At 35.8% G+C, this 121,896-nt stretch overlaps 1 protein-coding gene and 1 long non-coding RNA gene across 6 annotated transcripts; one reads left to right on the top strand and one right to left on the bottom strand.

The window, feature by feature from the left end:
- Positions 1-238: 238 nt before the first annotated feature.
- RNPC3 (RNA binding region (RNP1, RRM) containing 3) lies at positions 239-28,247 on the bottom strand. Of its 4 annotated transcripts, none has more exons than XR_015254933.1 (17): positions 28,053-28,247; positions 26,333-26,380; positions 22,462-22,580; positions 21,165-21,248; positions 20,421-20,532; positions 19,039-19,107; positions 17,230-17,372; positions 13,677-13,799; positions 12,259-12,410; positions 8,656-8,817; positions 7,060-7,154; positions 6,913-6,971; positions 4,644-4,776; positions 3,656-3,727; positions 2,577-2,635; positions 1,841-1,919; positions 239-1,061 (listed from the first exon to the last, which is right to left on the bottom strand). XR_015254933.1 is itself a non-coding variant. In XM_025931857.2 (15 exons), the coding sequence occupies exons 1-14, from the start codon at positions 28,245-28,247 to the stop codon at positions 3,668-3,670; spliced, it is 1,554 nt and encodes a 517-aa protein (XP_025787642.1). In that variant the 3' UTR covers positions 239-1,061; positions 3,656-3,667. The 4 variants fall into 4 exon arrangements, 1 of the variants encoding a protein (XP_025787642.1); XR_003224364.2 differs by having other exon boundaries at positions 2,592-2,635; XR_015254934.1 differs by having other exon boundaries at positions 858-1,061; positions 1,841-2,635; positions 12,259-12,407.
- A 125-nt stretch (positions 28,248-28,372) lies between these two features.
- LOC147578208 (uncharacterized) lies at positions 28,373-95,069 on the top strand. Of its 2 annotated transcripts, none has more exons than XR_015254936.1 (3): positions 28,373-28,510; positions 35,589-35,716; positions 93,896-95,069. It is a non-coding gene; the product is annotated as an uncharacterized LOC147578208 (long non-coding RNA). The 2 variants fall into 2 exon arrangements; XR_015254937.1 differs by lacking the exon at positions 93,896-95,069 and adding an exon at positions 43,111-43,453.
- The last annotated feature ends 26,827 nt before the right edge of the window (positions 95,070-121,896 follow it).

Here is a 121,896-nt window from a genome sequence, read left to right as displayed (position 1 = left end):
TTCTAACAGTCATCTTCATTTCTTACTATATTAAATTTACCTCCTCTCATTTCTTCCATCCATCAAATCAGTTTGTCAGGAGAGAGGTGTGTTAAGAACAGATCTGATGTAGTTGACCACCCCTTCCTACTTGAGATACCTTCTTCATTTGGCTTCTGCCTATTCCTTAGTCTTCTTTACATATTTGACATCTAAACACGAGTATGTTCCCGGATTCACTTCACCGTACTTCTAATGCTTACCTTTAAAATTTCTATTTTCTTTATTTCACAATGCTATGAAGAATAAACTGTGATTCACAACAGCTTTCTAACAAAGACCCAAGTCTTTGGGCAGTGATTCTAAGATGAAGCTACTATTACATATTCACAGGACACTTTTAATAAACAAATTAAATATATCAAAGTTTTATATTAACACATAGCTGAAACTAATTTCACTAAGACAACAGGATACTTTTGTATGGGAAACATTTACACCTTTAAGGTTTGGGGGCACCAAAATAAAAGACAATTAAGAACAAGAATACAAATCCCCTGAAGTGGGAAAAATCTCCCACTACTAAAACAAAACAAGCAACAACAAAAAACAGCAAAACTCATAGCCAAACAAACCACTCCTAAAATAATTACAAGAAATAAGCAGTAACATTATTAAAAAAAAAAAAAAAAAGTATGTGAGTGCAGTGGTATCCAGGTAAGAATGAAAAAAGAGCTGTATCCATAATCATAAAAGAAAATTTCTATTTAGTATTGTAAAATTACCTGAAAAAAAATTTTTTTTACCTGGAAAATTTTTTATGTGATTATCAAATTACACTTTCCAAATGTATTAAACATAAAGAAAAATTAAGAACATTTATTGGAAAGAAAATAATTTATTATATATGAGGAAGATGATTAAAATACATGTAATATATCCCCAATAAACAGATTTAAATGCATATAGATTTAATTTTTAAATATACTTTAAAAGCTGTTACGCACAGTTCCATAGTCCAGGTGTCAATTTCTTCTCCTCAAAGTTGGAAAGCAGTTGGAAGACATGGAAGCAAAAGGAACCTAAAACACCGTAAGAATTCATTAAAAATAATGATTATAAAACATTTCAATTGTTTTAAAATAACTAAAAGCTAAAACATTTATATTTAGAAAATTAGTGAATCATGTCAGTACTACAAATTTTTCATTGTCAACATAAACAGCTTATATGGAAACGGATTTATAACATTAGAAAATAAAACATTTTAACTGTCTCTATTAAAAAATAGCAATTTCAACGTCTGCAAATTTTCGTACTCTTAGAGTGATAATTTATTAACAGAATTTTGAATTATTTTCATAGTACTAGTAATAGAATTTGCAAGAAATGTAGAGGCTCTAATTCTTGATTTTCCTACTTGTAGAAGGTTGGATGGCTAGGCATCTAACTATTTTAATCTAAGTAGTATCTAAACTGGTCAGCCCTTGTAACTACTGAAGGAACCTTTTCGAATTAGATTCTTGGTCTCATTCACAGAAATTCTGATTTATTAGTTTTAGGAGAAAGCCCAGGAATCTTTATATGTAAAAATCCTTCCTCAGTGGTTCTCAACCTTGGTCACACATTAGGAGGGTTGAAAAATTCCAGTATCTATGTTGTACGCCAGACCAATTAAATCAAAATGGAGAGAAACCTAAGCAATAGTGTTATTTTTCAGGGTTTTTTTTCTTTTTTCTTTATCAGTATTTTTGAAAAGTTTCTCAGGTGATTCCAAAATGTGGCCAGGATTAAAAACCACTGTTTTGGGTAATACCAGTCATCAACTAGTCTGGAAACCATTGTTATTATGTATACCTACCAGTATTGTTTCTTTTCACTTAATGTGCTACCCTGAGTCAACATTATGTCTCCTCCTCTCTGTTCCTCTTTTCTTATTCCTTTTGTTTTGTTTAGAAAAAGATAGAGGAAAAAAGATACTTCTGCTTGCTATCTATCTCAAAAGACATATCAATATTAAAACCTGAGATGTGAGGTCTGCTCCTCTTATTTGGAACTGACAAGGAAACCCAGTTATTTTAATTTTCATTATGTGTACTTTTTTAAATGAAAAAAATCCTTTCCCCAAACAAAATTTACAACACATTATATAGAACACCTAAACCAGATACATCATAAAACAGAAGGCATGTTACTGAATTAGGTTTAGGAAATACATAAATATAAGAAACAAGACTAATTTCTGTGTTAAAGCAAATGCATACATTCTCCAAGTAAATACGTTGACCTGATTCACTAACTTTCCCTGGAAAAATTACATAACCTCAAGAACGGCATAGAAAATTCAGCAACAAAGCAAAAAAACCAAAAAAACAGAAACAACAAAAAAAAACAAAACAACAAAAAAACAAACAAAAAAACTCCCCAAAAAACAAAAAAAACACCACATAAATGATTTGTCCAATCAATGTTGATAATTTTAAAAATAACTCATTTGAATAAAATTATGAAAAACTATTGCTTATTCTGAATCCATGAGTGGGAAAGTGACAAAACATTTCTAGGAAGAACAAAAAACACTGCCCCAAAAAGGATACAACAAGAAAGGATACACTTTGTATGACAGTATTACAGCAGTATTTACGCAGGGATGCTTCTAAAGAAGAACAGCAGAATGCAGTTTAATTTTTTTCTCAGTTTTCACATTATATTTACAAATAAATTACTTTTTTAAACACACACTGAAAACTGTTTATTTTTAACTGGTCCATTAAGGTATTTGTAAGAATTCTGACTACATCAGGATATATACTTCACAAAATTCAAATTATCATGGCATTTCACAAAAGAAATAAACATTTTGCAAAATTTTCCCTAATTATACTTTTTTCAGCTTAACACCAGTGAAGTTGACCAAGTTATTTCATGTTCCTCCAGTTTATAAAGGCAGGAAGATTTAAAATAAAACAAAATGAATGTATTTCTACTCATTTGATTTCCTAAAATCAAACAATGTAACACAAACTTTGAAGCTTAAAATGGTTAATTCTACCACTTCTAATCATTAAATTACTTAAGTACGCATTAAAATTACTTATTGGAAAGGCAAAAAATTTCTTGCCTCAAAAAATATGTAAATAGTTCTGTGACATATATAATTAGTAATGCAAATTCTTAGGCCCATTAAGAGTGACCAATTTGTCTTGGCTTGGTAGACACTTTCCCAGTCTCAGCACAGGAAAACTGGGATGACTGACCAAGACCCGTACTCCAGACCTACTGAGTTAGAAAATGGGTGAGGGTGAGGGGAAGCCTAGCAAACTGTTTTATCAGACCTTCAGAATACCATAGTACATATTAAAGTTTAAGAAGCATTGCTTTCCTCTAGCTAGAAAAAGATTTAAGACAAAGACTCATTCCTCTCATAAATTCATTCTCCAAACTAAATTTTTACATACATATGGGCTTTATTCATAAGGTAGTTATAATTTTGAAATTCACTGAGAATTAACTGCACAGTGACACAGAGAGATAGAGACATGGGTGGATCGATCAATTGATTCACATCCTTTAAAAACCTTAGGAGATACCTGAATTTATCACTATCAGGCTTTTATCTTTCCTTAATTTTATCTCAAGACAGTTTGTTCTTTTATTATGTTATATCCACACTTACCTTTATTAATTTTTAACACTTTCTTTTTCCTTCTTTAGAATCTTGTTTTGGTCTAGCAGATCGAGCAAATTGCTAATATTTAAAAATTAAGGTTTCCTTCACAAACATGACAGTAATCCTCTCTAAATAATTATTAAGAACATTCTAATATAGGGTAGAAGTATAGTTTTTAAATTTTTTTAATGTTTGTTTATTTTTGAGAGACGCAGAGCGTGAGCAGGGGAGGAGCAGAGATAGGAGACACAGAATCTGAAGCAGGTTCCAGGCTCTGAGCTGTCAGCACAGAGCCTGATGTAGGGCTTGAACCCATGAACCTTAAGATCATGATCTGAGCCGAAGTTGGATGTTCAACCGACTGAGCCACCCAGGCGCTCCAGAAGTACAGTTTTTAAAATGTATCTCTTATACTTGTCCTCCTACTCTCAGACATTTGTCAAATGATTTTTTGAGTGCCTACCTGCTGCTCATGATTTGCAAAAGTAAAAAATTTACCTTTTCTTTATAGTCATTTTTTTTACACCTGGACCTTCACTACATATATCCCTCTGATTTCTGTCTTGCAAACTGCATTAACTACTAAAAGCAGAATGTTTAATCAATAATATATTTTGGTAAATTTTCAAATAGAAATATGAATTACAAAATAAAACAGTAAAACTGCAGTGAATCATATCTTTTTTAAATGACTCCTAGTGGATTTGTGAATACTCTAGTCTTTTAGGCTTAGCATAAAAATGTACTACTGAGCTGTAGAAATGAAATGTTTAAACATGGCTACATTTTAATAACCCCATGCTGCTGAGGTTCCTCTATTCTCCAATAAAAATCTAAACAACCACCTGATTCAGCTAAGTATGTTTGTAACTGAGCATCTGGAGCTAGAATGCCAAGTGTTGAGACTTCTTAACAATAACATAAAAATTAGTTGCAAGTATACCCTTCTGCTTAAAAGACACATTGTCTTTGGAAAAGACTGTTTAAAGGATACAACCACCATAGGTTTTCCAAAAAGAACATATCCATTAGCTTCCTTTAAGGCTTTTGCTGCTGCTTTTTCATTTGGAAGTCCAATGAAAGCTTGTCCTTTCATGCGACCTTCTTTCATCAAACGTATATCAAACCTAGAAGTCAAGGAAGAAAAAGAGGTTTTGATTTAAAGAATGTCAAACAATTTTGATGAGGGGAATAGAAATGTGTCAAACATCTAAAATTTTTTCTATTTCAGAGTATAAATGACTACAGTGTCTGATTAGAACATTACTCAAGACTTCTTAAAATTATGTTTTGTATTCTGTTCTAAAATTGATTCTACGTAATATAAGTTTGATAATGTGCTTATATCTAGCTTTTTAAAGCTATGTTAAATGTATTTAGGTAGTTTATTTTTATTTATTTTTTGGGGGGTACCAAATTACTTTGTTTGAAGGAATGTTACAAATGAAGGAAGTTAAGTAGATGTTTTGGTACAACTTATAGAAAAGGGAAAATGTCACCCCAACATACATGCACTGCCTCAGTGACCAGGGAAGTCACCCATGTGGCGATGGGAAGACAGCCTAAGGCTTAGCTCTCATTATCACTGTTTCCCAACATGTGCTTGTCAAAGAGATACTCTGCCATGCTGTATTTACATAGTTTAAAAATTATATTGCTAGAAACTATGAAAACAAATTTAAATTTTTATTTTGTAGCTCTATTTTTAAAAAATTTCATACAGCCAACTCAATACTATCTACCCAAGTGACAAAAAACAACTACATAATCAAGAACAGAAAGGCTGAGAGGTACCACAGAAAAGTAACATAGAATTTCAAAGTAGAAACGGACTTTATTATCTAGTCAAAATCATTTTTACAAGTGACGCCTACAGAGAATGAGTGACTTCTTCAAGGTCATACAGATAAAGTTAGAGTTAAACAGATACCAGATTTTTTTTATTCTAAGTATAGTGTTCTATTATTTTATAGCATATTCATTTTTCAACATTTTTTGGAAAACTATATTAGAAAATCAGAAAAACCAAACTGTAATTTACAACTAAAGTACTGCCTACAACTGTGATAGTCCATACAAAGCATTTTAAAAATGCAGTAATTTTTTTTTAATTCACATGACGAGTCCCATGGAAAACAATTAAGTGATCATTTTGACGTATACAGCTTTCTCCATATAGAATTATCTTTCCTCTCAAATTCTAAATGCAGCAATACAAAAAAACAGAGGAAATGGATAGACACACACACACATATGTATTTATGTACACTAAACATTTCATACATATATTCTTCTGTTTCTTATAATGATTCAAAAGTAGAAACAAGAAAAAGGACCAGTATTTTGCATGCCTAGCAACAGAAACTATTGGTATAGTATAAGAAGAGATATTTGCCACTGACAAGTATAAACAAGCCAGACAGACTTTAAAAGATTAAAACAAGACTAACTAGTTCCAGTTACTCTTTTATCTCCACTCTTTTACCTCTACTCAAGTCTCTCTCTTTTCCTTTTCTACTTTTCCCTACTTCTAATTTATATGGTTGAGGGTCTTAAATACTTGAGTTAACTAATGATGGCATCTTAAAGAATGATATTCTAACTCTAAACATTAGCTTTTAACTCATTTACAAATCACATCCATTTCTTTTGCTCTCACAAAAAATGGGAGACTTGCTTAATGCAGACTAATTAAAAGAAGGGAAGTTACTACCAACGTTAAGAATCTGAAAATTAGGCCTGACTGCTATATATTCCTGCATGAGTTATTAAAGTAGTAGTTTCCAAAGTGTAGTCTTTGGACCAGCAGCTTTGGCATCATCCATGAGCTTTTTAGAAATACAAATTCATGGGTCTTACCTCAACCCAGATGGACTGAAGAAACTGTTTTTACCAAGCTCTCCAGGTGATTTTTACTCAGGGTAAAGTTTGAGAACCACTGCTTTACAACTGGGGACTAATACTGGAATTTATGCTACTTGTATAAATAAAGTTTTATTGGAACTCAGCAATAAATAATAGTTTATGTATTGTTTATGCCTGCTTTCATACTACAAAAGTAGAACTGAGTAGCTCCAACATATACTTTATGGCCTGTAATAAATTAAAAATAGAAAATGTCTGCTACCTGCCCATTACAAAGAAGTTTGCTGACTACTGCTTTAGATATCTAAAACTTATGCAACAGGGAAAATGCTGGGATAAAAAGGGGTTAATTTGTAACAGATAAAATAAAAAAAATTTAAGAATATGCTTCCACTTACATTATCCGTTGTGTTTCTGAAGAAAAGTCAACGTATCTCCCAAAAATAAACTTAAGGTCCTAGAATTTTAATAAGAAAAAGAAAAATAAGAAGGTTCAGGGGAAAAAAAAGGTAAAATAAAAAGCCAATTTATAAATTTCAACTTACCTTTTCTTGAACATGTTTAGCTAAATTCTTTACGTAAATTCTACAGTTTGGTTCACCAGGTTCATAACTTCTGAAAACTGAAAGTGTTTCCATTTCTTATTTAAAAGGAAAACAATATAAAATTAGTATTTTTTCATTAATTTTTTTCAAAGAAAAATCATAATAACAAATACAAATGTTAAATAGATGAAAAAAGCATATGAAATTGTCAAAACTGCAGCCATTAATAGCAGTATTATTAACAAAAATACCCACTAAAAATGTTAGTTGATAATATGAAAATAAATTTAAGAACTTAAGGCATCTAGGGGCACTGGGTGGCTCAGTCAGTTAAGCATGTGACTTTGGCTCAGGTCATGATCTCACAGTTTGTGAGTTCGAGCCCCACGTGGGGCTCTGTGCTGACAGTTTTGAGCCTGGAGCCTGCTTCAGATTCTGGGTCTTCCTCCCTCTCTTATGCTCCCCCACTTATGCTCTCTCTCTGTCTCTCAAAAATAAATCAACATTAAAAAAAAAAAAATTTCAGGCATCTAGAAAAACCAAAACTTATCCAATAAAATATCTATTATTGAGGCTCCTTTATGATGTTACTTTATTAAAAAGACTGAAGCAACTTAATGTTATCAACCATTTGTGTCACTGTTTTGCTTAAAGTCAATTTCCCAAACCACCAGGCACAAACACAGTCAAATGTAAGTATTAATTTAGTCAAACCTGATAATCAAGTATTTCATACAAACTGTGGCTTCTGAATCCCTATACAGTTACTCCTATTAAGTGTCAATTATCAGTTCCTAACAACTGACATTCTATGCAAAAATGCTAGTTGGAGGGTTATTTCCCATTATTATGGAAAAAATTGTAACATGCTACACGTCAATTAAAACCCCTAATTTCCTAAAATGTAGTAAAACAGGAAAAATTCTTTAGAAATAAAAAACTATCATGTTAGGAAATAAAATCCATAAACACAGACTTTAATCACTACAAAATTGAACCTTTTTTTTTTTTTTTTTTTTTCAACGTTTATTTATTTTTGGGACAGAGAGAGACAGAGCATGAACGGGGGAGGGGCAGAGAGAGAGGGAGACACAGAATCGGAAACAGGCTCCAGGCTCCGAGCCATCAGCCCAGAGCCCGACGCGGGGCTCGAACTCACGGACCGCGAGATCGTGACCTGGCTGAAGTCGGACGCTTAACCGACTGCGCCACCCAGGCACCCCGAACCTTTTTTTTTAAAACAAACAACTGCTTTGCATGCATCTCAGACACAATATTGTGATGATATATCTACTGCATTTGGAATATAGAACTACAAATTATGGGCCACTTGATTTTTTTAAATGTCATATGAAAGTTTTAGGAATGAAAACAAAAATTTTTTCCAATTATATATAGACTGAAAACACTGTATTGAGAGACACTTTCCTCCCTACCAAATATGGGTATTAAAAATAAAAAAAAAGTGATTAAAAACATTAACTGGAAAGATGTTTTGAAGGATATGCCTTAAATATGGTAAAGAACATGAAAAGTTTTGTTGTTTCTGAAGCATCAAAGAAATGGAATGAGCACTGGTTTATTTCACAAAATTACCTTCTCTAGAAATTCTGCCTTTTTCCAACTCCCTTCTAGAAATACACTCTGATGGCATCTCATCACAGTCTTCTTTAATCTCCTCTGTGATGTTCAAATTAGGTTTGGGGAAGATTTTTCCAAATCCTACATTGGGTGCATCACCTTCAGTAGCAGGTAAATCTAAAAGTTAATGTTAACATCAGCAATTAAAAATTCCCTCTCTTCAAAACAGGTTTTGTTTTCCATTTTAAGGTATCTTCTGGCACTAAAACTCTGTAGTGTTTTTCTCAATGCTTTAGAACTTTTCTGTAGGCAAACTTTTTCTGTAAATGTTCAAATAGCAAATATTTTAGGCTTTGCAGACCATATGGTTTTTATCATGGCTATTAAACTCTGTCACTATAACATGAAACAGACACAGACAAAAGCTAAACAGCCAAATGGATGCTTTGTGTTGCTACCTGTAAGAGCCTGCAAAGTGGAAAGAAAATGAATTTATTTTCAAGGAATTTAGTTCGAGGTGCCAGAGGGGATATCTGATTAAATGTGGTGAGCAAGATAAGCAGAAATGTGTGTTGGAGGGGAGGGGGTGTCAACAGTATTTTGTTTAACCTACCCACTCTGAACTATGAATAATTACATGAAAGAAATCTGCAATTCATTAAATAAATTACATAACTATCAAAGGCATTCTGTAATGGCATGTGGTCATTCAAGATTATACAATGCATTTGATGACTTCATAATGCTACATCAGAATATTAGAAAACAACCATCAAAGATTATTAAAAGATTAAGATCAGAACATTTGCTGAAATCATAAGACACTTTCATTCGAAGTTACCAAAAAAACTTCATTAAACCTCTCCCCACTCTCCCACCAAAAAAAAAGTCAATCCTACTCTTGGATCCTGCAAGAAGTACAGAAAAACAAGTACTCATACTTAAGAGATTACTGACTAGGAAAATTGAAAAACACTGCAATATTTAAAAATTTTTTGAATGTTTATTTATTTTTGAGACAGAAAGAACAAACAAGCAGGGAGGGGCAGAGAGAGAGGGAGACACGAAATCTGAAGCAGGCTCCAGGCTCTAAGCTATCAGCACAAAGCCCAATGTGGGGCTTGGACTCACAAACTGCAAGGTCATGACCTGAACTGTTGAAGTCTAACACTTAACAAACTGACCTATCCAGGTGCCCCAACATGGCAAATTTTAAATTTTATATAGCAACATTAAAGATTTCATTTACAAAACATGAATTTTACCTTCAGCAAAAATTAAACTGGTATGGGAAGGATAGGGTTAGGGTTAAACATTCACTAGAAAAATTCTAGTCATACTACTAAAAAACTAAAAAGCTATGAAAATAGTGCAAAGAATATGGCATATTTAGAATTACAAAAGTTTGTACGTAATGATGAAAAATTGTACAAACAGATCTCCTGTGGCCTGAAAGCATCAATAAGAAAAAAAACTTTAAGACTGCTTCTACTATTACTTCAACATTACTACTTGCACTGATGTAGAATGGGAAGACTATTACCCTCTCATACAGGTCTAAACCTTTGAGAAAATTAAACTTAAAAACTAAAAATATTGCATGTAAGGGTGACTAACATGAAACAAGAAAGAAAAATATACAAAAAGAAAAATATAGGGGTGTCTGGGTGGCTCAGTCAGTTAAGCATTGGGCTCTTGATCTTGGTTCAGATCATGATCTCAGTTTGTGGGTTTGAGTCTTGAATCGGGCTCTACGCTGATGGCATAAGAAAGAACCTGCTTGGGATTCTCTTTCTCCCTCTCTCTCTGTGTCCCTCCCCTGGTTGGGCTCACTCTCTCTAAATAAATAAATAAACATATATATGTATATACATATATGTATATATGTGTATATATATGTATGTGTATATATATATGTGTATATGTATATATATATATAAACAAAAAAGGAGCTATCTGTGCTCTACCTACTGTTCATTTATTAAACAACAATAGCTAATATTTAGACATTTAGACCAGGCCAAGCAGTTTACTTGGATCATCTTGGTTGTTTCTCACAATATTTATTATCTCCTCTTCTGTGATGGGCACTGTGCTCTGGGGCCGGGGTACTGCACATGCTGCCTCTCTGGTGGAGATTATGGTCAGATGGCTGACACAAGCCCAACCCTAATGCCAGCAGGGCCAGGAAAAGAGTACAGATGGAGGCATCATACCATTCTCTTAAAAAAAAAAAAAAAAAAAAAAAAAGATGAAGAAAAAAAAGGTAATGCCTTCTCACTAACCATGAGAAAGGACTTAAAAGCAGTTTTTCCACTCACTTTCTAACAGTTATTGGAACTCTGATCATATATTCACATAAGTGCTCAAAAACACATGTGCAAAAATTTATGTTCCAGTGGTTTCTCAAATAGTAAACAGAAACAACCTCAACTTCTACCAACAGAGCATGGTTAAATAAAGATTGATGAAGGGCACTTGGGTGGCTCGGTCAGTTGAGCATCCAACTTTGGCTCAGGTCATGATCTCACAGTTCGTGGGCTCAAGCCCTGCATCAGGCTCTGGGCTGACAGCTCAGAGCCTGGAGCCTGCTTTGGATTCTGTGGGTCTCTCTCTCTGCCCCTCCCTCACTCATGCTATCTCTCTCTCTCTCCCTGTCTCAAAAATATATAAACATTAAAAAAAAATAAAAATAAAGATTAATGCAACTAGACTATGTAGTATTATGCAGCCATAAAACAAAATAAGGTATATATTTTATGTTCTAATACAGTAAGCCACTCCCACTAGATTTTAAACTCCAAGAGGTCAGAGACGATGCCTAACTTGTCTTTTAGTGCCGAGCACAAAGTCTGCTATGCTCTACACTTTCAATAAGTCAATATTAAGTGAATGGCAAATACATAAAACATGATTCCCATTTAAAAAAAAAAGAAAACGTGTTTACACATGTGTAGGATAAGGTCTGAAGAATAACTATATTCTACATTATTAACAATGGCTGTCTCTATGGAGTAAGATAGGGCACAGTGGGGTTTGAGGTGTTAACTCTTAAAATGTTACTTTATATGTTTATTTTCTATAAGCTCGTATTATTTCCAAAATTAAAAAACAAGATTAAAAAAAAAAGGAATGTTATTATAATATCAAATTAATGCCTAAAGTAAGCAGAAAAAGTATCTGTAATGTTAATAATCTTTACACTTAATACCATCTTAGTAAACAATCTTCCATGTCTTTTGGATAAAAAAAAAAAAAAAATTTTACATGAAATCTACAACAGACACAATAGTCACATAGCTTGTTTCCTAATCAATAATACAACATCACATCTAACAATGAAAACATAAGTCAACAGAAGAAACTTTTCTATTGTATTTTTAGTGTAAACATCAGCAAAAACCAGACTAAATTTCACCCCATAGTTCATTACTAGCAAAAGGCAACAGTGATGGTCTCATCATTAAGCACTAATTTTGATTACAGGAAAAAGTTCAAAATGGATAGTATTTCATGATATTAAGGAAGTCTGCATATTTCAAATATTTAATTGTAACACAAAAAGCAGATTAAGAATTTTTACATAGCATATTAAATAAAGAACTAGAATATGCTTACCATAATTTTGTTCTTCACAATTTTGTTCTTTTTCTAGATCTTTCTTAAATGCAGATGGCATGTCAGTAGATATATGAAATTCAATTTTCTTATTACCTACAGGTTGTGGTTGGTCAAATACATCCGAAGGTAACAGCACTGGATGTAAACTGCTGTTTATAAACAGTGACAGCATTACTTTGTAATTGCAAATAAAATCCTGAGTAAAACTTCATTTCATATTTACCATAACAATGATAAAGTGCTCATAATACTATAAGCATTACACAAAGTAACTTCCATTTAATACTTCAATAAATCCTAACAAATTTTCTAATATGAGTATTATTAAATTCCTAGTTAGACAAGGAGATTGAAATTAAGGGATATCACTCATTAGATGACAGAGACAGTACTTGGGGACTACTGATTCCAAACTTGAGGATATTTACCAATACACAAAGAAGTTCATTCTATGTTTAATATATGCATGTTTATGTACTGTATTCTATATGCTGTACAATAAAGCTGTACTGTCCAACAGAATTGCCACTAGCCAAACATGTGGCTAATGAGCACTTGAAATATTGCTTTCCAAATTAAAATATAAGCATATAAAATACACACAAGAATATAACAACTTTGTACAAAAAAATGTTGAATGTCAATAATTGTTTATATTAATTATAAGCTAAAATAATATTTTGGATATTATGGGATAAATAAAATATACTATCAAAATTAATTTCATCTGCATCTTTTTACTCCTTTAATGTGGCTATTGGAAAACTGAATTTGGTTCACATGACTGATCTTTAGTTATTTGTGCTGCTATAGAGATTAAAAGCATGGGACTGTGGTATCAAGACATACATAGGTAAGAAACATACATCATATTTATACTTAATATGAAACTTTAAAAAAATAAGACTTGGGGCGCCTGGGTGGCGCAGTCGGTTAAGCGTCCGACTTCAGCCAGGTCACGATCTCGCGGTCCGTGAGTTCGAGCCCCGCGTCAGGCTCTGGGCTGATGGCTCAGAGCCTGGAGCCTGTTTCCGATTCTGTGTCTCCCTCTCTCTCTGCCCCTCCCCCGTTCATGCTCTGTCTCTCTCTGTCCCAAAAATAAATAAACGTTGAAAAAAAAAAAAATTAAAAAAAAAAAAATAAGACTCATTCCTTTCAAATGGAAAAAAGATTTTTAGCAAACTCTCTATGAAGTTACTTACAAGTTCAAGGGAAATTATATTGTAGAATAGCTAAAAAAAACCAAAAACTAAAATTGCAATTAATGATAATTTTATCTAAGATATTAAAATGCATAGAGTCCATGGCAAACAGGCAAGTAAAATATCTGCCATAGTTGTTTTTAAGTGACATGAGTTAAGCAAGTAGACAAAGTACACAGAAAATGCTTATTTCATAACCCAAAACAAAATTACCTGTGTGCAGTAGATGGTGTTTTCAACATATCCTTTATTTTTTGCTTTTTTCTAACATGGTGCTGCTTTATTGTTTTTGGTCTTTTGGGCTGAAGATTTGCTAGTTCCATTAGTTTGGTCATTCTACATTAGGGAAAGAAAAATAAAAACAAAAAATTCCTCATGTAGGCGCATATAATATAAATTAAGCTATAAGTATAAATGACATATTCTAGTAAATTAGGATTTATGTAGCATAAGTATAGTCTGTTTTTTTTTTAATTTTTTTAATGTTTATTTTTGAAAGAGACAGAGTGCGAGTGGGGGAAGGGCAGAGAGAGAGCGACACAGAATCTGAAGCAGGCTCCAGGCTCCAGGCTCCATGCTGTCAGCACAGAACTCAATGTGGGGCTCAAACTCATGAACCGCGAGATCATGACCTGAGCTGAAGTCGGACGCTCAACAAACTGAGCCACCCAGGGCTCCATTAAGTATAGTTTCTAAGCCATCAATTAAGATAATAATTTAAAATAAGCTCATATTCTAAATTTCCTTGGTCAACTTTCATCTTACTTTAAAGGAATTGGAAATTTACTTAGTTTCAATTTATCTCTAAAAGATACGTTTTAGTATAAAAATTATTAGTTGTTCAAATAAAATGACTACACCTGATGCCAAAAAGTTAAAACAGGATACAGTAATACAACTTATGTAACTTTTCTCTTTCATTGACTGACTTTTCTTCTAATTAAAGATAGCCTAAACTGAAGTATTTTTATTTTAAAGCATTTTGTGTATAATTGTTGCACATGAATCATTACACAAACAAGATAAGTTACTTGAGAACAATGTTTTCAAATACAGTAGTATACTCTGAAGTAGTTTATAAATAACTATCAAGGTGTAACAATTGATACATTGTATGTGGTTTATCTTCATTGTGAGTGTGAATAATATTTAGAAAAGATCTTGTCTAGGCTTTTTTGTATCTTCCACAGGATCGGACATGGTGTTTCCACAGAGCACAAGCTCAAAAACCACTAGTCATAGATAGCTCTATATCTATAGTTACATTTGTGAAATTTGGAAGCAAAATAAACATGCACACAAAATTCAAGAAAAGAGAATTAAGTCGTTAACATAAGCTTTAAATCTAAGTGAGGAAAAATGTAAGCTTATGCTATGTAAACATAAAGCCTCTTAACAATCATAGTTTACCCAAAATTTTATGAATAAATCTAGTAATACAAAAATATGCCTCTGTTCACAAACTGCTCAAAGTACACTAAGCCTCTACAACACTGCCAGGCATAAGTTAGGTAGGTAATCAACAAATATTTGCTGAATGAACAGTACAGGTTTTTGTTTTTCCTTTTTTTTTTTTTTTTTTAATTTCCAGAAGATACTGGAAAAGTAGAAACCAGAGACTGTTTCATGCAAAGACTTTATTCTCATTACTCAAGATGAATTAGAGAATTCCTCACTATATCCCTAAATGAAAACCTAAATAAAACAACAGAGTTTTCACCAGTTTGCATAATTTTTACAAAGAAAGTAAAATTTACAGAGGTTATGGAATTAACACAAGGCAACACTCTATGCTGTTTTTTATTCAGTAACAAGTTAAAGTTATAGTCTATCAAGAGCTGTCAGCTTTCCTAAAATGTCTCTATTGAAGACACTCTGGTCACCCCATTTATGTAGTTTTGGCTCCACCTACACTTTGATTTTAACTATTTCTCTTGAAAGAATATATATATTGAGCCACTACTTAAGTGAACACTGACTCAATTAATAGTGAAATTCTTACTGATTATTTGTAACTATTGCCTAGATTCTCTGCTTGGGTTTTGACTCCTGTCAACCATTCCTGTATCTGACTTCTGTACAGTTACCTAAGATTCCCAACCTATGGGGTACCTGGCTGGCTCAGTTGGTGTGCTCCACGTTTGGTGTAGAGATTACTTAAATATGAAAAATCTTAGGGGCGCCTGGATGGTTCAGTTGATTGACCATCCAACTCTTGATTTTGGCTCAAGTCATGATCTCACGGTTCCTGAGTTCAAGCCCCGTGTCAGGATCCACACTCAAGTGTGGAGCATGCCTGGGATTCTCTCTTTCCCTCTCTCTCTCTCTCTGCCCCTCCCACACTTGGGTCTTTCTCTCTCAAAACAATTAAACTTTAAAAATAAATAAATAATCTTAAAAATAAATAATCTTAAAAAACAAGAGAAAAAAAAAGATTCCCATCATGTGCAAAAACTAGTCTGCTGGAGGAGGGATTGGCCAATTAACAGCCTTAGGACCAAATTCAGCCAGCTACCTGTTTTTGTAAACAGAAAGTTGTGCTGGAACACAACCAAATCTGCTCATTTAGGTTTGTCTACGGCTACTTTCCTACTATAACAGAACTCTCTAGCCCTATACAGAAAATGTTTAGCAATTCCTATTCTAGGCTATGCTATGGGTTATACACCTGGACATTATTAACAACTTACTGCTTTTCACCAGAATCTTTAAATAAAATATATGTAGGCTGTCAAGAACAACCAATAAATTCACCTGCATTAGTAACTATGAATGGCTTTGCATAAAATCCCTCAGAAATGCTCTGGAAATAGTCAGAGGTGAATAAAATTCACGGAATAAGCTGAAAAAATATGAATACAATCTATTCTTATTCTTGTTATTTGAGAGAGTTATGTTTTATAAAGTGTCCCCTCCGCCAAAAAAAGTGTCCACAAAGAATTAGTGAATAATGAATGAATCAATGCCCCTAGGGGAAAGTCAGGATTAGTTTCCTGCAAGCCTATTCTCTAACATTTCACCAACTGATCTATAAACACCTTGTTTTATGTGTTCCTGGTTTAAGGGCACCTTATTTTAAATATGGTTGATTCATTAACACTGAACTCACAGTCAACAGCACTACAGCTCCAACCTGAACAAGGTTTATCTAATGTGTTTTCTCCATCAGGCACATCACAGCCTCCTTGATCTTGTAAACATTAGACAGAACTACAACACTATGGTTGGAAACCGCTTTAAACAGCAAAATCACTAACAAACAGCATAAAAATGTGAAAAGATTAGTATTAAATAGACCACGAAAAGGATACCTGTTAACAGTATGGGAGCAGAATGTCACCCTGTTATACCTCATCTGGGAATACACATGTCAAGCAACTCAAATTTTTCATCATTGCACCATGCCCACATTGGCAAAAGACCATAAAAGCCCTATCTATAAGTAATGATTTTGGGGTTACAAATAAATTTTAGCAGGTAGGCACATTCACAAATAAGCAATCCACAAATAATGAGGATCAATTGTACTTTACAGTATCATAATCGTCAATCTAAAAAATCACTCATAATCCAAAAATTTTTCCTTAGGTCTTAATATATAGTCCCAGGTCTTAATCTGTACCTAATATGCATGGTCAAGAGTTGGAGGGTTGGGGACAAATTCTAATCACCCCAAATTACGAACAATTACAGGCAAAATTTAATAAGAGCAAGTGAATCATTCTGTTTCTTCAAATCTAAACAAATCTTACTTGATATTACAAACCTCTGTCGGTCTTCATCATCACTGCTTTCATATTCTGATTCTTTACTTGATAATTCCTCCTCCTCATCTGGCAAAGGAGGTTCCTCTGGTGGCTGAGGAGATGCAGGTGGAAGAGGTGCATGTAATGGCATATAGTCTTCATACTAATTAAAAGAAAAAACAAAAAGACTACAGCAATCTATGATATTTATAGAACAGAAAAACTATTTCCATCCAGACACATTATTCTCAGATCTCTTTCCCTCACGATATTCTTTTACACATGCAACATTGAGTAACACCTGCTACAGAAGATGGCTAATTGATCACAAAACTTGTTTCTTCCTCCTTCGCACCTAGCTGGACTAAATTTCCAAACCTCCTACAGTTAGATTTCACCATACAACAGTTTTAGCCAACAAAATGCTAGCACAAAAAAAAAAAAAAAAATCCACCCATAATCCTCTCTTCCTTCTTGATCTGCAAGATGTATGGTAATACCCTCACTGATATGTGAATGCATGTAATGAAGTTATGTCTTTTGAATGATTCAGTAGAGTACAACACCATTCTGTCCATTTTGGGATGGACTTAACATGCATAAGAAATAAATTATACTGTGTTAAGTGACTAAGATTTGAGTTTTATGTTAACAGTAGTTAGCCTAATCTTTTTTTGTTTATTTTTTATTTTGAGAGAGAGAAAGAGTGTGCATGTGAGATTGTGGGGCTGAGAGGCAGAGGGAGAGAGAATCCCAAGCAGGCTGCACGCTCTCAGCACAGAGCCTGATACAGGGCTCAATCCCACAAACAATGAGATCATGACCTGAGCCAAAATCAAGAGTTGGACACCTAACCAACTGAGCTGAGCCCCCATGCACCCAACAGTTAGCCTAATCTTAACTAATAATCCTGTAATGTGCCAGGCATTGAGATGTTGGGATTACAAAATATTATCAAGGTTAATAGTATAGACATTAGAAAAGTAGCCAATATGCAATACATAGTAGAAAAGCAAATGTTCTACTTAAATGTTAGGACTCAAAATAATTTCTCTATGCTACTGTCTAAACAAATACTAAGAGTACAACACCAAAATAGAAACTAGAATTATTCAACAGCAGACACAGATGATCTAAATTACTGATAGGTTTGCACAGTAAATTCTAATAAAAATTATTAGCAACATTGTCTTTTGCAAATGAAGTTCTATATGCAGTAAAACCAGAAACAATAGAAATTTCCATAATTGTTGAATGTAATTATTTTATAAAATGGCAGAACGTTCTGGATCAGAGGACTGAACAACCACACTGGCAGCAGACGATGGCCTCTAGGGAGCCAATGGCTGGCTCAGTAGGTAAGGCATGCCACTCTTTTTGTTTTTTTGTTTTTTTCGTTAGTAGGCTTCACTCCTAGCATGGGGCCCAACACAGGGCTTACACTCATGGTCTTAGAGATCAAGACCTGAGCTGAGATGAAGAGTCAGACACTTAACTAAGACACCCAAGCACCCAAGCATGCAACTAGATCTCAAGGGCATGAGTCCAAGCCCCACGATGTAGAGCTTACTTAATTTAAAAAAATGTTAAAAAAAAAAAAAAAGATATCACAGAAATGATGGCCTCTATTACCAAATGCATCTCTTTCATGTTCTGGCTTTTTTCCACTTTTAATTGTTCATTTGACTAATGTTCTATTAACTTTGTATTTGTCCCTTATTTTCAATGCACATTAGAGGTTACTGGCACAATATTTGTGAACTTTATCCTAAATAATCCCACCTCAGAAGAGATGTTGTAAATCTTTAAAATTCTAAGAGATTTCATACCATGGGAGGTCGCGCAGTAATTGGTCCAAAAGGTGTGGGCAAATTCATTTTATTCATAAGATGAAGAACCTTAAAGCAGAAACACATTTAAAATCATATCATATAATAAAATGACGATTCAACTCACATTTTTTTTTTTTTTTTTTTTACATTTATCTATTTTTGATAGAGAGAGACAGAGCACAAGTGGGGGAGAGGCAGAGAGAGAAGGAGACACAGAATCCAAAGCAGGCTCCAGGCTCTGAGCTGTCAGCACAGAGCCTGACGCGGGGCTCGAACCCACAAACCGTGAGATCATGACCTGAGCCGAAGTTGGATGCTTAACCAACTGGGCCACCTAGGCACCCAATTCAACTCACATCTTATATTTTATGTAATTTAAAACTTTGCAATAACACTCCTGATTTAGTGCAAAGGGTGGCCACCTCTTGCCTTATCCCAGAACAGGGATAATACCAGGTGCTGGTATATCTCAGAAGATTAGCCTTCCTGAAATGTTTGTCAATTCTACAAATACTATTATTCTCATTGTTAAAAATGTCATGTTCTTGCAATGTGAATGCTATCAAAATGTTATGTCTTTCCCCTTAATTACTGTAGAATTATGAAACAGAAGGTACAATAAAGAAAATAAATATCGTGTACATTTTGTACCTCAAAGTATCTTACTACTATCAATACTTTCAAGCATTTGCTTAAGGGTCTACTATGCCTTTTTCTTTAAGAAAGAATCTCTATGTTAAAGGTGTATGCTTAAGTAACAAAAATTATATTTCCCAAATTACATTGTGTTTATTAGTATTATTAATAGTAAGCATATTACTATGTTTATACCACAGTTTAGAAAAACTTCTACTTGAATCCAGTAACACTTCATTACCTTTTGCAACGGACTGAACCTCCACCCATATACATATACTGAATCCTAACACTCAGTGTGATGGATGGTCTTAGAAGGTAGGGCCTTTGGGAAGTAATTAGGTCATAAGGGTAGATTCCCATGAATGGGATTAGTATCCCTTATAAAACGGACCCGAGAGAGCTCTCTCACCTTTTTTCAGCAAGGTGAGGATCCAAAGAGAAAACAGCCACCTGCATCCCAGGAAAGGGCCCTTACCAGAACTCAACCTTGCGGGCACCCTAATCTCAGAGTTCCAATCCCCAGCACTGTGAGAAATAATTTTCTGTTCATAAGCCAGTGAGTCTACAGTACTTAGTTATAGCAACCCAAACTAAGACACCTTTAATTACTATAATATCATTGCATGTTGGAATTAGTCTGATTAACACTATTATGAAAAGTATAAAAATTAGCATGGAGAATAACTTATCAAGTCATTTAAGCATTTACTTTGAGGAAAGTTACGTTTCATTCTACTTACCTGTACATAAAACTTAGGCACACTTGCCAAAGCATTTACTATGTTTGCTAGGATTGTGCTTGAAGGTGGTGGGTACATATACTTGAGACATGAATTCAGAGGAAAAGTCAGCCTAAAAAAATATTTAAAATGTTTATCATGTTTTAGTAAATTTCATATCAATAACTCACTTTTAGGTAACATACAAAATTGCTCACATAATTCAGTACTTTTAGATTTACCTTGTTCCTAATAATCCCAAATAAGTACATTTAAAAAGAAACTTGCTTTCTGACTGCACTAAAAAAAGGTATTTCTTACCAGAGCTTATCTTATAGCTTTGAACGTTTTTTTTTATGTTCATTTATTTTTAAGAGAGAGAGAAAGAGTGTGAGAAGGGGATGGGCAGAGAGAAAGAGAGGGAGACACAGAATCTGAAGAAGGCTCCAGGCTCTGAGCTATCAGCACAGAGCCTGACGCGAGGCTCTAACTCACGAGCTGTGAGATCATGACCTAAGCCAAAGTCGGATGCTTAACTGAGCCACCCAGGTGCCCTTATAGCTCTTAACATTTTAATGGTCCCAAATTCAGTGACAAACTCTAACTGCTGAAAATGTTCAATCAACATGTTAAAAATATACATGACAGATAATAAAATATCCTGTAGAACATCTTATTTGCAATACAGACGTGCGCACACACACACACACACACTCTGAATGACAAAACTGAAAAAACAACAAGACACTAACAAAAAATACTAACCCATGGTTTGGTGCAATCCCATTTTCTATGGTTAAACAACCAAGTTCTTTCTTTTCTTTATCATCTTCCACAGGATCATCAGATCTAAAAAATACAGAATCAAAGTTGATCTTATCTTTAGAAATAAAGTAAAAAAACTGCATACAGAAAAGACATATTACCTTTTCAAACATGGTACTGTATTACGAAAATAGTTCCATAATAAATAAAACTTCCAACCATTTCTCAAATAGCAAAAGAAAGGTAAATAGTAATCAACATTAGTAAACGTCCTTCTCTATCCTAGACATTATACAAGGCACACATTTTCATTTAGTCTTTTTACTCTTCAATGAAACCCTATGAAGATGGTATGACAAATCTCATTGACAAAACAGACAAAAAAACAACAACAAAAAGCAAAAAAAAATACCCCTGGAGTTCACACGGTATACAACAGTGGTACTCAAATTTCTTAACATGTATCAATATCACTTAAAGAGTTTGTTACAATTCAGACTGCTGGGCTTTATCTTCCCCTTCCTACCCTTCCCCCCACCAAATTTCAAATTCAGTAGGACTAGGGTAAGGCCCAAGAATCTGTATTTCTTTTTTCATTAATGTTTATTTATTTATTTTGAGAGAGAGAGAGAGAGCGAGAGTGAGCAGAGGAGTGGCAGAGAGAGGGAGACAGAGAATCCCAGCCAGGCTCTGTGTTGACAGATAATAAACACAGGGCTCAATTTCAGGAATAGTGAGATCATGACCTGATCTGAAATCAAGAGCTGGACGGATGCTTAACCAATTGAGCCACCCAGGTACCCCAAGAATCTGGGGTGCAGATGATGCAGCCGGTCCAGGGAGTACTCTGAGAACCACTAGTGCAAAGCAAATTTATAAGTTTTATAACTACAAAGAGTTACAGTTGGGAACTAAATACAAGTCTTTGATTTCAAAGGCCATGCCTTTTCATGACACCCTGCTATCTGTAATACAAGGACTTATACTAGTTTTATTCCTCCACTTAAAATTGAAGTCTAGTTATATTCCTCCACTTAAAATTGATTACTTTTCCTCTTAAAATTGATTACTTTTCACCCTACCCTCTTCTCACTTCACACTGATTAAATTCTTAATATTAAATCAACACTCAAGATTCCTAATGCACAATTAAGAACAAACATAAATATAATACACTAGATTCAAGAGATGTATCATTTATTATCTGAAATCATTTACTTGCTGGTCTGAAGACAACCCGATAGAAACACAATTGATTAAAAACACTTTAAAATTTTAGGAAAACCTATCTACATACCTTTTCTTTTTTTCAGTGTCTGAAGAGGGACATGGGGAATGAACTCGATCTTGTTCTTTTGCAAATTCAACAACTAAAGTATGACCCAAAAGTTTCAGCTGATGAAGTCTTGTCAATGCCTTCAGTTGGAAAAGCAAGAGTAAAATATTTTATAATTCCACCAAAAATTATTTGTTAGAGAACATCTATATAATAACTTACACATGTTCTTTGTTAATGCTGTTAATATTTCCTTGGCTATTTCTTACCCATTTCTAATGTCAGGCTGGTTTGCCTTTGTCGTTTATTAAGGGACTGCTTCCTATCACTTACCAAAACTAAAATCTGCTGAAATCCAAATCTGCCTATACCTAGGCAACTGAAAAGGTTAAAAAAACAAACACAATCAGCCTGGACTCACTTTAAATTCATGACCACAACCACAAATCTGGAGTGGAACTTAATGATGCCATATCTCATTTTTAGTTCATTTTTTCTACTAATTTCTAAGACTATTTTGTACTTTCTCCTGGCTCCTCAACCCCCACAACATTCCTTTCCCATTCTTTACCCTAGGACTTTGCTTCCTACTTTGGGAAAACTGAAACAACTATATGAGAACTTCAGATTCCCACTATAACTCCCATCTACCAGCATATGTATCTACATATTCTACCTTCTGCTATAATGTATTAACTAGTCATGTTTTTAATCTCAATCCAGTTGCTGGACTTGTATACTAAATCCCACCCTCTCATCTACTCAAGAGTCTCTCTTCTGCTCCCTGAAACTGTATGGGAAGTCTTCTTTAATTTTCTGTCCTCTACTAAATCGTCCATATTAGCACACAAATATGCTTCTATTTCTCCCATCCTAATTTGTTTTTCTTCATCCATTGATCCCACTTTGCTCTTCTCCCCTCCTTTAATTACTGTTGCAGTAAAACTCCTTAAGAATTACCTAAGCCCTTTACCTAGAATTCCTTTGCTCCCATCCAGTCGCCAACTCAGTCCACTGGCACTGCTTAGCAAAGACAACAAATTCTGTACTGCCAAGCCAATGGTCTACTTTCAATCATCATCTTATTGCATTTAACACAGTTGATCACTCCCTCCTTGATACATGTTCTTCACTTGGTGTCAAAACATCATACTTTCCTGCTGTTTGCTTCCTAGCTCACTGGTTTCTACTGCTTAATCTCTTGGCTTGTGCCTTCTCAAATTCTAAATGTTGGCATACGCCAGAATTCTATTATGGGCCCTCTTTCCAGCTACTATCTTGGTGATCTAATCAGCATCCTAAATTTAAATTCCATCACTATGCTTATAATTCCCCAATTCATAACCTCAGCGCAAACCTGTCCTGAAGTCCAAGAAAACATATCCAAACTACAGGATGGCTCCTGTTAGGTGTCAAACAAACATCTCAAACTTCTCACACTTCAGAAACTGAGCCACTAATGCTCTCTCCTCATCCCCTCAAATATTTTCTATCTGGAACTTTTCACATTTCAGTTGCTGGTGTAACTCCATTCTTCTACTCACTTATGTCAAAAATATTGGAATCATCCGTAAGACTTCTTCCCACATCAAGAAACTGTTTGTTTCTATCTTCAAAATATATCCAGCATCTAACCACTTCTATCACCTCATTCCAAACAGCTATCATCTCTGAACTAAATTGCCACCATAACCTTTTTGCAGATTTCCTTGTTTCTACTCTTCCCTGCTTTACATCTCTTCTCAACACAACACCCAAGGTGATCCTTTTAAAGATATGTTAGATTATGTTACTGCTTTGCTCAAAATATTCCAATTGCTCCCTATTTACTCAGAGTAAAATCTAGGATCCTTAGAATACCTAAATGAAGGTCGCCTGGGTGGTTTAGTTGGTTAGGTGTCCAACTCTTGATTTCAGCTCAGGTCATGATCTCAGGGTTTGTGAGTTTTGTCAGCACAGAGTCTGCTTGGGATTCTGTCTCCCTCTCACCCTGTACCTCCCTGCTTATTCTTGCTCACTCTCTAAATAAACTTTAAGAAAAAAAAAAAAAAGAATACCTACATGATATGGCCTCTATTACTTCTCTAACCTCAAATCCAATTATTTCTCCCTCATTTTGTCTGCTTCAGCCACTTTGGCTTACTTAAACATGACGTTCTCCCATACTACAGCCCTCGTTCCAGCCATTATTCTGACTGGAATGTACTTTCCCCAGGTACTCTCTTAGCTAACATCCTTCACCTCCTTCAAATCGTTACTCAAATATGACCCTTATCACCTCAACAGCAACTTAACCATTCCCATCTAGCACTCTTGATCCTATTTCCTTTTCCTTTGTATTCCATAGCATTTATCATTTTCTAAAATATTAAATTATGTTTATTATTTATAATCTGCCTCCCCTTTAGAGAATGTGAGCCTCAATGAGAACATAAATCTTTATTATTATTTTCTTCCTCGCAAAATGGATGTCATACATATTCTCTTTAAGGATATATGGTTTTTCATTTTTAATGTTAGCTAATTTCCCCCACCTCTCTCAGCTACTTACTTTGTAGTTCTACTTCCTTTTCAACTTCTTCTTCTCATTCTCCTTTGCTGGTCTGTCTTCCTTGGGCAACCATACCCATTCACCTGATTCAAAAAACTCCATTTTGAGCTTGTCTCAGCTCTAAAGCCGTATTTTTAACTGTATTAAAAATATTTCCACAGAAGTAGCTCACTGACTCCTCAAAGTTAACAGATAGCATTTGAACTCATTATCTACCTTTGCAAGTATCTTTTAAATCCTGCCCTTAATGTCAGCTAATGTAATAACCTAATACCTCAGTCCAAAAATCTCAAACCTAATTATGTATAGGAATCACAAGACCTACAAACTCAATCTCTACCAAGTGTATACCTACTTCTTCCTTTGTCTTCTTATTGATTTACTCAGACCTTTTATCTTGCCTTGCCCATTATAACACTTCTCTTGTCTTGGCTTTCCATTTGGTCTTCCTACCTTTAGTTTTTCCCCATCTAATCCATTACATGAACTCTACCAGATATTTTCACAGATCTGACTATATTATTGGCCAGCTCAAAACTATCAGTGCCTTAATATCTACTAAACAAAATTCAGTCCCTCCCTCCCACCCAAATTTAGATCTCAACCTATTTTCCAAGTCCTATTTCCATTCCAACCCTTAATTCTTGCTCTACTTACAACTTTCCATGTTTGACAGCTTCACTTAGTGTTCACCCAACCTGAAAGGGCCCATCTCCCTTTGTTTTCTTCTCAAAATCCAACTAATCATTTAAAGGTCTACCTCAAAGGTCAACTTCTTTGTGAATGAATCCCTAGGATTTTTAAAATACATGTATTTTTCCCTTTAATACTTAAAACATCTTACCTTGCAGTTAAAGAGAGTTATCAATCTTTGCATCCTTTAGAATTTATTTTTAATTACATATGAAATTACAATTCAATCTTAATTTGCTTTCCAGTTAATCTATGTTTGTTTGTTTGTTTATTTATTTATTTATTTATTTATTGTGAGAGAGATAGGGAGACACAAAATCTGAAGCAGACTCCCGGCTCCAAGCTGTCAGCCTGACAGGGCTCAAACCCCCGAACTGCAAGATCATGACCTGAGTCCAATGCTTAACTGACTGAGCTACTCAGGTGCCCCTCCAGTGAATCTATTCTAATTTCCAAATACCTAAACATTGGAGAAGATTTGCCAACTGATAAACCAAATGCAGTCTATGAGGAAAACTCTTGAAATACAGACCCTTTTGCTTTTGAAAACTGTGGTTTAACATCACATTTCATTTTTGAACAAAGATAAATTAATAGGAAATTGCTGACAACTTTAATAGTAAAAAAAAATAAATAAATAAGTCATACCTTTATAGCTGCTTTTTCACTAGGAAAAGTAGCAAAAGCTGTATGTTTCTGAAAAATAATTAAGGTACAAATTATTTGTAACATAATTTCAGTCTTCCATAAGGAAGTCTGATACTTCACCAGTAGACAGTGATTTCAAAAATTAATAAAGTCATGGAAAAGGATGGAAAATCGAGATTGTTTTAACTGATAATTAGTTTCAGTACAGTGGTTCTGAATCTTTTTTGCTTCAGAGTTCCTTGAGATGACAGCTATGTAGCCTTTTAAATATGAAGGTGTACACACATATACAGTATGTTTTACACATGCTTTTAAATAGTTCAATAGACCAGAAGTTTAAAAACCCCTACTATACACAGGACAACTCTTAAACTATCTCAATATACAAATATCTGCAATTTATAATATATATGAAGATCTTAAAAACTTTCCTCTATAAGATAAATGCGAAGTTTAAAAATGTTTACCAACAGAAAATCATTAAGTGCATGTTTCCTTTGTAATTTATCCTTGTAATAAGGGTTCAATGGGAGAAGTCTATTTTTCAATATAAACTGTAAATAGTTTAAAAACCATCAGAAAAAAACATAAGTCAAAAGTAAATGAATCCTTATGCTGTGAAAGAGTTGTTGTCAAGAGTTGCTTATATTATATCACACATTCTAATTTTGTCAGATCTGATCCAACATGACCTAATCAGAGTGTATTTAAACTGAGTAACACAGAATACTTGTACTTGCTGGTATACATGACACTTTGATCAAAACTGGTCGTTCTTCTCAGTACTTCTTAACCCTGGCTGCATATTAGAATCACCAGAGGAGACTAAAACCACTGATTTCGCTGCATCATAGACCATCTTGCAGAAACTTAACATCACCGTACTATTTTAATGGAGAGAAACCCATCTAAAACATCTTCAGGCATAAAAGCAAATGAAGTTATTGAGTAAATTCCTGCAGTCTCAAAATATTGTTCCCCAAAGATTCCGTCAGAAATAAATTTTTATTTTATTTTTATTTTATTTTTATTTTATTTTAGAGAGAGAGAGAGAGAGAGCGCGAGCAAGTGAGCATGAGCGGGGCAGAGGGGCGAGGGAGAGAGAGAGAATCCTAAGCGGGGTCCAAGCTCTGCGGGTAGCAGGAGAGGAACTCCACCTCACCTCCCACGGAACACGATCTGACCGAAATCAAGAAATGAAGCCTCAACCACTGACCCACCCAGGTGCCCCTTTTTATTTTTTTCACTTTACTTTAGAAAAAGATTTTATGAATAATTTCTTCGTAAAAAATCTAGTAGAAATTCTATAACTGGCTTACTGAAGTTACTATTGTAGTTTCTCCTCTATTTTAATATCTTCACAGTGGCATATACGTGAACCAACATTTTTGCAAAGTCCTTTGTACTTTATATTTGAGTACTGAGTCTAAAAGAAATGCTCTCAAATTCAGAGGGATTTTGAGATTTCCCGGATGGATCAGAAAAGGGAACATAAGCCACTCTTCTGCCTTGCCCTTCTCGGCGGCGCTGACTAATGCAGGCTCAAGCCAATTAAAACTTCACATGGTACGCAAGACGTCTGGACATTAAAGAGGAAAGATAGACACGTCCTCACTACACAAGCGCATTTTCCCACTCTTTTCTGTCTTCCTTCTGTCAAAGCTTCCCCCTCCCCGAGTCAAGGGCCTTCCCCGGCGGCTTGGGACAGGAGCGCCCTTACCAGTCGTCCCTTATCTGACAGGACGCGCACCGACTGCGCCCCGAAATATTTCAGCAAATCCTCTTTCTCCTCAGCAGTCAGCTCGGCTGGCAGGTGCCTCACAAGAAGGGTTCGGTCGCCCCGTGACGGAGAGAGTGAAGCAGAGCTCTGACATCCTCTTGCCATCGGCGGTAGAGGCTGCTCGGGAGCCGCCATTTCCCACAGAGAAACTGCAACACGGAAAGCGAAGAGGCCGCAGTGAAAATGAGCTAATCAACAGAAGCTGGGGATAAATGAGTATTTTTCCGCCTCGCGCTAAGGATTCTGGAAACAGAGAAATACCGCGATAGAGGGTCACTTTCTCGCGAGACTTGCATCCGCGACGGATGTCTCTTCGGAAACCGGTTTCTAAAAATGAAGAACTAGGTTCCAAACGAAGGGAAAGCAAAGTGGTTTTAAATTACAGGTAGCTGCTGAAGGTATTAAAAAAAAACCTTTGCCCTAGAGAAGCGTGAGGATTTAAAAATGTATCAAATAAGGAATGAGGGGCCCCAGTCGCGTGAAGGGGAAAGAACGTAAACCCAGGGAATGAAAGAGCCACAGCCGCGACAGAGCAGGCGGGGAGCAAGACCGGACGCGGCGCTGGCCTGGGCGGGAGCTGAGCTCACTGGATTCCTGTTTCCTGGCCAATCGCGAAAGCGTATTGACTGGCTGGCGGCGGGGGTGGGGGGGTGGGGGTGGGGATTGCTTACAGTCTTGGAAGAGTAAAACCTAAAGATAGCATGCTCTTCCTTCAGTAAGTGCATTTAGAACTCAGTTTAAGGAACAAAAAGTTAACAAAGAAATGTGTTTTGTTTTCTTGAATCATCGTGCATATAGCAGCCTCATAGGCACTGGCCACTGTTTATTTCACGGAATTGGTGGCCTCTAGGGAGATATACTCTAATAAATGTAAATAAATGATTATATAGATAAAGCGATATATCTTCACGTTTAATCCTCATAACAACCCTAAGGGGGTAGGTACTCATTTCGATTTTATAAGTGAGGACGTTGATGTACAGGGGGCATTGATATACAATGAGGGCATTGATGTTTAAGTTGCACAGCTAGTAAATGGCAAAGCTGAGATTCGACCCTGTTAGCGTGACTGGCGTTACACTTTGATCCGCTATCCTGCCTAGTTTCTGAATGTAGTGAGGGAAAGATCATCCCAAGAAGTCAATCAGAAATCTTCCTCACTGATTTTTCTAGTAGGGGTGTGTGTGTGTGTGTATAATGATTAAATTTTGGATATGAAAATTTCTAGAATCCCTTGAGGATTCTAGAGAGAGGTATTGGTTACAGTCGGCTACATTCTGTACAGGTGCTGCTATAGTCTAGGGGCCTATGGAGCCTACTTTTTATTTCCTACTTAATTAGGTATTAAAGATATAACAGCAAGCAATATACTAAACTTCTGCTTTCATGGAGCATTGTTGGAGAAGCAGGGAAGGGACCTTTTTTTTTTTTTTTTAACATGAAATCCCTGACGTTTATTATCATAAGAAAGCTTGGACGTCTAAATTCTATAGTTGTATTAAGCACTATGAGCAATTCAGGAGGCTCTAATTTAGTATTAGTATTTGGTAGTACTCGACGATTTTCTGATTTTTTTAAACATAATTTATTGTCAAACTGGCTTACATACAACACCCAGTGCTCATCCCAACAAAGGCCCCCCCTCAAGGCCCATCACCCATTTTCACCTCTCCTCCACCCCACCCCCCCATCCACCCTCAGTTTGTTCTCTGTATTTAAGAGTTTCTTGTGGTTTGTCTCCATCCGTCTCTGTTTGTAAATATTTTTTCCCAGGAAGGGACAGATTTTAATAAAAACTAGAAAAACATGGGAAAACCCCCAAATGTCAGTTATGTAGAGTCAGACCTTGATGCTCCAGTATGTTTCTTTGGAGTCTTGATTATATGGAGACTAATTGTAAACTGACTGATTTTTCTAGTATGGGTGTGTCTATGTATAATGATTAAATTTTGGATATAAAATAATTTCTCTTTGGTTGCAGTGTGAAAAATATAGTAGAAGCCAGTAGAAGCTACTATAGTAGCCCAGGCACAAGACATTGATTGAAATAGTTTGGTAACAGTAGATATAGAGAGAAGAAATTGGAATTGAGACATATTTTGAAAAACTGACTGATTTTTCTAGTATGGGTGTGTCTATGTATAATGATTAAATTTTGGATATAAAAATTTCTCTTTGGTTGCAGTGTGAAAAATATAGTAGAAGCCAGTAGAAGCTACTATAGTAGCCCAGGCACAAGACATTGCTTGAAATAGTTTGGTAACAGTAGATATAGAGAGAAGAAATTGGAATTGAGACATATTTTGGAAGTAGAATTGATAGACTTTTAGATGAAGAAGAGTGATTAAGGATAGTTCTGAGTTTTCAGCTTGAGCGCTAAACTGTTCACCATCTAGGTGGATGATGGTGCCATTTACTGAACATGAGAAGAGCGACTAAAATGTTAACTAGATTAGGGACTGCAGGGAAGGGTGGGAAATGGAGGAATACATGTTAAATTTCAAGTACCTATTCAGTATCCATGTTTCAAGTAGGAAATTGGATGTGTAAATATGGTATTCTAGAGAAATATCAACTGGGGATGCACATATAGCATCAACACACATAATATTTCTATCCAAGGGATGAGAGATAGTGTAGGCCAGGGGAAGGGGGCCCAGTATTGATCTATGGAGCGTGCTAATGTTGGGAAATGGAGGAGAGGAGAAAGAACAAGATAATTCTTTTTCTTTTGGCACTTATATTCTAGTAGTAAAGATAGACCACAACATATAGGTAAGTAAATAAGTTCCTTTGGAGAGTTATATGTGCTTTGGAGAAAAAAAAAAAAAAATAGAGACAGGGTAGAGGGATAAACTTATTAGAGAAGGCATGCTGCTTTAAACACTGTCTTTTGCAAACTTTTGCTGTGTCTCTTACCATTAGTTAAATGATGAGCATATAATGTATAAATATCTGTTCAAGGAATGAATTCAGGAATGGGTTAACCTTAATATTTATAACTGTTTCTTATGGTCAAAAATTGCTCCATCGGCCATCAGCATAAATTTAATGGTCCTTATATATTATAATTGAGTATCACAACTCATTGGGATAGTTTACCATTTAATTTAATTACTTTTATCTGCACTCACTTAAATCTGTCTTATCCTTCTCTTGCCAATAGCTCAGACAGATTTCATAATTTCTTAGTCACTTTCAGTTAATAGTCCCAGTGGTCTTGAAATGTCAACTCTAAATTACATTCAGGCCTCACTTTTTACCCTCTTTTCATATTAGCCTTAACCTGAGAGATAGGAGGAAGATATAATTTGCTTTTATTTCTCCCATGTTTGAGTAGAAGTGGATGTGCTCTGTTCTGAGTTGCACATTTCTCATTTTCTTTTCTTGTTATACTGCAGAGGTTCCCAAATTTTCTCAACTCATGTTGCTTTTATTGTCTCAATAATTTTTTCATAACATCCTTTGGTGCCTCCTTGCTTCCTGTTCCACCTTGACTTTCAAGAGGCACTTATTTTTTCTCAAAGCAACAGGGGTAAAAAAAAACCAAAAACCCAGCTTTGCAAAGATTTTTTATTCATTTGTTTGTTTATTTATTTATTTATTTATTTATTTATTTATTTATTTATTTATTTTTAAGTAGGCTCCACACCCAACATGGGGCTTGAATTGACTGACTGAGACAATGGGCACCCCACCAAACATTTTTAAATTCAAAAATATTTCAAGCTGGTGATTCATGTAGTGTCTGGCAGATATTGAGTGTTGCTGTTTCCCTCAAATATTTAAAATATTCCATAGCAGGGGCATCTGGCTGGCTCAGTCTTGATTTGGGGTCATTAGTTCAAACCCCACGTTGCATGTGGAGATTGCTTAAAACAATAATTAATTAATTAATTAAAAATCAAAATAAATTATTCCATAGCACTCCTGTGAGGTGACTGGGGCACCTGGGGCACCTCAGCATACAGTTTGAGAATTGTGGCTCTAACTTCTTTTTGGTTTTGATTTTCCTCATTGCAAGGTAGGAGGGAATGTTAGAGGTTGGGAGTATCTTACCTCATTGACCAAATGTTGGTTCTTTATCTCACTCTGATTCTCTCTGGTTCTATCTTTCTGTGGATGGAAGCCTCTGCTAATGTGGTTTTTAGGGGCTCATATTCATCAATTCCCCCTCTATCACTGAGTACCTTCTGAGATAAGAATAGCTTTCCCTGCTCCTTGGCCCTTAACTTTGGATTCCGTCCCTAGTTTATCTGCATTCCTTTCCATTTTCAAGCTCCCTATTTTTTCCCATGAAGCTGTGAGCACTGCTGGGGCCTATTTCTGCTATTTTTGGAAGGCTGTGGAGAACTAACCTGAGAAAGGAATTTACTCTTTTTTTTTAAATTAAAATATAATTGACATAGAATATTATATTAGTTTTAGGTATACAACATAATGATATGATGTCTGTATACATTACAAAATGGTCACCACAGTAAGTCTAGTTTACATCCATCATCTTACATAGTTACAAATATTTTTTTCTTATGATCAAGAACTTTTGAGATCTACTCTTACAAACTTTCAAATATACAATACAATATTATTAACTCTAGTTACCATGCTGTACATTACATCTCCAGTATTTATTTTATAACTAGAACTTTATATCTTTTGACATCCTTCACCCATTTCTCCCATCTCCCCCCCCCCCCCCCCCCCGCCCCCCGGCCTATGACAACCACTTTTTGTATCTCTGAGCTTGGTTTTGTTTTGTCTTGTTTTTGAGTCCCATGTAAGTGAGATCAGATGTCATTTTTGTCTGACTTATTTCACTTAACAAAATGACCTTGAGATCCATCCACTTCGCCACAAAAGTCAAGATTTCCTTCATTTTTATTTCTGAAAAATATTTTATAATATTTCATTACATATAACATTTTCTTCATTCACTCATTAAGGGATGTGTAGGTTGTTTAGCCTATATCTTGACTATTGTAAATAATGCTGTGGTAAATGTGGGGATACATATATCTTTTTGAGTTAGTTTTATTCAGCTAAGACCCACAAGTGGAATTGCTGGATCATATGGTAGTTCTACTTTTATTTTTTGAGGAGGCCCCATACTGTTTTACATAATGGCTATACCAGTTTACATTTCTGCCTATAGTGCACAGGGATTCCCTTTTTCTCCACATCCTTGCCAACACTTATTTCTTTCTTTCTTTCCTTCTTTCTTTCTTTCTTTCTTTCTTTCTTTCTTTCTTTCTTTCTTTCTTTCTTTCTTTTGATAATAGCCATTCTAATAGGCATGAGTTGGTATTTCGTTGTGGTTTTGATTTGCATTTCCCTGAGGATTACTGATGTTGAGCATCCATTTGTGTATCCATTAGTCATCAGTATGTCTTCTTTGGAGATACGTCTACTTAGATTTTCTGCTCATGTTTAATTGAATTATTGTATATTCTTTTGCTATTGAGTTTCATGAATTCTTTCCCAAATTTTTTGTTAAAAACAGTCTCCTCTTCCTTCATAGCCAAACATCTAGAGAGAAACATAAATTATCCTTATTCATTTACCTTCTACTCACTCAAAAATGCATTTCTCTCTGACTTCTGATTCCATTAGTCCTTAGAGTAATTCTCACTAGGGTCAACAGATACCTCCAAATCTCTAAATCTAGTGGACTTTTTCAGTGTCATTTTAACTTTTCACAGCACTTGAAACATTTGACAACTTTCTTTTTGAAGCATCAGCCTCCCTTGGTTTTCAAAACATACCATTTCTCTTATTGTTCTAGCTCACTTTTTCTCTAACCTGATTCTAATAAATTTTCAATTCCTTATTTTTCCCTCTGTCACCTAACTTTGAACTTTCTTTCCACTTTTAGTGTTACATTACAACCTTGTTTGTTAATCTCATTGAAAAAAATTGAGGACTCCCATACCCATCAATCATACTTATATTTGTTCTCTTTGGTTAAGCCAAACTCTCACCTCAGAAGTGGATCCCCTGCCTTCTTGGGTACTCTGAACCAGTCTCATTCAGTATGTATGCTATTATCATTTTGCTTTTTGAAAAAGCAAAGCAGGGGCACCTGGGTGGTTGAGTCAGTTGAGCATCCAACTTCAACTCAGGTTGTGATCACATGGTTCATGGGTTCAAGCCCCACATCAGGCTCTGTGCTTATATCTCAGAGCCTGTAGCCTGCTTTGGATTCTGTGTCTCCCTCTTTCTCTGCCCCTCTTCTGCTCATGCTCTGTTTCTCTTTGTCTCTCAAAAAATAAAATAAAATAAAAAAAATTAAAAAAAAAGCAAAGTAAATGATTTGGAGAACAAAGGCTAAAGAAATATAGAAAAAAAATTAAAATTTCTTACAACTTACAGCCCATTAACAAGTACTTGGGACAGGTAGGGTGATCTTTCTTTAGTAACTCAAGTGCCTTACCTTTAATACTTTGCTAGAGGCAAAAAGCAAAAGCAACCTTAGCTTGACATTAGCTTGACCTCCAGGATCCTATAAGTCTTCTTTAACATATAAAAATCCCTTTGGAAACTTCCTTTATCTCTTACCCTCACCTCCTCCTCCTGCAGAGGATATATGTTAGAATAGCCCTCCAAACATATGGCTCACTGAAATACATCTGAAGGATCTCATGACTAAGGTTTTACTAGACAGTAGTAAATGACCCCTCAAGGTCCTAGAAACCTTGCTTGCAAATTCCTCGGAGACTTATGCTATCCCTAACCCCCTCCCAACTTGAAAGTGTATAATTAGTCACTCCTCACAATTGTAGTGCAACTCTTTCAGGAATCTGTCCCTGTGCTTTAATAAAACCATCTTTATTTTTGTACCAAAGACATTTCAAGAATTCTTTCTTGAACATTCACTACTGAACCCCAACATTTCATATCAGCAAATATACAAATTAAAAAAAAAAAAACAACTTTTGTTTCCACTTCCCTCTCCAGCTGCCATCTCTTTCTGTTTATAGCAAAACTTCTAGAAATAGGATTTATATTTGTTGTCTCCACTTTTTTTCTCCTATATTTTCTTCAGTTTTGTTAACAAAGAAAACTGCAGGCCCAAAATGGCATCACTTAGGCCAAGTCATTGAAATAAGTATTAATATATAACGTAATTATAGTTTCAACCTCCCCAAGAAATATAATCTTAACTGGTCCATCAGGAGTTTTCTGTTAAGCATCTGTCAAATGGGCCCTCTCCAGGCCCCAAAGGAAGATGAGGTGGTCTACTTAGTAAAGACTTTCTACCATTCCCTATAAGGGAAAGCAACCTTTCCTGGAACAGTTCTTTCTTTTCTTTTGCTAATAATTTCTTGTTCCATCCTCCTTCCTATAAAAACCTTTTATTTTGTGCAATTCCTTGGAGCTCCCCTCCACCTTCTAGATGGGATGCTGTCTGATTCATGAATTACTAAAGCCAGTTAGATCTTCAAATTTATTCAGTTGAATTTTGTTCTTTAACAGATTTGGTGGCAGCAGTGGGATCCGAAGCAAACCTCCATCAAAATTCAGGGATAATGAGAAACAGAAGCATGGTGCTCTATGAACCTTGTTGAATTCACTGTCTTTCTCGCTGTTTCCAAATGCCGTTGGTGAGTTCCTCTCAGTTTGAGCTCTGCTCTCTTTACGTTTGAACTCTGACCTAATTGGCCTTTTTTTTGTCCAGAGTTAATAAGTCATTCTAGACTTAAAAGTAGCTGTAACAGATCATCAGTCAACCCTTGGTTCAGTCCACAATGCTATATATGAATCCCTTCCCCAGTTCCAGTCTGTAGTCCCTGTTTACTGGAGTTTTCTAGTTTGGTCTGTATTGGGAATTATTGGTAGTTACCAGCTAGAGTTGGACTGGGTTGGACTTAAGAACCAGACTGAGTTCAGAATCAGGGTCTGATTTAACAACTAGAATGAGTCTGGGATTGGACTGGGTCTGATTTAAGCTGGATTGCATTTAGGGTGAGACTTGGTGTTTTAAATAGAAATTAGTAGCTAATGGGAATATTGGAAGCCAAAAATAAAGCTGCACACATTGATAGACATGGGTTGAGCATTTAAAGGCTTTTGGAGTATTTGCCATCTCAAGAAGACTCCCATGGTAGGATAACTTGGTTATGGAATAAGTTAGACTGACACTCGGTTACTTGCCAGCTTCAAGAAAATATCTGTACAATGAGGTACACTGTAAAATACCTCCCCAAAACCAACCCCATGGCACATCCCTCTTAGGTGTGCATTTGCCTCCAAGAATCCTAACTAAAAGGCCTAGCTTAAAGAAATAGGATTCTTTAGATTAGAGAGTTGAGCACACACCTGCTTATTCTATATCTAAGAGCTATAGTCCTGAAAGTTGCAGATATCTAGCAAGATGAACAGTTTTACTAAAAACAATCTAAAATTACAATGGCCATTATGGGAAACATTATAATTAGATAAGATCACTTAAGAAGAATACTTGAAATTAACAGTCCCCAAATTAAATAGAATGGGATACTTATTTTAATTTGTATGCAGAAGTCTCCAAAAGTTTTCAAACTTCTAAAGTAGTTTCAATGGAAGATTCATTGCAAATGTCTAATAAAAAAATAGAGAAAATGTACCTAAAACAAAGATTATAAGACTTATATCTACTCTGAAGAGGCTATTAAACAGCTATCTCTCTTTTAAAAGTTTATTTATTTATTTTGAGAGAGAATGTGAACAGGGGAGGGGGGGAGAGAGAGAGAGAGAGAGAGAAAGAGAGAAAGAGAGAAAGAGAAAGAGAAAATCCCAAGGTGATCCCATGCTGTTTGCTCAGAGTCTAACATGGGGCTTGAACCCACAAACCATGAAATCATGACCTGAGTCTAAATCAAGAGTTGGATGCTTAATGGACTGAGCCACCAGGCACACCTCATGGCAGTAATTTTAAAACGGAAGCTATAAGGTCTCTGTATATCTGAACATACAGTTCATATGTGTCTATATCTGTCTTGTAGATGTGTGATATTTTCTACCTCCAGATGGTATTGCCAAAATTAATTTGCTAAAGCTCTGTTTAACTGGCTTAAACAAACTAGCACTTACGTAAATTAGTGTACATAAAAGTTCTCAGAAATGTAATAGAAACTAACCCAAATGTTTTTCAGGTTCTTGTTGGTATGGTTTGAACTAGGGTCCATGAGTCAATGGCCAAGAAAGAATTCTTGAAAAGTGCAAAAGGGTGTTTTTATTGTAACACTGGGACAAGACCCCTGGGCAGAAAGAGCTGCACTGGACTTGTGAGAAATGGCTGATTTTATACTTTGGAGTTGGGGGAAGTACAGACGGAAGTTTCCAAAAGGATTTTCATTTGTTAAAGAAGACTTACAGGATCTTGGCGGTCTGGTTAATATTGTTAATATTAAGATTAGGTTGTCTTTTGCCTCTAGCAAAGTTTTATCATCATTGAGGCAGCTAAGCTCCTTGAGGAAGGTCACTCTGGCTGTCCCAAGTACTTGTCAATGGGCTATAAGTCCTAAGGAGATTTAATTTTATCTATATTTCTTTTACCTTTATTCTCTACATCATTGTATTCTGGGATAATCTTCAGTAATTAAAGTTAGCTCAATAAATTCACTGGTTTAATTAAAAGAGGCATGTCTTTAGAGTTATCAACATTGAATATAATTCTGATAAACAAATTTTATTCTACTAGTTAAATTTATTTACTAGTTAAATTCATGTAATATCATTTGCAATTTGTTAGCAAAAATAATTTAGAATTATAGTTGATTTTATCTGGTGTCTTATGAAGTTTTTATACATAATCTAAACATAATTGTTAAAAACGAGTAGATTGAACAGATAACGTTTTGGGTAGACTTTAAAAATTATTTCCCCAAATCTTCTTGGTAACTTGAAATGTTAAAGTTTTGCTACGGGATGAATTAAATTTGTTGAATATTGGGATCATTTTCTAATAAAATAATAAAATGTTAATTACTAAACATAGATTTCTCTACTTTTGGCTTTTTATAACAGAGAAACTAAGATATTCAGATGTGTTAATGCTACATTGGAAAAGGCACATGCTTCTGGAAATTATGAAATGTATTCATAAATTTGCCAATGTAAAGAATGCTGGTATAAAGGTTCACAATTGCCTACTTCTAGTTTTCACTAGAAATTAAGGGTTCTAAGAGTTAAGAATTCTAATTAATATGTGATTAAAACAACGAGAAATAATAAGGGAAATATCTCCTTATGTTGTAGGATTTTTTACCTCATTACCTGGGATTCGTTGTTTCACTGCTTTGAAAACTGAAGAGGTGGGCACAGAATGAGCAGCAGGCAGAGGTTTATTAGAATATAAGATTAGAAAGGAAGAATAGTAGGAAAGCTCTCTTTACAGAGAGGGGCATTCAAAGGTGAATACTTGATGAAGTTTTGGGACGATGGGGGGTTTGTGGGGTCTGGAGCCGATGGCCAAGAAAGAATTCTTTAAGATGTCTTTGGTGCAAAAGAGTGATGTTATTAAAGCATGGGGACAGGATCCATGAGCAGGAAGAGCTGCACTGGAGTCATGATGGGTAACTCATTATATACCCTCAGGTTGGGAGGAGATCAGAGATAGAGTAAGTCTCTAAAGAATTTTGGAAACAAGGTTTCCAGGACCTTGAGGGGCTAGCTGTTGCTAGCAAAACACCATTCATCACCATTTTAATAAAACCTCAGTTGTGAGACCCTTCAGATGCATATTGGGGGGCTATAAGTTTGGAGTATGATTGCCAGCATATATCTTGGGGCAGTTGAGATAAAGGAGGTAGACTTACAGGATCTGTGAGGTTGGGACAATGTTAAGCCAAGGTTCTCTTTTGCCCCCAGCAAGTGTCATCACTGAGCTTCTAGAGGGAGGTCACTCTGCTGGTTTCAAGAACTTGTTAATGGGCTGTAGGCAGTAAGGAAATTTAATTTCTCATTTGCCTTAGTTTCCCACATTATCATGGCAAGCACTTAAACCCCTTTCCTTTGTTCTTGGGTAGCCAGGTGTGTCCAAGGAGTATCACACATGTCCCACCTTGAGGGAAGGTTGGTTCTGGCTTGTGTTTTGCCCTCAGCCTGCCTCATGCTCAGTCATCATACCTATGGACAATAGGCAGGGGTCCTTGTTTTATAAGGTTCTGGTCACCACCACCCCCCACCCCCACACCCTTCCTCCTTATTCCTTCTCAGGTTCTACTCTTATTGACTGGATAGCTAGGTGTTGGGTTGTCCATTCCTGATTGACTCATTTCCATTGTATAAGGGGTGGTCTAAGGCCATACCTGTTCCTTGTGAATCATAGGTTTTATGATCTACTTATTTTTAGTGAGGTCTTTTGTCAAATTCCTGAGAAAAACCTATGGGGGTGGTGTCTGTTACATTCTTAAGAGGAACCTTATGCCCCAGGGCATACTGTGGTCAGATACTCCCAGCATTATTCCAAAATACGTGTTTTTCCCCACCAAGGGACCTCAGGAAGTTTCCCTCTCTGCTTATTTTATCCTGTCTTTTCCTATCATACCAAGAAAGTAGGATGTATTTTTGATATTAAAAGATATGAGAAATTGAGATGCAATTTTTGTTGAGGAAAAAGAAAGTAATTTTGTCCTAAAATGAGACTGGTTGTTTAAAGAGAAAATAGACAAAATCTGAATATAAAAAAGAAAATTGTAGAAAGTTTGTGAAAAAGGAAACTTTGGAAAATAATTTTATATGTGGTCAGTGATAAGGGACCATAAGGCAAGCTGACACCCTATAGCCACCCCCACCCATGGTATATGTGTGATATTCCTCAGGTACTCCTGGCTGCCCAAGAACAAAGGAAAGAAAAGAAAACAAACAGTTAACTGATAGAGATCACAGTCATACAGGACAATTTTCAAATATCTTAGTAAATTACAAGAAAAAGGCAATCTTATCAATAGCCTAATGTCTAGAAATGTGTACCCCCAATATCACCCTCCCCTCCATAGTGATGTGGGGAACAAAGGCAAGAAGGAAATGGCAGGTAAAGTTAAATTTCTTTATAACCTGCAGCCCATTGACAAATAAATACTTGAGGCAAATAGAGTATAACATTTCTCCAGGAACCCCCTACTGTCATAATGTTAATCCCTTATTAGGGGGAAAACAACCTTAGCCTCACAAAAGCAAGGACTCAGGTATCTTAGGAGTCCTCTTTAGCATATATTTTTTTTCTCTTTAACATATGAAAGTCCTTCTGGAGGCCTCCCTCTTGCCTTTACTTCCCCCAAATTACATAGTATATAACCAGTCACTCTTCATAACCCCAGTGCAGCTCTTTCTGCCCAGGAGCCTGTCCTCTGTCCTTGTGCTTTAATAAAATCACCTTTTTTGGACCAAAGATGTCTCAAGAATTCGTTCCTGGCCATGGGCTACAGACCCCCACCATTCTAAAACCCCATCAGTCAGGAGGTTGGAATGAGTAAGTTTTAATATCAAAAGTAAACTTACAAAATTGGAATTTGGTTTTCTCCATTAAAAGGACAAAGTTGCTGGATTTTTGGTCTGCTTTTGTTAATAGATTATGAACATTTCTTTACCTTTTGAGTGATTTGCCTAGAAAACAAATATTCTGTGTTTTGTAAAAAATAATTTCCTGTGTCTACTGTCTTTATCAGGTCTTTGATTACCTAGGAAAACTGAGTTTTCCATGTGTGTGTGTGTGTGTGTGTATGTACATATATATCTTTTTTCTTTTTAAAGTAATCTCTGTCCCCAATATGAGGCTCAAACTCATGACCCCAAGATCAATAGTTGCATGCACTACCAACTGATACAGCCAGGTACCCCTGAGTCTTCTTAATATTAAAAGAGCTAAATTTGGGGGATCTTGGGTGGCTCAGTTGGTTGAGCATGCAACTTCACCTCAGGTCATGATCTCACAGTTCATAAGTTCATGCCCTGTGTCAGGCTCTGTACTGATGGCTCAGAGCCTGGAGCCTGCTTGGGATTCTGTGTCTCCCTCTCTCTTTGCCCCTCTCCCACTTGTGCTCTGTCTCTCTCTCTCTTTTAAAAATAAATGGATATTAAAAAAAAAAAAACTAAATTTTGCTAATAGGTAATTAAGTTTTATAATGATCTGTGATACTACTCAGGTCAGCACCTAAAAAAGTTTTTTGTGTGCTATTTTTACAAACTTCCCCAAATCAAATTCTAAGTGAAGTCTTTTAGTCCTAGAAGAAACTGGAATTTTTCTAGAAATTTCCCTGGAACATTCCAAGGGATTTGTTAATAAACTAGGCTTATTTCATATTTTAAACTATATGGGAAGCATTGTCAAATAAGAACTAATACTATTCTTTTTTTATGTTGTTTTTGTATAAATATATAAGAGTTCTAGAAATTATGTGAAATTCCTAGAAATACGTGTCCTGGTATGTTACCACTTGAAAATATTCTTTTACCTTCTGAAGTGTCTCATCAAAAATGAGACTCATATTAAAAGGACTAAACTTGAGTATCAAGGAAATGCTTTAGCTGACTTTCATGCAGAGGCAGCAGCAACAGAATCTATAAAGATTGTGGCATATGTGGATGAAGTCTATTCTGCCTCTGCAGAAAATGACCCTTTGATGCCAGACTTTTACCATGCTGATGTCCTTGCCCATGGCAACAGCCTACTTCTAAAACAAAGAAATTGGGGCGCCTGGGTGGCGCAGTCGGTTAAGCGTCCGACTTCAGCCAGGTCACGATCTCGCAGTCCGTGAGTTCGAGCCCCGCGTCAGGCTCTGGGCTGATGGCTCAGAGCCTGGAGCCTGTTTCCGACTCTGTGTCTCCCTTTCTCTCTCTGCCCCTCCCCCGTTCATGCTCTGTCTCTCTCTGTCCCAAAAATAAATAAACGTTGAAAAAAAAAATTAAAAAAAATAAATAAATAAAACAAAGAAATTAAGATGGGTAAACAATAGTTGTAAATTAAATGAACAATTAAGGCTATGGAGGGTTGGGTTGCCTGGGTGGCTCAGTTGGTTGGGCATCTGACTTCAGCTCAGGTCATGATCTTGCGGTCCATGAGTTTGAACCCTGTGTCAGGCTGTATGCTGACAGCTCAGAGCCTGGAGCTTGCTTCAGATCTTGTGTCTCCCTCTCTCTCACTGCCCCTCCACTGCTCACATTGTCTCTCTCTCTCTCTCAAAAATAAACATAGCAAAATTAAATTAAGGCTATGGGAAACCCAAGATGACTGCACAGTTCTTTCTGGCTCCCTGGCATGCCCCATTTTTTTGGTGTTTACATTTTTTTAACCACTCTCATGCATTCAAGATGTCTCAAATTATTAATAGACATTGAAGGGAAGACTTTTATAAAATTGCAAAAATAGTCTACCAATGATGTCTGACCTGTCATGTTCATAATCCTGGAGAAACTGGTTTTTTTCCAAGAGGATTCACACTTCCTCCCTTTGGACACTTAGGATACCTGAAGCTGGACTTCATTCAGCTGTCTCTTAGTATAGTTTACCAATATGCTCCTGTTCTTTTTTGTGTGTTTTCCACATAGATTGAAGCTTTCTTTTCCTATAAGGCTGATATCCTCATGGTAGCTAAAAAAACTGCTAGAAAATGTGTTTCCTACTTAATATACCTTCCATGATCTCTGATGACCAAGGCACCTACTTCACGGAGAAAAATCACATGAGCCTTAATGGAAATCTTGAAAACTTTTTGGGATTATCACTGTTCATATCATGTCCATCATCAGACAAGGTTGAGAGAACTAATGGGATCCTCAAACTGAACATTTCTAAACTTGCCAAAACTACTGGACTTCTCTGTCCTAAGGTATTGATTGCCCTCGGTCTTACTATTAGAAGCTTTCCTTTAGGAAGCATAAACTCATACCACATTATATAGTCACAGGCAGACCAATGTCTGTTGGCATACAGCCTTCTGTAGATCCCTTGTTTTCTCATGCTAGTATGACCAACTACAGTAAATCTTCCATGTCTTATGCTGAAACCTGTCAACAGGTTATAGAAGACTTTCTGGATCCCATCTCAGAGGAACCTGTTGGGCACAGTCTAAAGCCTGGTGACTGGGTATTCTGGAAACATTATCAAAGGAAGACAGTTCTTGAGCTCAGCTAAAAGGGACCTTACCAAGTTCTCCTAACCACTGATACTGTTGTGAAACTATAAGACACTGGAGACCTCTGAATCACATTGACAAGGAGGAGAAGTAGGTGACATCAAGGTAAACTGATTCTGCCCATGACAATGGATCAACTGCAGACTTTAAAGATGAAACCCTTTCCCCTTGTTTTCTTTTCCTGTACTTTGGCATTTGCCTGGAAAGATAATGCCATCATCTATATCTCCCAGTCCATTGCTAAGAGGGGGTAATCTAGAATTTATTTCAGGCTAGGAGAAAATCTAATTGTGCCCTAACTTTTCACAAGCAAAATAAGATCTCTCATTGGTTGACTCCCCTGAATTTACATTGTTGAGTTAGAAAGGACCTCTTAAGGAGGTTTTCATGATTTAGGATTCTTTCTGTTTGTCAGGTCTCTATTTCCCTGGTTAGGGCTAAATGTAAAGGAGGCTATGACCAACAACCTCTCCTTAATTCTTAATTATTGCAGAACCATCTGCTGAAGTAATGGTGGCCCCAAAAAGGTCTTTAGACTCTCTGGCCAAGGTTCTTGATAATAGGATAGCCCATAATTATCTTTCTGCTGAGCAAGGAGGTGTTTGAGCTGTGGCCAACACCACTTGCTGTATCTGGATTAACACTTCTGGGGAAGTTAAAACTTCATTATATTAAATCATGGAGCAAGCCACTTGGCTTAAAAAGTTCACTTCTTCAAGGAAGTCTTTCTTTTACTTTTGATTTAGGTTTATGAATTCATGATTATATTTATGTCTTGGGGACTATGGCTTTAAAGTGCACTCTGAACATTGGGAACTATTCTTATAATCTCCTTGGCATATTGTATCCTCTCAAAAACTTGAAATGCATGTTTGTAACTGCTAACTACCAAGCAGATGATCTTCCTGAGAGTGAAACCTTGGAGGAGAAGCCAAGAAAATGACTGACTTAAATGAAACCATGACTTGTGAATATCATGGAGGTTACGCATGACATATGGCTACCACACTGAAGGAAAAACACAAATTGCAAGAATTTTAGAGCAGTAGCTAAGAGCGGTGCTGATGCCTTACATTTTTATCACATCTCTTAGTTAAACTGAGTCTGATCAATGGTGGGGGGAGGGGGGGGAATTGTTAAAAAGAAAACCACAGGCCCAAAATGGTTTCACTTAGGCTGTCACCAAATCAAAGCTTAATGTATAACCTACTTGGAGTTTTAACCTCCCCCAGAAATTTAGTCTTAAGTAATCAAGAGTTTTCTCTTAAGCATCAATTACGTAGTCTGTCACATGCACCCTCTCAGCCCCGGAAAAGAAGATGAGGTAATCTGCCTAAGCTCCCCTAAGGGAAGGTAAACTTGTCTGGAACAATCCTTTCTTTTCTTTTGCTAATAACTTCTTGCTCCAGCCCCCTACCTATAAAAACCTGCTTGTTAGATCGGATGCTGCCTAATTATTAAGTGATTCATGAATCACTTAATAAAGCCAATTAGATCTTCAAATTTACTCAGTTGAATTTTTTCATTAGCAGTTTATTCTAATCAAGTGAGCAACCCCACTATTCTACTGAAATTGCCCTTTTCAAGGTCACTAATGACCAACACATTGCTAAATCCAATGGTAATTTCTCAGATCTTATGCTACTTGATCTATCAATATCACTAAACACAATTATTTACTCTCTGCTGTAAAAACAACCAAACAAAGCACAACTCCCAAACTAAGCTCCCTTCATTTGACTTACTGGGTACCACACTTGCAATGTTTTCCCTCAGTCATTCTGATCACTCTCTTTGTTTCTTTTGCTGGTTCCTCCTTATCTCCCTGACCTCCAAATGTTGGAGTTTCTTTTTACTCTACCCATCCTACAGGTAATTTATCAAGTTTCATGGCTTTTAAAACCATCCATATATTGATGCCTCCTAATTTAATATCTCCAGCCTATACCTCTTTCCTATATCTAACCGCTTGCTTTGATACCTCCTCCATGTTATATAATAATCATCAAAAACATAACTTGTTTAAAACTGAGCTCTTGGGGCTCCTGGGTGACTCAGTCGGTTAAATGTCTGACTCTTGATTCCAGCTTAGGTCATGATCTCACAGTTCATGGGTTCAAGCTCCACATCGGGCTCCATGTTGAGAGCACTGAGCCTGCTTGGGATTCTCTCTCTCCCTCTCTCTGCCCCTCCCATACTTGCTCCCTCTCTCTCTCTCTCTCTCTCTCAAAAATAAGTAAAATAAATAAATGAGCTCTTGATATTCTTTAAAACTCTCAAGTTTTTTCCATCTCAGTTACTTTTGATTTCTCTTTATCTTTTATACCCCATGACTTTCCATTCAACAAACCCTTATTGTACCTTCAAAATGTATCAAAAATTGGACCATTTTTCTCCATCCCCACTGTTACCACCCTTGTTAAAGCCACCATGAACTTTCTGAAATTGCAGTGGCCTTATGGCCATTCTACTTTTGTCCTTGCCCCTTCAGCAGACACAAAAAGGCTCAACAATTATTCCATGTGTTCTTCATTTCCCAACTCCCTTGTTCTTAGGTATGACTATGCAGTTCATTCTGGTCAATGGGCTGTTAGTGAAAGCAACATGTGTCAATTCCAGACCATAGCATGGAAGAGTAGATGTGAAAGCAGTGATCATGGGGACCACACATTGAGATTATAGAGATAAGGTAAACATAAGTAGACAGGTAAACATAACAGAATACACAGTCACCATTTAAATGACAACTGCCTTACAAAATTACTTGACTCCCACCAAACTTTCCATAATTAAGAAATATCTTTTATTATGTTAATGCACTGATAGTTTAGGGTTATTATTTTTTTTAACCATAACAAAGCAAATTCTATTATGAATAAAAATACACTCTGATGGTTGATTTTATGAGTCAACTTGACTGGCCACAGGATGCCCAGGTTAAACATTATTTCTTGGTTTGTCTCTGAGGGTGGTTTTATTTATTTATTTATTTATTTTTTTTAATTTTTTTTTTCAACGTTTATTTATTTTTGGGACAGAGAGAGACAGAGCATGAATGGGGGAGGGGCAGAGAGAGAGGGAGACACAGAATCGGAAACAGGCTCCAGGCTCTGAGCCATCAGCCCAGAGCCTGATGCGGGGCTCGAACTCCCGGACCGCGAGATCGTGACCTGGCTGAAGTCGGGCGCTCAACCGACTGCGCCACCCAGGCGCCCCTGAGGGTGGTTTTAGATGTGATTAGCATTAGATGTGGTGGACTCAGTAAAGTGGTTTGCCTAGTCTAATATTGGTGAGCATCATACAATCCCTTGAGAGCTTGAATGGAACATGAAGTATATGGTGAATGGAACATGAAAGTATATGTGTCCCTTTTTTTCCTGCCTTACTATTGAGCTGGAATATCTCACCTCTGGCCTTTACTGAGAATTATACCATTACCTCTCTGGTTCTCAGACACTCAAATTTGGAGTGATTTATATACCCAGCGTTCCTGGATCTCTAGCTGACAGAAGGAAAACCATGGGACTTTACAGCCTCCATACTCACATGAGCCAATTCCTCAAAATAAGTATTTTTCTCTATGTGAATATATAGCTTTTATTTATAAGATTTTAAATTTGCTTTATATACATATTGAAGAATATATGTTATATTATATATTAGTCTTATAATAAGAGTATATTTGGGGAGGGGAAGATAGCAGAGGAATAGGAGGACCCTAGGTTGGCCTCATCCTACAAATGCAATTATGTAACTATCAAAGCATACTATCTATCCCAGAAATTGATCTGAAGACTGGAAGAACAAACACCACAATCACAGGTAGAAAAGAGGCCACATTGAAGAAGGTAGGAAGTGCAGAGATGGGCTTGGGAGAGAAATGGATTGTGGTCACTGTGGTGAGGAGGGATCCATGGTTATGGAGAAGCTTGAGAGATAGACTAACACACAAGAGAGTGCATGGGGAAAATGAATCTCCATAGCAAATTGGCTTGGAAAGTGAGAGACCCTGAATTTTGTAAGTTCCTGCAACCTGCAGGGCTTAAAACCTGGAGTTTTAAAGGTCAGTGTGCTTGGCTCTAAGAGAGCTTGGAGGACATTGGGACTGCTCTTAGAAAGAAGGCAGGCAAACAGCACATAGACATACAACATAGAAACAGTCATCTGTTCTATGTTCTATGCTTGGGGCACAGAGTGGCCCATCTTGCTCATCTTGGAGTGTTTCCCAGAGAGGCAGCATTCACAGAGAGAACACTCCAGGAATAAAGGAATTGACAGGCCTTTTCCCTCTATCTGCCCTTCAGCATAAACACAGAATCACCTGCAGGAACCAGTGCAGTGCTGGCTCTCCCTACCTAACTTGCATACACCCCCACCCCACACCATGTTCTGTAAGAAACACCCTTCTTAGTCATGCATGCCTCAGTCCCTTTACTGTGGACCCCCATCCCCAGAAGATTGGCCCATACCCCTGCCAACACTGCATATCCTGACCTTAGAGTTTTTCAGGATCTTGGTTCCAGCAGCAGGTCTCATTTCACAAGCAGACCAGGGCCCACCTAGTTAAAATATGCCACATTTAGGCCAGGGACCAAATACTGCCCACAACAGTCAAAGAACCTCTGTTGGTGACTGACCTGAAGGATAAAGCAGCCATGACACAACAGCAGAGTGCACACAGCACAACTGGATATACTTCTGGAAGCACCAGTCCTTGGGGAACAAGGAACACTATACTGCAGGGCACTCTAAGACCTCTTCTTCATAAATCCATTACCCTCAAGAACAGGAGGTATAGCTGACTTCTCTAACACACAGAAACAGGCACAGTGACTTAGACAAAATGAGAAGACAGAGGAATTTGCCCCAAATGAAATAACAAAATAAGGCCATGGCTGGAGATCTAACCAAAGGATATCAGATATTAGTAACATGCCTGATGGGGAATTTAAAGTACATGATCCTAAATGTCCTCACTGGACTTTAAAAAACAGTGGAGGACATCTGTGAGACCATTAACACAAAGATAAGGAAGGAAATAGAAATAAAGGACTCAATAAACTAAATGAGAAATACACTTGATGGAGGGAACAGCAGACTGGAAGAAGCAGAGGAATGAATTAATGATTGGAAGACAGTAATAGAAAGTAATCAAGCTGAACAAAAGGGAGAAAAATAATTTTGCAAAATGAGAATAGTTAGGGAATTCAATGACTCAATCGAATGTCCAGAAGAAGAAGAGAAAGAAAAGAGGACCAGAGAGTTTATTTGAAGAAATAAAACTTCCCTAATATGAGGAAGGAAACAGATATCCAGATCCAAGTAACACAGAGAACCCCCAACAAAAGCAGACCCACACCAAGACATATTGTGAGTAAAATGGAAAAATATAGTGATAAAGAAAGAAATATTAAAAGAAGCAAGACACGGGCACCTGGGTGGTTCAGTTGGTTAAGCGTCCAACTTCACAGTTCATGAATTTGAGCCCTACATCAGGCTTTCTGCTATCAGCACAAAGCCCACTTTAGACCTCTGTCTCCCTCTCTCTGCCCTTCCCCCCCCCAAAAAAAATAAATATTAAAAAAAAGAAGAAGACAAAAGAAGACAGTTACACACAAAGGAAATCCCATAAGGCTATCAGCAGCTTTTTCAGCAGAAACTTTGGAAGCCAGAAAGGAGCAACAAGATGTATTCAAAGTACTGAATGGGAAAAACCTGCAGCCAAGAGTACTTTATGCAGCAAGGCTATCATTCAGAAGAGAAGGAGAGATAAAGAGTTTCTCAAACAAAAGTTAAAAAAATTCTTGATCATTAAACCAGCCCTGCAAGAAATATTAAAGAGGACTGTTAGAGTGGAAAGGAAAGAACAAAAATGACAGTATGAAGGTAGGAAACACAAAGGAGTGAAAAATGAGTATTTCGGTTAAAAACACCATCATGGAACTCACAAAACAAAAGGATGCAAATCTGACACCATATACCTAAAATATGGGGAGGAGAGGAGTAAAGAATGGGTTCAAACTTAAGCAACTATCAACATAATATAGACTACTATGGGGCACCTGGGTGGCTGAGTTGGTCAAGTGTCTGACTTTGGCTCAGGTCATGTTCTCTGGGTTTTGGGTGCGGGCTTTGCATCAGGCTCTGTGCTGACAGCTGGGAGCTTGGAGCCTATTTTGGGTTTTGTGTCTCCCTCTCTCTCTGCCCCTACGTGACTCATGCTCCCCAAAATGAATAAACATTAAGAAAATTAAAAAAATGTATAGACTGCTATATGTGGAAGATGTTATTACAAACCTAATTGTAACCACAAGTCAAAAACCACTAACAAATACACAAAAATAAAGAGAAAAAAAATTCAAATATATTACTGAAGGGAACCAACAAACTATGAAAGAGAAAAGGACAAGAAAGGACCAGAGAAAATCTTTGGAAACAACCACAAACAAGTAATAAAATGGCAGGCAATAAATATATATCTATCAATAGTTACTTTGAATGTAAATGGACTAAAGACTAAATGTTTCAATCAAAGACATAGGGGTGACAGAATGGATAAAATAACAACACCCATCTATTGCTCCCTACGAGAAACTCATTTTCTACCTAAACACACATGCAGATTGAAAGTAAGGGGATATAGGGGCACCTGGGTGGCTCAGTCAGTTAAGTGGCTGACTTGGGCTCAGGGCATGATCTCACGGTCTGTGAGTTCAAGCCCTGCATTGGGCTCTGTGCTCATAGCTCGGAGCCTAGAGCCTGCTTCTGTTTCTGTGTCTCCCTCTCTCTCTGTCCCTCCCCCATTCATGCTCTGTCTCTCTCTGTCTTTCAAAAATGAATAAATGTTAAAAAAAATTAAAATAATAAAAAAAGAAAGGGGATGGAAAAACATTTATCATGCAAATGGATGTCAAAAGAAAAAGTAGCAATACATATATTGAACAAAATAAACTTTAAAACAAAGACTGTAGAGATACAGAGGATACTATATAATAAAAGGGACAATCCAACAAGAAGATAACAATTGTAAATATTTATACACCTAACAGGGGAATTAAGATAAAGGAATTAATCAACAATAATATAATAGTAGGGGACCTTAACCCCACTTATATCAATGGACAGATTCTCTAAACCGAAAATCAACAAGGAAATAATGGCTTTATATAACACACTGGACCATATGAATTTAACAGGTATATTCAGAACTTTCCATCCTAAAACAGTGGAATACACATTCTTTTCAAGTGCACAGGTAATATTCTCCAGAATAGATCACATATTAGGGCTCAAAAGATGCCTCAACAAATTTTAAAAGATGAAAGTCATACATGCATCTTTTCTGACCACCACAGTATGAAACCAAAAGTCGAATACAAGAAAAAATCTGAAAAGACCACAAATATATGGAGGTTAAATAACATGCTATTAAACAATGAATGGATTAACCAGGAAGTAAAAGAAGAAATAAAAAAGTACCTGGAAAAAAATGAAAATGAAAACACAGTGTTTCAAAATCTTTGGGAGGCTCTAAGAGGGAAGTTTATAGTATTACAGTTCTACTTCAATCAGCAGGAAAAGTCTCAAACAACCTAACCTTACACCTACAGGAGCCAGAAAAAGAACAATAAATAAAACCTAAAAACAACAGAAGGAAGGAAATAATGAAGATTACAGCAGAAATAAGTGATACAGAAACTAAAAAAAATAGAACAGATCAATGAAACTAGGAGCTGGTTCTTTGAAAAAAATCAAGAAAATTGGTAAACATCTTGCCAGACTCATCAAGAAAAAAAAAAAAGGAATAACCAAAATAAATAAAATCACAAATGAAAAAGGATAAATAACAACAAACACCATTGAAATACTAACAATATTAAGAGAATATTATGAAAAAATATATGCCAACAAATTGGACAACCTGGAAGAAATGGATAAATTTCTAGAAACATATAAACTACCAAACCTGAAACAAGAGATTTTCAAATATAAATTTTTAACAGACTATTTCCCAGCAAAGAAATTGAATCAGTAATCAAAAAACTCCCAACAAACAAAAGTCCAGGATCAAATGGCTTCACAGGCGAATTTTACCACATATTTGAAGAGTCGATACCTATTCTTCTCAACTACTCCAAAAAATAGACACGGAAGGAAAACTTCCAAATTCATTCTATGATGCCAGCATTGTCCTGATGCCAAAACCAGATAATGATACCACACACACACACACACACACACACACACACACACACAGAGAGAGAGAGAGAGAGAGAGAGAGAGAGAGAACTACAGGGCAATATCTCTGATGAACATGCATGCAAAAATCCTCAACAAAATAATAGCAAACCAAATCCAACAATACATTAAAAAAAACATTCACCATGATCAAGTGGGATTTATTTCTGTGTTGTGAGAGTGTTTTAATATTTGTAAATCAATCAATGTGATACATCACATCAATAAGAGAAAATATAAGAATGATATGATAATTTCAAAAGAAGCATAAAAGCATTTGACAAAGTACAGCAGCCATTCATGATAAAAATTTTCAACAAAGTAGGTTTAGAGGGAACATACCTCAATATAATAAAATCCATATATGAAAACCCCCTGGCTAACATCATCCTCAATGGGGAAAAACAGAGAGCCTTTCCCCTTAGGCCAGGAGCAAGACAAGGATGTCCACTCTTACCACTTTTATTCAATGTGATACTAAAGGTCCTAGCCATAGCAATCAGACAACAAAAAGAAATGAAAGGTATCCAAATAGGTAAGGAAGTAGTGAATAGTATCCAATAGTATCCAATAGTAAGGAATAGTGAAATCAAACTTTTACTATTTGCAGATGACATGATACTCTATATAGAAAACCCAAAAGACTCCACACACACACACACACACACACACACACACACACACACACACACACACAACTACTAGAACTAATACATGAATTTAGTAAAGTCACAGGATATAAAATCAATCTATAGAAATCTGTCACATTTCTATACATCAATAATGAAGCAGCAGAAAGAGAAATTAAGGAATCAATCCCATTTACAATTGCACCAAAAACAATAAGATACCTAGTAATAAACCTAACCAAAGAGGTAAAAGACCTACAGTCTGAAAACTATAAAATACTGAAGAAAAAAATTGAAGGCAGCATAAAGAAATGGAAGGAGTTCATGCTCATGGATTAGAAGAACAAATATTGTTAAAATGTCTATACTGCCCAAAGCAATCTACACACTTAATCCAATCCCTATCAAAATACCACCAGCATTTTTCACAGAACTAGAACAAACAATCCTAAAGTTTGTATGGAACCACAAAAGACCCCAAATAGCCCAAGAAATCTTGAGAAAGACAAGCAAAACTGGAGGCATCACAATTCCAGACTTCTCATTATATTATAAAGTGGTCAAAATATTATGGTACTGGCACAAAAAAAAAAAAAAAGATACATAGATCAATGAAACAGAATAGTGAACCTAGAAATCAACCCATGAACCAATGGTCAATTAGTTTTCAACAAAGCAGGCAAGAATATGCAATGGGAAAAAGTCTCTTCAACAAATGGTGTTAGGAAAACTGGACAAGTACATGCAAAAGACTGAAACTGGACCACTTTCTTACACTGTGAACAAAAATAAATTCAAAATGGAAGAAAGACATAAATGTGAGAGGTGAAACCATAAAAATCCTAGAAGAGAGGTGGTAATTTCCCTGACACTGGCTGTAGAAACATGTTTCCAGATAATGTCTCCTGAGACAATGGAAACAAAGCAAAAATAAACTATTGGGACTGCATCAAAATAAAAAGCTTCTGCACAGTGAAGGAAACAATCAACAAAACTAAAAGACAACCTACTGAATGGGAGAAGATATTTGCATATGACCTATCTGATAATGGCTAATCCAAAATATATAAAAAAACTTCCATAACTCAACACCCAAAAAGCACAAATAATCCAATTTAAAAATAGGCAGAAGAGAAGAACAGATATTTTTCCAAAGAAGACATCCACATGGCCAACAGACACATGAAAAGATGCTCAATATCACTAATCATCAGGGAATGCAAATCAAAACCACAGTGAGATATTACCCCACACCGGTCCAAATGGCTAAAATAAAAAACACAAGAAACAACAGGTATCAACAAGAATATGCCAAAAAAGGAACCCCTGTACACTGTTGGTGGGAATGCAAACTGGTGCAACCACTCTGGAAAATGGTATGGAGCTTCCTCAAAAAATTAAAAATAAAACTGCCCTACAATTCAGTAATCACACTACTGGGCATTTACCCAAAGAATATAAAAACACCAAGGTGAAAAGATATAGGCACCCATATGTTTATTGCAGCATTATTTATAATGGTCAAAAATATGGGAGGAATCCAAGTTTCCATCAGTAGATTAATGGATAAAGATGAGGTGTTTTATATATATGCAATGGACTATTAATCATTAAAAATGAAATCTTCCATTTGTAACAGTGTGGGTGGATCTATAAGGTATAATGATAAGTGAAACGTCAGAGAAAGACAAATACCATATGATTTCATTCGTACTTAGAATTTAAGAAACAAAACAAATGAAGAAAGGAAAAAAGACACACACAAAAAAACAGATTCTTAAGTATAGAGAACAAACTGATGGTTACCAAAGGGAAGGTAAGTAGGGGGATGGGTAAAATAGATGAAGACGCTTAAGAGTATACTTATGGTGATGAGCACAGAGTAATGTACAGAATTGTTGAAGCCACTACATTGTACACCTGAAACTAATATAACAGTGTGTGTTAATTACACTGGAATTAAAATAAATGAAAAAGTAAATTTTAGTTAAACTCTACCTTAACCCCAAATTGATAAGACCACTGGCTCTACCTTTGTTTTGGTGAAATCCTCGCATTTCTTGCTAATGTATAATTTCTTGGCAGCAAATACACCTACGTTTGTCAGACTAGAGATGTGGTACAGTTTGGTGGTCTTTGAACAGATTTATTAACCATTTTTGAACAACATTTTCTCTCCCCAACAGTCTCAAGGACATTTAAAAAGACATAGACCAACCACAATGACAGATGGAAACTAGCATGTAACTGAGTTGTTACAGGAAGCTGTGTAAGAAAGCAGAGAAGAAAAAAACAGACTAATTTTAATGTCCCTAGTCCTTTTAGTTGCTCCATTATTTGACTCTAATTTATGTTTCACCCTTCCATGCACCTTATTACATAGTAAAGTGTATTTACTCTTTCTTGAACACATTCACGTATTCTCTGTGTACTTAAGTATGCTTGTGTATGCTGGCCCCTAGTGATGAGTTTCTTGGTCTTCATACAAATACAAACTTTGATGCCCTATATACTTTGTAACTTCTACTATGACACCTATAGTTTCATTTGTATTACAGTTATTTGTAAGTTTGATTATTAGATTAAAAAAATTTTTTAAAGATTTTTATTTTTAAGTAATCTCTACACCCAACGTAGGGCTTGAACTCAGAACCCTGAGACCAAGAGTTGCATCCTTTCCCTTCTGAGCCAGCCAGCACACCTGATTTTTAGATTCATAATTGTGACTTACCTGGAAAGTTGCAATAACCTTCTGATCAATTTCTTTTGTTTTCACTCTATACATCCTACAAGCTACTCTGTTCACAGTAATTAGTGTGATCTTTAAAAGACATAAATTTGAGGGGCACCTGGGTGGCTCAGTCAGTTAAGCATCTGACTTCAGCTCAGGCCATGATCTTCCGGTTCCTGAGTTCGAGCCCCGTGTCAGGCTCTGTGCTAACAGTACAGAACCCGGAGCCTACTTTGGATTCTGTTTCCCTGTCTTTCTGACCCTCCCCTACTCTCTCTCTCTCTCTGCCTCTCTCTCAAAAATAAATAAACGTTAAAAAAAAGACATAAATTTGATTATGTTATTTCCCTGTTGGAACCTTTCAATTGGTTTCCCATCACACTTGGAATATAAAGTCCTTACCATGTCCTCTAAAGCTTTTTAAGGTACTTCTGTAATCTCATATAATCCTACTATGTTTCTTATGCACTCCCCTTTAGTCATCCTTGTTTCATATGGGGAGGGGAGTGGGAGGGTGGAGACAAAGAATGAAAAATAGAATCCTTCCTAATGGCGTTTGTGTTTTCTACCTCTCTAGCATTCTTCTAGATGCTCATATCCCTCACATTTATTCAATGTCTATTCAGATGTCCTTTCCTCAGAGAGGATTTTCCTGGAAATAGTGTACCTCCTCACCTTCCCATCACTAATCACTTATCCTGATGTATTATATTTTGGGCATATAACAGCCTATGCATTATACATTAGTGCTTATGTATATGAGTGTGTTCATGCGTGTGTGTGTTTATGATATAAGTTTTAAGAAGTTAAGTGTGTTTGTCTTGTCTTTTTTATATTTGCTTCTTCACAGGCCAAAAATAATGAATCTTTAAAAATGTTTACTTATTTTTGAGAAAGAAAGAGCATGCAGGGCAGGAGCAGAGAGAGAGGGGGACAGAGGATCCAAAGCAGGCTTTGTGCTTAGAGCAGAGAGCCCAATGTGGGGCTCAAACTCATGTATACTGTGAGATCATGACCTGAGCCAAAGCCAGACACTTAACCGACTGAGCCCCCAGATGCCCCCAAAATAGTGAATTAAGGAGTGCTTTCCAATCATATATTTGTCTTTCTTGCATATATCAAAGTTTCAGTTTTAACCACCACGTTCAGAAGTGTTTAAAAACACAGATTTGAGAGTGAAACAGTCTGGGTTTATATTCCTGTTCTGTGTGACCTAGGGGAAGTAATGTGACTTTCTGCCTCAGTTTTCTGATCAGTAAAATGTAGAAAATATCTTCCCCATAGGCTTTTTATGAGTATTATATGAATTAATCTGGCACAGAGTCAGTGCTTCATTGTTATATTTGATGCATTTTTTTACGTTAATTGGTGATTGAGTAACATCTGTCTTCCTCATGAGACTTTTAGGAACCATATTGTCTTTTTTTTTCTCACCGCCGTATCCCAAGATTCCAGTTCATAATAGAAACTCTATAAATTCTGTTGAAAAAAGAAAAAGCAATGGTATAAGTTTTGAGGTAATGAATGCATATTTGTATGCACTGAATGCATTCTCATATTCTGTAGTTACTAGTAATTGACAGCAGATGGCAAACTTGTTTTAGGCAAGGCAAATGTTGCTGGCATCAGGCCTCATGAAACCGAGTGAAAGTGCAAGAGAGGGGGAAATGTCATATGTATGTTTTTTAGGTTGGCAGGATGATAGGAAGATGAAAGTTTAATAATAAAATAAGAATAGTCGCCTATGTTTTATTCTGCTTTATTCCATTGTATGTTCTACCCTTCTGACCAGCTTCTTTTGCAGTGATGATTTTTAGCATTTCTGTCATTCTACTAGCTCCTTGTTGCATTATTCATAATTTTCTATTAAAAAACAGTGTTTAGAAAGTTTTATTATAATATTTATTATTAACAAAAGTTTACTTTCAAACCTATGCCTGCTGGTTCTAAAAATCCATTATGATTTTGGCTGAGACATGAGTTACTCTATATCTTATACCCTCCATTTCTCATTCTTATACAAGAACTTTAACTTTTATTTTGATTATTGGTCACTCACACTGATGTGAACCATGTGTAATTTTTGTTTTCTTCTAGCTACTAATGTATCATCTTGGGAAAAGAAATTGTGGGGTTCAATGCCATTGTGTTTGTTCAACTTTACTTTTGTTTAACAAAATTATTAACAGGCACCTGGTATAAAAGAAAGAAAAGAAAGTGTTGAAGAGCCTACAAATAAATGATCAAATTTTTTGATTCTGAAAATTAATTTTATAAATATCCATTAATTAAAATTGGTTAAATATATGCAGATGCTCTGGTAAAATAAATTTACTAAAATATATTCAAAATGTGGACATGTAACATGAATAATAGTACTTTGAGTGGTCTTATTATTTTTCCCTTTGTAATGTGATGTGAAATGTTGGCTATAAGAAAGAAACTTGATTAACTTTCTTTCAACTGCTGAAGAAATGATTTTTTTTCTTCCTTTTCTATGCTTAGTAAGAAGGGTGATTATTACTCAACTGTCTCAATTACAGTGGCTTAGAATGAAAGGAATATAAATTACTTAATTATTAATATTAATTTTTTACACCTTGCTACCATTAGCAATGCTGGAAGGAATTCAGACATATTAAAAGTCTCAGTTTAAACGATTCAAAGTGGAAAAACACATTCAGTACAGTGATTTCTTACATCATGGGAAGACTTGTAGCATGAATTCTGAGTCTTGCATTGATTTCTGCCTCTCTCTAATCTCTCTACTCTATTGTCTTTCAAACCTGACTCATAAAATTATTTTATATTCAACTTGAGAGAGGATTTATGAGTTGAGCTATTATACTAAGAAGGCTTCCCCCAAGTAAATTTTTCAAATATATGACTGTCCCACAAATATCCCAGATTAAGTCACCTTAACAACTCACATATTTAAGAAACAACTATACCATCCTGGAAATTAATAAGTTAATATTTTCTAAAAGTAATATATATTTATATTGAACTGTGCTGATTAGCAAATGAAAGAATGATAAAATATAACCCCATCAACTATTGATAAAGTCTGTTAACAGTTTGTATATTCCTTTTACTTGTTTACCTATTTTATATACATGTATTTGTAAAAATTGAATTTTATCATTCATATTACTTTGTAATTCTTAGTAGTGTATTACAAACATCTTATATAATTATATACTGTTCTTCAAATCATGTTTTATAGTATCCCAATGCATGAATTCAACCAATCCCTTTATTATTTTCCCTTAATATATATCGAATATACTATTAGATAGATATAAAATAACATATCTAATATAAATGTTATAGAGCCTAGTAATAATAAAATTTTTTTTTTCAACGTTTATTTATTTTTGGGACAGAGAGAGACAGAGCATGAACGGGGGAGGGGCAGAGAGAGAGGGAGACAGAATCAGAAACAGGCTCCAGGCTCTGAGCCATCAGCCCAGAGCCTGAGGCGGGGCTCCAACTCACGGACCGCGAGATCGTGACCTGGCTGAAGTCGGACGCTTAACCAACTGCGCCACCCAGGCGCCCCAAGCCTAGTAATAATAAAAAGGACATCCATGAATCTGCTACCTCACTTCTAAATTAAAACATTGCCTAACAACGATTACTATACATTGACAAATTCCTCAGTGTATATAATACCATGTGAGCAAGTACAGCGGAACAATGTAGGTTGGGTTCCAGCACTCACAGTTCTGCCTGTGTAGAATTTTTTCCATCTACCTGAGGTCAGTTTTTTCCTTCTTGCCTTTATCTAGTGTCTTGTTTTGATCTGTAACACTTACGAGTAACAATTTGGATAAGGATAGGCAGGCATGTAGGTATCACATCTCCCCCCAAATAAATAGTTTTCAAAAACATCATCTTCATCCAAATTTAGCAAAGATTCATTTTCATAACGGAGACCACCTATATCAATGCAGCTCCTTTCACAGTAAAGAAAGCACTTACAATATTATATGAAACAACTACCTTGTTATATTTTTAAAAATTTATTTATTTTGAGAGAGAAAAAGCATGAGCAGGGGCAAAGCAGAGAGGGACAGAGAAAATCCCAAACTCATGCTGTCGGCACAGAGCTCAATACACACGGGGCTCTCTGAGCTGAAACCAAGAATCCAATGCTTAACCTAATGAGCCACCCAGGCACCCCTAACTTGTATCTTTTTAAACTTTTCATTCCAGAATAGGATCTTTGCTTTACCTTTTCTTAATCAAAAGCCTCATTTAAAGTAAAATTTCTCTACTTCTAGAAAAAACAATTTTTTTTTTTTTTTGCTTAAAGGGTTTTTTTGCTTCTATCATGTTTTAAACAGTTTTAACTATTTTTAGATAATTTTAGATAAACCAAGTTTATAAAGTCAGAGAAAATAGCTATTTCTTAAGATTAAAAATGATATCTTATTCTCTTCTGGATAATTTTTATAGTATAGCTAACCAATCAAAGCGTGGAAGTCAATAGTTGCTAAATAAATGATTTTGGTGAGAATTGCTCAGTAATTCTAGAAAATACTCTAATTTTCTAGAATTAAGCAGCCTGGCAACCTATTCTATGTAAAATAAAGCATAGCCCCCATCAGAAAAATACTTGCAAGAGTCTCTTGATAGTTATCTGGGGAACTTGCTCTCCGCTCAGCCATTCCTCAGACTTCATGTTTGAATTGAGTTACCCCTAGGTACTTCAGGGCTAGACTCATTGACTTGAAGCCATCTGGCCACTGAGTTTATTTCATACATGAGTAGAAGAGCCAGTCCAACTGAAGTAAACTTCAGGACTGTTGCTATGAATACCAGGGCAGATCTTCTCTTCAACACTGGACTTGATGTGAGTGGCTTGGATTCTGTTAATTGGAGGACCATGGCCTGAGATCAGAGCCTCAAGGGGAGTAGAGACTGAAAATTGATCCTGGTGCAGTTTTGTTTCTGAACTAGAGATAGATTTACCCCTACAGTGTTCCTTTATGTTAGCCAGTATCCCTCCTTTTTTGTAACATCTAGCTTTGTTGCATTTTCTGTCACTTGCAACCAAAAGAATTCTAACTTATTGATTTAGTTTATTTGGGCTATGTCTTTAGTTTCTTATTCAGATACATATCTTTAGTTTATGAATGATTCTAAAAACCTCCATTTTGTGGTTTTCAAGCAAACAGTTGACAAAAATTTGAAGGAAAAAAATGGGTAGGCTCACTGCCATCAGTCAGCCATTCAATCAGTCAGTGAATATTTATTAAACCATCATCAGACTAAGAAACTCATGAAGGTAGTGGACCATATCTTCCTTTTTAAGTCTCTGTCAACAATTTTTGGGCAATTTCTTACACATTGTAATTGTTCAATTATTACCTAAGGGAAAAATGAACAAAATAATTAAGAGCACTATAACTTAGTAGAAAAAAAAATCTGGGTTATTTTGCCTGAAATATTTGATGATTGAAGAAAAGCATATTTATGTTTATACTATTAAGCCATAGATAGACATAAATAGGTAAGGAAAAACTCATATTATTAATTGTATAATCATGAGAAAGTACTTTTCTGAACCTCATCTGTAAAATAATTATAATATCAAGCTTAAGAATTTCTTTGAGGATTTAATGAAATAAAGTATGTAAAGTGCCTATAAGAGCTCAATAACTGTTAGCTACTCTTATTGTAATGAATGAATGATGAACTTTGGCATAATTTAATAATGTTTGGTTTTTACTGCATTGTTATAACTTTCAAATTTTGTTGAAAGCTAAATTTTGTAGTTAAATTTGACACTAAGCGTATCCAGTCAAGGTTGGATTTATATATTCCATTAAGTAATCACTTACCAGATTCTCACATCAGATGTCTCAATTTAAGAATATTGGTGGCATTCATTTGTATAGAATGTTGACAGCAAGGAAGCTGAAAATCCTGCCTGGCTTATCCAACTATACTAATTCTTATAGCAGATTAAATATATTAGAAAATAATATGAGTTAGGGCTATCAGTCATGAGACTTGAGGACATCTTAATAACAGAGCAAAAAAGCAAATTAGTCAAAGTCTTTACTTCTAATTAATAATCAAGGAGAGTCTGAAAAGCATCTTATTATGACTTTTACAGTTAGGCAATTCTACTAAATATCCACAGATTCATTGCAAATACTAATGATATACAAAATAGCATGCATCTTCATTTACCAGTTCCAGTGTGCTTTAAACACACTCACCTAGTGCATGTCTTTTTATTTATTTATTTATTTATTTATTTATTTATTTATTTATTGTTAAATTTACATCCAAGTTAGTTAGGCTATGGTGCAATAATGATTCCAGGAGTTACTGCATTTCTTATTTTATGTTCAAAGTACATATCAGAAAAAATAAATAGCCAAGAATTGAGAACTATTTTTGTCCATTATTATCTGTCTTCATATCTTTTCTCCAGAGTTCCTAAACCCAAAACCTGTTCCCAAAGGGGATTCTAGGACTACTTGTATCAACTGACTGCTTTTTTATAACATGTATTAAATGATTTAATCAATTTCTATTAGGTGTTTTTGAATCCATAAAAAAAGCCTACACCACCAGACTCTCTTGAATGACACCTGAGAAACTACTTTGTTAAACTCCCCTTGTAATGCAGAGGCAAAGTCTTGTTTTCCACGGAACTTAAAACACACATACATAAACCTGTTAGTTACTGTTAATGTCCTATTAATGGCCACTGGTTTTAACTTTACTAAAGTCAGTCTACAAAATTAAGTCCTATATTATTATGTTTAATAACAACAACAGAAAAACACCAAAATTGGTACTGAGAATTTAAGAAAGGGCTTAATTAATGTATCTATATAGTTATATCACAAATTAATTCTGTGAAAATATAGAAAAGTGGCATAAAAAGTATAAGGGGCATCTGAGTGGCTCAATTGGTTAAGCATCCAACTCTTGATTTTGGCTCAGGTCCTGACCTCACAGTTGTGAGATGGAGCCAAGCCCCACATCAGGCTCTGCGCCGAACGTGGAGCCAGCTTGGGATTCTCTCTCCCTCTATCTCTGCCCCTTCCGCTTTCATGATTTCTCTCTCTCTCTCAAAATAAATAAATAAACATTTATATAAAAAATGGATAACTAAATACTATATAAATGTTATAATTGTGGACCATGGTATCAGGGAGCATTCCCAATGCTGTAGGAATTAGTATGGTGTATATTTATTAACATATCCAAACACATACCATAGTGCCCAACATTTGATATGGACCAAATCACATCTAATATGAACTAATCACAATATAAACTGAGTATGTATTTTTAATTGCATTTATTCATTTTATGTATTTGTTTTTATTATAATATTAGACATATATGAATATATATTAATGTAGACAGATCAGTGTTTGTAGGAAATGGGGTTTTTGGAGGTTTGTTTTACTTCTATGGTAGACTGAGTTATTTGCTTCAGTTCTTTTGCCTGCTCCCTGTAATCATTTGCCCTGTAACTTTACAACTTTACCCTCCTTCCCAAACATGAAAGAGTATACTTTCTTCCCTACCTTTTAATGTTTTACTCAGTCATATGACTTGCTTTGGCCAGTGGGATTTTAAAAGATATAACACAATGTATTTGTATATTCAGGCTTTCCATCCAGCTTCTTACCATGAGGAGAATACCCTGGCTAGCTACTGGCTCCAGGCGGGGAATGAACATCATGTGAAGTAGAGCCACTCCAGCAAACCCAAAGACATGTGAATAAAACTTCTGAGAGGTTTTCTGGGCAGTTTTAATGCATCAAAAGATAACTGATAGAATTTAATTCTCTTTTTCATAGCTTTTCAAGACATTTCTTCCAGGAAATCTTCCCAATATTCTTCCTTTTTCTTAGGCTGGAACAGATGCCTTTGTGTCTGTGAATTGCCCTCTCCATATCTTTATCACTGAATTTACCACATTATACTATAATTGTTTTTTAGTTTGTTGTAATCTTCCACCAGGCTAATTTTCTTTAGAGTAGGAAGTGTATTTTTTTTCAAAAAAAAAAAAATGTACCTTGCACATAATTGGAGCCAAGTAAGTATCGGATCAATAAAGTAATTTAAAGGAATAAGTCTGATATGCCATGTGAAATTACATGTAGTCATCCCAATTTTCACTTCCTTATAATAGTAATATATATCCACACCATTGCCATGTCTCCAGGTAGGCATGAAGTACTTCATCAGCCTTTAATTCAAGGCTTGCACATTTGACTAGCAGTGGGGTATGAACTGTTAGCAGCCATGACAGAACTTATATAAAGTAGTTGAGTCTGCCCTGTTGTGCTTCTGTTATTGTCATGTGAAGAACATGTCCTGGGTAACCCACTAGTTGCACTGATCCAAGAAAGATAGAGCAGACCTGAACCTAACCTATAGTTTGGAACCAAGGTCAGCCTAAATCATCCGACCTCTATGGGACACAAATGTGTAAGCAAGAATAAATGTTGTTTTATGCCTCAGAGTCATAGGGTAGTTTGTTACAAGCACAGTTGTGGCAATAGCTGAAACTTATCTACGAAGAGATTTTTTTCATATGACTAATTCATGAATAAACCACACAGTTTATTTTATATCCACAGAAAAATTTTCTAGTGCATACATATTTTCATAATCAATCAAAATGAATCTAGTATGCCTTATGACATAAAGCAAATCCTATTGACAGAGTTGAATTATATTACCATCATAGCAGATGGATAGTTACAATTTTAGTTAATTTCAAGCTATGAGTCACACTATTCACTTCCTTCCCCACTTCTCTCTCTTCCCCTCTCTCCCTACACACACACACACACACACACACACACACACACACACACATGCACACACACACACACACGTACATACAAATACATATCCATCTAATTATTAAGCTAAAGCTTACATATGTGGTCAACTCTGCTGGTTATTTATTCCCTGTCATCCATTTTCCCTCTTCTTATAATACTAGGCACTAGATCATGCAGACTAAATATTCCCAGTCTCCCTTCAAGCTAGATGTGCTTGTGTACTGGACAATGGCATATGAGCAGACATAATCTCTGCCACCCACAAGTAATACCCTTAAAAGAAAGGAAAATACCTTTCCTTCCTTCTTTCCTTTTTACTGCTAGCTAGAATTTGTACAAGTGGTAATGAGCCGTCTGAGACTCCAGAGATGGACAAACCACAAGACAGAAGGAAGTTAACCTTCTGATTACTTCGTATAGTACAACTGCCATACCTGCAAGGGCCTTTAACTTGTGTGAAAATAGACTTCATTCTTGTTTATGCAGTTGGTAATACTATATTTGAAATGTATACAATAAAAATGCATGGTCTATATAGTATTCATCAGAGCTACTCTAATTAGATGGCCTACTTTTAAAATGAATTTTTTAATATGAAATATTTGTTTGTTAATACACATATACATTGATTAGAAACTAGAAATTTTAACCTCTGCACTTCTGTCTAGGAATGATCATTTTAACAGTTTGGTGTTATTGCTTTTGCATGACTGGGCCAGTTGTCATGTCTGCATTACCTCCTGTGCAAAATATTAGATGACAAACAGTCCTCGCCAGAGCCAATGATTAAAAGTAATTTAAAGGTGTATTACCTACTCAGGCATAGGCTAAATGAGGGGAGTCCCTGGGTTTGGAGACCTCCAAAGAGAAAGGGGGAAAGGAGGGAAGCAGAGGAGAGAAGTAGAGTGAGAGAAGAGAAATACAGTACGGGATACTGTCTGCCTATATTTTTGAGTAAGGCCAAAGGCAGACAAATATTGGTGGCTCCTCCAGATAGGGGTAACGATTAGAGAGTGGGAGTGGAGATCCAAGACAGGCAGGGTGGCATGTATTGCACGCAGCCTATTTACCAGCATAACAGAAGTGACTGAGGTGAGGAAAGACACTGACAGTTTTCTCTCTGGTATTCACTTATTGTACCAACTCTATCTCTCACAGGTATGTATCCTTCTAGCCTAATTTTAAAAGTTGCATTAAACTTGATTACAATTAAGGAAGCGTATGATGGCTAATTTTATGCATTAACTTGGCTGGGCTATGGTGCCCAGATATGTGGTCAAACATTATTCTCCATGTTTCTGAGACTTTTGGGGGGGGGGGGTGAGATTAATGTTTAAACAGGTAAACTTTCAGTAAAGTGGATTACCTTCTGCAAGGTGGTTGTGCCTCATCCAATCAGTTGAAGACCTGAATAGAACAAAAGATTGAGTTCCTCTGAGTAAGAGAGAATTCACAGGAAAAGGCTTTCAGACTTGAACTATAGCAGTGGATCTCCAACCTGCCAGCCTACCTTGTGGATTTTGAATTTGCCAGCCTCCATAATCCAGTAAGCCAGTTTCTCAAAATAAATCTCTTTATATACATACATACTATTGGTTCTATTTTTCTGGATAATCCTAATTCAAGGGCACAACCAAAACAGTTACTAAATATGAAGTATGTTCGTATTCATTTTGCAGGGGAAGCTTCTATTTCAAATGAAAATAAAATGATGATGATAATTGGAATATAACTATACAGATTATATTATGATCCACTTTATTTAAACCTCAGTGTTATATGGTCCTCAACATATTACCAACCATCTATATTGGCCCCATATGTTATTTCTTAATTTCTTTATCAAACAAAACTATTGTGTATAGTGAACTAATTCAACCATAAATCAAATAATTTACCATGACAGGTAAACAGAAATGTTTACCCAGTAAGTTTTACCTTAGGTTTGGTCTGCAACCAGTGGAAAATGCTCTCTTGTACTAATGAATAGATTCAGTGAAGCTAGCCAAAGCACCTGCCAAAAATACCTTAAAAATGTTCCCTTTCCAGAGCCCAAAAAGTGAAAAGTGTTCAAAATGTTAATTCAAAGTACTAAGGGAACAAACGCATACCTTGTGTTAACCAGTGTTTATATGGAGTGGGAATTCACATTACTGAGGCTTAATTGTATAAAGATATCTAGGGCCTAGCAATAATTTTTGGGTAAGGTGTTTGGATAAGGCACTACTCAAGTAAGTAAGTGTCTTTCTCTCAATGTTTTTTATCTTAATTCAGTAAAATACCTTTCAAAGTTTCTCCCCCCCTTTTTTTTGTGAGGGAAGGGATGCTTTTTTAATACATGAAGGAAGACAAAAAATGATGATAATAATAGTAATAATAATAATAGCTGCTTTCAAACTTGTGGGTCAAAAATGAATATTCCCCAAGCTTCAGGGAGAAGCCCCCTCAAGGTGGGACATACCAAGAAAATAATTTCCTAAAGATTTCCTAAAGATATTGATACCTGTTCTTACCTTCTGGCTCACAGGAAAGATGACTAAAATAAATGCCTCTCCTATGCTGTAGACCCCACCTACCTGCATTTCTTCAAGGATATTTTTTCACAGATTAATCCATTTCTTTCTTCAAAGCTTCATTTTTATCTCTCTTTAACTATTTCCTTTTCTCCAGAAAATACATGTGTATAATTGATTTCTCTTGTCCTCAAAATACTCTCCCTTACTCCTGTGTACTCCAATCACACTTATTCCTTTATTTCACAGCCAAGCTTCTTGCAAAGGCTTTTTAAAAGATTCCTCTTTCCACTCCTTTATTTAGTAATTAGAGACATTTCTAAGCCAGCATGTAAAGCTCGAGTGTTACACAGACTGTCAAATTTAATTCTTAACTGTCTGACAAAATATATGTAGATATCTCCTACTCCCTATTTACTGATGAGGAAACTGAGGTTGAGACAGGTTAAAGCACTTGCTGAACATAATCTAAACCCAAAGTCTGTACACTAGAATATAGATATTTTCATCCTCCCTAAAATTAACTGCTGTTCACTGAATGATTGCCTACTCTGTTAATATGTATCAGGCATTGGTTAAGATCTTAAGCCACATCCTGTTGGTTTGTTCTCATGACATCTCTGTGAAGTGGATGCCCCCATTCATTCCTCAACCTCCATGGAGCTTCCAAATTCAAATGAAATGTCTTTTCTCAAATTGTGAATAATCTATTGAATGTCAGATTAAGTTAGCATTTTTTCTTTTTTAATTATTTGTGGCATTTAGTATTTCTGAGCACTCTTTTTAGAGAAAGATGTCTTCTTTAATGTTAGTGAAAAAATCCTGACTTACACATGTTTGTAATAAGAAAATTGGAAAACACTAATAAAGAAAAAAATCAAGAGTAATCCTACCATTCAGAGGTGATTAACATTACTATTTCACTGTATATACTTTCAGAATAACTCTGATTCACATACTTTCATATTTATGAATATTCATAGATATTCATACATATTTTTTAAATGCAAAGTCTATGAAATTTTGTAATCTACTTTTTTTCACTGGTCAGTGAAAGGTTACTATCTTATATGTCAATAAACACTTTCTAACAAAATAATTTTTAATGGTTTAATGGTTGCACAAAATGGCCGTATCATTTATTTAACCAATAATTTATTGTCAGATGTTTCAGTTGTTTTTGAATTTTTCCTTAGCTATTAAAATAATGCTGTGATTTTCTTTAGGATAATTGGCCAAAAGCATAACTCTAAATCAAAATATACACATATTTTTAAAGTCCAGAAGACAGATGGTAAAATTTCTCACACACACCTTTCTGAACACCCCTGCCAACCTTGATTGTTGATTTACTTGAATCGCTCTTTCCTGGCTCAGCCTATCTTCTCAAACACTGCTTGTCAATCTCCTTTACTGATAGCTTCTTTCTTTCTGGACCCCTAACATGTTTCTGCTTCCCAAGGATTTGACTGTGCTCTTCTCACTATACATATCTTACTGGAATATAATATCTAGGCACATGGTTTCTAGGTTAGCTTCCTATGGCAATTTCATCACCATTTTTTTTCTGCCTCACTAAGCATTTCCTCTCTACTTTACAAGGCTCTACCTTTGACCTATTGGCTTTCAAATTTGAATACAGCAGACTCTAGTTCTCAGTACATATTTCTGTATTGGTTATTTATTACTGCCTAACAAATCACCCCAAAATTTGGTGGCTTAAGACATCAAACAGCTCTCTGGATCAGCATTTGGTCTAGACTCAGCTGGTATCATATGTGACTGTAGTCATCTCAACACTCAACAAGGGGTTGATGGTCTAAAGTGGTATATTAGTTTCCTGTTGCTGCCATAATAAATTACCACAGACTTAGTGGCTTAAAACAGTGCAAATTTATTATCTCATAACTCCATAAGTCAGAAGGCTGTATTGGTTTAGCTGGTTTCTATGATCCAGATTTCACAAGGCCAATATCAAAGTGTTGGCTAATTGAGCACTTATGAGAAGGCTCTAGGAAGAATCCACTTCCATGCTTATTTGGGTTGTTGGCAGAGTCTAGTTCCTTATGGTTGTAGGGCAGAGGTCCTCCTTCCTTGTTGGCTCTCAGCTAGGGATTGCCCCTGGCTTCGAAAGAAATCTTTCTTCTTCATCTCAGAGCCAGTGTCAGTGTGTTGAGTGCTTTTCATGCTTGGATTCTGTCAGACTTCTCCTTTTGCCAATCTCTCTGACTCATTCTTCTGCTTTTAAGTAAAACTTCGACTAGTCACATAAAAGAAAACATGTTAACTTCAGAACTCAAAATGAAAAAAATTGTAGGGACACAATTGAAACTTGTGCTTTTCTAGCTCAGATTCCTATTCCATTTTTTTTTTTTTTTTCATAAGAATGGGAGTATATTAAGTTGTTCTGGCATATTTCCTTTCATTTATTCTGTAAAATTCTTTTGTTTTCAGGGATGGGAACCAACTTAAACTGGGTCAAGTAAAAAGTTGTTTATTATAAAGCCATGGATGTCTCATAATTTTAAAGAATGGAAATGAATAATGTTGGACCTCATGGGACCTGGATTTGGGATGTCAGGAACAGAGACCAGTCTTTGTTACATTCTCAGGAGCCCTATGGACTCTAAATCCTGCTTTTCTAGCTTTCTCTTTGATGCTGAACTATTCTGTGTCTTTCTCTGTTACCACCTTGTAACCTATTTAGTATGATGCCAATTAGAATCACCAGTAACAGCTATAAATTATGAATACTTGGTATCTGTTCTTATTAGTAATTGATTACTATCTCTCTGTCTCATTTCAATTCTTGAAAGACTCAGATTTATCATTGGACTGCCAGTATCTTGACGGGCTTTGGGCTAGATGATTATTCATGATTGAACATGAGGAGATGGGTGAAAGGGTCATAAAAATCTGTCTCTCTAGGGTCTGTGGTTATAGTAGATTCTAGAAAATGAGTGTCTAGGAGAGGAAATGACAGGCATGTCTACTATACTTGTTAAAAATTTTAAAAGTCAAGTTTTAAGGAATATTTAAATAATATATCATTACTGCTCTTAAATATTCAATATTAAAAGTACACTATATTTCTCTTCAGTCTTTTAATATGCATTTTTATAGTTATGATCATGTATGCATTTATATACTTTTATTTTGCTTTCTTGTTATTTCTTGATACAGCATAGTTTCCTTACATCATTAAAAATGCTAAAAGACAAGTTATAAATGGCCACCTCACGTTAAATTATTTGAGTGTATAACTCACTTAGCTATTCCCCTAATATTGCAAATTTGGCTTGTTTCCAACATTATAAAACTTAGGTTGATTAAATTCTTTGTTCATAAATTTTTGTCTGCATTTTGGAGGTAGATTTCTGGTGAGTAATAAGGAAGCAGGGTATGAAAATTTTAAGATTTTTCAATTGCCAAGTTATTGGCAAATTTCTGGAAGGATCATATCATTTTACAACATTGCTTTTGTTAATCCTTTTTACTTATCATCTATTGATGATCTAGGGGAAGATAGCAGTCCTGAGAATATGAGTCTTAAATTAAAATTTAATTCCAAATGTAAAGAGAGAAATCTAGATTTGTGCTTTCATTTTAACTAAAAAGTTTTATTTAGCAAAATAGAGGCACATTATGAAAAGTACTCACCCCCCTTTTATTCTGAAAGATCTATTCATTGAAGCCATATTTTTATTTTTATTTTTTTTATTTTATTGAAATCCAAGTTAGTTAACATGTAGTGTAATAATGGTTTCAGGTGTAGAATTTAGTGATTCAGCACTTACATATAACACCCAGTGCTCATTCCAACAAGTGCCCTCCTTAATGCCCATCACCCATGTATCCCATCCACCCACCCAACACCCCTCCAGAAACCCTCAGTTTGTTCTCTCTTTAAGAGTCTCATGGTTTGCCTCCCTCCTTGTTTTTATCTTATTTTTGCTTCCCTTCCCCTATGTTCATCTGTTTTGTTTCTTTAAATCCACATATGAGTGAAATCATATGATATTTATCTTTTCTGACTTATTTTGCTTAGCATAATATATATATATATATCTATATATATTTTTTTTTTTTTTTTTTTTTGCTTAGCATAATAGTAATATATATGCTATATATTAACACAGGTATGCTCCTGTGTTAATCTTCTTTATCCATTCATCAGTTGATGGACATTTTGGTCTCTTTCTATACTTTGGCTATTGTTGATAGTGCTGCTCTAAACATTGGGGTGCATGTGCCTCTTCAAATCAGCATTTCTGTATCCTTTGGACAAATACCTAGAAGTGCAATTACTGGGTCATAGGGTAGCTCTGTTTTTAACTTTTTGAGGAACCTCCATGCTATTTTCCAGAGTGACTGCATCACGTTGCATTCCCACCAGCAGTTCAAAAGTGTTCCACTTTCTCTGCATCCTCACCAACATCTGTTATTTCCTGAGTTGTTAATTTTAGCCATTCTGACAGATGTGTAGTGATATCTCATTGTGGTTTTGATTGGTATTTCCCTTATGATGAGTGATATTGAGCATCTTTTCATATGTCTGCTAGCCATCTGGATGTCTTCTTTGGAAAAGTGTCTGTTCATTTCTTTTGCCCATTTCTTTACTGGATTATCTATTTTGGGGTTAAAACCATAATTTAAAAATTACATTTGTTTCAGGGCACCTGGCTGACTCAGTCGGTGGAGCATGAACTCGAAGTTGTGATTTCAAGCCCCATGTTGGGTGTAGAGATTGCTTAAAAAGTAAATTCCAAAAAAAAAAAAAAAAAAAAAAAAATTCATTAGAAATTACATTTGTTTTGAACAATTATCTTCATTTCATTGCCTCAACATAGCCTGAACATAATGTGATAAATCATTTCAAATTCGTGACTCTATTGATATGTTCTTGTGTTTTTCACAGTAGAAAACTATTTATGAGCTTTCCCATACTTTATACTAATATTTTGTTGTATTATTTGGCTAAACTAATTTCATCGTCAATAATTGGCATCATATTATCCTGTCATACTGAATGGGCACTCTGATGTCTCATAATCTTAACCCCTATAACTAATGATTTTCCTAGAAGAACCTCCTTAGAAGGTAAAGTAATAGCATAAAAATTGAGGACATGGCTCTAAATTCAGACAGACATGATTTCATATATATGTCTATTATATATTAGCCTAAGTTAGGCAAGTTGTATAATACATTTTCCTCATCTGTGAAATAGGGATAATGCTAGAATTTGCTTTTTATGTCATTGTTGCAAGGAGTAAATGAGTTAATGCATGTCAGTTACTTAGTCCATAGTAAACACTCAAAATGTCAGTTAATATTATCGATTTAATAAGTTAATAAATGTTAACCATTAGCTATTTGTACTCTATTTACTTTATTATTTTTACTTTATCTAAATTTGATTCTCTAAAATAAATTAAAAACCCAGTTCCTATTTCAGCTTTATTTTCTCTATATATACTCCACTACATGCCACAGAACTGGCTTCTCCATATATATTTTTTCAAATCCTACTGGATTATTAATTTTGATGGAAAAATTTTCTCTATGTGACCCATAATGTAAATTGGAAGCCCATCAAATATTATTAAAACTTATATTTTTTGAAGATCACATCATAGTTATAATAAAAAATTAAACTTAGGAAAATTAATGCTGAATTCACTCCAGCCATATCACTTATTCAGCAGCACATCTATGTCAATACACATGATTGTATAGTGCAGCAGAATTTAGTAACAACAAAGCCACATATTTATTGAGTTCAAAGCAATTACTTGTTTATATAAAAGAGTGCTAAGGAGGTTCCTCTCTGGCTCAGTCAGTAGAGTACGTGACTCTTGATTTTGACGTTTAAGTTCGAGCCCCACATTGGGTGTAGGGATAACCTAAAAATAAAATCAATCAATCAATCAATCGATACTAAGAAAGAGAAAGGAAAAATTTGTGGGTGGCCTGATACTATCAATCAGACTTTGGTGGTCCTGTCAGCCAGCCTTTTACAGCCAAGTGTTGGTGTTCTTGAGCATGGAATAATTTTGTAGATGGCAAAGGTCATGAGAGACCATAAGAGAACAAGACAAACACAAGCTTACCTTATAATCCTGTCTGAACACAAAACATGAATAATTATGGAAGCCACAAGAAAGCAAACACCTCCCTTTCCTAGTTAATATGAACGGCTGTTGCTTCTTAACCAATTATTGCTTTAGCCTCACTCTAGTACACCTTTCCTATATAAATGAGATTTATTGAGAAACCCAATTATAAAATTGTCCTGCTTTCTGAAAGAACTCAATTCAGGGCATTCTTTGTCATACCCTCACCCAAATCAATCATAACCTAAATCCTACAATAAGTCTTTTCTAACTGCTCCTACCTGAAAAGTCCCACAGTTCTTCTTAGTATGCATTTTCTCTTAATGGTAGCAAGTAATCAACTTAATTTAATTCTAGGTATGTTCCTGGTGGTCTTTAACTGGAAGGCATTGACAGAATATAAAAGTTGTCAACCTACCCAGAAATTCTTTACTTTTACTCAACATCAGTTACCCATTTTGTTGAATATTGAGGTTACTTTTAAATTGTCACAGATGGGCTTTTAATATTAAAATCTTCTAAATTTTATATAGTTATATATAGTTGTATACCTTCAAAAATCAGTTCTGCAGATTGATGGTTGCCAGAGGAGGGAGTGGGCATAAGTGAAAAGGAATAAACTGGTAAAAAGTTATAAAATAAATAAGTTCTGGATTGTAATGTATAACATGGTGACTATAGTTAAAACACTGTATTGTATATTTCAAAGTTGCTAAGAGAATAGATTTTAAAATTTCTCATTACAAGAAAAATAACTATGTGTAGCAATGTGTGTTAATTAGACTTGTGTGACTTTTTCACACTACATACATAAATCATTATGTTGTGCACCTGAAACTAATGTTAAATGTCAGTTATATTTTAATACAAAAAAGTTTTTAAATTCAGTCTGTTTCTTCACTTAGTGATTGCCACACATGTTCTTTTTTTTATTTAATAATATCTCTCAAATAATGTGTTTTTCAAACAAATACTGTTAGATACTATTTACTTTATTTAAGATAAGCTAATTAAGAAGCTCATTAGAACCACATTCTGAACTGGAATGCACCATTTAGTAGCATGCTGAGACAGTTAATGACTTGTGATTTCAGAGTACAATGTGAAAACTTTATAATGCTGTACTTTTTAGTAGGATAAAGTAAGATGTAGTTAGTTACACTAATTTCCATATTGAACCACTGCCTGGAATAATTGTTTAATCACAATTAATATTTAACAGGATACACATTTAAGTAAATGGAGTCTTCTAGTGCTCTTTATCAGCTATAAATTTAATTTACTAGGGAAAAGTTTCTCATTAATTCCTTTTTCACCATTTTACCTACACTAATTAAACTAGTTTAGGGAATTTTTTTCTAAATTCTTATATTGAATGTCAGGGAGCAGAAGAAAAAGTATTACTCCTATCACACTTGTTACAAATGCACTGTTTAATCTACCAAAGATCAGTTTATGTTTATCTCCTACTTTGTCGTAAAATTTATATGTAACATCAATATGAGGCAATCTATTTTATGTTTAAAATAAGTAGTAGTTTATATGGACAATAATATGTTCAATGAAAGTGTGGAAGTTTCATACAAAATTAAATTTATATTTAGGTCAACTAGATCTTTTAAATTAACCACTATAGGTCAACAGTACTAGACTCTATTTGGCAGAAACATAAAGAAATAGAATAAATATTCTTTTTTTTTTAAAGATGCTTTTGGTAAGACTTAGTTATTCTGAGTTAAAGGACAAAAATTTGTTTGTGGGAAAAGAATTGAAAATAATAAGAGTGGACATTTATTGAGCACTTACCACGAATTAGGAATTGTTAAAGTAATCCATATGTATTAATTCATTTAATGGTCACACACATACCAAAAAAAAAAAGCCTCTGAGGAGAAGTGACACAACTTCTAAGTGCTCACCCAAACCATAGCCTCCTCTTCTTTTTCAGCTGGGAGTTCTTTCCCAGTTTCTTTTGTAGTTAGAAGTGGTCATGTGGTTGAGTTCTAACCAGTGGAATACAAAAGTGATCTGTAGTCCTTCCAGGGCTGACCCACAAAATTCCCACGGGTGATCCTCCATGTTCTTTTTGTTTTTTTCTGTTAATAGGAATAAAGACGTTTCCTACGATGTCCTCAGCAGATGCATGTTAAAAATAGAACATTTCTGTCTTGGATCACTAAAATTAAATCTCTCTTATATAAGTCAAACCTAATTATAACTAGTTATGAATAGTTATAACTCAATAGATGTATAAGGTCTTTTAGTTCTTAAAGGAATACAGTGTTCCTAAAACGACACCTAATCACATTTTGTACCCATATGATTCAACTTTCCATTTTTTCGTCTTTTCTTGTTGCATATTTTTAGAATTATATATATTTTCAATCTCATATTCTATAGCAGAATGCTCTGCACAGAAATATATTTGGATATGTCAATAAATAAACTGGAATTTGCTGCATACATTTCCTCTGATTTATAAAAAACTTGGAAGAGTCTTATGTCTGAGAAAACAAAGCTTCACTAAAAAAATTATATTTATAAATATAATTATATACCAAATCCTAAGAGATTTTTCTCTTCTAATTTATTTAAGAATAGTGAATTACTGGGGCGCCTGGGTGGCGCAGTCGGTTGAGCGTCCGACTTCAGCCAGGTCACGATCTCGCGGTCCGAGAGTTCGAGCCCCGCGTCAGGCTCTGGGCTGATGGCTCGGAGCCTGGAGCCTGTTTCCGATTCTGTGTCTCCCTCTCTCTCTGCCCCTCCCCCGTTCATGCTCTGTCTATCTCTGTCCCAAAAATAAAAAAATAAAAACGTTGAAAAAAAAATTAAAAAAAAAAAAAAAGAATAGTGAATTACTTAGGTTGTTATGAAAGATTGTTAAATTTCAATTTGAGATTTAAGTTTTAATCAGAATGGTTTGTTCTTTAATCTCTAGCCTCTATTATCTGTAAGTTGTTTCTCTGCTTAAAAAATTATATTTCCTTTTGGTTATTTCAGAGAACAAATAGTATTAAAGTAGAACTTTAAAACTTGGAGCAGAAAAAATATAAAGGAATATATTTAAAAAGGATAAATGTCAAGATCTTAATGGTCACTCTCCAGAAGAATAGGGTTAATGCCTTTTACACTGGAGATGCAAAGGTTTGTTTACATTCTAATTCTAAACTTTGTGTAAGCTTTTTCAGAAGCTTTGGACAGAAAAGAGCAAATAATTGGTGAAAAAATTATCACAGCTCTGTAGATTTGTAATATACTCTTGAACCTCTGCAATGAGTCTAACTGGGCCTTACAGGTCTAAAAAGAGCTGAGCACATTCTTGTAGTACATTCTATTCCTTCAAAACGTAAGGTATTTAAGTCTTACAACGGGTGTAAGTTGTAGGGAGGAAGTGTGAACACAAACATTTGGAAGAATAGGTTGACTTTTGATTAACTACAACTTACAAGCTTTTATCTTGGTTTTCATAGACTAGTTAGTAGACAATATTTCTCCTGGTAGCCCTGTGCCAGAGGGCTTGTTATCGCTATTCTAAACTGAAGTTTGGGAGAAGTTAAAAATTTTCCTGTTTGGATATGCAAAGAAAGAGAGGATGAAAAAGCTATGCATAGTGGAATTCGTGACACTGGAGGGCATGACAGATACATTTATGTAATCAGATGAACAATGTAGTAAATCATGGCATTTCACCAAATTGAAGACGTATATTTTTTTCCAAATAACTAACATATTTAAAATTGGGATGCATTTTACAACTGCTATCAACTAAGTGTCGATCATGATGTACTAGTTAATGCCTGCACCATAGCTATTCATATTTTACTCACCTCCTTGAGTTATGTGTGTTGTTGGAACTACATGTATTGTTACTACACACTACATAGTGTAACTGTAGAGACTACGAAGTCTTGAAATAGATAAAACAAATCTTACAGAGGATGGAATGACCAACTTCACAAATCATGCAAGATTATTGTTAGAGTGTTGAAACACATGTTTGTTTAAAGGCTTTCTGTTTGAACAAAAGGTGCCTAAGTTTCAGAAAAATGTAATTTGAATGAGGAACAAAGTAAAACTATGAGCTTATTCAGATAGAATAGCACTAGCATCACAACTTTCAGAGTGTATATCAGCAACTTAAAAGAAAAATCATGTAGACAAGAATCTTTTAAGAAATGCTGCATCACCAGCAATTTTGATGGCACAGAGAACAATACTGTGTTGAAAAAATAAGGAAAGAAATGACTCCAAGTTAAAAACAGATATAGTAGAGTCAGGCTTTATGATGAAGTTTCTAGGAACAAACAAATTTCTTTTTCTAGCATTTTTCTTCATGTGATATATGTTAAAAATACATGTTTAGGGGTGCCTGGGTGGCTCAGTCAGTTGAGTGTCTGATTTTTGATTTTGGCTCAGGTCATGATCATAGGGTCATGGGATTGAGCCCTGTGTCAAGTTTCATGCTAGCATGGAACCTACTTGGAATTCTCTTTTTCTCTTTGCCCCTCTCCCCTGCTTGCACTCTCTTTCTCTCTCTTTAAAATAAAATTTAAAAATATTTAAAAATCTATGTTTGAATAAATATAAAATATGTTCAATAAAATTATAGGTGAAAAACAATTTATCTCCATGTAACTGGGAGCATTTTGCTAATATTGTGTCATAAAAGATTGTGGGACATAATCAATAGCATCTTAGATTAAATAAAATATCATAATTTATTCTATGTTCCATGACCTAATATTATTTTCAAGCATATTAAAAATATAAGCACAAAGTTAAGGATATGTAATATTTATATGTTAAACTACCCATATATTGGTTGATCCCTTTTGCCCATCAGGCCAAAGTTTGAGGCTATTCCTCAATGAATCTACATCACTCTACTTACATAATAGGAAAAGGAAGAATGGCTTCATTATCATAATTGGCTCATAAAGATTGAATGCCTCCAATTATTGAGCACTAGACTGAGTGCTATTTGTGGACTACCTCATACAATCCTGACAAAGATTTACATCAGGTATTCCAGTGTGCAAATGAGGAAACTGAGGCTGAGAGAAATTATGCTGAGAGTCACATATTCAGTATGTAATGGAGCTGTAATTTTATTTTAGGCAATCTGGCCACAGCATTTATGCTCCACCACTGTACTCTATAGAAAAGCTATGCTGCATAGTGATTAAAACATAGACACAGAAGCCTGATCAGTTGGGTTCAAATTCCACTCTGCCATTAACCAGTTGTGTGGACCTAGAGAAGTGATTTAATTTCTCTGTCTCAATGGTCCCCTCTGCAAAATGGTGATAGGAATAATGGAGATAGTATCTTCTCCATTAGGACATTATAAGGATTAAATGAGTTAATATATGTAGAACATTAGAATAGTGTCAAGTGTATGATTAACATTACATAAATGTTAGACTTTTGTTATACCATCTCCTTTGTATTATGACTGATCAGAAAGAGGATTATCTGCCCTGAAAGAAACAACCTGGTGATCACAGAAAATTCCATCAGGCATTTTTTTATTTCTCTGCTGCATACATTTATTTTTTACCAGAAAACAAAGTATGATGGCTCATTTCCAATTGTTCTATTTAATTGAACAATTATGATTAAAGATCAGCATTATCTTTAATGAGTTTTCCTACAGCCACATTAACTCTTCTCTTTAAATTGGGTGTTTGGTGGATCTTTTGAATTTCTTGTTGATGATAGCAAATTCAAATTTAAAGTCATTGTTATATTCCCTTATTACAGGACTAGAAATGGATACTCTAAAGTTTGCTTCATGTTGTTAAAGACTTGTTTTCCCTAAAGATGAAAATTCAAAGAACATTTAAAAGGACACCTGAGGGGTGCCTAGGTGGCTCAGTTGGTTGAGCGTTCGACTTGGGCTCAGGTCATGATCTCTCAATTTGTGAGTCGGAGCCCCACGTCGGGCTCTGTGCTGACAGCTTGGAGCCTGGAGCCTGCTTCGGATTCTGTGTCTCCTTCTCTCTCTGCCCCTCCCCCACTTGTGCTCTGTCTCTCTGTGTCTATAAAAAATAAATAAAATATAAAAAAAATTTTAAAGGACACCTGAAAAATCACAAGGACAGATTTAATATAGTCATATAGGTTGTTAAAATGTATTTATGTTGTATTATTTTTCGAAGAAATATCACAATGAAATAAACTCTTGTTGATAGAACTAAGTTATTTGTTTTGGTTCTAAAAATTACCCAATATAGGGTACCCTATAGGCAATATAGGGTGGCTCAATCAGTTGAGCATCCAACTCTTGATTTTGGCTCAGGTCATGATCTTAACCGTTTGTGAGATTTAGCCCTGCATTGGGGTCTGTGCTGACAGCACTGAGCCTGCTTGGGATTCTCTCTCTCTGTCTCTCTCTGCTCCTCCCTTGTGCGTGTTTGTGCTTGTGCGCTCTCTCTCTCTCAAAATAAATAAATAAATAAATAAACAAATAAATAAATAAATAAATAAACTTAAAAAAAAAAAGAGATGTATTCTTAAAAAAAAAATTACCCAATATAGGGGCAGCTGTGTGGTTCAGTCAGTTACATCTGACTCTTGGTTTTGGTTCAGGTCATGATCTCAAGGTTTGTGAGATCCAGCCTGAGATCTCGACCTTCGTGCTAATAGCATGGAGCCTGCTTGGGACTCTCTTGCTACACCTCTCTCTGCTTGTGCCCTCTCTCTCTCTCAAAATAAGTAAACTTTTAGAAAGCACTTCATAAATATCTATTTTATAGGCCAATTGTGAAGATTAAATGTCTAATTAATGTAAAACATCCAATACAAAGACTCAAAATTAGTTGACTCTACTATTCTCCTACTCCTTTACACCCATCCTCCGCCCCAGCCTTTTTCAAAAAGTAGGATCACTCCTAGGATAAATGAGACACCAAGAAAATATTTTTGGTATAACTTACTATAGAAATAAGTAATCTGATTTTAAGAACTAGAAAATTTCTGGGCCCATAGGAGGTATTATGATTTGTTGATGAAGATTGAAAACAGTGGATAGAAAAAATACACAATCATATTTGTTTGTTGTCAATAGTATGAATAAAAATTCTTTATGGTGCTCAAGCATTATGCATTCCTTTTTAATTCAGGAGCTATTTCTTTTCATTCTTTATTGTCAAAGGTGTGATTCCTGTCCAGTGTCATATTTCCACTACAAGACAAAGATAGCAACTTATTTTTTACAATGCTATGGTCTTTGGAACATATTTTTATTGAAACAATCCAGGTCTTTTTGCCTTTCTATTTCCAATGCCATTTATTTGTCACTACTTAATGATGTTGCTCTCTCATCCATGTGGAATTTTATAGCATAAATATAGAGCAACCCATTTATAACAATGTCTTCTCTTAAACTCTAGGACACAATAATTGCAGTCCTAAAAATGTGATCTCATTTAATGTAGATTGCACCTGTACCTACATATACTGGCAGTGATGAGAGGAAGGATGAGGAACATTAGGAGCAGTGCAAGAAAAGTGGTCCTAGTTGTACAATGATTGATTGTCTGTTCTTCACCTAGAAAGGCTTAAAACTTATCTGGAAGAGCATGAAATCACATCAATTAAAGGCAAGAGAGGACGTTGATTGAAAGAACCCATTGGGGGCGCCTCGGTGAGTCAGTCGGTTAATCATCCGCCTTCAGCTCAGATCATGATCTCCCAGTTTGAGTGTGAGCCCTGCGTCAGGCTCTGTGCTGACAGCTGAGAGCCTGGAGCCTGTTTTGGATTCTGTGTCTCCCTCTCTCTACCCCTCCTCAGCTTCTGTGCTATCTCTCTCTGTCTCTCTCCCAAAAATAAATAAACATTAAAAAAAAAAAAGAAGAAGAAGAAAGAACCTATTGGTATTACAGAACAATAGTGTTGAAAGCCCTCAAAGAAGATATGCATAGCCACCCCTGGAGGATAAGATGGCTTAACACGTGGGTGGAGTCGGCAAAGAGAGTAAACACCCAGGATGTCGGGGGCAGGATATTCAGAGTAAAAAATGTCTGCTGCCAGTCCCACCTCCCTTGGGTGTTGTTGACCAAAGTTGGCACAGCAGTTAAACTATATACAATTGATATCCATGCACAAGGCCATACATAAAGCTCAAGACCAATGTTCTGTGAAAGACTAATATATCTCATAGCCTTGAACTTGGCCTGTATTTGAAATCCCCTCAAAAATTATATCAATAGGATTCTGGAGGCCAATCTTACATTAAAGAAATACTACCCCAGCCAGTAGAAATGATTGGTTTGCTAAGCCACCTTCCAGGAAACAGAGACCAACTATGGTTCCTATAAGTATAAACCCAAAACTACTCATGCCATCTAGTCAAGACCACACTTAGGGTAGAGAGTTGGAGGGGTGCCTGGGTGGTTCAGCCAGTTGAGTGTACAACTCTTGATTTAGGTTCAGGTCATGATCTCACAGTTCATGGGTTCAAGCCCTATGTCAGGCTCTGTGCTGACACTACAGAGCCTACTTAAGATTCTCTCTCTTCTCTCTCTATCTCTCCTCCTCCTCCTCCTCCTCCTCCTCCTCCTCCTCCTCCTCCTCTCTTTCTCTCTCTCAGTAAATAAATAAACTTAAAACAAAACAAAACAAAAACAAGGATAGAGAGTTGGAGAGTTCTTCAAAGGGGAAAAGTAGGGATCAACTTCTTTGTGGGTGCTGGGCTGGGCTTGAGAGGCCCTGCCCAAATGGCCTTGACAAATAAGATACTCTAAATTATGGAGTGCTTCAGTTGTGGGGACTCAAACAATGGCCCTACTATCCCATGTATGGGACTGATTCTTCACAAGACTTTTAGTCTCTCTGAGATCCTTGAGTTGTATAGCAGGGATCACTACTTAGTCTGACTTCTGAATCTTCTGTAAACTTATTGACATAAGCCATTCCCTAAGACATAATCAAATTAGTCATTAAAGGATATCTTATGCCAAGTTACAAGTCAATTTTCTTAAAAATTTAAAATCCTGTCTATATCTAGCATGTTTCCCAGATCCCATCCAATTTTAGCCTTCCCCCATTAATCATAATGGTATCAGTGTACTCAGAAGACTTGAAAGAGTGGGCCTACAAATGGAAGCTTTGCCCTATATTCAAAGGTGTTTTTCCTAAGGGTTTTATCAACTGATCTTTTTTTTCTTTCTAATATATTTTTAGCATTTTATGACCTACAGCACACAATTGTTAACAGATATATTCTTGGCTCTCGACAAACATCTTGTCACCAAGGATAGCGTCTCTGATGTTAGACAAATGTAAATATTACATATCAAGCCTTATCTCATTCATCATGTCACCACAATAAATTCTAAAAGAGAACTGAAAGAATCAAAGATTTTAAAAATAAACATAATATAATATATTGAAGAGTGACAATATAGTATCCAATGCATTTGCTGATTACTCACCTCTAATTAAGTTGAGTATACACTATAGTTCTTCCAATTCTGTTTCATGATCCCCACCTTTAAACCCTCAGTAACTAACCATGTTAGCTACTTTTCAGACTTTTGTTTTAATTCCTCCCATAGCTTTTAGATATTCCTCTTTGTACCTGTTTCTTTTTCCTAAGTGCTCACCCTACAGATTACAATATGCATCTTTAATTTATCACAGCATATTTCAAGTTAATATTTTGTCACCTCACAAAAAGTGAAATGATCTTAGTAATAGTAATCTTTTTTTTCGATATATGAAATTTATTGTCAAATTGGTTTCCATACAGCACCCAGTGCTCATCCCAAAAGATGCCCTCTTCAATACCCATCACCTACCCTCCCCTCCCTCCCACTCCCCATCAACCCTCAGTTTGCTCTCAGTTTTTAAGAGTCTCTTATGCTTTGGCTCTCTCCCACTCTAACCTCTTTTTTTTTTTTCCTTCCCCTCCCCCATGGGTTTCTGTTAAGTTTCTCAGGATCCACATAAGAGTGAAAACATATGGTATCTGTCTTTCTCTGTATGGCTTATTTCACTTAGCATCACACTCTCCAGTCCCATCCACGTTGTTACAAAGGGCCATATTTCATTATTTCTCATTGCCACGTAGTACTCCATTGTGTATATAAACCACAATTTCTTTATCCATTCATCAGTTGATGGACATTTAGGCTTTTTCCACAATTTGGCTATTGTTGAGAGTGCTGCTATAAACATTGGGGTACAAGTGCCCCTATGCATCAGTACTCCTGTATCCCTTGGGTAAATTCCTAGCAGTGTTATTGCTGGGTCATAGGGTAGGTGTATTTTTAATATTTTAAGGAACTTCCACACTGTTTTCCAGAGCAGCCGCACCAATTTGCATTCCCACAAACAGTGCAAGAGGGTTCCCATTTCTTCACATCCTCGCCAGCATCTATAGTCTCCTGATTTGTTCATTTTGGCCACTCTGACTGGCGTGAGGTGATATCTGAGTGTGGTTTTGATTTGTATTTCCCTGATGAGCGACGTTGAGCATCTTTTCATGTGTCTGTGGGCCATCCGGATGTCTTCTTTAGAGAAGTGTCTATTCATGTTTTTTGCCCATTTCTTCACTGGGTTATTTGTTTTTTGGGTGTGGAGTTTGGTGAGCTCTTTATAGATTTTGGATACTAGCCCTTTGTCGGATATGTCATTTGCAAACATCTTTTCCCATTCCGTTGGTTGCCTTTTAGTTTTGTTGATTGTTTCCTTTGCTATGCAGAAACATTTTATCTTCATGAGGTCCCAATAGTTCATTTTTGCTTTTAATTTGCTTGCCTTTGGGGATGTGTCAAGTAATAAATTGCTACGGCTGAGCTCAGAGAGGTCTTTTCCTGTTTTCTCCTCTAGGGTTTTGATGGTTTCCTATCTCACATTCAGGTCCTTTATCCATTTTGAGTTTATTTTTTTGAATGGTGTAAGAAAGTGGTCTAGTTTCAATCTTCTGCATGTTGCTGTCCAGCTCTCCCAGCACCATTTGTTAAAGAGACTGTCTTTTTTCCATTGGATATTCTTTCCGGCTTTGTCAAAGATGAGTTGGCCATACTTTTGTGGGTCTAGTTCTGGGGTTTCTATTCTATTCCATTGGTCTATGTGTCTGTTTTTGTGCCAATATCATGCTGTCTTGATGATGACAGCTTTGTAGTAGAGGCTAAAGTCTGGGATTGTGATGCCTCCTGCTTTGGTCATCTTCTTCAAAATTACTTTGGCTATTCGGGGCCTTTTGTGGTTCCATATGAATTTTAGGATTGCTTGTTCTAGTTTCGAGAAGAATGCTGGTGCAATTTTGATTGGGATTGCATTGAATGTGTAGATAGCTTTGGGTAGTATTGACATTTTAACAATATTTATTCTTCCAACCCATGAGCATGGAATGTTTTTCCATTTCTTTATATCTTCTTCAATTTCCTTCATAAGCTTTCTATAGTTTTCAGCATACAGAAATTTTACATCTTTGGTTAGATTTATTCCTAGGTATTTTATGCTTCTTGGTGCAATTGTGAATGGGATCAGTTTCTTTATTTGTCTTTCTGTTGCTTCATTATTAGTGTATAAGAATGCAACTGATTTCTGTACATTGATTTTGTATTCAGCAACTTTGCTGAATTCATGTATCAGTTCTAGCAGACTTTTGGTGGAGTCTATCAGATTTTCCATGTATAATATCATGTCATCTGCAAAAAGTGAAAGCTTGACTTCATCTTTGCCAATTTTGATGCCTTTGATTTCCTTTTGTTGTCTGATTGCTGATGCTACTAGAATTTCCAACACTATGTTAAACAACAGCGGTGAGAGTGGACATCCTTGTCGTGTTCCTGATCTCAGGGAAAAAGCTCTCATTTTTTCCCCCCTTGAGGATGATGTTAGCTGTGGGCTTTTCATAAATGGCTTTTATGATGTTTAAGTATGTTCCTTCTATCCTGACTTTCTCGAGGGTTTTTATTAAGAAAGGATGTTGAATTTTGTCAAATGCTTTTTCTGCATTGATCAACAGGATCATATGGTTCTTGTCTTTTCTTTTATTAATGTGATGTATCACGTTGAATGATTTAGGAATGTTGAACCAGCCCTGCATCCCAGGAATGAATCCCACTTGATCATGGTGAATAATTCTTTTTATAAGCTGTTGAATTCTATTTGCTAGTATCTTATTGAGAATTTTTGCATCCATATTCATCAGGGATATTGGCCTGTAGTTCTCTTTTTTTACTGGGTCTCTGTCTGGTTTAGGAATCAAAGTAATACTGGCTTCATAGAATGAGTCTGGAAGTTTTCTTTCCCTTTCTATTTTTTGGGATAGCTTGAGAAGGATAGGTATTATCTCTGCTTTAAATGTCTGGTAGAATTCCCCAGGGAAGCCATCTGGTCCTGGACTCATTTTTTGGGATATTTTTGATAACTGATTCAATTTCTCCCCTGGTTATGGGTCTGTTCAAGCTTTCTATTTCCTCCAGTTTGAGTTTTGGAGGTGTGTGGGTGTTTAGGAATTTGTCCATTTCTTCCAGGTTGTCCAGTTTGTTGGTATATAATTTTTCATAGTATTCCCTGATAATTGCTTGTATCTCTGAGGGATTGGTTGTAATAATGTCATTTTCATTCATGATTTTATCTATTTGGGTCATCTCCCTTTTCTTTTTGAGAAGCCTGGCTAGAGGTTTATCAATTTTGTTTATTTTTTCAAAAAACCAACTCTTGGCTTCATTGATCTGCTCTACAATTTTTTTTAGATTGTATATTGTTTATTTCTGCTCTGATCTTTATTATTTCTCTTCTTCTGCTGGGTTGGGGTGTCTTTGCTGCTCTGCTTCTATTTCCTTTAGGTGTGCTGTTAGATTTTGTATTTGGGGTTTTTCTTGTTTCTTGAGATAGGCCTTGGATTGCAATGTATTTTCCTCTCAGGACTGCCTTCGCTGCATCCCAAAGTGTTTGGATTGTTGTATTTTCATTTTCGTTTGTTTCCCTATATTTTTAAATTTCTTCTCTAATTGCCTGGTTAACCCATTCATTCTTTAGTAGGGTGTTCTTTAACCTCCATGCTTTTGGAGGTTTTCCAGACTTTTTCCTGTGGTTGATTTCAAGCTTCATAGTGTTGTGGTCTGAAAGTATGCATGGTATGATCTCAATTCTTCTCTACTTATGAAGGGCTGTTTTGTGACCCAGTATGTGATCTATCTTAGAGAATGTTCCATGTGCACTTGAGAAGAAAGTATATTCTGTTGCTTTGGGATGCAGAGTTCTAAATATATCTGTCAAGTCCATCTGATCCAATGTATCATTCAGGGCCCTTGTTTCTTTATTGACGGTGTGTCTAGATGATCTATGCATTGTTGTAAGTGGGGTATTAAAGTCCCCTGCAATTACCACATTCTTGTCAATAAGGTTGCTTATGTTTGTGAGTAATTGTTTTATATATTTGGGGGCTCCTGTATTCAGCACATAGACATTTGGAATTGTTAGTTCTTCTTGATGGATAGACCCTGTGATTATTATATAATGCCCTTCTTCATCTCTTGTTACAGCTTTTAATTTAAAGTCTAGTTTGTCTGATATAAGTATGGCTACCCCAGCTTTCTTGTGACTTCCAGTAGCATGATAAGTAGTTCTCCATCCCCTCACTTTCAATCTGAAAGTGTCCTCAGGTCTAAAATGAGTCTCTTTTAGACAGCAAATAGATGGGTCTTGTTTTTTTATCCATTCTGATACCCTATGTCTTTTGGTTGGTGCATTTAGTCCATTTACATTCAGTGTTATTATAGAAAGATATGGGTTTAGAGTAATTGTGATGTCTGTAGGTTTTGTGTTTGTAGCGATGTCTCTGGTACTTGGTCTCCCAGGATCCCCCTTAGGATCTCTTGTAGGGCTGGTTCAGTGGTGATGAATTCCTTTAGTTTTGTTTGTTTGGGAAGACCTTTATCTCTCCTTCTATTCTAAATGACAGATTTGCTGGATAGAGGATTCTTGGCTGCATATTTTTTCTGTTCATCACATTGAAGATTTCCTGCCATTCCTTTCTGGCCTGCCAAGTATCAGTAGAGAGATTGGTCACGAGTCTTATAGGTCTCTCTTTATATGTTAGAGCACGTTTATCCCTAGCTGCTTTCAGAATTTTCTCTTTATCCTTGTATTTTGCCAATTTCACTATGATATGTTGTGCAGAAGATCAATTCAAGTTACGTCTGAAGGGAGTTCTCTGTGCCTCTTGGTTTTCAATGCCTTTTTCCTTCCCCAGATTGGGGAAGTTATCAGCTATTATTTCTTCAAGTACAACTTCAGCACCTTTCCCTCTCTCTTCCTCCTCTGTAATACCAATTATGCATAGATTATTTCTCTTTAGTGCATCACTTAGTTCTCTAATTTTCCCCTCATACTCCTGAATTTTTTTATCTCTCTTTTTCTCAGCTTCTTCTTTTTCCATAATTTTATCTTCTAGTTCACCTATTCTCTCCTCTGCCCCTTCAATCCGAGCCATGGTCATCTCCATTTTATTTTGCAGCTCATTGATAGCATTTTTTAGCTCCTCCTGGCTGTCCCTTAGTCCCTTGATCTCTGTAGCAATAGATTCTCTGCTGTCCTCTATACTGTTTTCAACCCCAGTTAGTAATTTTATGACTATTATTCTAAATTCACTTTCTGCTATATTGTTTAAATCCTTTTTGATCAGTTCGTTAGCTGTCGTTATTTCCTGGAGGTTTTTTTTTTTTTTTTTTTTTAATGTTTGTTTATTTTTGAGACAGAGAGAGACAGAGCATGAATGGGGGAGGGTCAGAGAGAGGGAGACACAGAATCTGAAATGGGCTCCAGTCTCTGAGCTGTCAGCACAGAGCCCCACGCGGGGCTCGAACTCACGGACCGCGAGATCATAACCTGAGCCGAAGTCGGCCGCTCAACCGACTGAGCCACCCAGGCGCCCCTCCTGGAGGTTTTTTTGAGGGGAATTCTTCCGTTTCGTCGTTTTGGATAGTCCCTGGAGTGATGCGGAACTGCAGGGCACTTCACCTGTGCTGTCTTGAATAGCTTGCATTGGTGGGTGGGGCCACAGTCAGACCTGATGTCTGCCCCCAGCCCACCGCTGGGGCAACAGTCAGACTGGTGGGTACCTTCTCTTCCTGTCTCCTAGGGACAGGATTCACTGTGGGGTGGTGTGGCCCATCTGGGCTACTTGCACACTGCCAGACTTGTGGTGCTTGGGATCTGGCGTATTAGCTGAGGTGGATCGGCAAGGTGCAAGGGGGCGGGAGCGGCAGGCTCTGCTCGCTTTTCCGTTGGTGATCTGCTTCAGGAAGGTCCCTACGGCACTGGGAGGGAGTGAGACCTGCCGCTGGAGGGATAGATCCGAAGAAGCACAGTGTTGGCTGTTTGCGCAGCGCAAGCAAATTCCGATATGAACTGTTCCCTTCGGGATTTGGCTGGGGGATGAGTGAGGGAGATGGTGCTGGTGAGCGCCTTTGTTCCCTGCCAAGCTGAGCTCTGTCGTCCCAGGCTCAACAACTCTCCCTCCCGTTGTCCTCCAGCCCTCCCGCTCTCCAAGCAGAGCTGTTAACCCATAACCTTCCAGATGTTAAGTTCTGTTTGCTCTCAGAACACACTCTGTTTGGCCCCTCCGCTTTTGCAAGCCAGATGGGGGCTCTGCTTTGCCAGTGGGCTGCCCCTCCACCCCGGCTCCCTCCCGCCAGCTCCAGAGAATCGGTTCTGCTAGTCTTCTGGTGGTTTTCTGGGTTATTCAGGCAGGTGTGGGTGGAATCTAAGTGATCCGCAAGACAGGGTGAGCCCAGTGTCCTCCTACGCTGCCATCTTCTGACCTAGCCAGTAATAATCTTTATTATCCTGATAAACATTTGTTGCTAGTACCATTATATTTTCAGGAAATTGTTTTCCAGCTTAAAAACTTGAGTGTGACGATCTTTCTGAAACTTTTAGTCCTAATTTTAAAACTACCCTGTGCTTCTAGAATAAACTTAACTGATCACAATTATTTTAATTTAACTTAATTTAATTTAATTTAAATTGTTTTTTATATAGAAAGAACATGATCAGGGAAAAGATGCAGAGGGTCAGAGAGAGGAGAGGGAGAATCTCAAGCATGCTCCACGCTCAGTGCAGAGTCTATTGTGGGGCTCAATCCCACTACCCTGGGATAATGAACTGAACCAAAATCAAAATCAGACATTCAACTGACTGAGCCACCCAAGCACCCTACAATATTTTATTTTTAAAATTCATTGTAGGAGTCAGTTTGGATATATTTTGTTTATAATTTTGGAATGCATGTTTGTGAGTTCAATAAGCCACAGTTTACTTCCTAGAACTGTCTTTGTAATGTTTGTTATCAAGTTTTTATTAGCTTCATAAAGGAAAATGGGTGTGCTTCTTTTCTCTATACCTAAAATTATATTTGTGAAAGACTATAATTATTTATTATTTTTAAAAAAAAAATTTAAATGCTTTTTATTTATTTTGAGATAGAGAGAGACAGAGCATGAGCAGGGGAGGGGCAGGGAGAGGGAGACACAGAATCTGAAGCAGGCTCCAGGCTCTGAGCTGTCAGCACAATGCCTGATGCAGGGCTCAAACCCACAGACTGTGAAATCATGACCTGAGCTGAAGTCGGATGCTTAACTGGCTGAGCCACCCAGGCACCCCTATTTATTCTTTTTTTAAACATTTATTTATTTTTGAGAAAGAGAGGAGAGAGAGAACACAAGCTGGGGAGGGGCAGAGAAAAAGAGAGACACAGAATGGGAAGCAGGCTCCAGGCTCTGAGCTGTCAGTGCAGAGCCCCATGCGGAGCCCAGATTCACGGACCGTGAGATCATGACTTGAGCCAAAGTCAGATGCTTAACTGATTGAGCCATCCAGGCGCCCCTATAATTATTTGTTTCTTAAAAGTTTGATAGAACTTGCTGGCCTAATTATTTGTGCTTAAAGTTTTCTTTATTGAAAGATTTAATTGTGATCCAATTTTTAAAATAAACGTAGCACTTTTCTATATTCATTCACTTTTTTGATTCGGATTCAGTAGGATGTTTCTAGGAATTTTTCTAGTCCACCTATTTTCAAAGTTGTTGTAAAAATAATTGTTATATCTTTTATTATAATTTTAATGCCAGCAGCAAGTGCAATTAGTTATGTCCCCATTTCATTTCCAATCCTCTTTATTTGGGCCTTCCCTCTTTTTACTTGATCAATTTTATGACTTTTCTTGATTTTATAAATTTTTGCAAGACCAACTTTTTTTTTATTGAACATCATCTGTTTTTGTTTTTAATCTTATTATTTCCTTTCTTTTTTTGACAGAATCCCTTTTTTATTTTGTTTTTTCATTTTTTATTTTTATTTTTTTAATAGTGACTACAAGACACTTTGTTTTTGAACTTTCACAAAAATTTTAATATGACCCAAACTTGATATGAAAAGTACATGATAATTATTGAGCTATAATATTTTATCTTTTTTTAGTCACATGGTTCATTTTATTTGTTTTTATTATTTAAATTCCAGTTAGTTAACAGTGTAATATTAGTTTCACGTGTACAATATAGTTATTCATCACTTCAGTACTACACCTGGTGATTATCACACACATGCACACACACAGAGTTCTAAAATGAGCTCAAATGTGTGTCTTCTTTGTGGTTAAGTAATATTCCATTATATATATATTATAGATATAATATATATGTCACTTCTTATTCATTTATCAGTTGGTGAAAACTTGGGCTATTTCATAATTTGGCCATTGTTGATTATGCTGCTATAAACATCAGGATGCTTGTATCCCTTTGAATTAGTATTTTTGTATTCTTTGGGAAATTACCTAGTAGTGCAATTGCTGGATCATAGGGTAGTTCTATTTTTAACTTTTTGAGGAATCTCCATACTGTTTTCCAGAGTGGCTGTACCAGTTTGCATTCCCACCAACAGAGCAAGAGCGTTCCCCTTTCCCCACATCCTTGCCAACATCTGTTGTTTCTTGTGTGTGTTTTTTTATTAAGTTTATTTATTTATTTCGAGAGAGAGAATACATGTACATGCATGTGCATGTGTGAGCAGGGGAGGAGCAGAGAGAGGTGTAGGGAGAGAATCCCAAACAGGCTCTACACTTTCAGCACAGAGCCTGATGTGGGGCTTGATCTTACCAACTGTGAGATCATGACCTGAGCCAAAATCAAGAGTTGGATGCTTAACTGACTGAGCCACCCAGGCACAACTGTGTTGTTGATTTTAGACATTATGACAGGCGTGAGGTAATATCTCATTGTAGTTTTGATGGGTATTTAACTGATGATGAGTGATGTTGAGCATCTTTTCATGTGTCTGTTGGCCATCTGTATGTCTTCTCTGGGAAAATCTATATTCATGTCTTCTGCCCATTTTTATTTTTTTATTTTATTTTTTTAAAATTTTTTTTGTCAAAGTTTATTTATTTTTGGGACAGAGAGAGACAGAGCATGAACGGGGGAGGGGCAGAGAGAGAGGGAGACACAGAATTGGAAACAGGCTCCAGGCTCTGAGCCATCAGCCCAGAGCCTGACGCGGGGCTCGAACTCACGGACCGTGAGATCGTGACCTGGCTGAAGTCGGACCCTTAACCGACTGCGCCACCCAGGCACCCCTCTGCCCATTTTTAAATTGAATTATCCATTTTTTGAGTGTTGAGTTTTATAAGTTCTTTATATATTTTAAATACTAAACCTTTATCAGATATGTCATCTGTGAAGATCTTCTCCCATTCTGTCAGTTGCCTTTTAGTTTTGCTGATTGATTCCTTTTTTTGTGAACAAGCTTTTTATTTTATTGAAATCCCAATAGTTTATTTTTGCTTTTGTTTCCCTTGCCTCAGGAAACATATCTAGAAAGAAGCTGCTATGGCCGATGTCAGAGAGTTTACTACCTATGTTCTCTTCTAGGATTTTAACAGTTACCTATCTCACATTTAGGTTTTTCATCCATTTTGAATTTATTTTTTTGTGTATGAGGTAAGAAAGTGATCCAGTTTTATTCTCTTGCATGACTTGTCCAGTTTTCCCAACACCATTTGTTGAAGAGATGGTCTTTTTTCCATTGGATATCCTTTTCTGCTTTACCAAAGATGAGTTGACCATATAGTTGTGGGTCCATTTCTGGGTTTTCCGTTCTGTTCCATTGATCTGTGTGTCTGTGTTTGTGCCAGTACCATACTCTCTTGGTGACTACAGCTTTGTAATATAGCTTGAAGTCTGGAATCATGATGCCTCCAGCTTTGCTTGTCTTTTTCAAGGTTACTTTGGCTATTTGAGGTCTTTTGTGGTTCCATAGAAATTGTAGGGTTGTTTGTTCTACCTCTTTGAAAAATGTTTGTGGTATTTTGACAGAGATTACATTAAATGTGTATATTGCTTTGGGTAGTATAGACATTTTAACAATATTTATTATTCCAATCCATGAGCATGGAATGTCTTTCCATTTCTTTGTGTGATCTTCATTTTCTTTCATCAGTGTTTTATATTTTTCAGAGTACAGATCTTTTACCTCTTCGGTTAGGTTTATTCCTAGATCTCTTTTAGTTTTTGGCACAATTTGGTGCCTTGATTTCTCTTTCTGCTGCTTCATTATTGGTTATAGAAATGCAAGATTTCTCTACATTGATTTTGTATCCCTCGACTTACTGAATTTGTGTTATCAGTTCTAGCAGTTTTTTTGTGGAGTTTTTCAGGTTTTCTATATAGAGTATCATGTTATCTGCAAATACTGGAAGTTCGACTTCTTCTTGCTCATTTGGCTACCTTTTGTTTCTTTTTGTTGCCTGATTGCTGTGGCTAGGACTTCTGGTACTATGTAAAATAAGACATCCCTGAGATGAGAGTGGACATCCATGTCTTATCAATTTTATGATTTCTTGATAAATTGATAAGTTGTCTTTATCAATTTTATGATGGTAGAGAAAAAGCTCTGTTTTTCCCTATTGGGGACGATGTTAGCTGTGGGTTTTTGTATATTGTCTTTATTATGTTGAGGTATATTCTAGCTAAACCTACTTTTTTGAGAGTTTTTATCATGAATGGATTATGAACTTTGTTAAATGCTTTTTCTGCATCTATTGGAAGGATCATATGGTTCTTTTCCTTTATTAATGTGGTGTGTCACATTGATTGATTTGAATTATTGAACCATTCTTAAAACCCAGGAATAAATCCCACTTGATCATGGTGCTCATGTGAATGAGTTTTTTAATATTAGATTCAATTTGCTAATATTTTATTGAGAATTTTTGCATCCTTGTTCAGTGATATTGTGGTTCTCTTTTTTAGTGGATTCTGTATCTCATTTTGGTGTCAGGGTATTCCTGGCCTCAAAGAATAAATTTGGAAGTTTTTCTTCCTTTTCTGTTTTTTGGAATAGTTTGAGAATAAAATTTTAAAAAATGATAATAGTAAAATAAAAATAAAAAGGAAGCTGTATACTATTTCCCCTAGAGCTAAAGCTTTTGCAGTGCTCTATGATCCGAAGACTTGGTGCATACAGAGGGTTTGTGTTGGTCTTCCGGGGAAGAGCCTGTTGCACTGATTCTCAGAGGGACTTGCCCCAGTGTAGACACGCCTGCAGGGTGCAGTGGGATTGGTGTAGGTAGCTCCTGCCTCCAGTAGGCGGCATTGTTTTGTCCCTGACTTTGATCAGTGCTATGGACAGGGTGAAAATGGCGTTGCCCTGCTTGCTTGACCCCTGAGTGGGGAGCTCATGCCCACCACCCTTCAGGAAGCCTTCACGTAAGAGCAGACTTTCACTTTTCCGTGTGTCCCTGGCCTCACCCTGCCTTCACCCTGCCTGCGTCTGAACTGCCCGCCTGCCAGGCAGCACAGCACTCCTGTGCTTTATGTCAAGTCTGTGGCTAGGCTCCATAACTCCAAATTTTAGGGATCCAAGGGTTTGGTCCTTCACTGATCCCCTGGGGGAGGGTCTCCCTGCACTACTGCCACCTGCAGGTTTGTTACTGGGGACATTATAGCTCACACATATTCTATAATTGCCAAGCTCCTCTGAGAATAGGCCTACGTAAATCAGACAGAAAGGTGTCATTGAAGTTAGGATTATGTTAGCCTACTGGCATGTAATGGAAAAGTGCCAAGGAGTGTAAGATGTTGACAAGAAAGTGTTTGAAGTATTAGGCCATAGCAAGGGGAAAATAAAGATATATCAATAATCTTGAGCACTCAGTGAAGTAAAAGATAAGTGAATAAATGGAAAGATAAGAGGTTGGAGTCAGAAAATTACAATATATTAATTTATACTTTTCAAGTGTTCATTAGAATGTCTAGTTTAAATAGAGGAAAATAACTAAAACTAAGAAGTTGGATTGAAAACTAGTCATTGGATTGATTAATTTTTTTGGCTGACTTGAGTCAGAAAGTTTTACCTTGAATATCCATAATGGTAACTGTAACTTAATCAATATTGAAATATTTCCCAGTTTACTTGTATATAATTACAAAATTTAATACTGCAAACAATGAAATTTTATCTTTTATGGATTTATCAAAGTATATTGTCATTTAAAATCAATGAATTAATACTGTGTTAATAAAATAAATGTATACAATCTATTAAAAATAAGAAAGTTTTACAAGTACTCATTTGTGCTTTTAGCTTGGAAAGAAGTCCATGGTGAATGAGGAAGAATATGCTGTTAATGCTCTAAGATAAGACAGATTTATTCTTTTATATCAACTCATGTTCACACGTTTTTTAGAAAAAGAAGTCATACCCATAATATAATGTTTTTTTCCTTAATTTTACATAACAAAAATATTGCCATTAACATACATTTTAGGTTTATCTTCTTTGGAGTTATCAAAATTTATTAATCTTTTTGAATAAATCAGCTAAGACCTTGTCAGATATCACTTTGTTTTTAAATTGGAATACACAGATATTTATGGAACCCATTGATTTGTGTGGGGTTTAAAGATTTAAAATATAAACTGGCACAGTGCGTCTAATATTTTAAACTTAATATTACAATTATACCACTGTTCTTCATTGGATAAACCTTTGACTCAGAGCAGCTACCTACAGATACTATGTTGTTGTTATAGTAGACCTGTAGAGGTCACTATTAACAGACAAATGAAAAGCATACTGGAATTACAGGTTAATATAGCTAAATCTGAAATTGTGTGTGCCCCAAATTACTAGAAAGACCATAGTACTCCCTTGCATAAAGACATTATAAAAATGTAACAAAAATTTAAATCAGAAATTTTTAGATAATTAAATGATGAAAGTAAATCTTACTACTTGGGTGAGAGAGTCACATCATATGATTTAAAATTTCCCATCTCTGCAGTTTCTTAAACAAATTGAAAGAAGAAAGACCCCTTAAATTTAGTTTTAAGAATTTTCTGTTGTTTATTTTGTCTAATATTTTGTATAATATTTATAAGAATATACAGCAAAAAGATAGATGAAAGCAGGACCTTGTTTGGATTCTCTAAACATAAGCTATATCTTATAAAGTGTAAATTTTACTTTATTAAAAACAAAAACCTGAGGAGATATTTCTAATAAAAAGTGGTATAAAGTAATCATTTTTAATGTTCATTCATATGGGTAGTTATCAGGTGGGTATATGTGGGGAAAGAGCAGGACTAGTCAATAGAGAAACCACCCTTACCACGCGAATGCCAGTAAAACCCCCTTAAAATGAAGGGAATCTGTCATCTTGTGTAAATTCTCTTCTGCTTCCATAAACACAGCCGTAATCAATTAAAGACCCACTTGTGAAGGAGCCATTGTTTGCAGTTCCATTCAGTTGCTGAGTTGTCTTTTAGGCTGCCCATGCGGAAACCCTGGTAAGGTGATGAGAAAGTTCAAAGCACCTAACTTTGCAATGTGGATTTTGTTATTGAAACTTCTCTTTATATTTTTATTCATTTAAAAAAATGTGGTATATGTAGTGTATATGTTCATTGGTTATTTCAAGAAAGAGAAGGGACTTAACATAACAAAGGATGAAAATGATCTCATGACATAATTCTGTGCAACTATTAGATTACAATGCCTTATGAATTAGTTCAAGAGGAATCAATGTTGAAAATGTTTGCTAAGAAAATAAATAATATTACTTCTTCATAAGTCTGTTGATAGAAAGTGAGAGTGCTTTCTTCAACATTCAGTCATTATTTTTGGCATGACTGCCATTTTGTTTTTGTTCTCAACTCTCCCTACTTCTCTAATTTCAACTAGACAGTAGTATTACCACTGAAGTGTAGTCAGTATTTAGTCTTGATTGCCAGATTTGGGAGACTGTTGGAACTTTGCTAAAGAGGCAGATATAAAAATATTTCAGATAGAATTTGGCATAAATGATTTAAAGACTTAACAAGATAAAAATGAATTAATATTAAATATTTAATGCTATTGATATATATAGAACTAGAGGGAGTAAACAAATAATATAGTAATAAAAGTTACTTAATGCATGAAAGTAAATCCTCATAGAGCAAGCCTAAGGACTAAAAAAGAAATTACATAATGTTATTCTTAGAACCTCACCTTGTCAGAGTAGGAATCTGACTTTTGGGTCACCCTTAATCTTTTGCTTTCTAGGCAAAAATGGGCCAAATTTCTTCCCTGACTACCTAAAAAATAACCTGTCATAGGCCTAGGGGAAGTCACATTCAACTATAGTCATATTCAAGTCAAATATAAAAGATTTTGGAATGGAAATATAGGAATGAAGTGATCCAACAAGAATGTTTTCTTTCCTAAGATTTCCTTTGCTTTTCTAGATCAAATAAAGAAAATAAGCATTTTAGGAATACAATTCAATAAAACTGCCGAGTCTGTCACTGTTATACAAACTCCTAGGCCTCTCTCTTTTCCTTGAGTGACATGTCTGGGGAGTTTATAAGGAAGAGCCTCAGTGTCCAGACCAGCCACTCTACAGATGACTCAGGACACCTTCGCTAAATCCATTCATTACCCTGGCCCCTAGTGGGAGTTACAAGCGAAGCCTGCCAATTAGATGTTGGTAATGTGGACTCTGCTTTAGGGAATTGGGTAAGACTGCCAGAATTCATTCCTGAACTTTAGCAGCCACAAAAGAGTATTTTTCTGTCGTCTGTAACCGATTCAAAACCAGGTCTCAAAAGGACAAGCTTCCTTTTGTGCCCCATCTTTCCTAAAGTCCAATGACTAATAATGTTACAACATCAGGTTTTTCACAAGATCACAGGAAACATCTGACGAAGGAGAAGCAAAGAAAAAAATGTCATTGTTTGACTTGATTAGCCTTTGTTTAACTCTGTTTTCTAATATTAGAACATTCTTTTTGGAAATAATTACATGGTAATTTATCACAAACTAATGGTACTTTATTGTTAAATGAGAGATTAAACCTGGGTTGTGTCAAGAATCATAAAATAAAAATAAAATAAAAAGCTTTCCATAATGAAGGTTGTGAATGAAGAAATTAATGTAAGTTCATATTTAACACTGCTTGCCCTCGCCTTGAAAAAATATTTCCAAAATCCTATCCTGAGGCTGTATTGGCATCACTACTTCCTTCTCTGCTAATAAACACACATAAGGGTGAGTGTTTTGCTTTCAAGTTCATTGACATTATTATTGTTTTTAATTTTTTTTTTACATTTTAGTCTATTTGAATGCTTGGGTGATGTTTTGAAATTATTGAGGGGCAGCAGTAGATTTTCTTAATAAGGATTCTGTGAACTTAAATATCTGATTAGTAGAATGAACAAATCTTGGAAAATGTCCAAGTCATTTTGTAGAAAATGTCAGAGAACTCTAAACAGTAGGCATTTTAGGTAGTAAATTCATAGTCAGCCCCTGTAGACTGTAATAAGAAAGATGTGACTCTGTATCTCTGTACGAGATGTTTTGTTTTTGTTGTTGTTTGTTTGTTTGTTTGTTTTAAAACAATGTATTATTTTGGCTTCTGGTCCTAATTTTACTTTAGAAATTATTTTTGATATGCTTCAGACAGGAGCTTTCTGTCCAGGTCTTGAATGCAAGTATTATATCTTTGTTTTGTATTCTTGTGCAAATATATTTTATTGGGAACCTATTTCAAAATGCTTGTTAAACATATGAGCTTAGTCACATTAATGTAGTCAAGTGCTGTAACTGTAGGGGCAGAAATTGGAACAGAGGAACCTATGTCTCATACTCATGGCTGCAGTTCACTGATGAGAGAGGTTTCCTTCATCAGCTCACTGCCTATGCGCATGCTACACTGCGTACACACTTATTTCTTTCTGCTGTCACACACACACACACACACACACGCACGCACGCACCTATAATTTAGGGGGAAAAACCCACATTTGTCATAAAGCTTAGGAGTTAAGAGTAAGAGAGTAAGGCCAGGATAGTAACTGTTCAGAACTTGAATGAATTGCTGGTTTTCACCAAGTAAACTGGCTGGCCTTCTCAGGCAGGCTCCAAATTCCTGTTGAAATGAAGACTTTCTTTCCTGGACTAGGCCTGGCATTCCTGGGAAACAATGGCCCTTTTCAAATAGGCTCTGAAATTTCACAGGTGAAGGGAGAGGGGCAGTCATTTGATCCCACCCACAAGAAGCCTGTTAGTATTTTAAAAAGTGAAGACAGAGCCTATCATGGAAATGCAGGCAAAGCTGGCTAGTGGCTAAGAGCTGCAATCTAGATCCACAGTTTTGCAGATCTCTGTGAAATATGAATCAATTTCAGTGTTCTGTCTTTGACTCACATTGCAACTCTTTTTCTAGATTTTCTTAAGAGCAGACTACAGAATCACTGAAATGGGGTTTTATTTTGTAGCATGTGTTAAGGAAGAGCAGTATTCAAGTTTTTCCTTAATTAGGAACTAACATTAGAATTTATTTAAAAAAAAAAGATTAAACTGCTGGGGCGTCTGTGTGATTTTGGAAAACATGCAGGGTAAAAATATTACATAGAGTTACAGAAATATATATAATTACATATATATGTAATAATTTTACCTTGTATCCTTTCCAAAATGGTTTTCAATTAGGCCTAATTATATTATAATTGAATAATTTAAAAATTCAGAAATGTTCAGATAATTTTGGAATCCCATATGAAAGTATATACAACATCCAATTTGAAAGAATTTGGGCATATTGATCACCACACTTAACAAGTACAATTAATATCAGATGTATTTCATAGGTTTTATGGAAACTTATTTGACTAGACCTTTCAGTGATTACGTGAGATAAACTGAGGGTTAAAAAAAATCTTTTTTTAATGTTTATTTATTTGTGAGAGAGAGAGCGAGTGCAAGTGTGCAAGGGGCAGAGAGAGAAGGAGACACCATCAGAAGCAGGCTCCAGGCTCTGAGCTGTCAGCACAGAGCACAACATGGGGCTGGAACCCATGAACCATGGGATCATGACCTGAGCTGAAGTCCAACGCTTAACTGACTGAGCCACCCAGGCGCCCCAAACTGAGGGTTTTAGTATTCAGTTACATGGGTGAGAAAATAATAAAAGTTCAGATTGTGATATTTATCATTAATAAAATACATTTTATTAGGCACTCCTTTATGCAAGAAACTGAATTTTTCCATTTGTATTTGTTTTAATAATCCTTAATAACTGCCTCAAGATTGATAATGCACCCAGTATTTAACAGAAGACTTATTTTAGACATAAATTACTTAAGACTCAGAAAATAATTGATTTTTACTTAAGAATAAATAATAGAACATTTTATGAAATTGTCACTCTAAATTATATAGTTCTTTTCTAATAAACCCAATTAACCTGGTCATTATGTAACAATATAATATTTTGAAACATTTTTCCTGATATTTTGGTTATTATATGGTGTATTCTCCCCCACCCTACGCTCCCCTCTCAACCCTGGCCCCAATTCTAGCAGCAACCAGGGTGTTCTGAGCTTATATCCTAGAAAAGGGATGAAACAATAGAATAACAACAATAAAATGAAAGTATTGGTGTTTGACTTTCAAATGCAAAAATAAAAAGGAATTTTTAAAACACACACACAAAGCAAATAATAGGAGAAAAAAGCCAAGGTGCAAAAATAAACTAACTATACCAATCAAAACTAGTTTTCCCAACCCACCAAGAAAAATTTTTTGTTGGAGAAGAGGACAAGAAGCAGAGGATAAAGAGCATTTTGATATTGGTGGATCACTTGATAAGAGAGTCTATGTACCTTGTTTCCCCAACTATTGGGTTAATGGGAATTAACAATAGATCAATCTCAAAAATTTGGGATTCTAAGAGACCTGATATTTCTCAAGTGGAGTTTAGAGATGTGTCAAGCTGTATACTTTGTATCTACCCTACTCTTCCTCTACCCTCATCTATACACTCTCCCCCTTGCATGGATAGGAACAAAAGAGTACAGATGGATGGGGTATTCAAGACACAGCTCTAAGATAGCCTCTTAGAATCTCTTGCTCCTTTAATATAGCCTAGAGAGCAAAAGTATGTTTTTCCATTAAGTTGAGAGCAGCACAGGGAGGGAGCAAGGAACCAACAGATGGTAGGAGGGGTTATTTTGAGGAAGAGGAAGATGCAGCTGTCATACACAAGGGCAAATGACAGAAAATATAGAAGAGAAAAAAAGTACCCCATGATGGAAATTAGTGTGAAGTGACCATTAAGAACCATATAAAACTTTCTAATTATGTGATACTAAGAGCTTTGCAACTTAGATATAACCTCAGTGAAGGGTTTGTAGGTACAAAGGTAAGTAACTAAAATGATTGAGATTACTCTAAATTGACCAAGATTATTTTTACCACCCAGCAAAACAGGGGGGAGGGGGGCACAGAATAGAAATTGTTTATGTATAGAAAAATAAAGTTAGTACTTTTGCACACTTGAATTTTAAGGATTAGAAGTCAGACCCTCTGTACTTATTATAAAGAACAAAATTCAAAGAAGGACATCTAAGTTCACTGCTTTTATTTTTCATTGCTTCATTTATCCTTATTGTCCTACAACCTTATTTGAACTCACATTAGAACGTCCAGCTATCTAGTGGTGCCCCAAGCCTGGAGGCAGATGCTCACCTCATCTATCTAGAGGATGAAAAAAGGCTGACTAGCTGCTTGGTGTAGAGGCAGGAGATTATTGCTATTGCTTTGAGACTAGCATATTCTCCTAGAACCTGCTATGACAAAGGATATGTGAATGGACCAGACATGGGCCCTTAGGAAAGAGAGCTGGGTCGAAGCCATTTAAGGGCTGCTGAAGAGGACCAGCCTGGATTGTTGAAAGGACTCCAATAGTGTGAGATTGTGGGAGGGAGTCTCCAGGGAAATTAGAGACTGGATAAAGAGTATTCAGCCAGGAGAATGAAACACCACAGCTATGGAAACCTCCAAAGTATCCATGCAATCATCCCATCAGAAATTAGGGCTTTAACTACATATCAAGCACAGAGAATATGGCACAATCAGCCAAGGAAAAAAACATTTGTTCTTCTATATTTCCTGCTTTATTTGACCCTGGAAGAATCTGAAAAAGCTGCTAGCTAGTGAGGAAGGAGGAAGGCATATGAGGAAAAAGAGCAAAGGACAATCAAGCATTCTAATTATTTTGAGGCAGCCAACTATAGACCTTGGCCTTGGGAAGGAGAAGAAGTCTCAGTTTGAATAGCTATTGAAACATTGATTAATAATCTGGATTGTATATATTATGATTTTTGAAGTGAGACAATGTTTTGGGTCTTAAGGGATCATAGGACTGCTTACTACCTAAGAGTAAGCTGGAAAGTAATGAGACCTAGCCAATTTTACATCCAAGGGCGGGGAAGATTTCCCACATTGAATAAATTTTAAGGAAGTATTGAAGATAAAACAGAATTGTTACTTTAATTTATTCTATAAGTCTTATCTTCAGTAAACTAATTATATATCTTACAAATAATGCACAAAATACTGTGCAATCACAAATAGTGGGTAAATTACTCCTGTACTTGGATAGGGAGCCTTGTCCAGCAGTATAAACAAGGACTTGCTGGAGCGTTGTTTTATATTTAGCTCTATTACCTTTATTTACTGGGTCACCTTACATCACAATGTTTCTTAATTTCAGTTTTTTTCATGTAAGAATAAATAAAAATGTAATAATGCTACGTAAAATGGCTTTTGCTTCAAATGAGCTAATATAAATCAAATGTGATAATGTAATCAATACATTTTGAACACTTAAGTGCAATACATATATAGTATTATATTGTTAAAAATAATAATGGCCACTCTCTTAGGGCATTTTATGAACTCAAACTATTTTGTTAAAGGAAAGATTTTTTGTTTTTTTAGTTTTTTTTTTTTTTTTAATTTGAATGTTTGGAGCACCTGGGTGGCTCAGTCGGTTGAGCATCTGACTTCGGCTTAGGTCATGATCTCACAGTTTGTGGGCTCGAGCCCCGCATCAGACTCTGTGCTGCCGCTTGCTCAGAGCCTGGAGCCTGCTTCAGATTCTGTGTCTCCTTCTCTCTCTGCCCCTCCCCCACTCACAGTTTGTCTCACTCTGTTTCTCAAAAATAAATGTAAAAAAAAAAAATAAAAATAAAAAAATAAATAAATTTGAATGTTTATGTTCATATGCATTTCAGACATTTTTGCAACACTGTGAAACACTTTGAAACAATGTGTGTAGTAGACACACATCCTTTACTTGTGATTTATCATGAAAATTTATCATTTTATTTCTTCCTGTTTTTTGACAGAATCTCAAAATGAGATTTTTTGTCTCAATTTTAAGGCTTACAAAGATTGACAATAAAATAATAGGTGATAAGCACGTCTAATATTTATTAGTGAATATAAATACATATATATACTTGTACATAAATACTGGTATAAAATATATACAAGTATATGCTGATAAATAATATATACAAACATATATATGTATCTATGTGTATATATATGTATATATATGTATCTATGTGTAGATATGTATATATATGTATCTATGTGTATATAAATATATATGTATATATGTGTGTGTGTGTATATATATATATATATATATATATATATATATACACACAAGCATATACATGCTCAGCTGTGTGTATATTTGTGTGTAAATGTGTTTACATAGCTGGATATGTATATGACTGTATATAAGCCTGTGTATATAGTTACTTTAATTTTCTTAATAACCCTGTGAGATTTATGCTATTATTTTCTGTATTTTTCAGATGAAGGAACTAAGGCACAGAAAGTTTAAGTAACTTAACCAGGGTCACATTTATGGTGAATAATAAAGCCAGGAGCTACACCCCAGCATAATAGTACCAGTGTATGTTCTGTTAAGTATATTCCTATTGCCAGCATCTAAAGAGAACTACAGAACAACCCATGTTAGAATTACAAAGCACATCATTAAAAATCAGCTTTGGAAAGGTCAGTGTTTATATAAGTGAAGATCAGTAATTAAGCGGAAAGTAGGAAATTGAAAATAATTGTAAGAGTGTTAGTCTCTCATGAATGGTAGTGGATTGCTTCTCACTTACCTCAAGTCAAGTGAGAGGGGCATTAAGAAGAATAGAATACAAGTAGAACTGCATAAATGCCCTTTGCAACTTGGGACAGAGACACAAGAAATCTAAACAACAAAATCTGGTTTAAGCAGCTTGAGGCAACATATTAAAGGATGCAGGTAGGAAGTAACTCCATTCCTACCAAGAGTGTATTAGGATTGCATGTTTCCTCTGCTCCAGATGTGGGACATTTATAAAGAGCCTTGGAGCTGCCTTAGACTCACTATAAGAGTCCTGTCTAAAAGGGAACTACTGTAAGAGAAAAAGATAATAAGGAGAGGTATCAAAATCAACCACCCAATGGGAATGTATTTACTCTCATCAAGGGAGATATTGGTGTAAGACCGCAGTGATCAAAGATTTCCAAAGAACCCACAAAGCACCCCCGTGTAACCAGCAGTTTAAACACGGACAGAGGAAACCAATGCTAAATTACATTGGTACAAGTTACATATTATCTTTCCTGACACTTATTTTTCCTAGAAGAGTCAGAAACTATGGTTACCTTACTTCCTTCCCACTGCAAGTGGTCTGTCCTACTACCCTTCTTTCAGTTCCTCAAACATGTCAAGTTTATCTCTGCCTCAGGATTTCTGGATTAACCACCTTCTCTGCCAGACATATTCTTTCCTGTGATGGTCACAAGGCTCTCTCCATTAGTCAGTCATTTAAATGTTAAATAGAATCCCCTCAAACAAGCCTTCACATAGGGCCTAGTAGGCCTTGTTTAGGATTCTGACTTTTAGTCAAAATGGGAAATGAAGTCAAAGAAGGATAACATGGTGTGATTAATTCTTTTTCTTTCACAGTCTGCACAATTTATACACAGACACAGGCCCATCCTGGGCCTTTCATCTCTATAAATTTAGAGTTTTCTCTACAAAATATAGGTAATTTAGCCCACAAAATGGAGGAGGGGGTTAAAGGTTAGGAGGACACAATAGGAGAGTTAAGATACACTCTTCTGGAGAAGGATCAGGCTGGGAGAGGGCTTGAAGGCAACATCAGCACAGAGAGAGGAGGAGTATTTTTTAATAAAAGTCATTCCAGGGCTCCTGGGTGGCCCAGTTGGTTGAGTGAGTGACTTCAGCTCAGGTCATGGTCTCAGGCTTCATGACAATGAGCCCCGGTGTCAGGCTCTGTGCTGACAGCTGGGAGCCTGGAACCTGCTTCAGATTCTGTGTTTCTGTCTCTGTCTGTCTCTCCCCCACTCACACTCTGTCCCTCTCTCCCAAAACTAAATAAACATTAAAAATTTTTTTTTATTTTAAAAAATAGGGGCTCCTGAGTGGCTCAGTCAGTTAGGTGTCCAACTTCGGCTCAGGTCATGATCTCACATTCGTGAGTTCAAGCCCCACATCAGGCTCTATGCGAACATCTTAGAGCCTGGAGCCTGCCTTGGATTCTGTGTCTCCCTCTTTCTCTGCCCCTCATCCGCTTGATCTGTCTGTCTCTCTCTATCAAAAATAAGTAAACATTAAAAAAAATAAAAAATAAAGTTTAAAAAATATTTAAAGTTTAAAAAATGTTTAAAAATAAATAAAATTTTAAAAATTTAAAAAGTAAAATTTAAAAGTCATTCCACTTTTCATGGAGAAAAGATTATAGAGGAAATTAATAGAAGGAGTCAAACATATGCTTTGGAGGTAGAGCTCACAGAATTTCATGATATCTTGATTATAGGTTGTTAGGGAAAGAAGGATTAAGTAAGACTATTAGACTTTTGGCTAGAACAGTTTAGTCATTGGAAGAAGACCTGCATAAGAGAAGTTTGGATGTAAGTTGGTATGGTGAGCAGAATACTAAGATGGCTCCCAAGATCCCTGCTTTCTTGTATACATGTCTTGTGTAAACTCTTTTCCTTGAGAGTGAGCAGGGATCATAAATATGATAGAATATCCCTCCCATAACTAAGTTACAAATCAGTTCATATTCCACTAATAAAAAGGGATATTATTGCATGTGGGCCTAACTTAACCAGGTGAGCCCTTTAAAGGAAAGTGAATGTCAGAGAGATGCTTTTCTGCTGACCTCAAAGAAGCAGCAAACTGAGATAACTGAGAGAGGAAAAGATCTCATAGCAAAGACCTGAGGGAGCCTCTAGGCTGAACAACTAGCTGATAGTTGTTCCTGGATGATAGTCACCAAGAAAATAGGGACCTCAGTAATAATACATCTACAAGGAACTGAATCTGTCAACAATATAAATGAGCTTGGATGGGTACCCCAAGATTTATGTGAGACCATAGTTCCAGCCAACACCTTGATTTTGGCCCTACATGATCCTGAACAGAGAATTCAGCTACTCCTGAGAAGTTTAAGCTTCTAGCCTATAGAAACTGTGAGATGGTAAATGGGTATTGTTTTTTTATTTTATTTTAATTTTATTTTTTTATTTACTTTAGAGAGAGAGTCATGCAGGTAGGGAAGAAGGGCGGGCGGGGGGAGAGAGAGATTGAATTTCAAACAGGCTTCACACTCAGCATGGAGCCCTGCCCTGGGCTTCATTTCACAACCCTGGAATCATGACTTGAGCCAGAATCAAGAGTCAGATGCTTAACCAACTGAGCAACTCAGGAGCCCCAAATGGGTGTTGTTTTAAGTAACTAAGTTTATTGTGATTTGTTATACAGCAACAAAAAACTAATGAAGTTGGCAAGCAAGGTTTCCAATTGGGGCATATTAGATTCAAAATGCCTGTTAGACATTCAACAGGAGTTATCAAGCAGGGAACTTGTTACACTTTTTTAGGTTTCAGGGGAGAATGACATGGTGGCTTTGTGCTTGTGCCAATATTTCAGAGTAAATGGTGAGAAACAGACTGAGGACAACCTTATACCATGAAGTTGACTTGAATGATAAAAATGAAAAGAAGAGAAAATGTACTTGTCCTCTAGGAACTTATAGTTTAGACTAGAGAAACAAGAATTTTCTTAAAAAAAATTTTAATGTTTTTATTTATTGAGAGAGAGAGAGAGAGAGAGAGAGAGACCAAGCTTGAGGTCCAGAGAGAGAGGGAGGAGGGCCAGCGAGAGAGAGGGAGACACAGAATCTGAAGCAGGTTCCAGGCTCTGAGCTGTCAGCACAGAGCCCCATATGGGGCTCGAACTCGTGAACCATGAGAGCATGACCTGAGCCAAGTTGGACACAACTGACTGAGGCATCCAGGCACCTGTAAACAAGAGTTTTCTTAACTAAATATACACTATCCTAGAAAAACTGCCTTATTAGTAAAAATTTCAAGTTTTTGAAATTTGCTGATTTATTCTTTTCTATTTATTGATTTTTTTTCCTTATAATATTAACAAAAGAAGTACAGCATTTTTTCTTATCTTGCCTTTGATGACTTTTTTTTAGGAATTCTTTTAGCCTACTTAGGAGTTACATTTACTATGATCTTTCTACTCCATTGAAAACTCCAGAACTATTGGACATTTACTTTTATTTTTATTTTTTTTAAAAAAACCCCACTGGTATAGAAAGTTTTAATGTTTATTCATTTAAAAAATAATGTTTATTTATTTTTGAGGGAGAAAGAGACAGAGTGTGAGCAGGGGAGGGGCAGAAAGAGGGGGCCGGCTCCAGGCTCTGCGCTGTCAGCATGGAGACCACAGGGCTTGAACTCACAAAAAGATCATGACCTGGTCCAAAGTCAGAAGCTTAACCGACTGAGCTTAACAAACAGGCACCCCGTTTGTTTATTCATTTTTGAGAGACAGAGAGAGAGAGAGAGAGAGAGAGAGAGAGAGAGAGAGAGATAATGAATGCACACGCGGGGGAGGGTCATAGAGGGCAACAGAGGATCCCAAGCAGGCTCTGCACTAACAGCAGTGAGCCAGAATGCAGGGTTTGAACTAACAAACTGTGAGATCATGACCTGAACCACCAAGGTGACCCTATTGGACATTTTAGAAGTCATTTAGCACAGTACCTTTATTTTAAATATAAGTATACTGAGGAACACAGAGATTAAGTAATTAGCACGCACAGGTAAAAAAGCCATGGCTGGAGTCAAATTCTGTCATTACCCAGACCAACCCTTGTTATTCAATATACCATGCAATATCATATTGCTTCTCTGCCATTATGACAAATTCTGTTTTGGCGAAGAATAAGGAAAGATGTAGATCTATGTAACTTTAAACACAAAGTTGGATTTACGTTGTTTCAATGCCTTCATTTGACAAATGACAATAAATATTTCTTTTCAACATTATACAAACAATTAATAGGGACACTAAAATAGGTTTGGGCCTTGTTAAAAATGTTTGAAGGTAACAGCTCAGATAAAAATAGCCACATGGAATTTGTACTTATATGTGCCTTAGAAAGACCCTGAGACCCTGTGGATCATCGGTGCTTGTTATTTGTACTGATTTTTCCTACTATCCCATTGGTCCTGATAGGTAATTGTGAAATAGTTTTGAAAGTTTGATCCATTTACAAATTATTTTTCTTATTTTTTAGGGGCATGGCAATGACTCTAGAGAAATATAGAGAGATTAGAACTGTTGATAACTGAAAGAGAAATTATCTTAGCCTCTCTCTGTGGATGACAGCATATTAAAACCTCATTTAACCTTGGGTCAAATTGTTTTCTGAAAGAAAGAGGAAGTAGTTGGTCCCCAGTTATTTGATTAGGTTATTTTGAACACAACTGGGGCCATTTAGAGAATGACCACCACAGTTCAGGAAGGGATTTTCATTGTCGTTTCTGGTTATTACATTAGTGCAGATTTTGAGTTCCAGCAAGTTTAATAGATGTGTCTTCACATGGATTATAATCTAAAAAGAGAGATTACATTTTATTTTATTTTATTTTAACATTTATTTTAACATAGTATAATAAAGTGAGCAGGAGAAATTTGAAATTTGCAACTGTATTTGTAAAGTGGGTCAGTCTGGGTTAATGGGTCAGTCAGATTTTTCATGCTTATTAAGAATCAAATAAGGTATTTTGAGCATATTTATTCTTAGAAGAATAAAGTTGAAATCTTAATTAAATTTCTCTACTGAACAGTTTTAGGTTTTGTTTTACAGCCCCTAATTAGTAGTTGTATAAAGAGAAAAATAAGGCTTAGAATCTTACCAGACCCCTTTCATTTGTAGAACTGGTTCTTGTTCATTTGCTGGAACTCAACTTTACCAAACTAATGTTTTACTTGGCTTGGTAGCGTTTTATTTAAATAAGTACAGAAATTTAGAAAACATAAAATACAAGGTACACTGTATTCTATACAGTTCAGGGAAAAAATATTAAATATCTAGCCTATCTACTCCAAATATTAGCCAAAAGCTAAATAGCTCTTTATATCAGTAAAATCAGTAAAATAATATTACAGATTATTCTTGAGCTTCTATATAATACATATTTTTAAAAAATGTTTAATTTAAAAAATTATTTCTACCAATCTATGCATTATAAAGTATATACAAAAAACAGTGAACAATTTCATTCGAATATAATAAACAAATTATTTCTTTGTAAAAAAGAAGTAAAAACTTATTTCTTAATCTTGAAAAGAGTAAGTAAAGGCTATTGAACTTCATAAATATTATGCTCAAATGTGACACAACGTAATAGATACTATCAATTTTTGGCATGTAAAATATTATGCATATATTCATCAAGGAAGAAATTACTCTCTTTGAATACATGTCTTTGATAGTTTTTCTTTTCTTCTCTTTTCTTTTTTTCTTTTCTTTCTTTCTTTCTTTCTTTCTTTCTTTCTTTCTTTCTTTTTTCTTCCATTCTTTTAACCACATGTGTATGGTTTGGGGAAGAGGTATGATAGGATAGTTTAAAATACACAATTTAGAGTCAGAGGTACCTGGATTTGGGTCTTACTCATATATACCACTTACTATCTATGTTAGTCTCTATAAAAGGAGTATAATAATGCTACTTATATTATAGTGCTATTGTGGGGATAGTTTGTTTTCATTTAAAGTATTATAAATATTCTTTTGTCTTATTCTAGGAAACAATGATGATAGATGGGCTAAAGTGACAATAAATGTCAACCACAACATGCTTACATATAAGTTAACCCCCTTAAAATATTATTTTAAGATGTAATAATATAAATGCATATTTAATACATTTTATTTGCTTTTTTAAGATTTTACTTTTAAGTAATATTTACACCAAATGTGGGGCTCAAACTCTCCTCTCTTGATCTTGGGATCAAGAGTCTCATGGTTTACCAACTGAGTGAGCCAGGTACAAGAAGCTTTTACTTTAGAACAGTTTTAGATTTACAGAATTATTGCAAAGATAGTACAGAGAATTCCCATACAACCCTAAACGCATTTTTCCCTATTTCAGATTTTATATTACTATGGTACATTTATCATAATTAATTAATCAATAATGATACATTATTATTACCCAAATTTCATACTTTATTCAGATTTCCTCACTTTTCCCCTAATGTTCTTTTTCTGATCCAGAGTCCTGTCTGAGATACTACATTACATTTAATTGCCATGTCTCCATAGGCTCCTCTTGGCTGTGATAGCTTCTCAAGCTTTATTTATTTATTTATTTATTTATTTATTTATTTATTTATTTAATGTTTGTTTATTTTTGAGAGAGAAAGAGAGACAGAGTGCAAGCAGGAGAGGGGCAGAGAGAGAGGGAAACAGAATTTGAAGCAGACTCCAGGATCTGAGCTGTCAGCACAGAGCCTGACATGGGCTCAAACTCATGAACTGTGAGATCAGGACCTGAGCCAAAGTGGGAAGCTCAACCGACTGAGCCACCCAGGCACCCCTCTCAGACTTTTTTTCTTTAAATTTTTATTTTTTATGCACTTAAAAAATTTTTTTTTTTTACATTTATTCATTTTTGAGAGACAGAGAGAGACAGAGCACAAGCTGGGGAGGGACAGAGAGATAGAGGGAGACACAGAATCTGAAGCAGGCTCCAGGCTCTGAGCTGTCAGCACAGAGCCCGATGCAGGGCTCAAACTTACAAACAGCGCGATCATGACCTGAGTCAAAGTGAAGTCGGACGCTTAACCGACTGAGCCATCCAGGCTCCCCTCAGACTTTATTTTTGATGACCCTAACAGTTTTAAGAAATATTGGTATTTTGTGGAATTTCTTTAGTTAGAATTGTTTTTGTTGTACTCTTTGGAAGCAGTCACTATGCACAGTCCATTCCTAAAAATGGGAGTTGTATACCTCCTCTTTGAGTGTGGAATATCAAAAAGTTTTTTAAATAAACATGTAATAATATAGTATAAAATATGTTACTATGTATTTTTATATTTATATGTAATATATAATCACTATATATAAAAACTACATAATATATGTATACAGTATTCCCTATGGGAGAGTGTTTCTCTTCATTTTTTAAATTTCTTTAATTATTTATTTGTATTAGCATGGACTCATGCATTCTATTTTTACTTTGGATTATAATCCAATACTATTTAATTTTAATGCTCAAATTTTTCAAGGATTTGGCCTTTGGGAGCTCTTTAGTTGGCTTCTATATCTCTTTGTCATACCACTTGTCACTGTAAGGTTTTGATTTTTAAATACTTTCTGTACTACAGTATAGTGTCACTACAAGATGCTCCAGGACCATCTTATATATTTCCTGTCCCAGGTAGCCATTTCTTTAAGGATCTCAGGTTACTTTTATTGGAGAATGGTATTGGAACCCTGGATCTAGGCACTAGGAGGGGTTGTTGTTATTGGCGTGTCAATGCTTCTAGACCTTCTCAACTGACAGAGTGAGGAATATGTTTGTATAGTCACATGTCTATAAATCTATATATAACTGTATGTCTGTATATTAAGTTTATATTGATGTCTCCAATTTTAATCCATTATTACATGAGTCACTGTAGTTTCCTTTCTTTGACTATCTATATAATCTCCTACTTCAATAGTGAGAAATTTGGCTCCCATTATTTGCCATTTATTTGCTTAGTTGTTCAATGGCAGTATACATGTGTGGTTTCAGAATTGTTAATTTTTACCCTTATCAGCAACAACTATGTAATGTAGAACACAATGCTTATGTACAGTCCTTTATCCTTTAAGTCTTCACTCTCAAAAATCTTAGATTAATGCTTTTTTCTCTCCTCCTTCAGTATGGTTGCCTCATACATTTATAATATATTTAGAGTCTTTTGTAACATTCTGCTTTCCATTCTGGGATCCCTAGATTCTCTCTATCATTTTTGTTTCATTTGCACACATTAAGGTTTTTTTTTTTTAATTTTTAATTTTATTTATTTATTTATTTATTTATTTATTTATTTATTTTGCTGCAAAATCCATCCGTTTAATGGGTATAAGTCAGTGGTTTTTAGTATATTTACAGAGTTGTCCAACCATCAGGACTTTTACAACCCACCATGTGTTTCATGTATTTAATAATGTTAGGATGCCCATGATGCAGAAATCTATCACTCAGAGAAGTACTAGATTCTTGAGTCACCTTTGGAGGTGAGGGTGGTAGGCTGTGAATTGTAGAAAGAAGTGATAAATGCACAGCAGCATTAGCCAAGGTCACAGTGAAGTTAGAGAAGAAATGTAGTTTTAGAGGAGGTCAAGAAGTATAGAAAGCAGTCTCTGGGAAGAGACATATATCTGTGGGTGGAGACAAAATATCCTTATTTTTTGAATTGGACTCAGGTGATTTTACCCAGGGAGTTTCAAATACTAATACTTAGGATTAGGTTCAAGAGCTAACGATGGACGTGAACCTTACTCTTGATTACCCAGATTGCATGGAATATAAGATATGTATTCATAAGCACAGGAAATAATTTTCCTGGGGTGCCTGGGTTGTTCAGTTGGTTGAGCATCAGATTTCCGCACAGGTCATGATCTCACAGTTAGTGAGTTCAAGCCCTGAATCAGGCTCTGTGCTGACAGCTTGGAGCCTGGAGCCTGCTTGGGATTCTTTGTCTCCCTCTCCATCTCTGCCCCTTCCTCTGCTTATGGGCTCTCTCTCTCTCCCTCAAAAAAAAAAAAAAAAAAGTAAACACTAAAAAAATCATATATGTATTCCTCAAAAAAACCTCTTATTCATGTTAGAGTTTTAACTGCAAATATTATTATATTCCAACTGTTTTGATGGCTCTCTATTTTCAATTCATATACATTTTTTAAGGTTAAAAATCTGAACTTTATGCTTTCTCTAAACAATAAAGACAAAGGAACCCCCAAACTCCACCAGTGTTTACTAAGAAAATAAAAAAAAAAATCTCTTTTAAGCTTATTGTAGGTCCTATTGTGGAGAACCAAATGTGGCAATGTGGCCACCTAGAAATATATGGACAAGGTAGCAAGGAATCAGGTAATAAAGCCATAATAGCCAATAAAGTATATGTTCTATTTGAGTTCAGGTAAAGAAGTACATTAATTTAGCAATGCTAAATTTTATCTGGTAAAGAAAAATAGTTTTGCCAGGGAAAAGATGAGAGAGTAGGCACTTTTTCCATCTTAAAAAGCTATTTTTATTCATGTTCTAGTCAACCTGGTAAATGAATCCATGGTATCCTAGCACTTCTATGTATTTTAAAAGGGTCTTTCTGTTTTGTCTTTAATGATGAGAATTCCAGGAATGTCCCTAAGGGAAGGTATATTTGGCAGGTGTGGCCTCTTGGTATTTCTCAGATCATACCACCTACTCATATGGCCAGTCTTGGGTGCCACTGGAATCTGAGACATTTTTTTCCCTAGGTGTAACTCTGGGGTTAAGGGTGGAAAAATCACTTATAGTTGGAAACCTTTTTCTTAAAATGATTTTCCTCTGAGGATTTGAGAGAAGTTCTGTTTGTTGTCCTTCAACTCACAACATATTTGTCAACATATTTGGGACAAAGTTGAGGTGAACATGAGGGCCAAGAATACAACTCAGTAGTTATAAACCTACATTTTTAATTGGTCTAGTTCTTCGATGGGATTTTTTTTCAGTTACCTGTTAAAAATGGTTACAGTAATACTGTGTTGAATAATTACGTGTGTCAATTTGGCTGGGCTAGGGAATGCCCACATATTTGGTCAAACATTATTTGTTTCTGTGAGGGTATTATTGGATGAGATTAACATTTAAATTGGTAGACTTTGAGTAAAGCAGATTGTCTTTCATAATGTGAGTGGATCTCATCCAATCATGTGAAGTCCTGAATAGAACAAAAACACCACATTCCTCCTTACCCACTCCCCTACCAGGAGCAAATTCTGTGGAGATGGCCTTCAGACTTGAACTGGAACATTGGTTCTCTTGGGTGTCTGGCCTGTGAGCCTACCCTGTCAATAGTAGATTTGCTGGCCTCCATAATCCTGTAAGCCAATTCCTTATAATAAATTTATTTGTATATGTGTATATTTATATATAATATAATATAAATAATTCATGTTTATGTACCATTTCATCTTTTACTTGATAATAATTGATAAAGTGACTTCCTGTATAGTTTCTTATTTAATCTCCACAAAATCCCTATAATAAAGATAGAAAGTGAATTATCAATATCCTTCTTTTATAGATAAGAAAAAAAAGCCTTGCAAAGGTCATCTGAGTTGAATGATTCTACAGTCTCAATAAGCAAGAGACTGGATTTGAACTAAGGACTTCAGACTTCCAGTGGTGTACTTTTGGTTCCACTAGATAAACTGTTGAACTGGAGAACTTTTAATAATCTTGATGTTCAGATTGGACTTCATAGGGATTAAATAAGAATGTGAGAGTGGGGGTCAGCCATCAGTACTTTTTAAAGATTCTCAGGTGATTACAATATTGAGCAAAGTTTGGAAACTGCTAGTCTCTTTTTTTTTTTTTAATGTTTATTTATTTTTGAGAGAAGAGAGAGAGGTGGTGGATCGGCAGACAGAAAGAGAGACAGAGGGAAACACAGAATCTGAAGCAGGCTCCGGGCTCTGAGCTGTCAGCACAGAGCCCGACGTAGGCCTCGAACTCACGGACCACGGGATCATGACCTGAGCCGAAGTTGGATGCTTAACTGACTGAGCCAGCCAGGAGCCCTGGAAACTACTAGTTCTTTTAATCACAATTTAGCCTGACATTTCTTTCTTTTCAGAAGAAGTTTCTAAGGCACCATTAACACATATTATAACTAATTTCTTACCATTAATTTTATTTACAGTAGTGAATGTTATCCCTGAACATAGAAACTAAGATTAAACGTAATTAGTAGATTTTTTTTATCAGTGTAATCATGTATGCCAGAAATATTTAAAAAATAAATTGGCAGTTATAATCCCTATGAGAATAGTGATTAAATTCTTAGGTTCTTAATTTTGGTCTACCTAGTTGTCAATAAAAATAAAAACAAAAACAAAAATACAATTCATGAAAAAAGCTTTTTTCCTAGGCCAAAATCCCTGTTTATTTCTTTTAGAAACTGCTTTCAAAGTTAGCTACTTATCTCATTCTCTTACTATCATCTCTACTCCTTTTCTGTTTTTTCAAAGGATATTTTGCTAATAAGATTAGAGGAAAACAAGAAACTTTTGCTATCAGTGGATATGAAAGAAGGTCATGGATATCAAATATACCATGCTATACTTTTCGTAAATCAGGAGTCCAGGAATCCAGGTCTAATTTGGCAGGATTTTCTGTGCCCAGTAGGCCAAGAGAATCCAATTCAGAATACTCCAGGAAGTCTGCCTTTACTGGAACCAGAGACTAGTATGATAATGCTTTTGAGGTAGTCCTAGTGGAAAATTCAGTCGAGTGTCCAGGTTGCCCATCAGGTACAGGTTCGTTATCAACAACTAACTTCAAAGCGTTTGGCTCTAGTCAAAAGGGTAAGTATGTTTAAAAAAAATGATAATAAAAATAAAAAACTTTCTTAATGGCTCCAGGCAGGAGGACCCTCTGAAAGAGCCAGAAGTTGGTAGCTATGAGCATAGTATTCAGTGAGTGCAAGTAGAGTAGGTTAGTTATCTTACAAATAGCCAATCTCAGAACAGGAAGGTAACTGAGTCCTTATTTGTTTCTGGTGGGTTATTCAGAGTAATTGCCCACTAAAGTTTTAAAAATTAAGGATATAGCAGTGAGCATTCCCAAATCATTTATAAAAAAATGTCTCCCTGACGTAGTGACCACTTTCAATGAGGTTTGGGAGGGGGAACATTTTTCTTTTTCTTCCTTCCTTCCTTCCTTCCTTCCTTCCTTCCTTCCTTCCTTCCTTCAAGTAAATTTGAGCAGGTCAATTTTATTCTTTTAAGTACAATCAATAGCATTTCTTCACTTAGAAAAAGATGTCAGTGTCAGTAGCAGATAGCACGTAGCAAATGAAAACTTACTATACCAGAGAACTTACATAATGCTGTCCTCAGAGTATATGTTAGGGTGACCTATAAGGGGAAAATCTACCTTATAGTACTGGCACAACTAAATTCTCTTGAATGTGATCCAAGATAAATTGATTTTATCCTATATTTTGCTCTAAGGTGATCAGGAATTATAGAATTGGCATTGGATTCAGAGTCACAAAATGGGTTCTCTTGGCTCTGCTGCTAACTAACTGCAATTAAAATTCTCTATGTCTCAATTTCCTCATCTATTTATAAATGGACATGAATATACTTTCTCTGCCATACTGCCATAGGTTAATGTAAGGGTCAGATATGAATGTACTTTGCCAAAAATGAAGTCTGTGGTATTAGTTTTCAGGTAAATCTTTTTAAAAGTGCACTTTCACCTCTGTTTAAGAATGTAGAAAAGGCTACCTATTGCCTCTGCCAGGCTTTTGAAACTGTGGTGTTTATGCTTTAGGGTATACATTATGACATGCTATAGTGTCACGGGATAAGCACAACATACTTTTATACACTGTCAATACCTCATGAATATTTGTGCAGCACTTTAATACTTTGATAAGTAATAAATATATTTTATATTCATTATTAGCATATAAATTTCTGCTGAATTTTAAAGATAACACATGAGACTTCAAAGTAATTTTAGCAAGTGTCAGGTAGCTTCAACAAACTTCCAGAATCCTGAGACACATATATTTATGTTCCTCTCTCTTATTAGAGACAGTTAGGCAGAACAGTTTGAGGAGAACCTCGTTCTGTATCAAATTCAAACTCTTCTATTTGGTATATAAGGCCTTCCATAATGTTGGATCTAATTATTTTTAATAGTTTTTAAAAATATTTATTTATTTCTGAGGGAGAAACAGAGTGTGAGCAGGAGGGAGAGTGAGGTGGGGGAGGGGTGGAAAGAGAGGGAGACACAGAATCTGTCAGCACAGAGCCTGACCTGGGGTTCGAACTCATGAAGTGTGAGATCATGACCTGAGCCGAAGTTGGACACTTAAGTGACTAAGCCACCCAGGCGCCCCTGGATCTAATTAGCTATTGATCTCATTTCTACCACATCCTATGACTCTATATATGTTCTAGACTGGTGTATCTCTTCCTACCTATTACAGAGTGACTTTGGGGAGGTATTCGGATTTCACGAACAGCTTGTTCCATAATAAACTAGCATACTTCCCTTGAATTAAACTTACTTTATCCTATGTACCTAGAAAAAGGAATTAGTCCATTTAATGTGTGTGTTTACCATACAAAGACATAATCTGTAGCCAAGTAGTGGCTGAAATAAGTATTATTGGCACCTGGAAATGGGCATGCATCTTCTTTTCCTAGGGCTTTAGTTGGTGTTTTGTTTTGTTTTGAGAGAGAGAACAAGCAGGGAAGGGACGGAGGGAGAGAGAATCTTAAGCAGGCTCCATGCTCAGCATGGGGCCCCACGACCAGGGCTTGATTTCATAACTGTGAGACACAACACTCTTTTCCCCTGACTACATACTAAACAGACACTGAAAGTTCCAATTCTTACAGGGCTGAAATATTTTAAATAATCTGATATATTAAATGAGAAATAAATCAATGTAAGAATTTGATTAAACACATTTACATCAATATATAAATGTTTGGGAAAATTTAATTTGTTAAATTTTACATTTGTAAAGCTTTATTTTGAAATAATTATAGAATCGTAGGAAGTTGCTAAAATGGTAAAGAGAATCCCATGTACCTTATACCTAGCTTCTCCAGCGTTTACATTCTTCTACCTAGCTGTAGTACATTCATACAGTGGCATACTATTCAGAAATACAAAGAAACAAACTAGTTATACATGCAACAACACATTAGTGATTGCCAGAAGATAGTGATGGCAATCATTAATCTGTCTTCTCTAAAAGTTCATCATTTTCAAGGTATTCCATTTTGCCATATGAAAAATGTAATGTAAATGGAATAATATATTATATAACCTTTCGATATTGGCCATTTATTTATTAATTTTTTTAGTGCCCTTAAGATACATTCAAATTGTTGCATGTATAAGTCGTTTGTTTCTTTGTATTTCTGAATAGTATGCCACTGCATGAATGTACTACATTTTTTTAACCATTTTCCCATTGAAGGATTTTTTTTTTCAGTTTTTGGTTATTGACAATAAAACTGCTATGAAGATTTATGTACAAGCTTTTATGTGAAATTAAGTTTTCATTTCTCTGAGATAAACGTGAAGAAGTGCAATTGTTGGATCATATGGTAAGTGAATACAATGTTACGAGAAACTACCACAGGATTTTTCAGAATGGCTGTACCATTTTATTTCCCCATCAGCAATGTATAAAGGATGCTAGTTTCCTTGCATCCTTATCAGCATTTGATATTATTACTAATTGTAACCATTTTAAAAGGTACATAGTGATATTCCATTATCGTTTAATTTGTATTTCCTTAATGCTCAATGATTTTGGACATGCTTTTTGCCATCTGTATATTTTCTTTGGTCTGTTAATATCTTTTGCCTATTTTCCAATTGAATCTTTTGTGATTTGTTAGTCTTGCTAAATATGCAGTTTGCAAATATTTTCACCCAATTTTGAAATTGTTTTTCACACACTTGACAGAGTCTTTTGTGGAAAAAATTAATTCTTTTAGTGATTGTGCTTTTTGCTGTCATGTCTAGGAACCCTTTGCCTAGACTTTTTTCCTCTATTTTCTTCTAAAAATTTTATAATCTTTTATCTTTTAATGAAATTTATAATACATTTTAATTTTTCTATAAGTGTAAGGTTTTACATCAAGGCTTGTGTATTTACATCAAGGCCATGGTTGTCTAATTGCTGCAACATCATTTGCTGAAATGTATATATTTTCGCTGTAGGAAGATTAATTTTAAAAGGTTAAAAAAGCTACCAGTGAATATATTTTTTTAACTTGGAAAAAGAAATATTTACCTTTAATTCTATTCAAAGCAATACAAATTAAAACTATAATAAGATATAATTTTCCTCCCTTTCTTATACATTTGTTAATGCTCTTACTTTTTAAATATAGATCTGAGTTTCTGACATACATCATTTTCCTTCTCTTTATTCTTTTTTTTTCAACATATGAAATTTATTGTCAAATTGGTTTCTATACAACATCCAGTGCTCATCCCAAAAGGTGCCCTCCTCAATACCCATCACCCACCCTCCCCTCCCTCCCACCCCCATCAACCCTCAGTTTGTTCTCAGTTTTTAAGAGTCTTTTATGCTTTGGCTGTCTTCCACTCTAACCTCTTTTTTTTTTCCTTCCCCTCCCCCATGGGTTTCTGTTAAGTTTCTCAGGATCCACCTAAGAGTGAAAACATATGGTATCTGTCTTTCTCTGTATGGCTTATTTCACTTAGCATCACACTCTCCAGTTCCATCCACGTTGCTACAAAGGGCCATATTTCGTTCTTTCTCATTGCCATGTAGTACTCCACTGTGTATATAAACCACAATTTCTTTATCCATTCATCATTTGATGGACATTTAGGCTTTTTCCATAATTTGGCTATTGTTGAGAGTGCTGCTATAAACACTGGGGTACAAGTGCCCCTATGCATCCGTACTCCTGTATCCCTTGGGTAAATTCCTAGCAGTGCTATTGCTGGGTCATAGGGTAGGTCTATTTTTAATTTTCTGAGGAACCTCCACACTGCTTTCCAGAGTGGCTGCACCAATTTGCATTCCCACCAACAGTGCAAGAGGGTTCCTGTTTCTCCACATCCTCGCCAGCATCTATAGTCTCCTGATTTGTTCATTTTGGCCACTCTGACTGGCGTGAGGTGATATCTGAGTGTGGTTTTGATTTGTATTTCCCTGATGAGGAGTGACGTTGAGCATCTTTTCATGTGCCTGTTGGCCATCCGGATGTCTTCTTTAGAGAAGTGTCTATTCATGTTTTCTGCCCATTTCTTCACTGGGTTATTTGTTTTTCAGGTGTGGAGTTTGGTGAGCTCTTTATAGATTTTGGATACTAGCCCTTTGTCCGATATGTCATTTGCAAATATCTTTTCCCATTCCATTGGTTGCCTTTTAGTTTTGTTGGTTGTTTCCTTTGCTGTGCAGAAGCTTTTTATCTTCATAAGGTCCCAGTAGTTCATTTTTGCTTTTAATTCCCTTGCCTTTGGGGATGTGTCGAGTAAGAGATTGCTACGGCTGAGGTCAGAGAGGTCTTTTCCCGCTTTCTCCTCTAGGGTTTCATTTTCCTTCTCTTTAAAAAACATCTTCTAAATATTTCTTGCGAGGCAGATCTACTAACAACAAATTCCTTCAATTTTTGTTTTTCTGACAGCCTTTAGTTTTCCTTCATTTTTGAGGAATAATTTCACTTTGTTTTCTCGCTGTCAATACTTTAAATATTTTACTCCATTCTCTTCTTGCTTGCATGGTGTTTAGGTCCCTTCAGACTGCCATAACAAAATATCATAAACTGGGTGGCGCATAAATAATAGCTATTTTTCTCACAGTTCTGGAGGCTGGGAAGTCCAAGATGAAAGGACCAACAGACTTGGTGTCTGGTGATGATGACCCACCTCCTGGTTCACAGACAGCCGTCTCTTTACTGTGTCCTAACATGGTGGAAAGAGTGAGGGAATTCTATGGGGTCTCTTTTATAAGGACACTAATCCTATTTATTAGTGCTCCACACTCATGATCTAATCACCTCTCAAAGACCCTCACCTCCAAATACTATAACACATCAGGGGTTAGGATTTCAACATATGAATTTTTCAGTGGGAGACATTAAGTCTGTGGCACATGGCTTCTCAGAAGTTGGATGTAAATCTTTTCTTTGCTTCTCTTTAAGTAAGATATCACCCCCACCCCTGGATTCTTTCAGGATTTTTTTTTTTTTAATTTTTTTTTCAACGTTTATTTATTTTTGGGACAGAGAGAGACAGAGCATGAACAGGGGAGGGGCAGAGAGAGAGGGAGACACAGAATCGGAAACAGGCTCCAGGCTCTGAGCCATCAGCCCAGAGCCTGACACGGGGCTCGAACTCACGGACCGCGAGATCGTGACCTGGCTGAAGTCGGACGCCTAACCGACTGCGCCACCCAGGCGCCCCGAGGATTTTTTTTTTTTTTTTTAAATCTTCAATTTTCTGTAGTTTGGAAAATATATGTCTAGATGTAGTTTTGGGTTTTTTTTTTTTTTTTTTGGCAAAAAAAAGAGGAAGTCCTGATAACTATTCATTTTTATCTATAAAAGCCTGTTGGGGATGGGGCGCCTGGGTGGCGCAGTCGGTTAAGCGTCCGACTTCAGCCAGGTCACGATCTCGCGGTCCGTGAGTTCGAGCCCCGCGTCAGGCTCTGGACTGATGGCTCAGAGCCTGGAGCCTGTTTCCGATTCTGTGTCTCCCTCTCTCTCTGACCCTCCCCCGTTCATGCTCTGTCTCTCTCTGTCCCAAAAATAAATAAACGTTGAAAAAAAAATTAAAAAAAAAATAAATAAAAGCCTGTTGGGGAATTACGAATCTAGTGACATCAATGTGGTGGTATCCATGATGGTACTATTATGGGACAAAGTTTAATTTCTTGAGGAAACATTGAAAATTAGTGGTTTAGAAGAAAAGTAGAATGCAAACAAAACAAGCAAATCTATTATGTAATTTTAAGGATCATTAACATTTGATTTGTAAGAATACTTTTCTTTATGGCTCATCATATATTTTATATTTTAGGTAAATATGCTCTTAAACAACACTGTTAAAATAGAGATGGCCTGCATTTCTCTTCTGCTCTTCCGTATTCTTTCTGCAAGAAGCAGTATCTAAATCTTAAACTGCTAGGCCATGCTTCTTCTACTCCCTTGGCATTACCTTCTTTGGAATTACCCAGAGATCTCAGTGTAAACTTTCTCACGACTTAGGGAACTGTAAAATATGGGAATCACTGCAACAACTTTTTGGTTATTTTGTAGTAAAATGAAACCTAGAGAAATTAGATTTTATCCAGTGTTAATGAATGAATGTTAAATTAAATAATGTAGAGTCTTCCAGCAAAGTCTTAAACTTTTACATTTTTCATCCAAAGGTATGATATGGTACTTAATCAAAATGATGACATTATTAAGTGCCATTTTACTGTTTAAAATAAGCTTGCAGAATTAAAGATATTGGAATGCTATTTATATAAAGCAGAAGAAAATTGATGACTATTTTTATGTTCTATTTGATGTTAACTAAGACTTATCTAAAAATTGAGCCATATTAAAGATATACCATATAATTAGAGCTCTAAAAAGTTATGGTGTTGAAAGGGAGCGTAATATTTAAAACATATTTTTAATGTCTATTTTATTTTTGAGTGAGCGAGAGTCAGAGCGCAAGCAGGGGAGGGGTAGAGAGAGAGGGAGACACAGAATCCAAAGCAGGCTCCAGGCTCTCAGCTGTCAGCACAGAACCTGATGCGAGGCTCCAACTCACAAACCGTGAGATCATGACCCGAGCAGAAGTGGGACATGTAACCAACTGAGTCACCCAGGTGCCCCTGTAATATTTTAATTAAGGTAGATTTAATACCTATCATATTAGCAAATGTTATAGATGCAAGAAAGTAATAGTTTTTGAGCTTTGTTGTAGGTAGTGTGTCTGATACTCCATTACTTTAATCTTTTTTTCTCACAAACTTCTAGTCTAAATACTATAAAGTAATATACCATGTTATTTTTTTGTGTGCTTTTATGTTGACAGAGTAAGGAGAAAATAAAATTAATTTTATCCACCACAGCCATCATCCT

Source organism: Puma concolor, chromosome C1, assembly GCF_028749965.1.
Source record: "Puma concolor isolate L17-30 chromosome C1, mPumCon1.1.hap2, whole genome shotgun sequence".
Lineage (NCBI taxonomy): Eukaryota > Metazoa > Chordata > Mammalia > Carnivora > Felidae > Puma > Puma concolor.
Note: the sequence above shows the minus strand (reverse complement) of the source record. Positions and strands in the feature narration are given on the sequence as shown.

What these genes read in the sequence shown, in the direction of transcription:
- RNPC3 (XM_025931857.2), bottom strand. Translation starts at nt 28,247, where the DNA reads ATGGCGGCTCCCGAGCAGCCTCTACCGCCGATGGCAAGAGGATGTCAG. An exon ending in GTGAAAAAGCAGCTATAAAG is followed by an intron (nt 22,581 to 26,332) that starts GTATGACTTATT and finishes TTCCAACTGAAG; the next exon opens with GCATTGACAAGACTTCATCA. An exon ending in TTGTGAAGAACAAAATTATG is followed by an intron (nt 8,818 to 12,258) that starts GTAAGCATATTC and finishes ATTAACTTTTAG; the next exon opens with ATTTACCTGCTACTGAAGGT.